The sequence below is a fragment of the Ascaphus truei genome, chromosome 19, assembly GCF_040206685.1.
Source record: "Ascaphus truei isolate aAscTru1 chromosome 19, aAscTru1.hap1, whole genome shotgun sequence".
NCBI classification, from domain to species: Eukaryota; Metazoa; Chordata; class Amphibia; order Anura; family Ascaphidae; genus Ascaphus; species Ascaphus truei.
Window position 1 is genome coordinate 6,250,291 of NC_134501.1, and position 144,179 is coordinate 6,394,469.

At 45.8% G+C, this 144,179-nt stretch overlaps 4 protein-coding genes and 1 long non-coding RNA gene across 7 annotated transcripts; 3 read left to right on the forward strand and 2 right to left on the reverse strand.

Moving 5' to 3' along the window:
• Positions 1 to 4,478: 4,478 nt before the first annotated feature.
• Positions 4,479 to 21,372, reverse strand: LOC142469760 (uncharacterized). Its single transcript, XR_012789081.1, has 4 exons — positions 20,700 to 21,372; positions 17,365 to 17,520; positions 6,326 to 6,442; positions 4,479 to 4,574 (listed from the first exon to the last, which is right to left on the reverse strand). It is a non-coding gene; the product is annotated as an uncharacterized LOC142469760 (long non-coding RNA).
• Positions 20,809 to 35,640, forward strand: LSM14A (LSM14A mRNA processing body assembly factor). 2 transcript variants are annotated; one of them, XM_075576376.1, is made up of 10 exons: positions 20,809 to 21,100; positions 27,067 to 27,230; positions 27,382 to 27,505; positions 28,465 to 28,584; positions 29,401 to 29,577; positions 29,665 to 29,745; positions 30,238 to 30,417; positions 30,938 to 31,100; positions 31,936 to 32,176; positions 33,157 to 35,640. In XM_075576376.1, the coding sequence occupies exons 1-10, from the start codon at positions 20,980 to 20,982 to the stop codon at positions 33,178 to 33,180; spliced, it is 1,395 nt and encodes a 464-aa protein (XP_075432491.1). In that variant the 5' UTR covers positions 20,809 to 20,979; the 3' UTR covers positions 33,181 to 35,640. The 2 variants fall into 2 exon arrangements, with proteins under 2 accessions (XP_075432491.1, XP_075432492.1); XM_075576377.1 differs by having other exon boundaries at positions 28,468 to 28,584.
• Positions 35,641 to 39,696: 4,056 nt separating this feature from the next.
• SS18L2 (SS18 like 2) lies at positions 39,697 to 45,382 on the forward strand. Its single transcript, XM_075576379.1, has 4 exons — positions 39,697 to 39,818; positions 43,083 to 43,159; positions 44,353 to 44,455; positions 44,888 to 45,382. The coding sequence occupies exons 1-3, from the start codon at positions 39,750 to 39,752 to the stop codon at positions 44,444 to 44,446; spliced, it is 240 nt and encodes a 79-aa protein (XP_075432494.1). The 5' UTR covers positions 39,697 to 39,749; the 3' UTR covers positions 44,447 to 44,455; positions 44,888 to 45,382.
• A 4,360-nt stretch (positions 45,383 to 49,742) lies between these two features.
• GARRE1 (granule associated Rac and RHOG effector 1) lies at positions 49,743 to 105,044 on the reverse strand. The gene is made up of 14 exons (XM_075576378.1): positions 104,960 to 105,044; positions 74,460 to 75,789; positions 65,726 to 65,926; positions 61,919 to 62,059; positions 61,196 to 61,291; positions 60,565 to 60,726; positions 60,169 to 60,327; positions 58,311 to 58,408; positions 57,887 to 58,012; positions 56,531 to 57,549; positions 55,433 to 55,598; positions 53,401 to 53,538; positions 52,507 to 52,585; positions 49,743 to 51,785 (listed from the first exon to the last, which is right to left on the reverse strand). Exons 2-14 carry the CDS (start codon positions 74,952 to 74,954, stop codon positions 51,456 to 51,458), a joined length of 3,210 nt encoding a protein of 1,069 aa, XP_075432493.1. The 5' UTR covers positions 74,955 to 75,789; positions 104,960 to 105,044; the 3' UTR covers positions 49,743 to 51,455.
• Positions 105,045 to 124,427: 19,383 nt separating this feature from the next.
• GPI (glucose-6-phosphate isomerase) lies at positions 124,428 to 143,755 on the forward strand. Of its 2 annotated transcripts, XM_075576388.1 has the most exons (19): positions 124,550 to 124,633; positions 124,718 to 124,843; positions 129,432 to 129,522; positions 130,371 to 130,439; positions 132,931 to 133,050; positions 134,746 to 134,829; positions 134,905 to 135,051; positions 135,347 to 135,418; positions 136,404 to 136,448; positions 136,566 to 136,619; positions 137,739 to 137,799; positions 138,131 to 138,174; positions 138,689 to 138,841; positions 138,969 to 139,098; positions 139,302 to 139,378; positions 140,763 to 140,891; positions 141,381 to 141,456; positions 141,568 to 141,634; positions 142,738 to 143,755. In XM_075576388.1, the coding sequence occupies exons 2-19, from the start codon at positions 124,725 to 124,727 to the stop codon at positions 142,859 to 142,861; spliced, it is 1,662 nt and encodes a 553-aa protein (XP_075432503.1). In that variant the 5' UTR covers positions 124,550 to 124,633; positions 124,718 to 124,724; the 3' UTR covers positions 142,862 to 143,755. The 2 variants fall into 2 exon arrangements, with proteins under 2 accessions (XP_075432504.1, XP_075432503.1); XM_075576389.1 differs by having other exon boundaries at positions 124,428 to 124,843.
• Positions 143,756 to 144,179: the final 424 nt, after the last annotated feature.

Here is a 144,179-nt window from a genome sequence, read left to right on the forward strand (position 1 = left end):
AGCAGGGGGTTTATTTGACAGCATGCAAACTCTTGCTATACCAGACATTAAGGATACCTTATAAGTCTTAGAAGAAACGCAAGCAACATAAATACTGTGAATATCAAATAATTAAGGGCCATATTTACTAAGCAGCACTAAGACACAAGGCTTAGCACCATGTAGTAAACATGGGCCCGAATGCTTTAAAATACCATTGTATTCTGGTAATCCCCGTCTTTAAAAAATAGGCTGCTGTCAAATGCTTGTACTTGTCACTGTATCCTAATATGTAGAGGCAGTTAAGTATTTAACCACTATGTTACTACAGGATATGAACTACATTACACCAGAAATAAAAACTAAAGATGTCAATTTAAACTAATCTGGTGAATTTGGACTTTTTAATGAGAAGCAATAATAAAGTCTCCAGTAGGAATAAAAAAAAAAAAAAAGGATCAATCCATATTAATTAAGGGTTTTGATCATGCATAAGAAAGAATTCAGATATAAAAGCTTCCTCCGAGAACCAAAGTGTTGCAGGTCTTAACCCACAAAGCAATATGTTACAGAATGGCCCCTCAAGCAGTGAATAGTTTGCACTATCATATGGGAGAAAAAATAAAGGCATTCATCTAAAAGGGTTTACTTCTGAATACAGATGTGAAGGAATTATAAACTAAAGTTTCAAGGGTATTTGAAAGAGCCGGAGAAAAGCATCATCGGCTTCTGATAATGGGTTGATCCTCTGCAGCTGTTATCTCTGCTGGAATCCAAACACCCCTCCCAGACATGCCAGCCAGGCGTCTAACAGCAACGCGAGAGCAGGTACCACCGAGCTTTCTTCCACGCAGGCGAAGATGCTTCCCCTTGGCTTGAATGGAAGATACCTTCAGCAGTATCAAAAAAGCAGCTACTGCTTTCTCCCTGGTGAAAAGAGAATACTTAAGAGTGGACGTGGCACATTGCAGCGCATACAAAACAATAGAAGGAAAATAAATGCATTTAACTTGGTTATTACATTCAATCATTTACTCAGTAGTGTGTAGCTGTGCCAGTCTCACAGACCCAGGTTCACTGAATGTTCAGATGTCTTTAAATGAACTCTTAACTCTGGTAAATGAACAGGAGAGTCATTCAGACGTAGTTGTACACAAGCATTTAAAACCTCACTGGCCTCTCCTTCAGATGTGCGGAGTAGGTTGCAAGAACACTACATATATTGACATATATTGACAACTGCTTAGTTTAAGTTGGTCCATTACATCCTGTAATTGATATATAAAATACGGGAATGGAAACACAATCTGTGCTCAACCCCGGCTTTACCGCAGATAAGATATACAGAAAAAGAACGTTACTAAATAAGTCCATTTACTTGACCACGGAGGCTGCGAGGGAGCACCCCTACCCCCCGTTACCCGGTACCCACATAAACACACACACATAATGACAGGCTCGGTCTGGAGCTATAAAAGGCCTCGGCTTTGTTTGTTAGATCATTTGAGTAACTGCCGGTCCCTGCCAGAGCGCTCGCTTAATAGGTGAAGGGTCAGACGGTTCTTGACACATCTGACCCCGTAAATCCCCCGGTAAATGACACAGCCGTTGTCACGAGTGGGCTCCCGGAAGTCACGTTCAGATGACCCCACCCACTCGCCACCCCCCCCCCCCTGGGGCTTTATCAGCCCCGAGCCCTGTCTGGAAAGGACAAGCACTTAACCCCCCAACTGCCGCCGCGACAGAGGCGACCTGGTCAAACTGCCCCCTCATTTAGGAACTTCAGTCCTTTCCATTTCTGCTGCGAAAGTACTTTTACTTCACACTGTAAAATAACAATGATAAATGTTAACAAAATTCACAGGTATATACTCAGTGGTCAACAATGAAGATAGTTACCTCTACTAGACCAAAATGAGTGGCCAACCCCCGATTACATGCTGTCCATGCTATACTTTCCATCAATAAGGGAAGGGTGGGAGAACGTCTCAGCCGGGAGCAGAATGAGCGCACGCGCTTCCGGCTGTGCTTTAAATCCCCCAGGCTCCTCCCCCTTATCCCCCCTCTCCCGCCCCCTGGCTGCTTCATCCCCCGCGGGATGGAGAGCGGTCAGGGACCCCTAGCGGTGAGGGAGAGCCTTGCCCCCAGGGCGGCTAGAGGGGCTGCTTCTTGTTGCTTCTCTGTTCTTCAAGTATGGGATTTGTCAACTCTTCAAGGTCCCTCTAAACCAGGGGTGGGAAACTCCAGTTCTCAGGGGCCACCAAGAGGTCGGCTTTTAAGAATATCCCTGCTTCAGCACAGGTGGCTCAATCAGTCCCTGTTTCAGCACAGGTGGCTCAGTCCACTGAGCCACTGATTGAGCTACCTGTGCTGAAGCTGGGATATCCTTAGGAGTAGTACTGCTGACTGCCTACTGCAGGAGTCCACCTGCGCTGCAGCAGGGATATCCTTAAAACCTGACCTGTTGGTGGTCCTTGAGGACTGGAGTTGACCACTCCTGCTCTAGAGGATCCCAGCATAAAATACAAAAAAATAAATACAACCAGCGCATCGAAGGTCAGTAAAGAAAACTCGTGCAGTAAAAACAGTTACAGGCGCAATTCCCACACACACAACGCAGGAGAAACCGGCGGCTCCGGTCTCTCACGGAACGTCAGGGCGGAAGCGATCCTTGGAGACGCCGGGGGAGAGGAGCTACACACGGATCGGGCCTGGTTTGTCCGTCTGGGACAGGCCCCTGATGTAAAGCCCCCCTGGCTCTCTCCGACTAGAGTTTAGGTGGCGAGGTTTGTGCCCTTCGTGCCATACTCTGTACAACTCATTTCTTGTGTTTTATATGTGAGTGAGAATTGTGGACTTTCATTGTTTTTAATGCACGATTTTTCTTTTACTAATCTGGGATGCGCTTGTTCTTTTTGCCCCTGTAATTAATATACCAAATTATTTGTGAGCCACAAGAAAGTTAAATTAACTCGATAATAAAAAACTATACACCCAGTGGCAGATATCCCAATACTTCCGGGCGGCAACATTTGGGGGCGGCAAAAATGTCCGCCACCATATACATCTGCCCCGCTCTCAGGCCTGATGGGAAGTCACTTACATATGCCGGGCGCCTCCTTGCTGCCGCCCTTCTCCTCCTTCGAATTCGCAGCCTCAAATGACGCCGCAGATGTCCCCAACGTGGCAGCACACGGCGTCTTGTTGCCATGTCAATGTGACGTTGAGGCGTCAAATGACATCATGACTTCGCGTTACCATGGCAACGAGGCGCCGTGTGACGTCACTTTGGTGATGTCCACGGCGTCATTTGACGCTGCGAATCGGAAGGCGGACGAGGGTGGCAGGAAGCGGGCGGCCGGCGTGTGTAAGTGCCATGGGGCGGCGGATTGCAAAATAGTTTTAATATCGGATTCATACATTGTTCTTAAATACATGCACAGATATGCGTATATATAATAATAATAATTATTATTATTATAGAAATGTCAACTTTACAAGGTTTGAAATAAATGGAACAACAACTAGAAGCAAAACCTTGACTACCATGTATCTATGGATGGGAACGTTCTGAATGAAATCAACAGGAGAATGAAGACGGGACGGAGAAGAAACAAGTAATTCGTGCAAAGGTTCTTCCACTGCGCCTCACAAAGAACGTGTTTGACTTCTGTATCCTGTCCGTGCTCACGTAAGGATGCAATACCTGGACCCTAAATGCAAAGACAACTCAAAGAAGTATGGGGATATGTCTGCTGGGTATTAACCGAAGAAACAGGAAACAAAGTGAATGGGGTTGAAAGCACCCAAAAAGTCTGTGACATCACAAGGGTGAAGAAATTAAAATGATGGGGGGGGGGGGGGGGAGTCAACATATCGCAAGAATTAATGACCATCGTTGGATTGGATTCCAAGAAATATCAAAAAGAACAAGACGACGACCAAAAGTAACATGGGAGGATGAAATGAGAATATTTGATGGAGCACTGTGGATATGAGGCTTGTGGTTCGACAAGGGCTTAAGATGTAAAGTATATATATATATATATATATATATATATATATATATATATATATATATATATATATATATATATATATATATATATATATATATATATATATATATATATATATATATATATATAGTATCACAAAGCTTTGTTCGCGATTTCAGAATAATCCGTACACACACACACACACACACACACACACACACATCTTAAGCCATTGTCGATCCACAAGCCTCATATCCACAGTGCTCCATCAAATATTCTAATTTCATCCTCCCATGATAGATATAGATATATAGATGTATAGATATACACATATTATATATACGCACACAGACATTGAGAACAAGGAAGCCCATGTTACAGTTGTATTTGGGGCTTGTGAATGTGTGTGAGATACTGCCCCCTGGTGTTATGTACTTCCCATGTTGCTATATAAAAAAAAGACTTATTTTTTTTTTACCTGAAAGAACTAACTACCCCCAGGGTCATTCAGCTTGATTTTGTGATTTGCACAGACCTGAACACTGACGCCCCCAGGTCCTTTGCTGGCTTGTATTGTTGGTGCCTTCCCTGTTGTGCCTGCAAAACACCAAGCAATGTTATTATGAGTTGTCTCTAGTAATATACATCAAATACGGTTCTGTCCAGGAACTAAATGTAACCGTCTCTAACTGACATGTACCAAGGAAGGCAGACTGCTGCTGCTGCTGTGCATTGTTTAAAGGTCCTATGCTCTGAAAGCAGAGATATTCAGTTCATGTTATTCCTATGTTGTATCTATGCTGCTGGAGATGCCCATGGACCTTGCAGAGCAGTGTTCCTTGGATGTCCTCTCCATATATAAGAAGAGTTTAAAAAGAATTAGGATTGCATACGCTCCAACTGTACCTAGTTAGCCGGTCCTGCACCTGTTTCTTATGTTCTGTACCTGTTACTTTCAGCTCAAACCTATTGAACCGATTTCTGACAATGAAGCTTCCGCCAACGAAAGCAGGTGGGAGATTGAGGATTTATCTGTTAAAGATCAGCTGGTATGGGGGGGGTAGGGGTTAAGAAAATGTCTATTGCAGGAGTGGAGAACTCCAGTCCTCAAGGGCCACCAACAGGTCAGGTTTTAAGGATATCTCTGCTTCAGCACAGGTAGTGCAGTCAATGACTGAGCCACCTGTGCTGAAGCAGGGATATCCTTAAAACCTGACTGGTTGGTTACCCTTGGGGACTGGGGTTGGCCACTCCTGGTCTATTGTGTGTATATAAGTATATACAAATAAAACCATAAATACACATATATGTTATTGCTAGTATGATCTTTGCATATAGTAAATTGCACAAGGTGTCCCATGTCCCATGTTATTTCTATGTGCCAAATGTTGGGGGGTCTGCTATTGTCATTACAGGGTTACAAATGCAACTTTGGGGATAGGTATTTAGGATGTTTTCTAGAGCCAGGCGATGGGTTCTGAATCTGCAGGGTGGCCGGCACACAGGGTAAATAGATAGTCACGTATTCAATGAGCTGGACAATGGACGCATTGAACATCTTCCCAACGGAAGCAGACACAGTGACCTAATTTAAACAAAAAGGCTTCTTCATCTCCAATTTCAGCTCAGACTTCAACCCGTTTGGCTCCATTAATGAATTACTGTAGCAAGTAAGTCACACAGCTGTATTCTAGTATCTGACTATATTATGCACTGGTGCAGAGGGTGCAGACAGAGCACAGCTCCAGACGTCCTGCAATGTCAAGCAGGAAGAAACACACCAGGCCACTCCGCAGTAATAAAAAATAAAGATTGTATTGAAAGCTAATAACACATACAGGGAACAAAAATAGGACAAAAGGAACGCACCTACGCGTTTCGTACAGGTGTACCTTGATAAAGTATAATAGTATATAATAGTATATAATAGTATATAGATTAGTGAATAGATGGTCCTATTGTAGGGCAAGTATACCCTTTCTTGTTTTGAAGTTAGGGTCAGTGACCTTACCAGCTAGTGTGCATAGAAAGGGCTCATCCCTACTCTCCTGGCTCATATGGAGGAAGCCTAGGCCCAAAAGAGGTCCCACCGAACTGTAACCCCAAGGCATAGCAAGATGTGTCCAAATGGTCCCTAGCTAACTCTAACCCAGAAGGCCACTAGGTAATATTCAGTACCTGAGACAGGGATACTGAGAACAGTATGAGAGGAGAGGGAGAAATGAGGACACATCAGATGTGTTCAACATATTTAAAAAGAAGAGAAGAAAATACCCCAAATTGTCTAACCAGAACTCAAAAGAGCAAAATGATCAACAATGCAACAATGAAGTCTTTTTAATATTTACCAACAACTCCTGAACAAGAAGCTTCACATTTCTGGAGGTCACGGGAGGAAGAATTTTATGATAAGCCTGTTTAATGAGGGCTCATAAAATGCTTTTCTTTACAGCCTCTTTTATTGCCTGCAAGACAAACATAATGCAAGAAACAATGAGGCCCTATACTGATTAGGGAGGAAGTCACAGGGCCTGATGCTTTCGCATTAACCAAACCACTAGCTGCAAGTCAATAGGGACAAGAATATATGCACGTATGTTTTTATGATTATCATTTTAGATGCAGAATGTAATTATCCATTGACCAGCGAAAACTGCAACAATGACACAATGTTAATTTTTAATTTGAGACTAAATCATACTGTAACCGACTCTAGGCCACAATAAGTGATTGTAAGCCCCGTGGGAGAACTAATAATGCAACATAACTGCGGCCAGGCTTAGTGCTGGCACGACTCCCCGATTAGCAACTCTCCCGGGCTGGAATCCATAAAGCAGTGAAAATAATACATATGGAGAATTGTGCGCGTGCATATATATATATATTTAGAGAGAGCTGGGGACACGCTGGGGGTTGAGGTGGAGGCAGCGGCGGACTTACATTTCTGCCACCCGTAGGCTTGGGTGCGGCCGTCTGTCCTAGAGTACTAACCTCAGGTGCTATAGCATCATCATGAGATGCTGCGTTGTCATGGCAATGCGGCGTCATGTGACGTCAGGTCACCATGCTGACACGATGCTACAGGAGGGGGCCGCTCCAGAAAAGGTAAGGCTCTCTCTCACCCACACATTTTCTCACCATAAATAGCCGCACCCCCCCAAAAAAAAATTGCCAATCTAGCCTAGTCAACGTTAATCCGCCACTGAGGAACATGGTCTTTGGGACGGCTTAGCTGAAGGTACCTGAAAAAGCAATGCAACATATTTTCCCAAGTGAGATACTAAGTAGGACTCTTAGGCACGTTCTATAGCGCCGTGCGCGTTAGTTGGCGGCTCCACATAAGGTAAGATCCCGCTGCGCGCACACACACCCGTCCCTAACTTGGGGACAAGGACTCCCCCCCCCCCCTCTCCTGTTGGGAGAATTTGGATCCTTGCACCGACAGGAGGAGGGAAAAGTGGGAGCGCGAGGCCCCCTGAAGACGCAGGGCCCAAGACAAACCACGTTGCCCTAAGACCGGCTCACGTCTGCCTTTTATATGCCAATATTTCTCTCTCTCCCGCTCTCTCAGCACTAGGACACGCTGCTGTAATACAACAAACTGTGTACTGGAGTGGGGCGGGGTTTTATTTTGGGTTAAACTGCTAGATTAAAATGATATGCTGTACAATATCCCTTTCTCTCAGTACTACTCACTGAGCCGCCCCGCGTGCCCTTCTTATAGATAGGACATACATACTACATACCGGGCAGCATTCATATAATATCCACAGTGTGATAGTCATAAAAAATATATATGTATATCCTTCCGGGCAGTCTCCCTGTATATAGTATCAACCACACGGTTAGACTGTGACAAGGAGGAGCTCAACACGGTAAAACAGGTGTTACACTGAGTGGCACATCTGTATAGTATATGCTGATGCTGTACAACCCCTCTCCCCCCCTCCCACTCTCTCTCTCCCCTGTCTCTCACCCCCCTCCTATCTCTCCTCTCCCCCCCTCTCTCTTTCCCCCTCTCACTCCAAGCCCCAGACACATTGTTGCAGCATGACAAACAGTGAGCTGAAATGGCCTCGCACAGTCCAAGTCGGGCTCACGACAGCCAGCTTGATGAAACAATAAAATGAATCCTTTATTAAATGAATTTTGTTATAAAAAGTAATGAGCCAGTAACCTCCCCCCGCCTACCCCACAACGAAGAGTAAGTCCGATCCTTGCAATGTATGACAAGCAGCATAATGGAATGGTGTTCATCACTGACATATAATGTGCATTAAAACGGCTATTAATCAATCAAATACTACCAAGAAAAGACACATTGTGATAGAAAAGAAATAGCACTTAGTTAAAATAATAATAATAATAATAATAATAGCTATTGCGGCCATTTGCCCACGAGAAACAGGTGCTGTGTGCAAACATGTGACTCTTCATCACGCAAACACTAGTATATGCACATGCGATACAGTAGCACAGGGGCGGCCAACTCCAGCCCTCAAGGGCCATCAACAGGTCACGTTTTCAAGATATCCCTGCTTCAGCACAGATGGCCCAATTGTTGACTGAACCACCAGTGCTGAAGCAGAGGTATCCTGAAAACCAGACCTGTTTGAGGCCCTTGAGGACTGCAGTTGGCCACGCCTGCGCTGGCATTACGTTAGACTACAGGCCTTCTTCGTGTCTTGGCTCGTATTCCACTCAAATTGGTAATAGTTCATTCTTGGCGTCCTCTCCCCCATGTGATCACTCTTCTAGAATCAGAAGGTCGCGACCTTCCCCCTGACGGTCAACGGAGGGCTGTGAACTCCAGAAATGAACAAAAATGGCAGGATGTTCTCTGACCGCGATTAACACAATGCTAAGTGCTTCACCCACATCTATCCAGGTACTGATATTTTGTAGTCATGCCACATCATCAAGTCAATTGAACTAATAAATGTGATTTAATCCCATGCATTAAAATGCTCTAAAAAGTTATCATGCAGAAAATCACCTGCTAAGATAACACAGTGTTCTCCGCACAATTCTTCTTCCTGGCTGTGAAACGGTAAGTGGAGATAAGGACACGTCACATCACAATCTGTGGTGTTAATCTCACAAAAGGAAGTAAATATAAACATTTCAGACAGATTTAGAATCGAACCTTCAAGGCAAATTTACCAAATTTAAGTTTAAAATGTTTAAACAGCTACAGGGCATTTGTAATTAGGAAAATCTACTTAATGCTTTTTTTTTATTTTATTTTAACGACAGACTTGTGAATGCATTCCAATTAATTATTTGCATAATCATCGCAACATTAAACGGATTTTTAAAACAAAAAACATTTTTTTTTTACAAAAAAAAAAAAAGATACATTCCTTGCAGGACTAACCCAGAGAGGGCGACCTCACCAAAGTTCGGCTAAAGCAAAATGGGGAAAATGCTATATGTTTTTTTTCCAAAGAAATCAGTTATGTAGTATTAGATAATACCGCCTACATGTGTTTTTGTTTTTACTTCTAATGCCATTTTTAATGTACTGATCATCCTTTGGCTGCTACAGCAACCCATGTAGAAAGTCACATCCACTTCTTCTTTTGAAACAGGCTCTGACACACACCTTTTTAAAGCACTGCCCTTCGGCAACCAAGTATCACAAACAGATTTGTTGCTGTGGTCCAAAGGGCAGACTGTCTATTACTCTGGAAGATGTAACAATAATGTGTGACACTTAGTAATATAATGTTACATATCACAGACTGCAGCACACAGTTAGGCCGCGATTATAGTGGTGGCGCGCGCCTGTTGCTCGAGCGATTTGTGCACATAGGGGCCGAGACATCACCAGGCTGGCTTACCCTCACGTGACGCGGCCGTCGCTCAAAGAGACAAAATAATTTGTCTTTTAAAAAAATCTGCCGCGCGGTCTCATTAGTCATTCACACTATGCGCGGCCTCATAGCGGTGCTGTAAGTTGTTCCGTCGCAGTCTCTATAATCGCAGCCTTAGAAGGCAGCCATTTAGTTAGGCACACAATCAGGATTTATAACCGGAGCACCAAACGATTGGCCGGCTTGGGTAACAATGTAGAGATATACATTGTCACACACTTTATATATATACGCATACGGGGGGGGGGAATGTAGTATTGCTGCTTTACGTTAGGTTAATGCCACAATACATTACTTATCATCATGCTAAGAGTAAAAATGTATCTTCAAAGGACAATAAAATAATGTTAAAGGAGCATTGCAAGTGAAATGCGCCCCCTTTTTTCAGCACCCTCTTTTTCAGCATACGTGGGAAGTGGGAGGAAACCACATTCATTTCAGCTACGGGCACCCCTTTGTTCCGGAGATACTTACCTCTGTACGGGCACCCCTTTGTTCCGGAGATACTTACCTCTGTACGGGCACCCCTTTGTTCCGGAGATACTTACCTCTGTAGCTGCTGTCAGTACGTCCTGGTTCTTACATCTCCCTCGGCACGTGGGCTAATGGGAAGCCGTGGCGGATAACACTGCGGCTTCCTAGTGAGCCACGCAATATTTAAACCTCCATTTTCTTTCCCCAGCAGGGGATGGTGCCGGACGCACCTTTTGAGGTAAGTACCTCAGGAGCTAGGGAGTCCCCGAAGCTGAAACCAACATGGCTCTGCCCCAGAGACCCCTTGGTTCCCAGCAGTGGGCGAAACAGCATCTTAACATATAGAACAATGGCTTCAATCACCTGGAGGGCTGTACAGCGGCTCAACTGAGACCGCTGGTTTCTTATCATGTAACACCCTCTACCGTGCTGGCCCGAATATAGGGCTACGTTTTTCCCCGAAAAATGTCCTTCCGAAAACTGTCCTCGTATTATATGCGCAGCCTAACACCTTTTATTTTTCGTGTAGATCACCTTCAAAACTGTAGGGTGGTATTATGTGCGAGGCCGTGCTATATTCTGGGCAATGCGCTATATTTAACATATTATAGTAATAAACTTATTTCATATAGCGCTTTTCTCCCAATGGGACTCAAAGCGCGTCGTGATTACAGTACAGCGCGCGGTGCGCAGCGCAGCGCTGAGGAATGTTACAGACACAGCCCCTGCCCCGCAGAGCTTACAATCTATGATTTTGGCGCCTGAGGCACAGGGAGATACAGTGACTTGCCCAACGTCACAAGGAGCTGACCCCGGGAATTGAACCAGAGTCCGTTTCGCTAGAATCGCTTCATCAGGAGTATTTCCCGCTTCATATCAAGATTGCCGCTGATTTGCATTTTGCTTTAGACATCCCTCCTACATTGTGAGTGGGACTACCGGAGGGGATTTTTTTATTTTTTCACCATTTCACTGACGTTACTACTCAATATAGTATTTCTTTATCTTTGTACAGTCTCCCGCTCCCCTTACCTTTGGGGAGTATGATGTGGAGAAGACTTCTGGAACAGTCTTACAAGGGTGAGTGGAGGAGTGCTTCTGTTTGCATTTGTCACTTTTGCACACTGTTGTGGTCACTAATCATATGATTTTTTTTTTAGTATTTGTTGACTGTGCACTTCACTGCGAGCTTTTGAGCGCCACTTATTGTTTTCGCTGTAACTATTGGAGAGAATGTAGAATGCAGGGACTGGAACCCATATATGGTGGATCTGTCCAAAGATACATGATTTCTGCAGAAAGGTGTACAAGTGATCTCACAGAGATCTCCCTTTCATGGTACCTATGGATGGACCTTCTTCCTAAAGCAGCAGAAGAAATCCAGTTATATATAGACCGATAATTTATGCACATTATGGGGACAGTGAAATGTGCCTAAAATTGCCATCAAATTGACCCTTCCTCATTATCCCAAGTGTAGTTTATAATGCTATGGAAAAAATACCCGTTATCTCAAAGAATCAACACTTTCATTTCACAGAGTTTGGAAATCGTGGCGCAAGACGATAACAATTTACAATTTTAACACAATGCTGGTCTTTTTTTCCCCCTCTCTTTCTTTTCTGGACTTTAACATGTAATCCTTACTATGTTTATATGATATTTGTATTCTCCAGAAATGTTACAGTTTAATCTCATTTTTTATTTTTATTTTGGATCCTCGTAAAATGTCAATAAAAATGTGATTTAAAAAAAAATGCCTGATATTTTGTTTGGGGCAGAAAGGAAGAAAGAACGCAGATACTGGTCTGCCCGCCGTACGATTCCCACCAAATATTTGGCATAATAAGATTTTAGGAGCTTCAAGTTCAGGCCATCTGCTATAACCCCAAATTGACCACCACGAGCATCATTGTCATTGTCCAACACCTTGCTCGTAGTCACAGATAAGACTCATTAAACCGACATAGGGAGAATTGTTGCAGGCCCAGATAGCACATATTATAGAATTTGGGCAAGATGGTGAACTCATGCTTTTGCCACCAATAATAAAGCAAATTGCTTTATCTCTTAGCTATAATTAATAATAATAATAATAGCATGTTCTTGTATAGCGCTGCTAGTTGTACGCAGTGCTTTACAGAGACATTTTGCAGGCACAGTCCCCGCCCCGTGGAGCTTACAATCTATGTGTTTGATGCCTGAGGCACAGGGAGATAAAGTGACTTGCCCGAGGTCACAAGGAGCTCCTGCTTCAAGCTCTCAGTGCCAGTTTTCAGTGTCTTTACTCACTGAGCCGCTTCCTCTCCATAATTGGGTATCAGCGGCAGTGTTGTTGAGTTCTTCTCTTGTAGACCATAGTATAGGATATTTATCCCAAGAACTCCACCTGCGAATGTCTCTGTAGTGCAAAAGGCAACACATAAACCTAAGTAGCAGCTGCTAGTATTTTTTCCAACCACGCTAGAGGGTGCGGATTACTTAGGCAACTCAATTCTCACATTATTTTATTTAATGTGGAGGCAAAATGAGTAGCATTCAATGTCCTTCATGTTAGTACATAAACAGTTATCTACATCACAGCTCCACCATACAGCTCAGAACGCTTTGGCGCAGCTGTCAGTCTTGGATCTTGGGAGGTTTATGACTGGCAAACCATGAAAAGAGAATCTCTCTTTTACCCTTCAGCACATTTTAATGGCCTCAGCCTAGAATCAGATACAAGTTTTAAAGTTCTACCTCAGCTCTAACTTTCCCTAAAATGTTCCGCTTTCTCCGATGCCGTTGAGCACAGATTGAGAAGGAATATTCTCATTAAAAATCCATCCTAAATTTGACCAGAGAGGGGCCCCTGCAAGGAAATGTTGGTTATATAAGACAGGGATCCTCAAAGCTTCCCCCCCCCACCCCAACAGGTGTTCAGGATCTCCCTGCTTCAGCACAGGAGCCTCTGATTGAGTCACCTGTGCTGAAGCGGGGTATCCTGAAAATCTGACCTGTTGGGGGGGAGGGGGGCACCCCTAATACAGTATGTCATCTTCTTTGTTTCATTATATAAATAGAATTTAAAATTCATGTAACCGCACGCCTACAGATATTTGTAGATATGGTATGCGTGATCGATCCCGAAATGCAAGCAGATTAGCCAGTGCAGCCACCCTGCGTGAAAATAAACAGAATAAAAAACATACAACATACATAGGATACATTTAAACCATTCTGCATTGATCCAATGTATTCGGGACAAATATATTGAAAATCAAATTTACACACAGTTATTCTAATAAACTTTGGAGACATTTTACCGAAGTCGAATTACTTCCATGTATGTGCACTAAACAAAATATCTAAAAAACAGAGCAGAAATACCTGTCCAGTCTCAACCTCATTAAATGTCATTCTGAATACAATGTACCCGTATCTTACACACACACTAGAAATATGTGGCTGCTATACAGTAAGGTTGAACAAATATATGCTGTAGCTTGCAACGCGATATGCTATGAAGCCATCTTCCCCGCCTCGGAGAACATTTTGTCCCCAATAATTTGTATGGAGCTAAATTCTTGCTCTGCACAGGGAAGACAGCTTCACAGCATATTGCATAGAAACCATAGTGGGATGATTTTTAAAACACAGAGTAAATGAATCACAGTTTACGTACACTTCAGGGATTATTTATTAAACTGCGATGGTGCAGATCGTGATGCTATCGTATGGAAACGCCCATTGACTCGCATGACCGTTTTCATGCCATGTGCCCCGATTATACCTGAGCTAATCAAGTTACTTTTTCTTACAGAAAACTGCATCAAATGAAAAATGGACATACATAGATACTCATTATTATACACAGCAGCATATCCTGCATGAAATAATGCAGCATCTGCTCCTCCCTACATATCAGCTTTGATCTCTCGTTATGCCCCTACCAGTCTCCTGCGCTCTGCCTAGAACTGTCTCCTCTCCACCACTTTCACCTCTACTGCACCCTCATCTTAAACCCTTTCCCATCACTGCCCCTTACCTGTGGGACTCCGTCACACTCAGTATACGCCAAGCACCGTCTCTCCCACACTGCCCCTTACCTGTGGGACTCCCTCATCCTCAGTATACGCCGAGCACCTTCTCTTCCCTACCTGTGGGACTCCCTCACACTCAGTATATGCCCAGCACCTTCTCTCCCACACTACCCCTTACCTGTGGGACTCCCTCACCCTCAGTATACGCCGAGCACCTTCTCTCCCCTTACCTGTGGGACTCCCTCGCACTCAGTATACGCCAAGCACCTTCTCTCCCCTTACCTGTGGGACTCCCTCACACTCAGTATATGCCCAGCACCTTCTCTCCCCTTACCTGTGGGACTCCCTCACACTCAGTATACACCCAGCACCCTCTCTCCCCTTACCTGTGGGACTCCCTCACACTCAGTATACGCCCAGCACCTTCTCTCCCCTTACCTGTGGGACTCCCTCACACTCAGTATATGCCAAGCACCTTCTCTCCCCTTACCTGTGGGACTCCCTCACACTCAGTATACGCCCAGCACCTTCTCTCTCCTTACCTGTGGGACTCCCTCACACTCAGAATATGCCAAGCACCTTCTCTCTCCTTACCTGTGGGACTCCCTCACACTCAGTATACGCCCAGCACCTTCTCTCTCCTTACCGGTGGGACTCCCTCACACTCAGTATACGCCAAGCACCTTCTCTCCCCTATCTGTGGGACTCCCTCACACTCAGTATACGCCCAGCACCTTCTCTCCCGTTACCTGTGGGACTCCCTCACACTCAGTATACGCCCAGCACCTTCTCTCCCCAGCTTTAAGTAAAACTTTAATACTCATCTCTTAAATGAAGCTTCCCAATACCCTAGACCAGGAGTGCACAAACTGAGGGGCGCCCCCTGAGATTTCCCGGGAGGGCAGGCTGGGGGGGGGGGGGGGGGGATTATAGAGGCCCCGCGCTTCCCCGAAGGAATTTAAATTAAATGCTGGGATTCGCGCAAAACCTCTGTAACTTGACTTACCTTTTCAGCGACACATCACCATGGCAACCCAGCGTCAAATGACGCCGCGGGTCACATGACATCACATGACCCCGCTGCATCATTTGACGCCGGAGCCGAGTAGGGGAAGGCGGGCGTGAGCAGGGGGGGTGAGACCAGGCAGGGGGGGCGCAGTGAGCCGTAGACCCATGGCTATTGTCCCAAACCCACAGTCACTCCTACCACCCACTGTAACCAGGCACTGCAATCTACTGCACTTATTCCCTCACCTGCTGTCTCTGCAAGTCTCCCAACATACCACTTAGAGTGTAAGCTCTCCGGGGCAGGGATCTCCTTTACAATTATCTGCCTTTATTGCACTTATTGTATTCTTATTCCCTGTATAGTATCATCTCTTTGTAAAGCGCTGAGTGCAGCTGTGGGCACAATACAAATAAAGACATTGGTACCGCTTCCTGGCACGAATAATTCTTTCGGCTTTGTTTATTCTACAAGAAGAATAAACGTGATAATCAGTCTCAGTTTTTGTCCCCTTATATTCCTGCCACTCCAACCTACGGTTTATTTACATTCTGACTGTCCCCGGACAATATCCGTTCATCTAAACCTAGATTCCGGACTGAAATTCTTTGGTGGAAGACGCTACTTTTCAAGCTTAATAACGCCCAAAAGGAATACAATGCCTGCCCTTCAGCCAATCTGACCATACGAAGGGGAGTGAAAGTGACAGCCGCTCACATGTTCATCGGAAGGAGACACATGGCGAGGCTGCTAAAAAGGAAATTGTCTCAATCATAGGTTTGCTGCAAGACAATTGCGTTTGAGAAAGCGGGGATTCGCTTTGCTTTTGATCAGTCACCAAGATGAATATTGCAGAAACATAAAAACACTAGTGGAAACAATTGTTCGCTAACGCAAAATATTATATTTGTCACTAACTATTGGCTCTGTAACAGCACTGGTTTTACGAGCTGACGGATAAAATTGCTGTTGGGTTCCTTCAGTAATAAAAACGATGTCAGGGGCGGCCAACTGCGGTCCGCAAGAGCTACCAACAGGTCAGGTTTTCAGGACATCCCTGCTTCAGCACAGGGGGCACAATCAGTGGCTTAAGCCACTGATTAATAGCCTGCTTCAGTACATATTAAACTGAGCCACGTATGCTGAAGCAGGCTATTCAGCTGAACCACCTGTGCTGAAGCAGGGATATCCTGAAAACCTGACTTCTTGGTAGCTCGAGGAATGGAGCCCTTACAGTGCGGGAGGTCTGAGACCCCAGAGAAGCACCAGTCTTGTACCATTTGAGGTCAAGGGATCGCTTGTCCACCACCGCCCCCTGGCTGATGGAGACGGAAGTGGAGAGAAATTCAGTTTCTTTTTGCTCGGCCCAACGGCAGATCCCTCATGATGTGCCGGGTACATCACAAGGGCGACCGGCGTGCCAGGGGCACAGGTGGCTCAATCAGTGGCTCAGTCTCAGGAACATATTGACATTGTTTTTTAATCCTCCCTCCCCCCCCTCCAACTTGTTTTAAATAATGAAACAAAAATGGCCATTTTGCCATTACAGCTAAGGGAGTCCATGTAAAAATGGATCTGATGCAAAAGTTGACACGGCGTGCTCATTTGCATGTCATTTCCCAGAATCCCTAGCTGCAGTGGGAGCACTGTATGCTAAGAGATAATGGGGAAAGGCAGGGTTGCTGACCTGTCTGAGACATGTGACTGTGCTCACAAGCAATATTTAAATTATCATACATATTCAGGGTGGCAAAACAACCTATCTGCTTATAGCAATACTAATTTACCCCATAAGATATTTAGGGTCTTATTCCATTTCCACCAAACCACCGGTTGGGGTCGTTTTCCGCCCAAACTGACGCTTCTGTGGATATAGAATTACTACTTGCAGAGACAATATAAAAGAGTAAAAACCATAGTCACATACCATTATAACAGGAGTCACACAAATCATTTCGTTTTACACCCATCTACAGTATATGTCATGGTAAGAACCAAATAAAAAGTACCACGCTTGTTGACAAATTCATTCCAGCTGGTGTTGTGGGTGTCGCTGGAGAGCTTGATGAGATGCTGGTGGGATGAGGCTCGTCAGCCTGTGCTAATGTGTGCGGAGGCAAAAGCACAAGTTTGTCCAGTTTCAGTTCTAACAAGAACCATTCCTACTAAAATAATAAAGAAATTCAACAAATCAGTAAGGCAAGGCGTGTATAAAGGTGCTGCCTTGCAACTGTGACATGCATGGGTACATCCTCTAATCCAAAGGTTCCCAAGTCCAGTCAAGAATCACTAACCATGCAGGTAGTAAGTCTATCCTCTTATTAGCACAAGTGGAGCAATCATTTTGACTGAACCACCTGTGCTGAAGCAGGGAGTATATTAGTGCTCCATGAGGACTGGAGTTTGGAACCTCAGCTGCCTGGTCAAAACATTGTGTCATCACACAGGGTACCCCGCCAGCTTCAGCACAGGTGGCTCAATCAGTCCCTGCTTCAGGACAAGTGGCTCAATCAGAGGCTCAGCCTTTGACTGAGCCTACTGTGCTGAAGCTGGGATATTCTAAAAAGCTGGCCTGTTGAGGGGTGGTTGAGGACCCCTGAAATAATATACCCAGGGAGACAGATGCCACGCAGGGAGAGAAATTAATATACCTTTTTTTCTTCCTTCGATAAGTTTCTTTTATCAGAAAAGATACATTGATGTGTCAATATATGTATATTTATATATCTACTATACCCCAGGTACCCCAGGAAGACACAGAGTAACTGAACCCATGATTCAACACCCAAACCTCAAATTACATTGTGAATTTCTATTGGTCACCAATGCCCCCCTACATCTGATTTAGCATTTCATAGTTTGTTCGGTTTCACAGAGGCCCAAATGCAATTTAGAATATTATAACAGGACAGAAATGTGCTGCAGTTTTCAGACAGTATTTATTCACGTTGCTATAATGTATTCAAGTGACCAGACATTCTGATATATGCATTTGCACAAATGAAATCAATATTTTGTAATCTACAAGCAACATTGAACTGGTTATAGGAGCCGTACATGCATCCTCTGTAACTTTACAAGTATCTTTAAACTAAATCATGTCTAACCTTGGAGTTACAGCCCCCCTCGTACTTTGGGGCAGGTTCACTAAGCGCCTTTGTGGGGCGACAGAAACTGCCATTCAAGTCAGCGGCAGATGATGGCAGATCGGGGTGTGATCCCCTGCATAGGCGCTCGGTGAACCCCAGCGTTCGGGTGTAACAAATACAACCAATATCTGTGCGGATTTCTAGAACGTTCTTCATCACTTGTTTTATTGACCTTCGTAATCATAAACCTATATTGTTGAACGGGATCTGGAGACCCATTTATTGCTGCTCAAAATTGTAATCAAGAAGACCAAACAAACTGCTTATTTGAGTAACTTTTGGAATTTAAAAAACAAAACACTGTAGGTAAGTTGAGGTCGGCGAGGGGCTCGTCACCTACGGCTGCTTTAACCCTTTGAGTGCCGGAGGGGTTGCGGTGTCTTAGAGCCACACTCCCCCTCCCCCCAGGCATAGTGCGGTCATGTGACCGTGGTGGACATTTTGGAGGAACGGAAGAGGAGGGATCGTCCTCCGTTTCCTCACTGGCTAGATCGCGTCTCACGCTTCACGGGAACGCAGGACGCCATCTACCCTTTGAGCACGACATAGTCACAATGTCATGGGCCCCCAGAGTGGCAGTCCCTGTGGCGTAGTGACCACGCCCTGAAGCACCCAAAGGGTTAAAGTAACATTAAGGGTTTCCTAATGGAAACAGATTGATGGGATTTTAATGCGGCGTAAGAAATAGCGACTTATGGTCATTATGAGAAAACTGATTGTAAAAGTCACTGCAAACGTATCAAATATAGCATTAGTTGAGTGTTTCATTTCAATTTCAAAACCGTTTCATAGGAACTTAAAAACTTACTACGTAAAAAGAAACCTGTGAAGTTTGGAAAGCTGTGTACAACTTTAATTACATCTGCAAAGTACGCTCAGTTCTGACCCCTTAATATGCATCACAATCTACAGTAAATCTGCACTTCTCTGGGACCAATACAGCTACCAGAACAGGGTCAGCCATCAACAGGTCAGGATATCCCTGCTTCAGGTCAGGATATCCCTGCTTCAGCACAGGTGGCTCAATCAGTGGCTCAGTCGAATCTTTTTTTTTTTTAAGATTAGATTCAATGGATTCAACAAAATGCAAAACTTATCAATATGTAAAGAATAAAAAAAACTACTATTATAACCCTGTGTCTATTATAAGCCTGTACGGCTGGGGTGCTGTGGAGAGTATAGACCACCCCTTAAAGGAACAAGCCAAGCAATAACCTACATGTGTTTTGTAAATAAAATCAGTGCGGTAGTATTAGATAATACTTACTACCTTTCTTTTTTCTAAATTCAACTCTCAATGCCATTTCTAATGAGTTTTAATACACTGAGCATCCTTTGATTTCTAAAGCAGGGTTAATCCCACCTCCCCAGCAGTGCAAGATCTTTGCAACACTTTCCTGTTTGTGATAATCTGTTGCCAATATTCCCAGCAGTTTGAGCTGCAAACTGTAACAATAAATATTACCTTACTAATATAAGGATACATTGTAGCCGCTGAGTTACACTGACTGAAGAATTGACTTGAAACTGAAAGGCAGCCATTTAGTGAACTCTGAGAAGCAGGATTTTGCTGATCGATTACAGGAGAACGCATCAATCGGCAGTTTAGGTAATTAGTTTTCAATAAAGGTAATAAAGGCGGCATATATTAAAACAAAAAGTTGTGTGTTTTTTTTTTAAGTGCTGCACAGACTGCCTCTTTATGTCCACATATACAAGATATGGAAGCAGGACAAAATGTGCACGGGGTTTGAATGTCCTGTTTTTACAAGCTGCAGCAAATCTTCATTTTTGTCCCAGGACACAAATAAGTAAAATGTTTATTTTAGGGCCTGTTCGAGACCACGTGATCTCTATCCCAAGTAATTGCGTGGTTGAGATTGGACCACCGGTGGCACTCAGCACTCAAATGGTTAAGGTGATGCATATTGACTGCAGGTTGTGATACCTTTTAGCGGAGCAACATAAAAGTGCTTTGCAGATTAAATGGAAGCGTACAGAGCTTTTGAAACCCGATGACAAACCAGTAGTTTTCCAGTGACTGTAAGCTCCTCGGGGCAGGGACCCCTCTTCCTTAATGTTACTTTTATGTCTAAGGCACTTATTCCCATGCTCTGTTATTTATTTGATTACCACGTGTATTACTGCTGTGAAGCGCTATGTGCATTAATGGCGCTATATAAATCAAGACTTACAGTACAGAACACTGCTCTAAATGGGACTTCCCCTTTAACAGCTGTGGTTGGCAACTGTAACGACACCGCCTCTGCCAACCAAACCCCCAGATCTCGCGAGAATTGCGCGGAATCTCCTCCCGGCGTCCCTAGCGGTACGCTCTGAGGAGGATGAAGGCGGCCATGTTGGTTTAGGCCCTTTTCCAGAACGCAGATCTGGGGCGCTCGGGACGAGCTGAACGAGCGGCGGCAATCCGCATCCATCCGGCGGGGGAGAGCGCGGCAGCAGCCCGGGGACACCATGAGCGGGGGGACTCCATATATCGGCAGCAAGATCAGCCTGATCTCCAAGGCGGAGATCCGCTATGAGGGGATTCTGTACACCATCGACACGGAGAACTCCACGGTGGCGTTGGCCAAAGGTAACGCAGGTCGCGGCCTGGAACTGCGGGGCCCGGTAACCGCCGCCGGGTGGGAGGGGGGTTTAGCCGAGGTTCTGTTGGCGGAGCCGGGAGCTTTGGATGTGTCGGGGCTCAGACGCCGCCGGAAATCCCTGACACTACTGCGGGGCTCTGGGGTGTCTCCGGGGCCAGCTCTGGGGTGTCTCAGGCTGCGGGACGCAGCGGAGGCCGGGAGCTTTTGTCATTAACAACAACAACAAAGATGGCAGCGCCGGGGGATGTCAGTGCGTTTGTAGGCCTCTCCCCTCCTGACAGGGGCAGAGGGCGCCCTGGGAGATAATAGAACATATGGTGAGGGTGGTAAGAAGGCAACAGCACTCGGCAGGTATCAGAAACAATACATGTATTAAGAAGAATTGCACATAGAACCAACGTTTCGATCCACACAAGGGGGTCGTCTCTCTCCCCCCCCCTCTCTCTCTCCCCCCCCCTCTCTCTCTCCCCCCCTCTCTCTCTCCCCCCCCTCTCTCTCCCCCCCCCTCTCTCTCTCTCTCCCCCTCTCTCTCTCCCCCCCCTCTCTCTCTCCCCCCTCTCTCTCTCCCCCCTCTCTCTCTCCCCCCTCTCTCTCTCTCCCCCCCTCTCTCTCTCCCCCCCTCTCTCTCTCTCCCCCCCCCTCTCTCTCTCTTCCCCCCCCCCTCTCTCTCTCTCCCCCCCCTCCCAGGAAGATCTCTGAGGAAGATCCTGTGTGGATCAAAACGTTGGTTCTATGTGCAATTCTTCTTAATACATGTATTGTTTCTGATACCTGCTGAGTGCTGTTGCCTTCTTACCACCCTCACTGTTAGTAAGTTTTGTGTAAGTATGTGTATATATAATCTTCAGCTATATCTTATCTATAAGGAATGACCTTGCCTTTAGCAGAATGTATAATATACATTGTACTGGACTGCAGAATATGTTGGTGCTTTACAAATAAATGGTGATCATCATAATCCTGTTGGGATAGAGCCAATCTAAGGAATATCCTTACTTTGAGCTGTGTATGTATATTTGTTTCATTTCCAGGGGGCATTAATGATAAAATAAAAAATAGCAGAGGTGCACAACTGTAAAAATAAGTACACTATGAAAGTTGTGTATCAAAATGGCCTCCCTATAACTTGTTAAAGGCTAAAAAGTAATCCTTAAATAAGGGGGTGTTCCACTGCAAATATAAATAGAATATCAATACACAAATAATCGTGTAGAGGAAAGAAATCTAATGGGTGGGGGTCACAGAGAAAAACACACATAAAAACAGTCATTCTGGGCGAGGTAAGTGCATCCTCTGAGTGCGTAAATGCCTAATGGCATAAACATTTGCCTATGGTTAAGGTGATTATATGTATATCATAGAATTCCACAGTGCCCAAATACGTAGTCAATAGTCAGACATCCGATCACAAGCATAAGTTGACCTAGAGTAACAGCATTTGCCAGTACATAAATATAACCAATGTGACAAAGCATTGATAAATACAGCTCCTATCTGAGGATGGTAATCAAAGTGCACAGCACGAATTAATGTTGACCCAGTGCAAGTCTCTCCCGAATCTTGGTCCTGGATCTCCCAAAGGTTCTGGTATAACAGAGTACATATATGTTGAGGCGTACTGAGACCATAGACTGAGATCCCTGTCCTAAGGAACTTGCAATCTAAAAAAAATATGTAATCTTCATTTTATTATATAAACAGCACAGTTTGGATGTGCAGAAAAATAGCCAAATGTGTGGTGCTCTAAACGAAAGCCTATAACAAGAAATCACATAACTTGATTGAAGAATCCTGAGGTGTGAACCCCCCAATGGAAGAGAATGGGATATACCCCAGACCATGCAGATAACAGCTCCAGATATAACTCCAATATATAACCGACTAGTGGACTAGGATCCCCACAAGCACTGCAGTAAGGGACCTCACACTAATGTGATCCAACATATGACATCGGAATGGAGAGTGTCCAGATAATAAAATGATGACTCACTCAGGGTAGGCTTGTCATCCTTGTCATCACTGTAGATGTGTCTTCCTCCACTGATGGGGGGTGTTCATCCGTTTTTTCAATTGTCCTGAAAGCATGCAGATAGGAAAAAGCAGGCACCAACAGCACAGGATCAAAAAGTACATGAAGAATTCCAATGAGAGCTAGTTCCCATAAAAAAAAATAGTTTAATGGATTCTACAAGAAAAAATATAACAGCATTATGGGGTACAGAGCCCCCCACCAACGCGTTTCGAGCGCTCGAAACGCGTTGGTGTGGGGCTCTGTACCCCATAATGCTGTTAATATTTTTTCTTGTAGAATCCATTAAACTATTTTTTTTTATGGGAACTAGCTCTCATTGGAATTCTTCATGTACTTTTTGATCTTGTGCTGTTGGTGCCTGCTTTTTCCTATCTGCACAGTTTGGATGTGAACATCAATGCAGTGAAAACTAGGTCCAAAATACTTTTTGACCTTAAGGTCTAGAGGGTTCTGCAAACAGCCAATGGCACCCCGTCGGCGATGGGACGCGCTAGCCCCACCTCCTGCCCCATTTCCCACCCGCCTCTCAAGCGCACTCGCTGCCTCACCTGCCAGGACACCTAAAAGCTCCTGCTTGAGCAGGCGGGCCCGAGGAGGAGCGCGGCTGGAGGCACAATGTCCGAGGCCTAGGTCTGCTTGAGGTTCAATATTCCTATCCTTGGCAGTGTATCTTTTCTAGTAAGAGATTTGTTCAATAGGTAAGCAACAGAATGTGTGGATTTTAAAATAAATGTCATGGTTTGTTTGGATTCAATCACATCAGCGAAGTTTTATAATTAGTTTTACCAATGCACATACACCACATTTTCCACATACGCTTAACTGCTGTCTATTGATTCGTGTTGTCAAATAGATGCTTCAGATTTACAATAGTTGAGCGCCACAACGCATCATAATGTGTTTAAATAGATTAAGAAAGAATTAGTCAAACTATTTTCAGCTATGCAATGTTAAGAATAGTTCCTGGAAACTTTATATTGAAAATAATTACAACCCCCCCCCCCCCCCCTCTGCAAGTACCATCTCTATTGTAGCCACAACAGAATTGCATTAAGCATAGCAGTATATTGGTCAGCGCACCTTGATCAACAAGTCACATTTTCACATCTTTGTGAGTTTGTTGTACCCCACAGGGTGATATTAAGGAGTAATCCAGACGGACATTATTATTTTTTACATAGGTTTGAGCTGGGGTCTCCTGAGCTGAACACAGAGAGGGGAGTGCCGGTATCTCGGCAAAGTTTAAAGCTTCCAATAGGAAGATGAACGTAGTAATGTCGTGGCTTCCTACTGAGCGCCGCAGAGCGCGGGAGCTTTGAAATTCCGCCATTATGGGAACCCTGCCAGCGAACGTAGCGGCCACTGGCACCCCCTACAGAGGTCTATATCTCAGGAAGCAGGGGTCCCAGAGCTGAAATTAGTGGGGGTCAGCTCTGGAGACCCCCTGCTTCAATTCAATGGGAAGAATCAAAAAAATCACTAGCCTGAATTGCTTCTTTAAAAATCTCCTGGAGTTGGTAATGACAACACCCATTAAAATGTTTCATACTAAAACATTTTCAGGGCGCCAAGCTTTATTGGTTCTTCACTGATCCTCTTGTTCATATATGTATTTAAAATAAAATATGTAGCCATTTTATTGCTAAAATAGCTTTTATTTCCTATGTGACCTACAGTGCTGCAGATTTGTTTTATTCAAGGACTAAAACTCCTTATCATACTTTGTCAGTTTGCTGCAACCCATAGACCTCTCATGTTTTTAAATCATTACCTGATTAATAGGTGATGACACTTCTGGTTCTACAGGCAGATTTCAATATAATATAGCATTACAATGGCTGCATCAGCACTCCAATCTCCCCCATTTATTACTGTTTAATGACAGCAGGACAACACACAGGTATAATTATTTGATTTTTTTTTTTTTTTTACTTGACTTAATTCTGGTGTTCTGATAAATATGTTTACACTAACTTTGTTTTTGGAATTGTGTTTTTCAAGTTGTATGTCCCATTGGCTAGAGATAAAAGCCAAATAAGTTGGTCTGAAAGTAAATTATACAGTAATAGGGAACAATACAATTTTACACTGTAGTATTATATTTTTTAAGTACACCTGACACTTTTTTTCTTTAATCCTGTTACTACCCGTAGCACTAAATCAGCCTTTATAATAATTCTGATTCTGTGAATTCCAGGTTTGATGCATATCATCTCTAAGTTGATGTTTGTTTGTTTCTTTCTTGCGTGTTGTAAATTCTTGACTGTTAAAAAACACAACCTGATTTAAATTTGTCAGTCTTTAATTGATTTAATTACAGTAGATTAGTAACGTAAGCCTTTAAATTGTTGTATGATGTTTTTGAGGCTGGAGTTGGCGCTAGGAAGCGGTGTGACACATGGGCCCATGTTAATTGGTCTGTTCTATTTATTTGCCTAGATATAACTAGGGATTCTGGTTTTAACTGCAAATACACCACTGACCATCTTGCACTGCCAGTTAAAAAAACTAATCTAAACTGGAAACTAAGCGCCAATTCTTATTGAATTAGACTTCTTGTAGCAACCCAGCCACAGATAGGATACAAAGACAAGCCATCGGAAGTACAGGAACTAAAAAATTGTACAGAAATATCAAATTCAAATGTCATCTGTTTTTTATTTATTTTTTCGTTAACCGCTTTTTTTAAACGAAGACTGGGAAAAACCCCCAGATTTCACCTGTGGTCTCCAAGTCTCCCATCATGACACTTAGATTGTAAGCTCCCCAGGGCAGGGATTTCCTTTCTTGTTGTCTGTTCTTATTTGTGGCACATATTGTACTATAATGCCCTGTATTATCTCTTGTAAAGCGCCAAGTACAACTGTTGGGCACTATATACAGATATACATGCATAATATTATTAATAATTGGTGTTTCAAGTAAGGTATGGGGAGTTCAATGCACTCAAACAATATCAAAATGACCTTTGTGATGCACCAATGTGGAAGGGGAACCACCTCGCTGACGTTCCCAAAATCGTAGTAAGTGAAATGAAAATATTAGCGAGCACTCAAAATTCGATGCAAAAAAAAAAAAAAAAGGATTGAGTACATAATGCAAACAGGTTTATGCATTTCGTCCTGGCTGGAACTGAAACGTGTTTGTTCTGAATACATTCTTCTCTGACTTGAATATTGCGTGCCTGCTGATATTTTCTTTTCATTAATAAATGGTGTACCTCGTACTGTTTGTTTGACCTTTCACACAGACTGCAGCACTTTAGTGGGCACAGTCTTAGGCCTGGGACATAGCAGGTTCAACCGCGCTGAGCCGCGCTCCTGCTCTGCCTCGTCTGCTCAAAATTGAGCTTTTTCCTGTCCTGGCCGGCGAGGCAGTGAGCACGCTCTGGGGGCGGGGCAGAGGCGTGTCAGGAGGCGGAGCGAGAGGCCTGTCTCGGCAAAGTTTCTGTGCCTCCGCACGCATCAGCACGCATGCGGAAGGGGAAACTATAGCCGGGCTGATGACAGATGCAGGGGGTTAGTGCATCTGCTCAGCGAGGCTGAAGCTACTATGTCCCAGGCCTTAGGCCGCGAGCATGAGCGCTGACTCACGCTTGGCAGTGAGCCCCTGCAGCCGCAATGAGAGCGGTTTTAGCAGGGGCTCGCGCACGCTTCCGCAAATTTTTTTTTTCAGTTTAAGCGCTCAAGGAAGCGCAGGGCCGGTCACGTGAGCGGTTCGCCCAATGAGGGCGAACCAGCTCCGTGACATCACTGGCCCGCCCTCCGGACGGCGCGCGAACTAAGGCCGGGAAAAGCACCCGCTTTCCCTCAGCGCGCCTCCGCACGGCTGAAGTCTCTAGGCTGAGTCCATAAAGTCGAATATCCATCCACTTTTCTTATTTACACCAATTGGTAACTCCATGTTTTTCTCCCATGATAGTGCGTTCGTTTGGAACAGAGGATCGACCAACAGATCGGCCTATACCTCCCCGTGATGAAGTCTTTGAGTACATCATATTCCGCGGCAGTGATATCAAGGATCTAACCGTGTGTGAGCCACCCAAACCTCAATGCTCCTTGCCTCAGGACCCAGCTATTGTCCAGGTATCATTTGAATAGGTTGATGTATAATTCCATTTAAGTATTTATGCGGTTACATTCTACTTTCAAAGTAATTAGCATGGTGTTTATTATTTATTGTATTAACTTTGGTATGAAGTCAGCTTAAGTGTAACATTACATATCTTCTTCTTAGTCTTCGTTAGGATCCTCGTCTGCTTCCTCATTCCAGTCTGTGAGTTCGTACGGTCCATTTGACAGGATGCCTGCCTACAGTCAGTTCAGCCCAAGTCCTCTTGTGGGGCAACAATTTGCTGTTGGTATGATTACTTTTTATTATTTTAATGTTTATGAAACTGGGCCCTGTCCCTGTAGTTTTCAGCATTCATTGCGTATGATACATCGGTGTTAAAGCCGCAAACCACCTTGCACTTCTTCTTTTTATTTCGTTCTAGGATTGAAGCAGGGGCTGAACCCCATTAATGTCAGCTCTGGGGAACCTCTGCTTCTAGAGGTGCTTACCTCCCTAGGGTTGCCGGTATCTGCAGCCAGGGAAGTTGTGGGCCTAACGCAATGGCGGCTTAAATGTCATGCTGGCCAATAGGAAGTCGTGACGTCATCGCTTGCGGCTTCCTCTTGGCCCATGTGACGAGGGACATTTAAACTCTACCGGCACCGCTACGGAGGCAAGTATCTCGGGAAGCAGTGGGTCCCAGGAGCTGAAATTAACGGTGTTCAGCTCCGGAGACCCCCTGCGTCAATCTTATAACAATTTTTTTTTTTGTGCAGTGTTTTCCTGCTTTAAAATAAGCCACGTGCTGTGCGGGATTTTACAATAAATACAGTTTTGTCCCGAAGAGCCACAATTCCTAACACATGCCGATGTGGGAATGGGTGAAAATATTGAATTTCTCTCGTAAATATTTGGCTTTACATTTGTATAATAAGAATGTCGGTCTGTTATCAGGCATGCAAAAATCCCGTGACTCGTGCTGTGCGCAGTGATTACTAACCGGTCAATCACCGCCGCGCTGCTTAGTAAGGGGGAGTGTAGAGCAGGTGGTGTGCGAGTACTCTGCCCATCCCTGCTCTCAATGCACACTGACCTGCCGGCGACACCTGTGTCAGGGGTCGTCTGTGACGTGCAGTCACACCATTCTTCCCCCCCTCCTCCCCCCAATATCTCTGTGCTTCACAAAACGCTGGGCCCTAAGTATTTTGTGTATTTGCCCACCCCTGTCTGTTCAAAACTAATTCTTGACGATTTGTGTTTTAAAAGCAGGAAGTTCGCTGACGTCGTTTGGAACAGAAACTGCAGCTAGCAGCGCTCTGTCACAGAGCAGCGCGGTCGGCTCTTTCTCATCTGATTCAAGGACTATAAAAACCCAATTATCACAAGGTAACTTTGTAGCCATTTCTACATGATTGGGGCTTTTTTCACTTGCTCATCTGTCCTTTTTTTTTTTTTTTTTTTTTTTGCATCTGCATTGGTTTTGTATTTTGGCGATACAACTTGCAAAGTATTTTTTCTGTTTGCTAGATACCTAGATTTTGGTAATTTAGTTCTACCTATAGATCTTGGGCTATTGGGTGTTTGTTCTAACACAGGGGTGGGCAACCACAGTCTTCAAGACCCCCAAAAAGTCTGGTTTTCAGGATATGCTGGCTTCAGCACAGGTGGCTTACCACTGATTGAGCCACCTGTGCTGAAGTCAGAATTTCCTTAAAACCAGACCTGTTGGTGGCCCATGAGGACTGGTGTTGCCCATCCCTGTGTTGGTTCCAACACCCAATAGTCACTAGCCTAAGATCTATCCTACTTTGATACTTAGATCTTTCATCTAGGGCTTGGGTGATACTTGAAAGTTGACTTCTTGAAGTCTGCTCGTGCTAGCCATTAAATGTCTCTTCTCGCCACTCTATTCCTCTGTGTAGGACCGCCAGCGGGACACTTCGCCGTAATGTCTGCTGCGCCTGCCTGTCCACCAAGGGCCTGATCACCCGCTCCCACAACTGTGTATTTTTAAATGTCCCGCGCGGGAACACTGCCTAGACAGTCCGCGCGGCACATTTAAGGAGCGGCCTGTGTGGCAGTGTAGCGTTCACGCTCTGGACCTTGAAACATGCAGTAGTCGGACCAGGCGGTGCGGCAGTGTCCCAGCGGCGGAACGGCCCATTGCGGCTGAAAGTAACTTCCTATTACTATATTTTGAAGGACGCGCTAGCCCTCAGTTGGATTCCTTACGAAAGAGTCCAACCATTGAACAGGGTGTGCAGACTGCTCCAGCCTCCCGTGTACCTGTTACAGCTGCTGTGGGGAGAAGCCTAGCACCACCCAGACCATTGCAATCCATAAGCCACAAGATCATGGAGAATCAGGAACAAAGGAAAGGTGACTGCGCATCTTTTGTTCACTTCAGGACTGTAAATTTGCCAATCTTTGCCATAACCTAATCTTTGTTAATTTTTCTCTTTATAGTCGACGTGCACAAAATATCAAGGCCTGACGCTGAGCAACTCCGGAACGATAATAAAGATCCGAACAGAAGACGTATGGAAGGTATGGATTATGGTTTAGAAATTATTTAACTCCATAGTGTCCTTCAATTTCTGTCTTTAAAAGAGCTCAGCTGTCCAGTCTAGGACATTTGGTTGCAACCAAATGACCGCGACTCACCGCGCTGCCGTGACCTTTTGCCGCTAAGGTACGTGCCGAACACCCCTAACCTAGCCGCTAAACTCCCTTAAATTAAGCGCCTATCTTGACTCGTAAAACTTACCTTGGAAGCAGCGGATCGGCTGCTTTGGAGGTCCCCCCTGCGAACGAACGCCGGCAGTCATTTGGTCACGGTGAAACGGCCGTGTTCAAATGTCCCATTCCATCTACTGGCTGCATGTATATATGTAATACTTTAGGTTTGGTTTTAAACGTAAAGAGTAATTAGCTGGCTGCTTCAACTGATGTGTTTAAATACGGATCTATTGTAATGTTATGTTTTTGTGCCCCACTGTGTTGTATTAAACACATTGTAACTCTTGCATATTTTAACAGCGTCCGGTCCACCCCCTGTTCGGAGAGGCCGTGGTGGTCACCGTGGGGGCAGAGGAAGGTTTGGAGTTCGACGAGATGGACCTATGAAGTTTGAAAAAGATTTTGACTTTGAAAGTGCTAATGCACAATTTAACAAGGAGGACATTGACAAAGAATTTCACAACAAACTGAAGTTAAAGGGTAACGGGAATATACATATATGTATGTGTACAATTCACATCTACTTAACTCTGGGCTTTGAATCACTTGTGCTCATGGCTGTGCTACTTTACATCTGGTCACTAAACTAATCTGTGTCCCTAGCTTATTTTGGTCTGTGGTGTGGGGATGCGTCTTATTTGCAATTTAAAACCACCTACAGCAGAGGTTTCTCCTCAAACCCCCCTCCACCACCACAGCCTGACAGGTCAGGTTTTCAGGATATCCCTGATCCAGCACAGGTGGCTGTCTTCAACTGAGCTGAAGCTGAAAACCTGACCTGTTGGAGTGTCTTGAGGACTGGAGTTGAGAACCTGTTCTATGGTCTTTCACTTTATATCCTGTCCAACAACAGATCATTGGCGGTTTTGATCATATTTGAAGGTCTACTCATGCGATTATGGATAAATAATCTCACATGTATACCAGCCCTTTTCCTGTATGTTTGGTTAACCCGATAGTACCTGTTGCTGCTTGCCCTGAGAGAGATTTTTCTTTTCAGATGATAAACCAGAGAAGCCTGTAAATGGTGAAGACAAAGGTGACTCTGGGGTAGACACACAGAATAGTGAAGGCAATGCTGATGAGGAAGAAGCACTGGCATCAAACAGCTATTATGATAAAACCAAATCTTTCTTTGATAATATTTCCTGTGATGATAACAGGTAACGTATACTACAGCCCAAACTAAATAATGTTCCGGACATTTCTTCTTGTTTAAGCGGAATCCAAGCCGGATATATATATTTTCACTTTGAGAGGAGTGAAGCAGGGGGTCTCTGTAGCTGAGGCCACATTCATTTCAGTGCCGGGGACCCCCTTCCAGAGATGTTTGCCTCCGTAGTAGGTGCTGGTAGCCACTCGGCTATTGGAGCTCTCTTAATGGCTGCTTTTCAAAGCTCCCGCGGACCAATAGGAAGCTGTGAGCTCCTCATCCAGTGCGGAGCTCTTCCTATTGGCCCATGGGATGCTGGCGCTTTAAAACGCACAGGGATACACACTCCGTGGTATTTGTTTAGTTTAGGGCTGTTGCTGCTTCAGCATACACCGTACTAAGATCCCGATTTCTGGTGTTCACAAATAGTGATTACTTTCTTTTTATTGCCTGCCAGCAGCATGCGTTTCCGTCCGTGGAACGGGTGACGTTTTTGATGTCCTATTGATCAAATGAATGTCGTACTACATTTGCATCTATTTTACCGCGGTGGGCACATGGCTGAGATAAAGTCAGCATTGAAACATTTCCCTGTTGAATATGAACGTTCCTGAATTTCTGTGCCATGTTTCCTCTTGGGTCCTTATTCAATATAGTCTGACACAATAGGCCAAAAAAGTTCATTGATTTGAACGACCGTTTTTGGGATGCTTGCGGTGCAATCCATTGCTTCATATTGCATAAGGCCCCTTGGTTTGATACAATAACTGAAACCTTACAGTGCTCGGTGCGTTGTGCTTTGGGATTCACATTAAATCTGGTCTCCTGTTTCTTCTACGTGGCAGAGAGCGAAGACAAACGTGGGCCGAAGAAAGAAGGATAAATGTAGAGACATTTGGGCTTCCTCTCCGTTCAAACAGAGGCCGTGGGGGTTACAGAGGCAGAGGGGGGGGTATGGGGTTCCGTGGTGGCAGAGGCCGTGGCGATAGAAGAGGAGGGCCAGGAGGTTTCGGAGGACCTCGAGGTTACCGTGGTGGCTACAGAGGAGGCCGTGGGGGCAGGGAGTTTGCAGACTACGAGTACAGGGTAAGTTCAAACTGTATTTATACAGTGACCCCTTAACCTTTTTATTAGAGCAGGCAAACGACCCTAGCACTGTTATTAAATGCTTTATATGTCATAGTGCACAGTGCTTGGTATGCTTTTGTTACTGAAGTTTTTACTTTAATATTCCCTTTTTGTAATCCGTGCTCATTTTAGAACTTGTTTTTTTTTTTTTGTTTTTTTTAAATCTATCTATTCTCCATGTTAACATATTAACCGTTAATTTATGAAAGGATTTGGGTTATAGTTGGAAACCATGAAGCAATCGTACCTGATTTATTTATTTATTTTTTTCTTCCCCCCAACACCCCCAGTCTTGTTGACATCCATTCATACTTTTTTTTGTTTTTTAGCTGTAAGAGTACAGATAGTGTTGTGGTTTTGCTGTATTTGTATACCCAGAAAGCTTGGCAAATATTTCTAAGGCCCGGGCCATAGAGGGGGGGAGCCGGGCTGAACCGCGCGGACGCTGAGGCTCGCCTGCAGAAGCTGTGCGATTCCACACACATACAGGCGAGCCAGCGTCCGCGATCGGAGGTGGGGGGAGACTGAGGGAGGCGGGGCAGTGACGTCGCTGGGCCAATCGCCCACGACGCACTGATGACGTCACGGCGCCGTGACGTTGACGCAGCCCCACTCTCATTGGAGGTTTTCAGCCGACAGTGCGCTGAAAAACAGCTTGGCGCTCGGCTGAAAACTCCAAAGCCTGCGGACGCTTGCGCGAGCCCCCTCTCGGCATCCTCATTGAGGATGCAGGGGCTCAGCGCTGAGCGTCCGCACGCCTCAGCACTGCTTGTCCTTGTATGGACTCGGCCTAAGACTGTGGATATGTTTGCTCCGTTTTTTTTTTTGTTTTTTTTCCCTCTAAAAAGTTGCTCTTTAAATAATAGCCTATAGGGGAAACAATGTTTGTTCAGTCTAGTTTCCAGTCATTTACTTTATTTTCTTTGTTTCCTCCCCAGAAAGACAACAAAGTGGCTGCCTAGATCGTGTTTCAAAGTGGATTTTTAAATCTTTGCGTTCCAGAGAACTTGTTTCAGTCTTTGTGAAGAATGAAGTTAACTTGCTGTACATTTGTCACCAGCACTGGGGGTTTTACTGCTTAACGAAACCCCTTCAGTGCTGTGGGGTCTGCCTGCAGCACATTGCTTTGCAGTGCTGGTTGGTCCCTATAACACTAAAGGGGAGTACAACAGGTGTTATGCAGTTTGTTCTGTTTGGGTTTCTCCCTCCCAATTCTTTTTTTTTTTTTTTTTTTTTTTTTTTTAAATTGCCATCTTAGAAAATGTTGAGCACTAAATATCCTTTGCATTTGGTATTCGAAATTGCCGACTTCTAAGTAATTTTGGTATGCATAGTTTAACAGAAAACAAAATGGAAGCAGTACTTCGATGGAATTTGAGTATTTTTTTTTTTTCATCGCTGGGTATTTTTATTCTTACACGTGACAATTGCTGCAAGACATATGCAGAAAGCCGTCGATACTGTGAGTTTTGATCCAGTGAAAAGTTCCTTTGGGGGCGAATCCCAGCTGTATTCTTTAACACTTTCACTGCTTGAGGGAGCTCAGACCAATTGCAAAGTGTTTGCATCTCCCTATAGCAGCAGAAGGGATTGCGTTTCTGTTCTGTAGGGCTGGATAGTAAGAGATGCAGCAACGTATGCGCAGGAAATACTGTTTCTTAGGCAAAGGACAATTTTATATAGTTGTAAAATTCATTATATTCCCACTGCCAAAGAAACATGAAGAACTCTGTATAGCTGTAAAAAAGCAACTTTATTTTCTTTTTAAGGAATAAAACTTTGTAGTCGGCACACCGAATGGGTTTTGCAAGTTGATGATGTAATTAACTCCTAATGTACTGTTCTTTTTCCCTTAGCCTTTCAAAGCTTTAAACTTCTTTTTTTTTTTTTAATTTTTTTTTTGAGAAATAATGAAGATTTGAAATGTTTCAATTTAAAAACTGGATGTAGTCTGCTCCACAATCATTCATACTCCGTTGCATATCACAGAATTGGCCAAATTTACAGTGAGCATTCTCAAACAGAACAAGTTATTAATGTTATATCAAACTGCAGTTGGCTGTGGTTGTGGTAGATGCAAACTTTTTTTAATTGACGTAAGATTAAAATTAAAAATTCGTGTTTTTTCTTTTCCTTCAATTCCTGGAATAGAACGTATACTGTTTGTGACTTCTATTAAAGATTACATTGTGATACATAAAGCTGTATTACATTCAATTCTAAAATACTTACTGCTTTTGAAGTTGCCTGTATTTTGAGTATAGGTTGAAGAAAGAAAATGTTTTGAATCCAGCTAGCCACAAGTGACAACGTTTGTTGCCAACACCTACCTTGTATATTAAACTGCTTCAATGCCACCTGAGTTAATGCAACACCTCACTGTGTGCTGGGCGCCCCTCTGTCCTAGAAAGGAGTTACATTATATTAGAATTAAAGCCAGTAGCATTCATGTATTTAAAGATGTAACACAAATGGATCCAAAGATGGGATGTTTTTAATTTAATTTGTGAAGTTTAACTTGCTCCTCTGTTCAGTAGGGGTGGGGGGGAAGGAAATACTGCACTGTTTTGGGAAAATATATATATTTTTTTTTTAAAGTAGCATTGTCTGTTACCACACCATTTGTGTTATCAGCTGGTAAGAAGATAATATTGTGCCTGTTTGTAGCACTTGTCCCAAGTTGCCCATACATTATAGCATGTTGGGCAACACCAGTCCTCAAGGGCCACCAACAGGTCTGGTTTTCAGGATAGCCCTACTTAAGCACAGGTGGCTCAATCTTTGACTGAGCCACCTGTGCCTGAAGCAGGGATATCCTGAAAACCAGACTTGTTGGTGGCCCTTGAGGACTGGAGTTCCCCACCCCTTCATTATAACCTTGTCAAAGCTGTATGCGAGTGGTTCCCTCTTTATTTCCAGTATTTATGGTGTTTCCAGACAGGGTCGTGGAATGGCAGGGTGCTAGAACAGTACACCTTGAGTCTCAAGTGTTGAACACTCAGTGCTACTTTAAAGGGATTAATGGAGTCCTGTTTTCTTTCAACTTATGATGGCACTAGAAGACTTTTGTAACTGGTTTACTTTTATAGAGGTAAAGTACTTTGCTGCCTTGGAGGCTACAGATTTAGTGACATGTATAGCATGTGGGCAATGCTTTTTGATGAGATTCAAATCATGATAGTGAACAGCTTGAGTGTTTGACACAGGAACATGCTATACTGTTGAAATAAGTATACTATTTAAACAAAACTAATGAAAATACAAATGCTGTAATGGTATAAGTGGATTGTTTTCCCTGAGTCTTTGGGCTAATCGGGGTGTTTTTTGTACCTGTACAATGAACTGCATTGTATCTCTTGGAGTACCCTGCTACATGAAAAGGGAGGTTTTTATTTCCAAGGCAGAATAAAAGTTCAATAAAACCGTTTTGTTGAAGTTTTTTTTTTTTTCTCCCCCCCAGATAAGTTCAGTAAAACACTTAAAAAATTAAAAAAAATACAATGCCACAAGCACCACTATGGGGAGGTTAATAAATGAGTATTTAAGAAATAGCTTTTATTTCCCTTTTGGCCTAAAATAGTGTGTATAGTATTTTTCTTATGCAAAAAACACATGCTTTAATTTTATCTGGAGCCCTCAGTGTCGCGATTAGTTGATGGGAGATAGATATTTAAATTACATTTAATAATTATCACCACCCAAGGCCACACATAGTTAGGCCCAATGAGCTAGTGCTCTCGGGTGTCAGGGAGTTGGCCTTTGCTGAGTTAGGCTTGTCGGTGGCAGCAGGATCAGAAGATTTGCAGAACTGGAATGAACATGTTTCAATTCTGGAGACCTGCCTGCTTCATAAATAGAAGAAAAGATTTTTAAAAATGTTTAAACTGGGGTGGAAACCCAATTTTAACCCCTCAAATGTTTTTGGTTGAAAAAATTATTTTTAACTACATTGTCAATTAGGTTTTTTTTTTTTTAAATATATATATATATATATATATATATATATATATATATATATATATTCATTCGCATGTGTAGGGATCCTTAACTGTAGCTTTTACTTTCAGGACTTGGTAGTCTAGATGGGGGGGGTGTGGGAGGGTGCGGTGGTTTCAGCGGCCCTGTGCTCTTCCCCAAGGAATTTAAGTTAAAGGCTGGGGGTCTGCATGAGCCCACTGCAACCTCCAACTTGCCAGGGTTCTGTAGTCTTCTGGACGTGCCAAATGACGCCGCAGGGGCATGTGACATGCATTGCCATGGTAATGCACATCAAATGACGGGTCACAGAAGGATGGCGCTGGGGCTGTCGCACAGGTGGAGGCACAGCTCAAACTTTACGCATCCCTTGTCAAGATAATCATTTTAGTTGCTGCCTTCAACATGAAAAGGGATTGAAAATAAAAGACTGCAATGCAAAGCATGCTGCATTTATTGCAGTGGGCAATAGTTATTCTGTCGCATGGCTCGGCTGCTAACTACTACCATCGCATTCACCGCAGACCAAAACATACAAAGAAAATCATGCACGCTATTTGAACTCCTGTACAGTATTTTTTAAGGACATCCAACTTTATTAGAGAATCTTGAGCGTTATGGTTTTTCAATAATTACTAATAATTACCAACATTACTCATATCCAAAAGTTGCATTTGTAGTTTGCTTCAAAAAGGCAACCCAAGCAGTTTAAAATATATATATTTAATATATGCGGCCTCTGATTACTTTCATTGAAAACTACCTAAGCTGCCGATTGATTAGTTCTCCCATGATCGATCAGCAAAATCCTGCTTCCCAGGGTTCACCAAGTGCCTGCCTTTAATTTGCAATCTCTCCTTCAGCCAGTAACTCGGCAGATTCAATGTATTCTTATATTACTATGGTAACAATTTTGTTCCAATATTCCCAACAGTTTGAACTACAAACAGGAAAGCCTTTTAGGCTGGGGCCATGGTGCCGCAGAGCGCGGGGAGGCGTCCGCACGCTGAGCGATCAGATTGCTTAAGACAGTGATCGTGTCCATGCGGCGTGCGGGAGGGAGCACTGTTGAAACTGATTTCTTGGCGCAACAGGCCGGTCACGTGAGCGGTTCGCCCAATAAGGGCCGAACCAGCTCTGTGATGCCCCTAGGCACGCCCCGTCCACCATGGCCAGGGAAAGCACCCGGTTCACACCATAGCCTCTTGCACTGCTGGGGAGGTGTGCTAAAACCTGCTATAGAGATCAAAAGATGCTCTGTATAGTAAAGCTTATTAAAAATGGTAATAAAATGTAAGTATCTAATACTGCAGAACTAATAGATATTGCTTGGATTATGCCTTGAATTGGGTATTGCAGTATGAATACATATGCATCTATTGTAATCAAAGGTGACGTTATATGGCGGCTCTCCTACTGGCCTTTTTAGTAACCATCAAATAAACCTGGCATCCTTAAAACCAGAGGAGGAAATGGGGGAATCTTGAGGAAACTCAACGGTTTTTAAACCTGGGGAAGTACCTGCTTTCAAATCCATCCAAGCAAATAGAAGCACAATTGGTTACTGGCTCCCTGCTGTGAGGGGTATGTGACGGTAATATTACTGTCCCTTACTGCATAATGTGATCACAGTCAGTGCTGATGTCTTTGTTTAGTACTCCCAGGTATGCCATGCAATAGATGACAGTACCTATTTATGCCATTGTCATGGTTTCTAGTACCTGTGTAGTGCCATACAACGCTTTGCATTACCTAGCTAATGAGGGAGCAGTAGTAATGTATTGTGACAGAATACCAATCCTCACCCAGTCCCAATGGCCTGTGCTCCGGGTCTGAGGGCTCAGCTTTGTATTGTATGCATTAAAGGGGATCAATCATTGGATTATGAGGAATAATCCTCCCATCTCTCCCTACCCTCCATCTCTCCCCACCCTCCATCTCTCCCCACCCTCCATCTCTCCCCACCTCTCTTCCCCCCCATCATCCCCTCCACCTCTCTTCCCCTCATCATCCCCTCCACCTCTCTTCCCCCATCATCCCCTCCATCTTCCCCCCCACCTCCCTGTCCCCCCCCACCTCTCTGTCCCCCCACCTCTCTCTCTCCCCCCCCACCTCTCTCTCCCCCCCCACCTCTCTCTCCCCCCCCCACCTCTCTCTCTCCCCCCCCCTTCTCTCTCCCCCCCCCTCTCTCCCCCCCCCCTCTCTCTCCCCCCCCCCTCTCTCTCCCCCCCTCTCTCTCCCCCCCCCACCTCTCTCCCCCCCCCCACCTCTCTCCCCCCCCCACCTCTCTCCCCCCCCCCCCCCCACCTCTCTCTCCCCCCCCCCCCCACCTCTCTCTCCCCCCCCCCCCACCTCTCTCTCCCCCCCCCCCCCCCCACCTCTCTCTCCCCCCCCCCCCCACCTCTCTCTCCCCCCCCCCCCCACCTCTCTCTCCCCCCCCCCCCCCCACCTCTCTCTCCCCCCCCCCCCCACCTCTCTCTCCCCCCCCCCCCCACCTCTCTCTCCCCCCCCCCCCCCCCCACCTCTCTCTCCCCCCCCCCACCTCTCCCCCCCCCCCACCTCTCTCTCCCCCCCCCCCACCTCTCTCTCCCCCCCCCACCTCTCTCTCCCCCCCCCCCCCCACCTCTCTCTCCCCCCCCCCCCCCACCTCTCTCCCCCCCCCCCCCCACCTCTCTCTCCCCCCCCCCCACCACCTCTCTCTCCCCCCCCCCCCCCACCACCTCTCTCTCTCCCCCCCCCCCACCTCTCTCTCCCCCCCCCCACCTCTCTCTCCCCCCCCCCACCTCTCTCTCCCCCCCCCCCCACCTCTCTCTCCCCCCCCCCCCCCACCTCTCTCTCCCCCCCCCCCCACCTCTCTCCCCCCCCCCCCCACCTCTCTCTCCCCCCCCCCCCACCTCTCTCTCCCCCCCCCCCCCCACCTCTCTCTCCCCCCCCCCCCACCTCTCCCCCCCCCCCCCACCTCTCCCCCCCCCCCCCCCCACCTCTCTCTCCCCCCCCCCCCCCCACCTCTCTCTCCCCCCCCCCCCACCTCTCTCTCCCCCCCCCCCCCCCCCACCTCTCTCTCCCCCCCCCCCCCCCCCACCTCTCTCTCCCCCCCCCCCCCCCCACCTCTCTCTCCCCCCCCCCCCCACCTCTCTCTCCCCCCCCCCCCCACCTCTCTCTCCCCCCCCCCCCCCACCTCTCTCTCCCCCCCCCCCCCCACCACCTCTCTCTCCCCCCCCCCTCTCTCCCCCCCCCCCTCTCTCCCCCCCCCTCTCTCTCCCCCCCCCTCTCTCCCCCCCCCCCCTCTCTCCCCCCCCCCCTCTCTCCCCCCCCCCCCTCTCTCCCCCCCCCCTCTCTCCCCCCCCATCATCCCATCCACCTCCCTCCCATCCCCCAATTCCCCCTCCCCCATCTCTCCCTTCCCCTATCTCTCCTATCCTGAATAGCAATATCATTAACCGGTGGTCAGGCAGCCATAGGGTTAAAGGCAGGGCACTGCCTCTGACGTCAACTGCGGGAGCGCGAAGCCGCGCCGGATGTGACGCACTCAGTGGGCGCCGGGTCACGCGGTAAGATGTCGGTGGTGTTTGTGCCGGGCAGGCTGCGGGGGAAGGCTGAGATCAACCAGGAGACCATCCAGCGGGTGAGGTGCGCGCGCGGCGCGTGCACTGAGAGGTGTGCGCGTGCACATATACAGAGAGCGCGGTATGCGCGCGTGCACATATACAGAGCGCGGTGTACATAGAGGTGTGCGCTCGTGCACATAGAGTGGTATCTGCGCTTGCACATATACTGAGAGAGGTGCGCGCACAGTGCTCTGTATATGTGCACGCGCACAGTGCTCTATATGTGCACGCGCACAAACCGCTCTCTATGTGCAGGGGCACATATACAGAGCGCGGTGTGTGCACGTGCACATAGAGCAAGCAGTGTGCGCGTGCACATATACAGACAGCACGGTGTGCGCGCGTGCACATATTCAGGCAGCACGGTGTGCGCGCGTGCACATATACAGACAGCACGGTGTGCGCGCGTGCACATATACAGACAGCACGGTGTGCGCGCGTGCACATATACAGGCAGCACGGTGTGCGCGCGTGCACATATACAGGCAGCACGGTGTGCGCGCGTGCACATATACAGACAGCACGGTGTGCGCGCGTGCACATATACAGGCAGCACGGTGTGCGCGCGTGCACATATACAGGCAGCACGGTGTGCGCGCGTGCACATATACAGGCAGCACGGTGTGCGCGCGTGCACATATACAGACAGCGCGGTGTGCGCGCGTGCACATATACAGACAGCACGGTGTGCGCGCGTGCACATATACAGACAGCGCGGTGTGCGCGCGTGCACATATACAGACAGCGCGGTGTGCGCGCGTGCACATATACAGACAGCACGGTGTGCGCGCGTGCACATATACAGGCAGCACGGTGTGCGCGCGTGCACATATACAGACAGCACGGTGTGCGCGCGTGCACATATTCAGGCAGCGCGGTGTGCGCGCGTGCACATATACAGACAGCACGGTGTGCGAGCGTGCACATATACAGGCAGCACGGTGTGCGCGCGTGCACATATACAGGCAGCACGGTGTGCGCGCGTGCACATATACAGGCAGCACGGTGTGCGCGCGTGCACATATACAGACAGCGCGGTGTGCGCGCGTGCACATATACAGACAGCGCGGTGTGCGCGCGTGCACATATACAGACAGCGCGGTGTGCGCGCGTGCACATATACAGACAGCACGGTGTGCGCGCTGCACTTAGAGAGAGGGGTGTGTACACATACAGAGAGAGAGCTGTGTGCGCGCGTGCACATAGTGTGGTGTGCATAGAGATGTGTGTATAGATATACGAAGTGAGGTGCGCACACTTGTGTATACGCTCTCTAATAGCGCGTCTGAGATCAGATGCATTGTAAGGAACCCCAACCCTCTCTAATAGCGTGTCCGAGATCAGATGCATTGTAAGGAACCCCAACCCTCTCTAATAGCGCGTCTGAGGTCAGATGCATTGTAAGGAACCCCAACCCTCTCTGATAGCACGTCTGAGATCAGATGCTTTGTAAATAACCCCAACCCTCTCTAATAGCGCGTCTGAGATCAGATGCATTGTAAGGAACCCCAACCCTCTCTAATAGCGCGTCTGAGATCAGATGCATTGTAAGGAACTCCAACCCTCTCTAATAGTGCGTCTGAGATCAGATGCATTGTAAGGAACCCCAACCCTCTCTAATAGCGCGTCTGAGATCAGATGCATTGTAAGGAACCCCAACCCTCTCTGATAGCACATCTGTGATCCCATTGTAATTTTTTCTGTATTTGGTAAAATTTTCAAATGACCTGAGAATTGCAGGGAACCCTATAGAGGTGCCCGGGGAACCCCTGTTGGTAACTACTGAGCTAAATGCTTAAAAGCATTGGCTATATGTAACATAGAAAGTGTGGACAGGCTGAGTAGGATCACACATTGTAAGGCTGAGTCCCCTGTGCCGCTGAGCACGCTCATGCTTGAGAGTAGTGACGTCACCAGCTCTCCAAGCATGAGCAACGGGTGTCCGTGCTACTTCGCAAGCGCGCGCAGGGGGCGTTGCAGGCAAGCTGAGCGCGGTTCAGAGTTTTTTTGTTTACGCAAGTGCCAAGCATGGGTGAGCGTCCGTGCCCGTGCACACTCCGCGTAAGCGGGGACATCCAAATTTAAATAGCCAGAAGCAACCTCACCAAGCACCGCGCGGTCAGCACCACAGGGGACTCAGCCTAATAGAGCTTGCTATGTTACACTTCTGGACGATGTATACAGTACACACAGTCTATCTACCGGGCAGCCAGCACTACAACCTCCTCCCTTATTTATTAGCCTACAGATGTGTGGTGATCTTTGCTGATGCAAACTATTTTAAAGGTCCCTCACAAAGGGCATATTTAAAAGGATAAATGGAGCCAATAAGAACTTTAAAAAAATCTACAAGTCTTAATTATTATTTTTTTTTTTTAACTTTCATAGTAAACAGCCTCGAGAGTGGTTATCAAATGTTCCAGATACACAATGTTTAATTAAAAAAAAAAAAGTTAAAAAAACGCCCACAGTGGATCAAAGTGTAATGTGGCATCCAGGCTGGAAATTGATATTCTTTCTAGTTGGTTTTATTTTGTGATTACTGTATTTTCACCCACTTGCAGGGTGAGACATCACATCACCTGTATTTGTTTCCCTCTGTTTACCAAGATGTTTATAATTTAAATTTTGTTCACTGCAGCAAAATAAAATATTATACAAAACTAGGTGTGATATTGTCATAAAAGGTTACATTTGCCTGGCAATTAGTCATTTCAACCTTTATTTTTTTTAATGTAATTCACCTGAATTTCAACTTTGCTCTTTAATTTACTAACACACACATTCTGACCTGGCAACAGTTGTATGGAGGTAGGGGGCACCTCCCCCCAGAGCTCACTCCTCACCTTTTTAACTTGGGAGGTCTTTTCACTTTGCTGCAAGAACAGGACCTTCTATGGTTCTTTCCCCTCATACAGAGGTAACAGGAAGGGGTCACAGTGTGGTGTAGGACCTGCGTTAATTTGGTTATATTGGTTATACCACCTTGACGTTGGTATGAAGGCTTATGACACTTTGGCCAAAGGGTTTTAACTAAATAACCAAGTAATTATTATTGAAGTGTTTAAACTTTATACTTATTACCATATGTTTTGTCAATTGGATGTATCATTGGGCTCCCCTGTCTTTTGTTGTTAATTGACTGCCATTTTTAGCAGATTCGGGCAAATGCACACTGAATTTTAATGGTTGGTAAAGCTTGCCGATGTGTAAAAATGGGCAAATTTCAGCTGGTGCATCTATATAAAAAACACAGGTAACATGCACTTTTTCTTGTTTAGTTGCTAGAAGAAAATGATCAACTTATCCGGTGCATTGTTGAATACCAGAACAAAGGGAGAGCTACAGAATGCGCTCAGTAAGTAACCAATTTCATTTCATTTTCACCATTTCTTTCCTTATTCTATCAAAGAACTGCCAGAACGTTGCATGTATCTGCTTTAGAAGCGCTTTGTAAACACTTCAAGTGACAAAACGTGAAATCTTATGGGTGTTTAAAAAAAAATAACAGTTCTGTATGTGATTAAAAAAAAAACTTGTAATGCCATTTTTAATGAGTGAATTTTAATAGACTGAGCATCTTTTGATTTCTATGGCTTTCAGGTTTTATCCCACCTCCCCAGCAGTGCAAGATCTTTGTAACTCTTCAATGTTTGTGATAATTTGTTGCCAATATTCCCAGCAGTTTGAGCTATAAACTGTAACAATAGGTAGTGTTACATTAGTAGTAATCCAAGGATACATTGTAGCTGCTGAGGTACACTACCTTAAAGGATTGACACCGAAAGGCAGCCATTATGTTAGGCACACAATCAGGATTGGTATATTTATAACAGGCGCACCAAACGATTGCTAGTTTAGGTAAGAATAAAGAAATATACATCGTCACATGCTTTACATATAAAAAGAAAAAAGTTGGCAACGAGTATGGCTGCTGTACGGCTGCTTTCACACATGCTAAATAAGTAGGTCCTTATCACCCTTTTTTTTTTAATTTTTAAAGTGTGTTTATGGATTTTAACAAATGGGTAGGGAATCCTTATGACCGCTACCAAACCCAATCTGACCCTTTTGAGAGACAGGACCAGTATAGAAACGTGCGATTATGCACCTCTATTTGCCATAGCGGGTCGAATACATTTCCATTTGAATCTAAAATGTTCAGCTTGATTGCTGTTCTGTTTGCTACCTTCTGACCGTGAGAGGGTTAATGTCGCCAGTTCGGCTGTGGGATATATTGGGTTCACATTGCCATGGAAAACAGATGTTAATCATTAAGACAATGGGTTCTAAATGTGACTGTATAATGTGCTAACATTAGTTCCTAAGCTTACTGCTTCCACCGTAGCTCAATCATATTTTGCTTATTACATTGTTAAAGGTGTCTTCACTCTTATTGTAATATAAATAGCAGTAATTGTAAGAAAAACAAACAGAACTGAGTACATTGATGGCGACATGGAAGCATGGACTAAAGTGGCATGGAAAATAGCAACTTGGTTAAATGGGTAAAGTTCATTTTAACCATTTCTCTCCCCACCCCCCCAACAGATACCAGCAAATTCTGCACAGAAATCTAATTTACTTGGCTACTATAGCAGATGCCAGTCCAGCTAATCCAGCAGCAAAACCTCAAACAACCTGAAGCATCCTGGTGTGTATCTAATATTTTGGACAGATCTGTTTACTTGATCTTTGCCGGCATAACAGTAGTAAGGGGGTATTAAATGAAACTGGTGATTTGGTAAACTAATGCTCAGAGGTACAGTCCCAATCTCCAGATCATATTTTTTTGGATAACTGTCTGAATCCTACAAAACATTTTTACACACTTTTACTTTGGAAAATGTTATGTTCAGGGATTGGGAATATTTAGATCAGTAACTTGATTCCTGCACGGTTGCATGTAAACTTTTAAACATTTTTTTAGTATTTTAGTGAAGTTAATTATAAAATAGATAGCCAAAACAGATCTAAACTGTATATGGGGGTGCAGTTTTCACAGCACCCCCTTGTCTGGTAATCCTGCCTTTCCCTGAACAGTTGATGTTCCTCCATTAACGCGGGTGTTTGGCTTCTGTTTTAGGTGCATCTTTTTCTGCAGCAGAAAATAATTGATGAATTTAAATCACCATTTCCGAACCTTCACAAGCTGCCTGTGATGCTACAACCTTCAGTCTCATTCCCAGATGAGAATATACCATTCCACTAGTTTCAAGTGTCAGGCGGTACTCGGTTATCCGCCAGAATTCATCCCGCAAACCGCCGTCAGATTACAGACCCAATGTAAATCCGTGGTGCTGAGCGTCAGAAAAATCGTATTTTATATCAGTCGTATGTTAGTGTTTTGGCCAGGAGGTGGCGCTAAATAAGGAAGATGGCACACATGGTTCAGTCTGTGTACTGTACTAACCTTTGGCGTTATATGAGCGGCCCAGTATCCCGATTACCCAGGTTTTGTTTGGAAATTGTAAAAGGGAGAGGCCCGTGATCACAACCGTGTCTGTTTTTGTTTGTCAATGTGTGCGCTTTCCAATAAGAAATATGGAAGTACCAAAATAAAGGTAATCTGTAGATCAAACCGGTTTTGATGAGCTACCAACTTTTTTTTGTCACATTTACTTAATTAAAAAAAATTGATCAGTGCTTGTTTTGAAAATGCTTAATGCAGTAACTTCTCCTGAAAAGTCAAAATGCATTGTAAAGGCAAACCTTAAACTTACACTTTAAAAAAGTATATTTCATGTCGAGATAGTACTTGGGGGAAACAGCAAGCATAAGACTGCATATTTAACTACCGAACTGGTGTTTTTTTTTAACTTGAGCAGAACCTGTTAAGTTCCAAGATCCACTCCAACTCCAGTATTGAATTGATCATTACCATCTGAAAAAGTAAACCCACATGAGCCTCATTACTATACTTGTATGAAATACATTAAATCAGGGGTGGGTAACTCCAGTCATTAAGAGCCACCAGATAGCCACCCGTGCTGAAGCAGGATGTCAACTGTGCTGAAGCAGGAATATCCTGACAACCTGACCTGCTGTGGGCCCTTAACGGCTGGAGTTGCCCACTGGAAGTGGGCAGTTATTGTATTCTGATTAACAGAAAGCAGTAGTTCTGCCACACGGACTGTATTCACAGAACTATCTGTAGGCTCAGGGTTACTTTAAGGTGCTATTTTGCTTCCTGGATTTTCCAACGTAGCACCTGCATTCATCCAATAGGAAGCCACGACGGCCGCGAGATTCGGTGGCCATTCCGATTCCCGGAAAAGCGGTTAATACATGTCCGGAGCCGGCGGGGTCTGCGCCCTCATTCAATCGCGCAACTATAATAGGATTGCTGCATTAACCCTTTCACTGCTGGATGAGTTGTGGTACCAGTGTGACACAGATCCCCCCCATTTTGCAGGAAATGGAAGAGTCCTCAGTGTCCTGCACTCCATGAGAATGGAGGACGCGAACGGACCCGCCTGCGTTCCAGTGCCCCCGACGTAGCTACTATGCCCTGGGGGCCCTCAGGCTTAAATTAGTCTGGTAGTTTGCAGCTTCAGCAAAACAATGCTCGTGACACCGCTGCTTCTATACGATAGTGGCTTTATTGGTCTTCATCCAAACGATAAGAAGGAACGTCCCATTGAGACACGAAAAACCCATTTGTAGAAATACAAAAAATATCAGATGGATGTGATGTCACACTATTAAATGTATATCTTTAATAAAGCAAATAGTTAGTTATTTTACTTACAGGAGCTTTAGAAGTAAAATACAAAATGTACAGTTCCAGTTTATAAGCGTCAACTATAAACAAGAATCACTGCCGTTAAAGGGTTACGCTTGACAAGCACCAAACCCCTGCACTTGGCAGTGTAAGTGACCAAGTGAAATTATATGACAAGACTTCTATGCCAAGTGCACACGGTTTCATTTACCAGTGTTCAGAACAATTGGAAGCAGAAAACATAGCACTTACATCAGGGGCGGGTAACTCCAGTCCCCAAGGGCCACCAACAGGTCAGGTTTTCAGGATATCCCAGCTGGCTCAGAGGCTCGGTTGAAGATTGAGCCTCTGAGCCACCTGTGATGAAGCAGGGATATCCTGAAAACCTGACCTGTTGGTGGCCCTTGAGGACCGGAGTTGCCCAACCCCTGATCTCCATGGTCAAAGCTTCAACGTATAAAAATGGTTTTAGATTTCAGTTTCCACGGTTTACGCACATTTAATTTAGAAGTCTCCAGGATTCAAAGCACATGTAAAAAAAAAAATATATCTGACCTGCGTAACATTGGGGTTGGCACTTTGAGAGATTAGTTTCAATACAAATATAGAAGTCTATCCGCAAAGATGACCATTGTTAGAATATCAGAGGAGTTAAGTGCAAAGGGCTGGGTCATTCATTTTTTTTTTTTAGGATCATAGTTCTATCTTCAGCATCTGGAAACTGAAAAGAAAACAGTTTGTTTCATCCTAAATAACCACTAACTTAGTTTGAGCAGATTTTCCAAACAAGTACAGAACATTTTATGACAAATTACAGACAAAAGCAACACACGGATTGTGCAAAGCACATCATCACTATAAAAGGTCTCTGTACAGCAAACAAGTCTCTGTAAACATGGGAAGAATGGAGATTCAGAAAGGGGGGGAAATAAACCAAGTGGACAATATAAATACAGGCAACAGTGGCATCCTCACTGCACACAAGGTTCTGGGCCCTGCTCCCAAACCCATCACTACAAACAAGAAAGAGGAGTGGGTTTTAAATACCCCCGGTTTTGTTTTGTTTTTAAATAGTTTAGTGTTTTATACATATTTTTTGGTATAATTAGATAAACTTAAGTCAGTAAGAAAAAATGGGAACTAAATAAAAAAAAATGTGCTTTTACCATTTTTCATTGAAAAACAATTTACATGGTAAGTATACCTTGGGGGGTGTGGTGGAACAACTTGTTACTCACACTAATGAGTTAACATATATTAGTGATAACAATTTAAGAAAATATAAAAATAAGATTAATACTGTCAATACTTTTCTTTATACTAGAAAATATGAGTTTTAGCGGTTAGTCTCTTCGAAAGATGAAATGACATTTTAAATACATATAAACTATATAAAGAATATTTTGTAACCTCGGGTGATACAATGGGATATCTGTACATATACTATTTAAATTTCGTTTTTCAGCACCATTCACTTTTTCTAGATCCACTTTGGTTGGAAGAAATGTCCTAATTCCACAGGTTGTATGGCACGTAATGACTAAAGGACATTATGCTCACTTCTTTAAAAAATATATAGTTTATTTCGCCTACATGCTACTTAAATTTAGTTGTTTGAGCCAGCTCACAATTTTTTTTACTCCTAAAGTATCTTGAAATAAGACTTAAAATATCCCAGAAGTCTTTTCTCCTGTCAGGAGCTGTGTGTGCATAATGCCTTTGGCCAAATAGAACAGTATCAAATGTACATATAAAAATGAGTTACAAAGGAGAAAGGGACTTTTACCTCACAGCGGAGCAGAGATCTAATAATAATAATAAAAAATAAATGATGTATGACACCAGATAGGACGGTTATAGCAAGCTGGCATTTCCATTACACATTTTAGAATATATTGAGGTTTTAGCACAAAATAACAGGCCTTATTTGTTACAACATTCCATTCCATGATCAGCTAAAGCAATGATTCCCCACCCCAAAAATATGCAATGGCAGATCCCAGGCAGTATAGTGGGGTCCTGAGCCTGTGTGGGGGCTGCGCACTTAGTAAGGCCCCAAACTGCACCTTAGCGTGGGGGGTATAGCAGACAGTCACAGCATGAGCTTCCAAAGTCACTGCCCACAATGCTTTGCATCAGTAATTGTCAGCTATAAACACCCCCGCCCCCCCCCCCCCCCACCTCCACCTCCACAATGCTGTCTGCACACATGGAAGTGCAGTTTGTGGCTTTATTAACAGCGCGTTACCCTCAGCTCAGGATACTATACTGCCTAGGATTAATAAAACTGTTTTGTTGGAAGTAATCCAAGTGGGTACTCAGATTAATCAGGGTTCTGCAGAAAAATACATTTTCCAGCAGGAAGTGCACAAAGTAAATAAAGGTTGGGAGCAACCGAGCTAAATAAACACAAATCCGATCATTCACTTTGGCCACGGCAGTAACAGGGGCATGAAGCATGTTTCGCCACGGCAGTCACGGGGCATGAAGCATGTTTCGCCACGGCAGTCACGGGGGCATGAAGCATGTTTCGCCGCGGCAGCAACAGGGGCATGAAGCATGTTTCGCCACGGCAGTCACGGGGCATGAGGCATGTTTCGCCACAGCAGTCACGGGGCATGAAGCATGTTTCGCCACGGCAGCAACAGGGGCATGAAGCATGTTTCGCCACGGCAGTCACAGGGCATGAGGCATGTTTCGCCACAGCAGTCACGGGGCATGAAGCATGTTTCGCCACGGCAGCAACAGGGGCATGAAGCATGTTTCGCCACGGCAGTCACGGGGCATGAAGCATGTTTCGCCACGGCAGTCACGGGGCATGAAGCATGTTTCGCCACGGCAGTCACGGGGCATGAAGCATGTTTCGCCACGGCAGTCACGGGGCATGAAGCATGTTTCGCCACGGCAGTCACGGGGCATGAAGCATGTTTCGCCACGGCAGTCACGGGGCATGAAGCATGTTTCGCCACGGCAGTCACGGGGCATGAGGCATGTTTCGCCACGGCAGTCACGGGGCATGAGGCATGTTTCGCCACGGCAGCAACAGGGGCATGAAGCATGTTTCGCCACGGCAGTCACGGGGCATGAAGCATGTTTCGCCACGGCAGTCACGGGGCATGAAGCATGTTTCGCCACGGCAGTCACGGGGCATGAAGCATGTTTCGCCACGGCAGTCACGGGGCATGAAGCATGTTTCGCCACGGCAGTCACGGGGCATGAAGCATGTTTCGCCGCGGCAGCAACAGGGGCATGAAGCATGTTTCGCCACGGCAGTCACGGGGCATGAAGCATGTTTCGCCACGGCAGTCACGGGGCATGAAGCATGTTTCGCCACGGCAGTCACGGGGCATGAAGCATGTTTCGCCACGGCAGTCACGGGGCATGAAGCATGTTTCGCCACGGCAGTCACGGGGCATGAAGCATGTTTCGCCACGGCAGTCACGGGGCATGAAGCATGTTTCGCCACGGCAGTCACGGGGCATGAAGCATGTTTCGCCACGGCAGTCACGGGGCATGAAGCATGTTTCGCCACGGCAGTCACGGGGCATGAAGCATGTTTCGCCACGGCAGTCACGGGGCATGAAGCATGTTTCGCCACGGCAGTCACGGGGCATGAAGCATGTTTCATTGCAGCTGCCTAAATGCCCAATAGTGTGAATGAGTTGAAATGCCCCAGTAATTACTCTGCTGGTTTGATTTTTACAGGCAGAGGAATGGAAGGGAAAGCTGTAACAAGTAACGCCCCTTTATAATAGCTCAATTCATATTGCAACACAAAATGCTTGTAAGACATTTGCAGGCTCCTTACGCTCTGAAGGCGTTTTATAGCTACTACAAAATCTGTTTCCTCACTGCCTTGTAAAACACGCCATTGTTTCAGACTGCCAAGGACGATCATTTCACTGGCATCCCAACTCTTGTATGCACCGGGGTTCTTAAAAACAGCCTCATGAAAGTGCTGGCTATGGACCAGATACATTCCCTCCTTGTCAAAACCTAGTTAGCAGCAGTATGAGCCCAGAAAGCCCGGTGCTGGTAAGTAGGCGGAGAAGCACAAGCTTGGAATTCGTGCAGCGTGTTTGTAGAAGACTCACTGAATCACTAGGGTTGAATCACCAGCAACTAAAATGCCCATAAGCAATGCCCCATACTCCCAACTTATCACCAAGTACTGCAGTCTTTCTGCCACAGGAGCATTAAACTCGCTACACAAGGCAGCGGTTATCCTTGGCTTTGCTATGGTGTGCTTGCATGTATGCCAGGGCTGGGCAACTCCAGTCGTCAAGGGCCACCAACAGTTCAGGTTTTTAGAATATCCCTGCTTCAGCACAGGTGGCTCAATCAGTGGCTCAGTCAAAGACTGAGCCATCTGTGCTGAAGCAGGGATATTCTGAAAACCTGACCTGTTGGGGCCCTCGAGGACAGGAGTTGCCCAGCCCTGATGTTTGCAGTTACAGCTCTAAAAGATAGTCGTCAAAAGCTGGCACGGCCCAATCTGTTCAACAGAGGAAAGCCTCGTTTTACCGCCGGTATTCCTTAATATGGGGGGAAAACACAAACACTGGCGGTCTAACGAGATGATAAAGCAATAACCAGATGCGCACTTATGTGGAGCAAAGATCGGACCATCCCATTTGTTACCGGAAACATGTGAAGCGATGCATTTGGAAAAAGGAAACCGGTGTAACAATTTATAGTGTGCTCCTCGCCAAGCACGGGAGGCGAATATATAAATAGTCACCGCTTTATCATTTGCACAGGTACAAATGATCTGGCCTCTTTTGCTCAACATCGAAACGGGTCAGAACACATACACCCCAACCTCACTGCTAGTTAAAAAAAAAATGTTGCCAGAACACGACTGAAATGGAGCTTCCAATAATTAGACGGTAGCCCGCGGTTGGATGGCTTGCTGCCAGTGGAGGCCCGCTCAGAACTGATGCAGGTAGGACGGCCTGCGTTCATGCTTCATCGGGAAGGATTTAAAGCCCTTGTTCAGCTGCTTGTGCTGGCTGGCCTGCTGTGATTGTTGCTGTGCGTAGGCAAACGTGGAGGATATCCCTGCCGGAGGAGGAGGAGGAGGAGGGCAGTCGCTGCCCGTGGACCAGACTGGTGACTGTAATATTTGCATTGTGTCGTTCCATTGGCTCACAGGATTTGTCATCTGGTACAAAGAAGAGCTCTGATTGGGCAGTGTGTTAGAGAGGGGAGATGAATGCTGCCATGGAGCTTTGGGCGGCCAAGTTTTGGTTTTATTCTCCTGGTTCAAAAAAACAAAACAAACATTTGGTTATGTCCTGATCTAACCCCCAAACAAACAGCAATTATCCACCATCAGCACTGGCTCCAGACGGGCCTGTTGGCCATGCCTCATTTGCAGTTAGACTCACTCATTGGAACTATTTCAGTAAAGGTCAATATTACCAACAAACCACGTGCACTAAATACCAATGTCATGTATTTAAAGGGGCAATACCTCCTAGGACCAAAGTGACCTTATTCCAGTGACATGTCTAAGGGGTCACATCTGGGTAAGTGATACGTTGTTACCCAAATCTGACACCTATAAGTGTTTTTAATTATTTCTTTTTAAGTTAGACTTGGAAGGGATTTGATTTCCTCTGGCTGCTCCCTAAGGACAGGAAAGGGGGGGGGGGGGGAGAGCAAAAATATTCTTGAGGACAGAGAAAAATGTCAACACAAGAAAATTCAATTTGGAATGATAGAAACAGGAAAGGTTACTGTTAATGGGATTCAAATTCACCTGTTTCGCAAACCACTTAAAGCAATCACCCCAACTAAAAACATGTTTTTACAGGATTGGAACCACAGTTGAACTGCTTCCTTAAAACAGAAGAATGTTACCTTAATGTGTCCCATAAAAATTCTATCTGGATACAACTCTTTTTGCCAAAGATTATAGGGAATCGTACTTAGGTTTAAGCAGCAATGCTGAAATATAGGATTATTAGTCTGCTTACCTGATTAAGATCATCTACTGTAGAGAGAAGAGGTGGTGATGGCAGCATGCCCGTGTCCTGCTCCCCACTACTGTGTTTTCTGCCAAAAACAAAGTTTATTTTTATTAATGTAACTGTATTTTGTTGTTTCATCAGCTTCCCTTGCGGTTTAGGAAACCCCAAGAAGCAGTGGTGACAGATGGGTCCGATGGTATGCAGTACCCACTATCTAGTGAGGGAGGAGTGTGACCGGGCCTAATAAAACCCCAGAGGGATGGCGTAGAGACAGGTGACGGTGCTAATTTGCATTTCATTACCCAGAATCCCTGGGTGCAGTGGAAGCATGGTATGCAGAGTGACTACGGGGAAAGGCAGCTTAGTGGACCCGTAAATGTGCTCAAAGATTCTCTTATCTTTTCAGTGGAAGTCATGCCCACAGTCCTTTAATAAGGCCGCTAATTGTCCCTTAGTGGCTAGAATTCGGTGCGTCATTGTAAAATATTTCAACATCACAAATCCATTTAGTTCAGTTCCATTTGTGGCTGCAAAGTGCGCCACAAAAAGTGGGGGTTGATAAAGTTTTATAATGAAGAATGCAAATGCCACTTCACTATAATATAATAATATTTTATGTCAGCTTGATGCCATCTTCACATCTACTGAAATGTTGATGAAACAAAACATTAGTAACTGAATTGGTTAAGCCAAGAGGAATCTTAGTTCTCCAATAATGCTGACGGCATATCAGACTTTTCGGTGTGATTTTACCAACACTCGCTGTTTCACCGCAGAGAACCTATTTATATGAAAGGTGTGAAATCATTGCCAGCGACTGTTTAAAACTAAAAAGGTAGTGAAATCCCAAGAACAAGAGACAGGACGCGTGAAACAAGCGACTGATGCCTCTCCGTTTACCTCCTTTGTTTGACTGCAGCAACCAGGTCCGGCCCGGAGAACATGGAGAAGAGACTGTCGCCGTTAGCGGAGGAGGTCTCATCGCTTGAGCTGGCGGAGTCTCCCTGAGCACCTGACCAGCTGCTGTTCATGACATCCCTGGAAAATAAGAATAAAGAAGCGCACATCGCCATTTAACAGTCTGTGTTGATGTATTTTTATTATTGAAGAAATAGAACATCATTTGCTAGAGATAGATCTCTGACAAGCTATGCAAGCTCAGATTCCTTCTATTGGTAGGGAGATGGGAGGGATTGTTTATAATCGTGTGTGTGGGGATACGACAGGTACACATTGTTTGGCAAAGTTGAGAACAGGTAATCTGCGCGCGTCCTCTGAAAGACTTGTGTGCCATTGACAGCTGAAATATTAACGCCAATCAAGACTTTCCATATTTGTCCCATGAGAAATATATTTATCTGCAAAAATAAACCTATTGCAGATGTAAGGAAGCAGGCTATTTGAGGCAACTCACAATCATTTCTCCGCCTCCTCAAAGTACACAGACATTATTTGACACATGGACCACAAACATCCAACATTTCCAATAGGTTAATTCAGAGGTGCTCAAATTCAGTCTTCAAGCCCCCACAACAGGTCAGGTTTTCAGGATATCCCAACTGCAGCACAGGTGGCTCAATCAAAGACTGAGTCTCTGATTGAGTCACCTGTGCTGAAGCAGGGATATTCTGAAATTTGCACCAGGAACTTTTATAGTACAACTGTCATTTACTCGTGTCCCCAAACACAGGGACCCGCTCCATCCATATACTGACACGTTGCACTGTATTTTACATCAGACATACATGCATACTGTTCTCTGATCAGTGCCCTTGCTTAACACTTGAATGAAGGTACATATCTTGTTCAGTAACGGATAAGACTCGGGCCCCCTCCTAATAATTATTTCGGTAATACTAGGCCCATTGGGGATCCTAGCAAGTCCTGTATACGTAACCCAACACCTTTAGCCGTTATGGTTACTGCCACTTCAGCCCGAGAGGAATGTATATGCAGATCCGCGGATAGCGCCGGTCCGCACGCCTCCGGGACTCCTCGTTACTGAGGCCCTCTTGAGCTGTTCCATACTTGGCACTCACCATGGGCTCCCTTAGTCTTCTCTAGGGGTTCTAACTGACAAGGTTACTGTCCCTGTCTAGAACAAAGTAGGGGGGCCTAATCTATTCGATTATTTAAAGAACAGGGTTGCCTACTCTCCCCGAGGTTCCTCTCCTCGTCCTCCTGGAACCTATCCTTCCAGAACCGTCTCTCCTCAAATACTCCCTGCGTGACGTCTGGATCCCCATAGCAACCCAGAGCGGGCCTAGCCTACACCAACACTGTTAGTAACCCTTTAGGAGGGGGCGTGGGGGAGGCGGGGTTACACAGGTTTGAAGCAGGGGGTCTCCAGCGCTGAACCCCATTAATTTCAGCTCCGGGGCTCCCCTGCTTTCGGGGGTACTTCCCTCTGAAGGGGGTGGCGGTGTCTCCGGTTTCAGCTTCCTTGTCACATGGGAGACACACCTCATATGACAACAGTTTCTTATTGGCCCGCATAATGTGAACCCTGGGGTAAGTACGTCCAGAAGCAGGGGGTACCCCAGAGCGGAGATGAATGGGGTTCGGCTCTGGAAACCCCCTGCTTCAATGGTGTATTAAAAAAAACACGTCTTGAATTGCCTCTAAGACCATGGTGCATAAAATAGTTCTCTCTTTCAGCCTCTTTAATCAGACATGATCTTGATGATTCATTTGCAATTAATCCCATTGCTTAAAAAAGGTAATCTGGTTCCAATAATGTCTGCCGCCAACCTGCCAATTCCCAGTATCAGCGCTACTCTTGGAAGCGACAATGAACCCAATGAAATGTTATTGTTGTGTATCCGAAACCCCCCAACGTCTCACAGCGAGGTCTGAGAACACTGGCGGGTCTGTGCATCTCATCCGAATGCCCGCGGTGCTGTACAGACTTCCGCCCTCCATGCTCGCTTACCCTTCTGTGAAATACTCCGGGAAAGGCCATGTTCTGTGAGGATCGTCAGGATGGGACCAGTTGCTACGCGTGCTGCTCGGACGCCGGACATGCTGCGATTGCCGTTTCTGTTGCATAGCTTGGTTGACCCCGGCCACATACCGGGCAAACTCGGGGTCAGAGCCAACTACACGGGAAAAACAAAAAGCACAGAAAAAAAACGTCAGTTGCCAACACACAGCTATTTTCACTGCAATTATCCCGGCAACTAATCTTTTAAGCTTCACTGTCTACCTCTGAATAAAATACAATGAACAAACCGATGCTAGTCAGCATCTCATAATACCCTTGTTTATGGGATAAACTGCAGTGCATAATTGGTAGTACACATTTATTTTAATTACACACACAAATTGGCCCAAATAGTCCTCATGTCGTCAATATATCCAACTCCCTGTGAATTATTCTACCCTGCTCAATCTCTGGCTCTTATTCCCAGTCCCCGTTTGCCAATCCACTTATTTTACGTGCTGTAATATTTATGACGAACGCCTCTGCTTTCCCATGCAAACACACGCCTTTCAGTGTAAGCGTAAACATTTTATTTATAGTGAAATATGGCATCTGTTCCACGTGCATGCACAGAGGACGGTTTCCGAACACCCGAATAAAGAAGAGTCTCATATCCACATTAATATGTATTCATTAACTCACGGGTTCTCAACTCCAGTCCTCAAGACCACTCCCCCCCCCCCCCCTCCTCCCAACTAAGGTTTTAAAGATATCCCTGCTTCAGCACAGTCGAAGACAGCCACGTGTGCTGAAGCAGGGATATCCTGAAAACCTGGCCTGTTGGTGCAGGGGTTCTCAACTCCAGTCTTAAAGATCCACCAAGTACCAACTTTGAATTTGCGACACGTGAATATGCCCCCACTTTCTGTGCATATGGTGTAAGCAGACCGAAATAAGGCCGAGGTGGAAAACACTTTAGTGCCCCGGCTGACAGCGCCTCTCTTTTGCATTCATGGGGTCAGAACTCGAGTTAACTAGATAACCACGTATAATATTGTACAAACTAGAAACTGAACGGCGTGCTCTATTGAATCAGAAGGTATTCACCTGCAGGATCAAAAGGCAATACATCTCCCAACATCCCGAACACGCCTTCACTTTGGTCACGGTTGGGCCAGGTGTTGTTCCTAGGACCTTGCGGCTTCTGTCCCAGCATTTCCGACATCATGTTATCCATGAAGCTGCTTACAAGACCCAAGCTGTACAGGTCAGAACTTAGATCAGAGACCCCTGGACTGCTCCACTGGTTCATTTGACCGAGAGGAGGCAACCCAGTTCCAACAGTTTGCGCTGGCTGCTGCGTGGAGCTGTTTAACCACTTTCCTGGGGCATGCGATGGCGGCTGCTGCTGCTGCTGCTGCTGCCCAACTGGCTGAAACAGATGCTGATAGTACTGCAGTTGCTGTTTCTGTGACAACTGCAGCGGTGGTTGTTGTTGCAACAAACCCTGCGGAGGAGGGTGCAGAGGAGCGTGGGGTACCGGCGGCGGCGGCTGTTGCTTCACGGTGCTTTGCTTTTGCTCTGTTGCTCCAGACGATGTAGCAGAATTCTTTCTTTTGACCAGAGGGGAAGTCTGTTGAGATTTACCCATGTTAAATCCGGACAGAAAATCGATGACATCCTGCATTTCTTGGTCAGTAGGCAAATTCATTCCTTTGTCATCCTTCAGATCGTCCCCTTTGAAGAAGTCCTCCCGCCGGTCACCAAGAAACCCATTGACAAGGTGGCTGTTTGTGCTATGTGTAGAATCCATGGATCTGGGGAAACTGCCAATGTTTAAGATGCTTTGTAACTTTGAGTCCATGTTACTGGGGATTTTTGCCTTTTCCTCCGAGTTGTTAGTGGTTAAGACATTTTTGGAAGGCGTGTGAGGGACAGAATAGCTCCCACTGTGACCTGAGCTACTGCATGAAACTTTCTTCGTGAACCTAGACGTCAGTTTAGAGAAGGTCCTCTGCAGTCCTCCCGATGACTTGCCGCCATTCCCGTGTGGGAGATCAACTTGGTTTCCAAATTCCGAGGTTTCACGCTGTAACTGGATCTGGATAATAGGCAACGCCTGCTCCCTGCAAACCAATAGACAACAGAATTAGCACAGTACCATTAAGAGATGGGGCCTGAATGCTACTCATGCTTTGTCTTATATGCAAAAAAGCAACAATGGACTAGGAATCCGTGGGTCCCATCGCTGACAATCTCATTTTTGGTACATGTTGACTTACTATTTTAGCGAGAAAGGCTTCAGCATATAAAACCCTTCCTGCTTTATATGGGGTAATGCTACAGTAATGTAACTGCTTCATTATATGCGAGTACAAGGCTTCCCCCCAGAAAGAGGATTTTATCACAGAGCCAAAAATAACAATAAAAAGTCAATGTGCAGAATCAATAAAGGATACATACCGACTCTCCTTCCACTTCGTGATATCAAATACAGCCGTGTACAGTACATCAACTAGCCCCAAAGTTTTCTCTGGATCAAGACTTCTTTGCAATAGAGACATCGTTGCTGGGTCCTCCTTCAAACACCTAGGAATTTGGGTTATTACAATGGAATCATGTTTAACAGACGAATAGTTCAAGGCAGTATATCCATTACCCAAAAATTACATCAAGTGGGTTCCGCCTACATTCAATATGGCTACTGTTAATATTCAGGTTGATTCAGCCACAGCTACAATGCTGATGGAGAACAGGAAGTGAATGAGAATGAAGTAGGATTTTAGACATGGTCGTCTTAAAACGCGCGCAGGAGATGCTGAGCGTTTAAAAAATAAATAAATAAACATGTAAGCAAGGGGAGGGGGGGGGGGAAGGAAAGATTTACCATGTGGATGGGACTTGGACGACAATCCTTGAACCTTCCAAACTGATCTGTGGTGCATATGCTTCCTTATTCTCAATCTGCGCTGTATCAACCACCACCTGAAGTAAACAAACAACAAAAAACCTTAGCCATTAACGGCTACCATCTGTACAGCCCGGCGCAACTTCAGCGCACTACAACTCTCTCCGGCAACAAAGTCGTTCAATTGCAGGGTCTAATTCAGGAGTGGGTAACGCCAGTCCTCAAGGGCCACCAACAGGTCAGGTTCAGGACATCCCTCCTTCAGCACAGGTAGCTCAATAAGTGGCTCAGTCTTTGACCGAGCCACCTGTGCTGAAGCAGGGATAATAAACTGGCAAGCATGTATGGATGAACGACAATGTGAATGCGATATTCACTGGTTCGTCAAAACATAAGTGGTCTGGTTCAGGGTATCAAGAACGCCATGATCAGCATTGGCAGTAATTTATGCATTTGCATAAACTTCCAGCGGCCAGACTTTATTCTTTATAAAGAAAGCATGACCTGCAGCCAGGAGAAGAGAACTCGCTACCAAATGGTTCTCCGCTGTGATGTTGCCTTCGCTCAGTGTAGGTCCATGTGTACTACAACCAATGCAAGGGGCCGCCATCCTTGCCCCCCTTTTTTCAGGACCCTCTTGAAGGGGAGACATTTGGGCAGTGAAAAAAAAAAAAAGACAGAACAGCCCATTGTCATAAAGGGAATGAAATGGCAAATGCGGCTGCAGTCTGTATTTTAACTGCTCTGCTACCATGCAACATGTTGTAAGCGCCCATCGGGAAGCCACGGGGTTAACAGATAAACCATGACTGCATAAGGACAATTGTGCAAATTCAAATCCCACATCTGAAGCCAAGAAACAATTTCTCACACCCAGCCCGGTGGGCGATGTGAGAAAAAGAAGCAGCTTCCTGCCCATGTCGGTGCTAAGCTATTGTCTCTCGGGTGCTTCCTCGGTTACACAGCACAATGGCTGAGAGAAGAACTGGTTTGTCGCCAGTACATAAAAGGAAAAACACATCTCTATTAGATCATACTGTAGCACTGCCAAATGACCAACTGTGTTATACCTAGATTAGATGGCAAGAAGGATTTGTGGAAAGTCTCTGTTTTAAATAAATAACTGATATCATTGTCTCTCTGTAGCACTCCGCAAAAGTAAACATCCATCTTTCCATGTGTGAATAGTACTGGATCTGGGATATCTATTATTAACCCAACATTAAAAGTATACATCTTGCACAAATACGCTTCACTCCCTTTATCACTCGGCAAGTGACAACTCGTCACAACATGTGCAGGGTGTGATTGCAATGCCTGCTGCCATATTATGGGCATTAGTTAAGGGAGTGTTCCTACGCTGGGTCTTTTTTCTATGTTAAACTTGACGGTAGAACATATTTCAGTTGGACAATACACAGTGTATTGGCCTTTGCACTATATTGTACACCAGACTAAAAAAATAAAAAAAATAAAAAGCAAAAACATATTTCCCAGAAGTGTAAAATACTACAATACTACAATACTATGCTTTGATTCCATAATGTAATGTTTAAACAGTTTGATTGCGAGCGGACACGTCAGCTCATTGCTATGAGGCAAGCAGTGTAACTTGAACATGGGATGTATGCTAACGGCGTTGAAAAAGGCCTCCAATGGCGCTATTAACATGTCCAGCCATGGATAACCCCGTCATGCGAACGCAATGGTCTGAAAACACACAACATTTTTGGGACCCACAGCGCTATACAGGTGGATGAGGTGGAATTTAACCCCTTCTGTACCGGCAACGAAGAGGTGAAGCGCGAATGTACCGGCAGAATTCTCCATCGCTTACCAGTCCAGCTTGGCCAAACAGTAACTGCACGGCAGTTTTACAAGCACCTCGCCAAGTAGAAGGGCACACTTGATTGAGAACTTCGGTCACTGAAGACTCGTCGCGGTCACTGATTCCATTGTGTCCGTCGGCTTCTTTCAGCAGCTGCAGCATCGTGCGCTGAAAGAGGTATAAAAGGAATATCTCCACTGGTCACCTGGATATGGGAGTGAGGTTAGAACAGGCCCACTGGTCACCTGGATATGGGAGTGAGGTTAGAACAGGCCCACTGGTCACCTGGATATGGGAGTGAGGTTAGAACAGGCCCACTGGTCACCTGGATATGGGAGTGAGGTTAGAACAGGCCCATTGCCTGGTTTCCAATATAAAAAAGTTACTGTATGAAAATAAAAGTACCGTTTTAAGCTTCAAATTCTCTGCTGTAGACTCGTTAAAAGAAGCCCCCTTGAGGAAGTGAGAGCCGATCTGGACAGGTACAGTGGGAAGCTCGCACTGGATTGGTTGAGGTGGTGTCTGCCTCCTTCCTGCCTGTTGGGCCTCTGCTTCACTACAGCAACCCTGGTGGATACAATGGTAAAGTGACGAACACATCAACACAACCCTAAGGGAGTTTAGGCAAGTGCCTCTTAAACCCCTTCACTGTCGGCAACAATTTCACCTAGATACTACAGTACTCCATTGGTCAGTTACAGAAGTGGTGCTCAACTCCAGTCCTCAAGACCCCCCAACCCAACAGGTCAGGTTTTGAGGATATCCCAGCTTCAGCCCAGGTGGCTCAATCGGTGGCTCTCCTGTGCTGAAGCAGGGATATACTTAAAACCTGACCTGTTGGGTTGGGGGGTCTTGAGGACTGGAGTGGAGCCCCCCTGAGCTAGAGAACCCGATTATGGTGTCTAACTCACAAAACGAACATCGTTGGCTCAAATCAACCCCGATACAAAATCTATAGGATTATATCAACATCACAAAGTTGTGTGACGATTTTAGGTATTTTGTACCCGTCCCGAAGGAAAATAATAGGATTTACCTTTAAACTGTCTTCGATAGCCTTCGGATTTAGGTGGAAGCCAGCCTTCATTGCATATTCACAGTGGCCTAAACTTTCCAACGCTATTTTATAACCCTAGAAAAGAAAAATAGTTAAAAAAAACAGCCACGGCGGGTCTGCTGTACAGAAATAATGCAGAATTGTTTTTATTTGTCACAAGAAGACACCAGTGAGATTTCTAAAACTTTGCAGACACCAAGGGGACTTTGAGGGGTCAATTGAAAAGGTATCTCAATCTAAATTCCTACTGGACCGATACCAGAACTTTGTATTATACTGGTCACTGAAGAGATAACAAAAAGATGAAAACCAACACAGTAGATCAGCCTCGATGGACAAATGTGAAACACCTTCAGGGAAGCCCTTCTGCGGATTCGCAGCTTAGTAGCCCAGACAGGTCTATAAATGTGGATTCTTTGCATGGGACCAACTAAAATGATGCAGGATTTGCTGTGAATAATTGTCCTAGATCAGGGGTGGCCAACTCCAGTCTTTAAGGGCCACCAACCTGTCAGGTTTTCGGGATAGCCCTGCTTCAGAACCAGTGGCTCACGCAATGACATCCTTAAAACCTGACCTGTTGATGGCCCTTGAGGACTGGAGTAAGCCACCCCTGTTCTAGATCAAAAAATACCTTTTCATATACATCAACAAACACTGCAAGGAGAAACGACTTCACTCTAAAGTAACAAGGAGGCCGACCTGCAGAGTGCTGTCAATGGTCATGTTCAGGTCCTTCAGCTGGTGCTCAGGGATTGCCATGCTCTGGGAACAGAAGAGCTGCTGCACTTCAATACCGGCCAAGCACCCGTCACAACCTCGCTCACGCAGGCGGCAGGTTGCCTGTAATGGGAACACACGGCACCCTTTATTTATGCAGGTTTACGGTAAGTGAACATGTAAAATGACATGATGGATAGGCACGGTAATAGACACTTAGATTGTAAGTTCTGCAGGGCACGGACTCCTTTCCCTATTGTTTTAATAATAACTTTATTTAATCTAGTGCTTTCCTCCCAATGGGACTCAAAGCACGTCATGATTACAGTATAGCGCGCGGTACGCAGGAATGTTACAGACAAAGTTCTTGCCCTGCAGAGCTAACAATCTATGATGTTGATGCCTGAGGCACAGGGAGATAAAGTGACTTGCCCAAGGTCACGAGGAGCCGACACCGGGACATTGAACCAGCTTCCCCTGCTTCAAATTCAGAGTCATTGTTCTCTGTCAGTATCTTTACTCACGGAGCCGCTCCATCAGCCCTTTCAGGTCTGAAGCGCTTATTCCCATTATGTGTTATATTATTATGTCATGTGTGTTACTGCTGTGACACGCTGTGTACCAGGATGGCGCTATATAAAGATATACATACATACATGTGCTCACGTAATACCCAACTGTACTGCAACGTACACACACAGCATGTGGCTAGAGACACTCCGTTTACTAAGAGACAGTAAAACATGGTAGGAACAGCTGGCGAGCAGGTCCTGTTGGTTTTGTTTGGTGGCTGCCATCGCGGCTGTACCCCAAATCATAACTCACGGGAATTCCCACCGAAAGTATGAATTTCTGCATTGGAAACGGCGGAGAGAGCCGCGACTGATCAAACGGTATGATATAGCCAGATAGCCAGTCAGGTGGCTGGAAGCCTGCGTAGCGCCTACACCTCCATTCCCACAATTCCGTTTGATCTGTAGTGTCGCCATCACGGCCAGAAAAGCCGGCAACATATTGCAAAGCAACTGTGCTCCGCAATGGGTTAATCAAGAACTGCACAGAAAACATCAACCCCATGAAAACAGGACTGGTTGGTTTGTCATAACTACAGCTGTGTATTGCTTGTTCCTGCAGCACAGAAAGGACCAACGCAGAACGACATTCTCAAGTGGACACTGCATGTGTGAGAGAAGTACTGAATGCAGTTAGTTAGGTTTGATCTAGACAAGGGGCGGCCAGCTCCAGTTTGAGGGCCCCCAACAAGTCAAGTTGTCAGGATATCCCTGCTTCAGCACAAGTGGCTTAATCAGTGGCCCTGTCTCTGATTGAGCCACCTGTGCTGAAGCAGGGATATCCTGAAAACCTGACCAGTTGGTGGCCCTTGAGGACTGGAGTTGCCCACTCCTGCGATCTAGACCTACAAATTATCTTGGTTTAAAAATCGATAATAAAACCTTTAATTTAGGGATTTTATTTCAGGAACAACAACAACGAACACTCAGCAGACCAAAACATTGAGAGAGAAGTTTCACTGCGGGCATCGTTGGGATGTGGGAGGAAGCCTGCGACGCTGGTTTCAGGCGCGGTCGGATGAGAGCAGCCTCGGGCATGTGAAATGTGTTCTGCAGCCAATTCAGAAACTTTCAGCCTCATCAGCCATTCAAGCCGTGAAGTAAACAGATGACGTAGCTGGGGGCAGAGAGTGGGCGGCCCGACTACAGCAACTCCCTCCTAATCAGCTTGCAGCCGTAGCCCTAATGTAAATGCCTACTGTCTGTTGGCACACGTCACTGGTTATCACCACTTGTAACTGCAAACAGACACGTTCTTATGGAGTAAGCTCTCCCTCCACTTAGCGTAAGGACATACAGGCCGACACCTTAAGACCACTTAGTCAACCGAGCGCGCCTCCTTTAATCCTTCTAACTTACTTATTCGTGCTTTCATTCCACGAGTTCTGGTCACTGCTGCACAGCTAAAGCAAAAATAATTCCTCTTCACCTCCGATTGCCACGCACCCACCACAAAGAGGCCCAAACGTGCAAAAGATAACGACACAAACAGTAGTAACCTGGGACAGATTGCTGCAAACACGCAATTATCAGGGCTTAGTGTGTAAGGAAGTCATTCACACAAAAAAATTAAAAATCACACGATCTGTTAGCCATCTTTGAGGCCAGCAAAAAATATGGCACCAAAACAGACATCAAGTACGTGACTAGAATAAGCGAGAGAAAGTAGCAGCGCTTTGTACACACACATTTTTAGGGGAACTGTATCCAAGTAATACATCAATCTCTCAAGAATGTTAACAGTTGGAAACACCTGTCTGCATTGAGGTTGTACGTCTCCTGCTATATGCCCGGTTATAAAGCAGCTGTTTGCACTCAGAGCGAGCCAGCAATGAATAATGAGCATACTGCATGTTTGCTATTACAATTGCAGTTTATATCTGAACCATGCAAGTTTCACTAAAGCGCCTTCTATTAGAAAATGGGGGGGAAATTACCTCTAAACTGAAATAGGAGCTCACAAGTTCATGTAGGAATACGTGCAGGGGACGCGTTACATATGTATTGTCTTCTATAAACTAGCAGGGAAAGAATATATTACAATGACAGTGAAAGACTTGCAACTTGAAAACTGGGCCAGGGAATTAGAACAGGGGCCTCAACTCCAGTCCTCACACCCCCCACAGGTCAGGTCTTCAGGATATCCCCGCTTCCACACAGGTGGCTCAATCAGTCCCTGGGATATCCTGAAAACCTGACCTGTTGGAGGGTCTTGAGGACTGGGCTGAGCACACCGGGTTAGTAGATACAAAGCATGCGATACAGGTTGAGAAAACCAGACAGACACAATATTCCAACTGCGCTGCGATCGCCCACATTGGAAATGGCATTTCCCCCACACACTGGAGGAGCATTCCAATGAAACCACAAGAACAAACACAATAAAAGGTCAGTGTGTGAATTGGGTTGTGTGTTCTACTGTAAGAGAAACAATAAACAAAGATCCACAGAAGTTAGAACAAATGGGACTGCCCTCCTCCTGGCACCAACTGTGCCAATTACTGAATGAACCTTTAGCAACACAATGTCACCCTAACATTCCACTTCTTCTATGCAAAACCCACAAAGCAGCCACAATGTCTTCATGTTGTAGCTACTTCCAATAGACAGGGCTGTGTGCTGTGCAAACCTGTTGCAGCAGGCACCTCTGGGGTTACCTTTTCATATCTGCGGCCTTTTGAAACTTAAGGGTTTATATCCCCTTATCTTCTTCATATAACTCACGCTCAGGTCACGTAGCATGATTAAACAATACAGAATAGAAGGTCCCCTGGGATTACAATGTTCCTGCAAGGGTTTCTTTAACAATAGGAAACATACATAATTAATATAATTAGAAGGGACTGATTACACTGGGCAGCACTGAAGTAACACAATGGTAGGCCAGAGGCACCAAAGTGTATTGTGCAGTCTGATGTTGCGGCTTCCAGTTCTGCAGGGCTGAAGCATTCACCCTATTGATGAAACAGGTACTGTACATGCAGCCACCTCTGGGAAAGAACCATATCTGGTACACATCTCCCAGAGAAAACAATGTTTATTTGGCTCAAGTCAGAAGAGACAGAAGTGACGTTTCCCACGTCACAAGCGGCGCTGAAAAAGTTTGTTTTCAAAATCGTGCAAAGATTGATAGAAATACGTCAAGTGCCTACTACACGTCAGCGCAACACGTGACACGGTAAGAACACAAGACAAGCAAGCGCCCAGCCATGCTCACCTCTGAAGCGCCTCTCCACGACCTCACTGCGTCTCCCAGCTCTCTTGTAGGGCTGATATCGGACGCCCGCGGAGCACCCTTTCTTTCTTGCGCAACCGCCTCGGCAAAACACGAGTGCGCCACGGGCTGAACCTTCTGCAAAGCTTGGGACAAGAACTGAAAGTGAACCTGCATCACCGTCAAAAAGCAGCGACCAAGCACCTGTGGAGGGGAACACAAACATTGGTTACAACAATATCACACCTGTTAGACATAGGGAGAAACATTTCTATGGAGGATTACCAACATATACAAGCATTGCTTTGTAAAGCTCTGGGAGAGCCCCTCTTCTGCACAGTATACATACAGTGATACACTATACATACAGTGATACATTTTACTCTCAATTGGGCTCTATGCCATGGGTGTGCAACTCCATTACTCAAGCCTCCCCCCCCCTCCCCCTCAAAGACAGAGCCTCTGATTGAACCCCCTGTGCTGAAGCAGGGATTTCCTGAAAACCTGACCAGTTGGAGGGGTGGGGGGGGGGGGGTCTGTAAGCCTGGAGTTTAGCCCCCCCCTGATCTATGGAACAGTTGTTAAAGTTGAAGTCCGTTTGGGACGATTTAGAGTCTATTGGAGAACGTGGAAATAAATGCACCAAGTGTCGCCGACTACAATCATCCGTTATCGCCGCAGTTCCTGACCTTTTTACATTGTGCTCCCCCTGCTAGAAAACATGTCCAGCGAACCCCTAATTAAATCTAATTGCCTACTCAGACTAATGCTAACAAAACTGACCGATCTCGGGCAGTAGTGACCTAAGCTCGCGTCCAGAACTTTTGGCCACGGACGTATCTCCATGTCCCAGTCAGCACCACGCACCTCGCCGCAGGGTCATCTCGCAATCTCAGCCAGTGACGTCATTGGCAGGAAAGCGAGATGCCAGGCGGCTGAGGCATTTAAAAAAGGAGTCTCGGTGTCGGGGCCGCACGGCCAATTTGGTGTTCAACGCAGGACACCAAATTAACCTCAGCCAAAGACGCCATATTTTCAATGCCTCAGCTTGCCGCCCCGACGTCACCATTGTGAAATTTCCTGTGCTGACTTGTCGGCGCCAAACGGCAGACGCCATTTTTAAATGCTCCATTTCGGTCCTTCTTCCAAGACATCGCAGGACACCGAGACGCCATTTTTAAATGCCGCACCCGGCGGCGAGATGTCCATGCAGCAAGGTAATGAGGCGTGTGAAGGTGCTCACAGGTGAGATTTTTGCAGAACGACACGAGCTTTCCCCATCAACAGTTATGAAACGCATCAACATGCAAAAGCTTAGAAGTTTATGTTTCCTTGCATAACAAATTCTGGATACTGCTTAAACCTTCATGAAAAATTATGCAATTATTGCAAACAGCTTCAGTGTTCATGTCACAGGATAAGATCCAAGATTAACAACTCGTTTCAATGCACGGTTTATGCGCTTAGCTTTTGAGAAAGCTTGCTTCAAAATATTAAAGACGCACAAGTCTGGGGTAGAGGAAATGAGGAAATATGTGCGATTATCTTCATCGCTAATTAAGGGATCAGCTTCTTCCTGCTAGAACTAGGGGAATTCCATAAACTATTGGTGGTGAGCAACGGATGAAAAGACGGCTACGAACGCACAACGCACCCCCCCTATCACAGCTGGGCTGGGGGTGCTCCTTGTGTAGTAAGCCTTTAACAAACAGTAGTTGTTTTAAATAAAGAATTAAGTGCCATATAATGCTGAAAACCCCCTTACGTCACAGGTTCACACGTTCATTTCACAATGCTCGTCTCAGCCAGAACCAAGAGTCTCAGCCAGAACCAAGAGTCTCAGCCAGAACCAAGAGTCTCAGCCAGAACCAAGAGTCTCAGCCAGAACCAAGAGTCTCAGCCAGAACCAAGAGTCTCAGCCAGAACCAAGAGTCTCAGCCAGAACCAAGAGTCTCAGCCAGAACCAAGAGTCCTCGGTGTGCAAAATATTTTAGGATGGAGTTGTTTGGGTGATCAAATCTCATGCTAGGAGGATTAAATAGCACAAGCCTAGGTTAACCATGTGTGTGTTGGACTGTCCTGCAATGCACTGAATAGTGGGTGTGTGTGTGGTGGGGGCAAGTGGGTTTCACCTTTTTACTTCTAGACAAGTGTGCTGGACTTTAGAACAGACACACACACACACACACACACACACACACACACACACACACACACACACACACACACTAAATCATGTTATTGACCATGTGACGCCAGTTACATACGGACACAGATGGAGAAAAAGCTGGTGACATAAGACTGTTGAATTTCTTTAACATGCTGGTCCCTTTAACTTGAAATTCCCTAGTGTTGCCAGCATCACACCGCAGTACGCGGCCGACGCCTCCGGCAGCACAGGGATTAATAATGACGAAACCACAGCAACACTATAAATGTGCTTTAACAGATAACTGCAAGAGCCGGCTGTAAACATGCAAAGCTTTCTTTTCCCCGGTGTGGAATAGTTGCAGAAATGGTTTGACGTGGGGAGAAACCCAAAGCACTAAATTGAATTCTGAAAGTCTATTTTCCTTAAAAACAAGGCCACACTATTGACAACAGCAAACAAAGACTGTAAAGAGAGCGGCTTCCTTTAGCACACAGCTGGCTATGGGAACGGAGGAAATGGAGTTCTATTTTAGTCCAGGAATTAAGTCACTTCATGTCTGCGTCAACACTGATGAAGCGCGGTCTGTCTGATAACTGAACGTCATAACTTGTGCTGGCAATAAAGATATGAATGGAGAATTGATGTGCCCAAAACACAGTATTAGTTTACGGAATATTGCTATAAAAAGACCACTCTAACATTGTTTAAAGCAACAACACTACCCTCACCCCCCTTTTTTTTATTTCGTATGTGTGTATATAAAGCGTGTGGCAATATATAATGCTACATTCTTACCTACGCTGGCAAGCGTTTGGTGCTCCGGTTATACATCTGTAAAAATCCTTATGGTGTTAATAAAATAATGGCTGCTTCAGCCAGTGTAACTTAGCAGCTACAATGTAACTTAGGCCCCGTTTACACAGCGCACTTCGCGACGTGCGCGCGTTCGTCACCGACCCCTGGCGGCCAATGGCAATGTTCACTCTTGAAACTACCTTTGGCTGGAAAGCACGGCGTCCATGCTGCTGCAGTAGCGGGAGTCTTTTGAAAGTGTGATTCCCGGCTGCAGCAGCGCGGCGTCAGTTTCAGCAGCCAATCAATGTCCAGGCGTATTACATTGATTGGCTGCTGAAATTGTGGGGACGGGGGACGGTAAACTAAAATAAATTAAACTAGTTTCGGGGACACGGACACACACCCCGGTCCCCGCTGCGCACACCTGCCCCCCCGTCTGAACGTGAATTTTGTTCACGTCTGCCGCCGCGACCCAACTCCTGCAGCTTGAGCAGAGATCGCTGGGCTGCAGGAGCGCGCGGCAGAGGCGCGCATGGAAGCGCGCGGCGGAGGCGCGCATGGAAGCGCGCGGCGGAGGCGGGCATGGAAGCGCGCGGCGGAGGCGCGCATGGAAGCGCGCGGCGGAGGCGGGCATGGAAGCGCGCGGTGGAGGCGGGCATGGAAGCGCGCGGCGGAGGCGGGCATGGAAGCGCGCGGCGGAGGCGCGCATGGAAGCGCACAGCCATAGCAGGCAGTGTGAGCTCGGCCTAATACGACCACGACAACATTATCTAATGTTACAATTTACAGCTCAAATTGCTGGAAACATTGCCAACAAATGATCACAAACCGGAAAGTGTTACAAAGATCTTGCACTGCTGGGGAGGTGGGATAAACCTGCGATAGAAATCAGAGGATGCTCAGTGTATATGTTCCGTTTGTCAGCAGCCAAAGGGTTTCACCATTTGCTGTTTGGTAATGTTACAGCTGCTTTATTGCTTCTGAAACTCACCAGCCCTCATCCCCTGCAACCAATGTCTACTTACCCTGCCGATAGATTGTAAGCTCCTTGAAGCAGGGCATCTTCTAACACTGCAGGCCTCTCCTACCTCTGCTAACACACTGCAGGCCTATCCTACCTCTGCTAACACACTGCGGGCCTCTCCTACCTCTGCTAACACACTGCGGGCCTATCCTACCTCTGCTAACACACTGCGGGCCTACCCTACCTCTGCTAACACACTGCGGGCCTATCCTACCTCTGCTAACACACTGCGGGCCTATCCTACCTCTGCTAACACACTGCGGGCCTATCCTACCTCTGCTAACACACTGCGGGCCTACCCTACCTCTGCTAACACACTGCAGGCCTCTCCTACCTCTGCTAACACACTGCAGGCCTATCCTACCTCTGCTAACACACTGCGGGCCTCTCCTACCTCTGCTAACACACTGCGGGCCTACCCTACCTCTGCTAACACACTGCGGGCCTACCCTACCTCTGCTAACACACTGCGGGCCTACCCTACCTCTGCTAACGCACTGCGGGCCTACCCTACCTCTGCTAACACACTGCAGGCCTATCCTACCTCTGCTAACGCACTGCGGGCCTACCCTACCTCTGCTAACACACTGCAGGCCTATCCTACCTCTGCTAACACACTGCAGGCCTATCCTACCTCTGCTAACACACTGCGGGCCTATCCTACCTCTGCTAACGCACCGCAGGCCTATCCTACCTCTGCTAACACACTGCGGGCCTACCCTACCTCTGCTAACACACTGCGGGCCTATCCTACCTCTGCTAACACACTGCAGGCCTACCCTACCTCTGCTAACACACTGCGGGCCTATCCTACCTCTGCTAACACAATGTTAATCCTGTCCGTAAATATTCCTTATGCCTATAATATCTGACTGTCCATTAAATATCTTTATACTGAATGTGCATAACCGTTGCTCATTTAATGCAACCATGTACTATAACTGGCTTTTCCTCTCTGTCTCTTAAGCCAGGGGTGCGCAAACTGGGGGTGCGCAAACTGGGGGTGCGCAAACTGGTGCGCAGCGGTTACAGAGGCCCCGCGCTATTCAGCGCGAGGCCTCTAAACTCACTTACCAGGCTTTGGTCCACGCGTCTCCATGGAGACGGGCGTCAAATGACCCCGCGGGGTCACGACGTCAAATGACCCCGCTGCATTCAAGGTAAGGGGGGGGGAAGCGCGATGCGACCCGGGGGCTGAGCAGGCGGGGGGGGGGGGGCGCAGCCGAGGAAGTTTGCGCACCCGTCTTAAGCAACAAAATAACTATTAATTGTAGTTGTTCTCAAACGGACTGTAAAGTATTGCGATCCCGCCTTAAGTGGGGGCGTGTATTTACTTATTACGAGGATATTAAAACACAAAGTAGCATTAAGAGCTGAATAATAATGAATGAGAATGCAGTAGGTATTTTCCAATATTACAGAACCGATTTATTTAGCCTGCATAAGATTTCACGTTTTCCTGCTTTAAAACATACTTTTTCATATTTTGCTATAATAATGGAATGGACAACATTATCTACCCATTTATTGTAAACTAAATATAAATAACGGCCAGCAAATTAGCTTAAACATCTAAACAAAGATTGTAGGGGTGCAGAGCAAGCACCCTATTAAAGAAGCCGGTTTCATGTCTGCAGTCTTCAGTCAGACCTTGTTACTCATAATATACAGAGCATGCACAAAGAAGTCTTTTAATACTGCCAGTTTAAAGGGGGTAACGGTGAATTCTACCAATACAGCCGATTTAAAGTAGCAGCCTCCATGGAATGCCATCTTATTTTTTCTTACGTTAATAGATTTCCCCTGCCTTTTTCATTTATTAAAATGTGATATTTGAGATGCAAGCGTTTGAAATAGTAAGTGCATGGGAGTTTAAAATGGAAGTCTCCCCCAGAGCGCAGTCTAAAGGTTACTACTGTAACCTTGTGGTGCATTTGCATGTCTCAGACACGTCTGCAACCTGGTCTTTCCTCGCTTAGCATACAGTGCTTCCACTGCAGCCAGGGATTCTGGGTAATGACATGCAAATGAGTGCACTGTTTCACGCTTTACTTCTTAGCCATTTTAACATGGGTCCCCTATAAGTATACGCCTGCCGTATTACACAGCTTTAAAGCACACCGTGGGTTACAGAAGTGCAGAGCCAGTAACCCTGCTCACAGACAGCTCTTGACCTTTTGGGTCTCAGTGCGAGGGTGTTTGCTGGCAATGCAGCGTGGAGCCGATACGTGGATATAACCAGACATTTAAAAAGTTATTGTGGGTAAATAATAAAAAGTCTGAGGGTTTTTGTCACTTTTTACGCACCATAACTTTTTAATGTCTGGTTACACCGTAACTTTAGAAGCCCGAGACTTAGGCTACGGGCCCAGTCCTCCGAGCTGCACGCAGAGACTGCAGCAGCGATCGGTGGTCTCTAGGGGAGCGTGGCCATGCTGTGGGGCACGGCCATGACTGCACGTCGACCACGTGACCGCGCCATGGGAAGACAAAATTCTTCTCTTCCTTGCTAGCGTACGCACCACAGCACTTTGCGCGCCCACACACACGCAACTGGGGCCTGCCCCATAGCGCACGGCGCTGTAACCACTGGGGACCCAGCCCAAGAAAAAACACACACAAAAAGAATGACATCCATAGGGGACAAATAATAACATTACAGGAGTTAAAATAAACTCCCGCTCCTGGGGAGGGTGGGGGACTGCAGCTTTAAGAGTTAAATTATTCAATGTTAACTCTAGGAAACGTTTAACAGGATCTGCAATCGGAAACGGATTTTGTTTAAAGTCAGCAAATGACAACAATGAGTACTTGAGTTTGTGTACATCTGTGGGGACCAGACAATGGAAATCTGGATACAGATAAAGCAGAGAGGGACATCAAGCAGACTGGGAAGAGTTTAGAAGAGCTTGGGGTTCTCTCAGAAGAAGGAGCTGGCGGTCCAGTACTTTACAGTGCGTGCAATGCGTTATTAGACCCACAAAGACCTGTAAGATATTTAGACCATTACGATCAGAACCACTTAGTCATCGACTTAGCCGAGGTTGTCCAATGGGAACTCGCCTCTGAAATCTTTCACCATGGGAACATTGGATCATTATCTCGGACTTGCTCTTTGAAGGCTAATTATAACCAATGGTGTCAGATTCTTGCCGTTTGTGGAGCAACGTAAAAGGTGTTACATATTTTACAAGTGATACCCAAGCGAAGAGGGTCGTAACTACATAATCAACTGGTCGGGGTCTCTGAAACTTCGGAGAAAAGTCATCTGTGAAAATACAGATAAAAAGCAGCTACGGGTCTCCCCAATCAGACTTCCAAAACTAGAATGAAAGGATATTGGTTCTGAAAGGATATTGGTTCTGAAAGGATATTGGTTCTGAAAGGATGCAGCAACATTTCCTTTTCAGGACACTGTCCCTTTCATTCATTTATTTCCCTGTCTGTTTATTCCGTCTCTGCATCTTCTGCCTTAGGCTAAGGCCCCGGTAACTCCGCTGCAACGCGCGCCCGCGAGATTGGCGGCGCGTGCAGCCGATTCCCCGGTCTGCAGCTCACTGCAGGCAGAGACCGGGGAGGCGTGGCGGGGGAGTGACGGGGGCGCGGCCATGACGTCACCCGGCAGGTTCGCCCTCATTGGCTCAACCACCGGGGGGCGTGCCTAATCGCTCGTCGCCAGTCCTGCTCTCAATTCTATTGAGAGCAGGAGCAACTCTCGCCCCAGCGCTGCGGCCCCCCCTCGCAGCGGGCCCGGCGCCATTGAGGGGACGGCTCTCGTCCGTGCAGCGTCCGCCACAGCGGGGGCAAGGCCTTAGAGAGCCAGCTGATTCTCTTTTTTTTTTTTACATCTTTGTTAAACTCATGTATGTAATCTTTATAGATCAGTATCGCTGACATGAGGAAGAGAGAACTCTCGAAAGCTTGTCTTCTATCTATTCTTAGTCCAAATGTAAAAAAAAGGTATCACGTAATACTGAGGTACTCATTTACTCTGCACTAATTTCAGGACACACCCTAAAATCACCAGTGATGCAGTTATATAAAGACCCGCGAGTACAAGTCTCTCCTGCTCAATGTAAAAGAGACCTTGTTCTATCCGAATCGTCCAATAAGGACAGCTGTTGAACACCTTTGCACCCAACCCCATCACGCCAAACATTAATAGAAGAACCACTATTCTGGAAGGGAACTCTGAAAACTATGCCACTATGGTCTGTGTATTGGTTACTTGGACCCCTTCACTACCACCGGGTTCAGCAAACACACTTATTTTCTTACACGTCAGCACTTCAGGTTATCAACATGTCATTTTTTTCAATGCTTTGGGATAAACAAAAAAAAAAGGTGTAATTTCCGTCTGAGACTACCGGACTTGTAACCCAATGATTCTATGCAATAAAATAGGGCAGGGGGGGGGGGGGGGGAACCCCAGTTCTGAAGGGCCACCAACAGGTCAGGTTTTCAGGGTATCCCTGCTTCAGCACAGGTGGCTCAGTCATGACTGTGCTCCTAATGGAGACCACCTGTGCTGAAGCAGGAATATCCTGAGAAAGCCTGACCTGTTGGTGGCCCTTGAGAACTGGAGTTGGCGACTCCTGGAAATAAGGCAAGATCATTTTTGAGAGATACCTCATACTTTAAAAGGTATCCTTTTCCCTATAGAGAAGAAGCCTTAGGGGGCTGGAAATGCAGATTAACAAGACGTATTATTACACAGCGGCCCGCGGTTAAGAAAAGGATAGAAAGCAGCAGAGACCGTCACTGACCTCAATGTCCTGCAGGCTGAATTCATTCTGGTCTTTAAAGTTGGCGGCCCCGGCACTCAGCTCCATCAGCATTTTTGCTATCTCTGGTTTTATTGCGGCTGTAAGCCGGCTGGCGGCCTCCATGACGTGTTCCTGCACATCTTTCAGTTGCATAGCTGCCTTAGAGTAGTGCGAGTTCCGGAAAACGCTGCTGAAAAGGTCCGTGAGGAAAGTGCTGGCCCGGCAGAAGACGTTGAGAGCATCGAGGTACTTGGAGATACCCTGCTGGATGTCTGCGATGGGGGTGGTGTGGGCCGCGGAGTGGGGGCAGCTGCCCGTAGCAGCCGAGGAGACTAGAGAGGATGCCGCGGTACTCGACGCCAAGGGAGCGCTCAGAGTCCTGCTGAGCTCCGGCATCTGATACTGCTGGTGTTGCTGCACCTTCTGCTTGGACCCGCCAAGCAAAAAGCGCCTCTTGTAGTCCATTTTACTTTCTTGCGCGCTACAGCAATACATATGTGTCCTACTATCCACAGGCACCCAAAACTAAGCAGCCGTGCCGTAAAAATACGCCTTCAGTTGCCCGGCTATGTGAAATAATACAGGAGAACTGCATACATGGGTTTTGTAAAAGGCATTTCCAAAAGGCAGGCTCCGGGTAATCTGTACGAGCAGAGAGAGAAAGGCAGCGGATTTGCTGACTTAGGGTTTTTCCGTATTCAGTGCAGCCTGCTGCATTCACAACTTGTAATTATGAAGCCAGCTGAAGTATCACGGAGGGGGGCAGGGGGAGGGAAATGTTACATGTGCCTTAGTTATAGATTTTGTCAACTCTTAAATACGACTGCCGGCTAGAAGAGGAGGACTACCCTCTGCTTACTATTTTCCCACTGACGCCTGATGAAAAAAAAACTTATGCAACCCGAGCGGATAAGAGAATCCTTTCACCGCAAAATCTATATGGAGAGCTTCGGGATAAACACCCCACGGAAAAAATAGAACCAAAATACTGATCAACAGCAGGTGTAAAAGCAATGCAAAACCTCGGAGAAACAATATGCGATATTTCTCAGCACATATCTTCTCTAGTCTGGCAGATCCAGTCTGCAAAACTCCCAGTGCTGGTAATACTGACAGGGTTTGTCTCTTCGCGCCCGTGCAAGACTTTCTGAACGAGAGCTGCTCAAATCACATATTTCCAAACGCAAGCCTCCTCCTCTTCCCTTCTGTGTGTTGAGGTAGTTAATAATGTTACAACGGAAACAAGTACTGCTTGCAGATTGAACTTGCCCTCTATTGTAGTCTGAAGCAAGAATGCACAAATGTATTTGTAAGGCCTCTAGGTCATTTCCTGGTAAAGGAAGAAGAAGAAAAAAGTTTTAAAGGACAATTAACTTTATTATTTAAAATTCTTGTGGCCTGGCAAAACACACACATAGGCTCGTCGCTGTAACGCACAATTAAAATCACAACTTTAATATGGCTTGTACAATCTAAGGCAAGGTCCATTTATTTCAAAGGAAAACAAATTAAAAAGTATATAGCACAGAACACAAAACAAGCCCAAATGTCATTCACAGAACCAAAACCATGTGAGAAATAAAATATAAAGCCACACTGATCAACAACTGTCCAACGCAAGTAAAAACTTGTTAGTACTTTCCGATCTTGCATAAAACTTTTTTGATTACAATATCAAACATTGTAATATATAATTCTCCAAGGCAGGGGGGCTCAACTCCACTCCTCAAGCCCCTGTATGAGGGCCAGGGTCATTGTTACTTCTCGTTCAATTACATTACAGAGATATTTCATGTTGTTTCATTGAAAATTGATAACGAATATGCGTACCTCATGTAGAAGTAAATGCATCTACACCACACACAGGCGCACACACACACACAGGCGCACACACACACACACAGGCGCGCACACACACAGGCGCACACACACACAGGCGCACACACACACACACAGGCGCGCACACACACAGGCGCACACACACACAGGCGCACACACACACACAGGCGCGCACACACACACACAGGCGCACACACACACACACAGGCGCACACACACACACACACAGGCGCACACACACACACACAGGCGCACACACACACACACACACACAGGCGCACACACACACACACACACACACAGGCGCACACACACACACACAGGCGCACACACACAGGCGCACACACAGGCGCACACACACAGGCGCACACACACGTCAATGTCAAAGCCCTCAACCCGGACTGGGAAAAAACTTAGTGTAATATTAGAGCTCATTAAGGAGGCATTAGTCACAGTTTGCAGATAATCTGCTTTACCATGCAAGCTAATGACAACCCTTAGTTACTCTCACAGGACACTGACCCTCCTCCCACTGCAGGTATCAATTAACCCTTCCACCACCAAGCAATGCAGACATAACCAATCCAAAGGACAAATCCAAGCAATAATCTGCATGCGTTTCTAAATAAATCAGTGCTGTAGTATTCGATAATACTTACTACCTTTTTTTTAATTTTATTTTACAATTCAACTTAACGCCATTTTAAATGAGTTGTAATATACTGCACACCCTGTGATTTCTATAGCAGGCTTTAGCCCACCTCCCCAGCAGTGCAAGATTTGTGTAACACTTTCCTGTTTGTGATCATTTGTCGCCAATATTCGCAGCAGTTTCAGCTGTAATAGATAATGTTACACCTTAGTAATATAAGGATACATTGTAGCTGCTGAGTTACACTGACTGAAGGATTGATTGATTTGAAACTGAAAGGCGGTTATTTAGTGAACCCTGGGAAGCAGAATGTTGCTGATCGATTACAGGACAACTAATTAAAATCGGCAGCCTGGGTAATTAGTTTTCAACAAAGGTAATCAAAGGCTGCGTATGTTAAAACAAAAAACAAAAATATATATATATTTTTTTTAAGGTGCTCTGATTTACTTTAAGATTCAAAAATAAATAAATTACGCGAACAAACAACCTCATCATCACTGGAGACTTCCACGTTTATACACAAACACAAACGCGCGCGCGCACGCACACACACACACACACACACACACACACACACACACACACACACACACACACACACACACACACACACACACACACACGGAGTGGAGCCGTAACATGGTGGATGTACATGTGGCTAACCATTTTGAGGGAACATTTTCTTCTGGATATAGAAAGCTAAAGTTCAGTGTAAGGCTGCATCCATAGAAACGGACCGCGTGGACGCGTCCGCACGCTGAGCTATCAGACTGCCTAAAGGCAGTGATCACGTCTATACGGCGTGTGGGCGGGAGGGGGCGCGCGATGCGCGAGAAATCATTCAAAACGGATTTCTCGCGCGGTCACGTGAGCGGTTTTGCCCAATGAGGGCGAAACAGCTCCATGACGTCACTGGCCCGGCCATAGACACGCCCCCGGACGGCGCGCGTACTAAGGCCTCAGCCTCCGTGCGCGTCTGCGCGGCTGCAGTGTCTATGGCCGCAGCCTTAGAGCTCAGCCAGCTCCAAAAAAATAAAATAAAAAAAGGTTTAGTGGAAAAATAAACAGTGCAGATTCCAATGCTTCAGCGTAGAGAATCAGACTCTCTGAGCAGGATGCTTCTGTGTCACAATGCGCCACATGCCCATGTAACAGGAGCGCTCACAGAAATCTGTTTTAGGCTGCGTCCAGGGTTGCAGCAGCCGTGCGGAGGCGCGCTGAGGAAAGCGGGTGCTTTCCCTGGCCTTGGTTCACGTGCCGTCTGGGGGCGTGTCGGGAGTGGGCCAGTGATGTCATGGAGCTGGTTCGCCCTCTTTGGGCGAACCGCTCACGTGACCGGCCCTGCGCTCCCGTGAGCGCTTAGAACTAAAAATTTGCTAAGACCCACGCTTTCTCACGCTTGCGGAAGCGTGCGCGAGCCCCTGCTAAAGCCGCTCTCAGTGCGGCTGCAGGGGCTCACTGGTAAGCGAGAGCGCGCCTCCGCACCTAAGCGCTGACCATGCCCAAGGCCTTACTCTCAATCGGTTCAACAAATCATTTACTAAACTATCCTAACCGCCCAAAGGAGAAGGATCAGCTGCGCACCAAAGCTCTGCCCGAGCCATCCCCCAGGAACCGTGCGTGCCTAATGCCAGGAATAGCTGGAGTAGATTTAAGGATGACAACCATCTCTGAAGTGGGAGACACGCTGGTCAGACAATGCAGCAGCCTCTTGGCGCAAGCCCGTCCTTCTCAGAGAGAGACTGCACAACAATGGTTCCCACCGTCCTGCTGCACGAGGGCAGGGTAACGTTATTAAAGATTGACCCTTGCAAAGAGTAACACCCTGCTCTCACACAACCCTCCAACAAGCAGAGAGATGTCCCGCAAATATACACAGAATGCAGACCCCACAAGTAGTAGCGGTGCTCAACTCAACCCCCCCCCCCAAAAGTTAGATCTTAAGGATATCCCAGCTTCAGCACAGGTGTCTCAATCAAAGACTGAGCCACCTGTGCTGAAGCAGGGATATCTGGAAAACCTGATCTGTTGGGAGGGGGGGGGGGCTTGAGAACTGTAGTTGAGCACCTCTGGTCTAGTATCCAAGTATTAAATTAGAGCAGAACTATATTTAATGGCATCCCATTCTGCCAAATTATTGAATCAGCCAGGGCTGTTTATAGCGAGACGCCACATACATCTCCGGAGCTTTCCAAAAAAGCCACTTAGCATTTCAAATGATCAAACCGAGGAGTCCGTCCCACATTACCATAAAGACGTGTCAGGCAAGTTTAATGCTGCTCGGGCATGTTTCTTGTACTATTGTTCAGAACAGGATGATGAGACTGGAAAATCTTACAAGACACAGCAATCCCCTTTATATAGTCATTTAAAGACCAGTTCACTTTAACTCATTACCAACTACAACTGGCCATAGGTTATCAATATAGCTGAAAACCTTACACAGTGTAATGCTCAAAGAGATCACCGAAGGTTTTAATTACTAAAACTATATGTTAAAGGGCAGCAAACACATGTAAGGCGGAGCTTTGTATTCGGTAATTCAAAGCTATGTGTTATGACTCTTGCCAAACCTCTCTACATTACAAAATAATATCCTTTCCATGTAATGAAATGATATAATTGAATACTTTTTACTGCATCTCTTATGATAGGTTATTTTGCCTGAGCTTAAACCTCGGGACAATGTACAAAGACTGCAGCATAATCTAATTAGAAACATTCCTGGCAGCGTACTCGCATATTTTATGAATGACAACATGACCAAACATTAGAGATGCATTTAGCGGCAGATTTTGGAGCTGCATTTTAACACATTTTCTTCCACAATTGCCTTTAAAGGCAATTACCTTAAAACCTTCAGGCTGCGCCATGTAAGGCGCCGGTATTTCCTTTGCCCGAGCTTGGCCATACAAGATCTGACTGTAGCGCCATGCATGGGTTAAGGACATAAAAAACCAGCAGATCAGCTGCTGTGGTGGCCAGTGTTTAGGGGGCAACGGGTGAAGCCCACCAGAGACCAATTGCGACCCCCGGGGTACCCGACGCCCACCAATGCTTTAAACCTTTTAAGAGTATGCTGGTTTTGCATTTCCTTAACCCAAACTTGGCTGCAGACACTGTGAAGCCAGCAGGCTATTTAAAGCAGTTCTCCATTTTATTTTTAATCGATCCAGCAGGAACTCAACAACAATATTTCCTTCCACCTTGTTTATTTAATTGTATTGTTCATTTTATTGAATTTTTTTAAAGTACATTTTATGATTCAATCTACATACAATTTTTCGGCAGAAACCTTGGTTTACCGACATTGCTTCAATAACATTAATAGTATATTGTTTTAACAGATTTATGAGTGTTCTTCCTTTTCAGCATTACCGACCCAGACTATTGCTAAGAAACGGTGTGACCGATCCCAGGCAGTATAGTGTCCTGAGCTCGTGGGAAACACACACTTAATTAGGCCATACCACCCACGCCAAGGTGCGGTTTAGGATTTAAGTGCGCAATCCCCACGCGGGCTCAGGAACCCCATTATACTGCCTGGGAGCCGCCATTACACTATGTTATAGCGAACCCCCTATAGACGGTTCCCGAATCCCAGTTGGGTAACCCTGCTTCAGAGACTCTTGTAGAACCTAAATTCAGCTCCTCTCCTGAAATAAAAATATAGCAAATAGGAAAAAGCTGGACGTACACCGTCCCATGAAAAGCCTGTAAGCCCCGTTACCAACGTCTCACGTTAGATTTAATATTTGGCAGAAGACCTGATGACTAGTGCCTGGCTATGTATGTATTAAAAAATAAAAAAAAACACTGCAGAAGTTTGACTTTATTTGAACCTCTCTTCAAAGTAGATTAAAAAAAGAGTTATAAAGTTCAAAGAAGCTGCACGAATCCCTTGCTCAAGTTGGTGTGTTCCAAGGGAGGACCATAGATTTGCATCACAGAACCGTGCGTGACAACTTGCCCCATCCAAATCTCTTCATGCTGATGCCTCCTTCGTAAACACCTGCAGAGAAGCTTGGTTTGCTTTAATAGTTCCTTCACCTGGAAACCCAAACAGATCTGTCTCTTTGAAGCTACATGGCAGGAACACTATTGTATTGGCATTTCCTTTGTAGCAGTCAGGACTTTGAAAAATCCCTTCTGACAAATAAAAAAAGGATCCAGATTTATTTATTTAGGTAGGATTGAAGCAGTGGGGGGGGGGGGGGTCTTTAGAGCTAAACTCCATTAATTTAATCTACGGGGACCCCCTGATTCCAGAGATACAGGCCTCCAAAGGGGGTGGCAGTATCTCAGCAAAGTTTAAAAGTCTCCCCCCCCCCGGCCATGTGGGCCAATTAGGAAGCTGCACTGGATGATGTCGCTGATTCCGATTGGCCCGCAGGGTGCGGGAGCTTTGAAGAGCGGCCATTAGGTGACCCCTGCTAGCTGAGCGGCTAACGGCCCACCCTACGGAGGTATCTCCGGAAGTAGGGCTTACCCCGAGCTGCGATTAATGGGGTTCAGCTCTGGAGACCCCCTGCTTCAATCCAACGTTAAAAAAAATGAACACATCGCCCACTTTGATTGCCTCGAATGGATCATTATTTATTTTTATTTTTTAATAAAAAGTTAACACTAGAACTATGCTGCAATCTGAAAAATCGGAAAAATAACTATACAGATTAGAAGCAAACGTCTTTAAAAATATATGCGGAAAACATTTGGTTTGCAACCGCTCCACAGCTGTATTGTATTGTATGTCTATTTAAATAGCGCCATTAATGTACATAGCGCTTCACAGTAGTAATACACGTGGTAATCAAATAAATAACAGATAATATAAACAACAGGTCATGGGAAAAAGTGCTTTAGACATAAAAGTAACATTAAGGAAGAGGAGTCCCTGCCCCGAGGAGCTTACAATCTAATTGGTAGGTAGGGAGAACGTACAGAGACAGTAGGAGGGAGTTCTGGTAAGTGCGTCTGCAGGGGGCCAAGCTTTATGTATCGTGTTCAGAATATCCACAGTGCTATTCATATGCTTCTTTAAGCAAGTGTGTCTTAAGGTGCGTCTTAAGGTGGGTCTTAAAGGTGGATAGAGCGGGTGCTAGTCGGGTACTGAGGGGAAGGGCATTCCAGAGGTGTGGGGCAGTCAGTGAGAAAGGTTTAAGGCGGGAGAGGGCTTTAGATACAAAGGGGGTAGAAAGAAGACATCCTTGAGCAGAACGCAAGAGTCTGGATGGTCAGGTGCCGAGGAAACGTTACCAGTTCTTCCCCCAACACAACTAGCTGAAATAAATCATGGAGCAAAAACTTGGTTAGCAGAACATTGATTTTCCAATAGCTTTATGGGTAATAGGGGGGTTTGCATTAAGGCAGATTTGGAGCAGATAAAGCGTGTTCTCACACGTTACACCACTTTCCGCTGCACATATGCACCTGGACAGATCGGAAAGTTACGCTACCTCCAACGGTGGATTATCAGACGCACGTTATTAGGGGGAGAAGTGGCACACAGCCACAAAGCTGGGTACATCATTACAATACGTGTATTATGTTATCCACATTTTAACACTTAAAGCATAACTTTGTGGGGCAAAAATTGGAGCAAAGTGCATGGGAGGTTAACCGACAGATTTGCCTCCTTTTTTAGTATATCTGTTAGTTGACAATTCACAGCTGTCCGGCACTTCATCCACATTCCACGTCTTATTTTATATGTTTGTTTTTCACATTTTCAAACTGCTGAATGCTCTGAAATGTGTATATTGTTTATAGGAAGACAGTCACTTCATTAGACTAAATCATCACACCAATTATTTTCTTTTATGTGAGTTAAAAAGGTGCAATCCCACATAGGCGGCCAGTTGCATTTCTAAGGGCCTCTGAATGAGGTGGTGTTTTGTCAGCCAAGCGTTTTCTTTCCCCTTATCTTTATAGGTTCTCTGATAAGGGGATATTGGGCGACGGGGAGGGGGGACTCGGGCTGTACCAGCACTCGCTGATCACACAGTGACATCACACAAAAGGGAGCAGCCAGATGAAATTAAACCCCTTCCAAGTCGCACTTTAATAAATATATTAAAAATACTTATAGGTTTCAGGTTTTGGTGTAAAAAGTATCAATTCCCCACATGATTCACTTTAAACAGGTCACTGGAATTATTTCACTTTGATCTTCGGAGGGATTGCCTCTAAAGCAGAAGATGTGTTTATTTTTTATTATAAAAGGATTGAAGCAGGGGGTCTCTGGAGTTGAAGTGCATTCATTTCAGTTCTGGGGACCCCCTGCTTCCCAAGATACTTACTTCCGTAGGGTTTTAATGTCCTGGTCCTGCGAGCCAATAGGAAGCCGCAAGGGTTGATGTCACGGCTTCCTATTGGCCAGCATTAAGCGGGAGCTTTAAATCTGCCATTTCAATAGCCCCACATAACCCAGCTGCAGCCGCTACAGGCACCCCCCACGGAGGTCTCTCGAGAAGCAGCGAATCCCCGGATCCGAAGTTACAATTCAGCCCCGGAGATCTCCTGCTTCAAACCTACATGTAGAATATAATTTTAAAAACATTTATTTCCATGATATGCTAATTAGATCATTTGTTGTAACCGGGCATGGACAGGGTCTTATAAACAACGTAGGCACACACCCTCAGTACGCCACATGTCCTTGGGAAGCTGGAATTATCTGTACGCTGTACGCCAGGTATTCAGCTTTAGACTTCACTTGTCAAACTAGATTGACGCCGACACGTCTGACAAAACATGTTTGAAGAATTCAGCTGTGTTTAGTAAGTGACAAATAGGCAACAACTGGGTTCAGCTCGAACGGATCAATTATGGCTTCTGTAAACCTTACGGGGTTTCAAGGTTCAGGGAGCTAAAGCCGGTTCCTATAACAGGAGGGTGAGCACATTAGTGAGCCCAGAAAAACAAATGGATCGAGGACAACTGATTTGTTATTTTAAATGTTCAAGAACTAACCCGGTCCGTTTTTGTAGTGTAGTACCAATATACATATCTCTATATGTATAACAGAAATAGCCGCTAGTATTTTTCAACTTACGAGACAACAAAATGACTGCCAATTTTTGTATTTTATTTTTTAAATGATCCATATAATTTTATAAGTTGGACATGAATTAAAGGGGCAATCCCTCCTAGAGTCAAAGTTAGCGAATTCCAGTGACATGTTTAAGGGGTATTGTCTGGGTAATTCATATCTTTTTTTTTAAAAATCCAAATCTGGCACCTATAAGTGTTTTTACATGAATTTATTTTAAAGTTAGACTTTGCAGAGGTTTGATTTAGTCTGGCTGCAGTGATGTCACTGCGTGATGAGCATGTGCCTATATAGCCAGCACCCCCCCCCCCTTAATATGAGAAAAAAAAAACTTAATTGACAAACACTTCCCCCAATCAGAGACCCCTAACAAAGTCAGCTGGACGGCTATAGGATTGCACCTTTAACCCTCCGAGAACGAGGTTTGAGGATTATAAGTGCAGTAATTAATGAGCCATGGGGCCTAAAAATCATTCTTCTATGAGTCTAAAAAGTTAAAGCCATGACTTGAATACATGCACTAGCTAGAGTTCTGAAAACAATACATCAAATGCTCCTTATGTGAAATAACTTGAATTACGGTAATATCTATGATAAAGTAATATGTGAAATAAATATACAATTGGTGGTATAATGAAAAGTGTACCAATTCAATAATTGGTGTAGTCTTTAGGATACTTTATACTTAGCAGCTCAGACCCATAGAAAACATCCTATATATTCTGTAGTTCTTAAACAGTGTATGGCAAAAACACACAAACAAATGGTGGGTGGTAAAACCTCCATGGCCAGGCTATTGAAGCAGCAGTGATACCAAACAGAAGATACAATATAACCCTCTGCGTGGAAAAACAAGATGGTAGCAACCAAGGAGAGAGACAATGAGAAGATACACTTTTTATTGTATGTAGACTTCTTTTGTCGCCCACTGCCAGCTTCTCACAGTAGTTTGTGCCTACACAGATCTCTTCCCAGGCGGCAGATCTCCAGAAAGAGGAAACGCAAGAACCAATGGTCAACTGTGGCCTTAGGTAAGGGCAAACCAGGTAACTACCTGCGGTGCCCCGCTACAGGGGCCCCCCACATTTTGCCATTGTATTGAATTCTGTAATGTTTTGGTGGATGAAACAATTGCTAAAATAGATGACCGATTTAAAAAAAAAAAAAAAATCATCTTTGGCTAAAATGGGTGAAGATAACCTTGAAAACGGACGCAAAGATGTATCTGTGACAGATTCTACAGTGCTGCCGACTGAAATCAAAGTGTTTTTTTACGTTATATACGCAATCTCACGGAAAAGGCACAGCTTGTGCAACGTTGCATTATCCGCACCGTACCTGTAACCGCTGCGTCTTGTTAGAGGTCATTTCCACAGTTGTAAATGATAAAATAAATATTACCTGCACTCTTCTGTCACAAGCACGACTAGTTGGATTGCATAGATTTCAACTGAACATAAAATTGGCAGAGATTTAGATTATAGGGATCGGACTGAGGACTTCGCTGCCAATAAGGCTCGAAAAGTTACATTCCAATAAACACACCATTGAATTTCTATTCCATTAAAGCTGCAGTTCAGGCTCCCGTTTTGTTTTGTTTTTTAGTTTGTTTTTTAACTTCAATAGTTTCATGTGGGCAATCTCTACTTACCTAAAAAACCGCATGGCTGCCGGTCAATTTGTTCTCCGTCTATTGATCGGCAAAGTTTGGCGACATCTTTAAATATGGGGAATGTAAATCGTTGCTATAGGAACAAGCATGCTTGTTAAAATAGAATACAAGAAAATTGGTCTTTCAAAGTTGTTGTTTTTAAAACAGAAAATGCTAAAAGTATTTTTTCTTACTACAGAACTGATTTATTAAAAAGAAACACATATGCAGGATATTGCATGAACTGCAGCTTTAACTGGCCTTTAGCATACTGTATATCCTATTATATCTTCATGTAACGCTCCTGTGTCTTGGAAGAGCATAAGGCCAAGTCTATAGACGGACAGGCCGTGCTGAGGCGTGCGGACGCTCCGCGCTGAGCCCCTGCATCCTCAATGAGGATGCCTTGAGAGGCGGCTCACGCGAGCATCCGCAGGCGTGCTAACGAGATGGAGGTTTCAGCCGAGCGCCAAGCTGTTTTTCAGCGCGCTGTCGGCTGAAAACCTCCAATCCCAGCACAGTAGTGTCGGCGCCGTGACGTCGACGTCAGTGCGTCGCGGGCGATTGGCCCAGCGACGTCACTGCCGCGCCTCCAACCACCTCCCCCCGGCTCCGATCGCGCCCGCTGACTCGCCTGTATGAGCATGAAATCGCCCAGATTTCAGCAGGCGAGCCTCAGCGTCAGCGCGGCTCGGATCTCCTCACCCTTCTATGGCCCGGGCCTTACATTTGAAGGTAACAGTATGTTACTTTGTGTTGTTTATGACTTGTGTAACTTTTGGAGTGTGGTGTTGATATAATGTTACATGTATTAGGTGAATTGTGATATTCTTCAGTCCAGTTGGAATAAATATTACACTGAATGTATTATGATTCTTTCACTGGTCGCTCCATCGACAGGGTAAAGTGAAATTCAAATCAGAAATGCCAGATTTGCCAAGTTGCTAATAGGTCAAATTCATACCTCTAAGGGGCCCCCAATGACTTGCCCCGGGCCCCCAAGAACCCACGGCCAACCCATGCAGTAGTGCACCAAATAATCTGCTCAGCCTCACACCCGGATCACATACACCCCACACTCGGACGTTGCAGGATCCAGATAGCGGTCAGAGAGATGGAGAGGGACAGTCCGAGCCAAGCGATCCCGAGACTGGAGGCGCCCGTCAGTGTAGCAAGATGGCGCCCGGCCGCATTGATCAGCGGTGAGACCTGCCTCCCGGCAAGAGGACACCTATCTCTACCAATCCCGTACGCATCGTGGAACGTGTGATAGAGATCGGAGACAGTTTGAGTGCACACGAGTCTAACATTTTTATTCAAAACTAAAGCGGTCTCACATTTTAATCTGGTCTGTAACTGTTACATACGCCTATAATATATATAATCTCTTACTGTGCATGTCTTGTATATAATGTATAATAACCCTGTTCACTTATGTAACCATGTATTTGTCATCCTAAGGCGGAGTCCCTGCTGGCTACTGCAGCGCCCGCTGTGGCGGATGCTGCACGGACGAGAGCCCTCCCCTCAATGGCGCCGGGCCCGCTGCGAGGGGGGGCCGCAGTGCTGTGGCGAGAGCTGCTCCTGCTCTCAATAGAATTGAAAGCAGGACTCGCAACGGAGCGCTAGGCCACGCCCCCCTGCAGTTCAGCCAATGAGGGCGAACCTGCCGGGTGACGTCATGGCCGCGCCCCCGTCACTCCTCCGCCACGCCCCCCAGTCTTTCTTCCTGCAGCTCACTGCAGACCGGGGAATCGGCTGCACGCGCCGCCAGCCTCGCGAGCGCGGGTGCAGCGGAGGTACTGGGACCTTAGCCTTACTCTGTGCCCAGGACATACTTGAAAACGAGAGGAAACTCTCAATGTATTACTCCCTGGTAACACGTTATAAATACTTACATTTGCTTTTACATGCAGAGGGTTCTATTGCATCTTCTGCTTAGTATTACTACAATAACCTGGACACGGAGGATTTAGGACTCCCTTCTGCTGCCATACACTAACTAGAGTTCAACTGTGCAGTTACTTATCTGCAAATACCCAATGTATTCTCCCAGAAAACATCAATGAACCACATTCAGGTAAGCCCTGTAGTGCATCACAGTGTGCGCGAGAACGCCTGAGCAACACTACTGCATAATAAGGTGACAGAAAAGACAAATCGTTTCCTCCAACTTCAGCGATTCCAAAGAAGCAAGTTTGCCAAGGACAGAGCAAAGCCAATCGTGTACGCCTTGGGTTACACATCTCTCCAAAAGCCAGGCATATTTTCCCCATTAAGAACAGTTTTGAAAGCAAAGTCAGCTGCATGTGGTGGGCAAGTCTAGCCGCAGTATTAAAATATACATCTGCAAAGAATTAGCATAATATGCAGCACTTCGCTCGAGACACTCCTGCCCTCTTCTAGAAGAGTGGTACTCAACGCCTGTCCTCCAACAGGTCAGGTTTAAAGGACCTCCCAGCAGCGGCACAGAAGGCTCAGTCTTTCACTGTACTGAAGCAGGGATATCCTGAAAACCTGACCTGTTTGGGGGAGTGGGGGTGGGGACGGGCTTTAGAACTGGAGTTGAGCACCCCTGTTCAGAAGAAACCGTAAACTTATTCTGAACTGGTTTGGGTGGGAGAGAGAAGGGGGAACTGGAGAAAAAAAAAACACCTCAGCAAATTATCTTTATTAATATTACTCACTGTGAGTGATCAATATAAACTTTCAAACCTGCTTACAGAATCGGGCATATTTATTAAACGATGTGATTGGTGAAGATACAGTTTAATATTTTAACCCTGGTTTCATGAATTCTAATGGAATGCCTTAACTGAAATATAGTGCGGGCTCTTCTGGCACACAAAGGGTTACACTTTAAAGTCTCCAGTACTATGCAGTTCCAATATGCTGGCCTTTTTTATTTATTTTAATCTTAACGACATACTTCATGGCAGTTTTGCCATCTTGGACAGGCGCTGATGCAGCCATGCAAGGGTTACAGTTCTTCTTGGAATGTGACTTCTCACAAAATATGCATCAATTACACTATTTGTAGCAGGCGCCCTTCACTTAAACATCCGCGGGCTTGTTTCCCTTGCAGGCATGGACTCCATTTGTCCACTGATAAAGCTACGACTCCCTAGAAACTATTTGGAAAGTCTGCTTGTCCAAATCCAAGCGTGGCACCGTGGATCCAGCGAGTCTTTGTATAAGCCCAAAGAAAGAAAGCTGGCATTTCACCGCGGTCACAAGGTCACATGTCCCCTGATCACTGCTCCGTCTGTCTCTATTTTTAGAACTCCCCAAAAATATGCAACTTATAGCTAAAAGTGGTTTAGTCAATGAGTTAATGGTTTGTCTTTACCCTGAGTAGGGTTTGGATTTGCTCACACAAATATATTTTGTCTGGAACACATGCTTCAAGTATTACCAAGTCTACAAAACTCCTGAACTGTTCTCAAAATGAAACTTCAATCCGGTTCCTCAGCTGGCAGCCAACACGGGATTGTTTTCATTGTTTTATAATGAAAACCAGATGTTGGGGCAGACTCAAGGGCTCAGTTTCAACAGAAGATGGAAAAAACGTGCTCGTAGATTTCACTAAATCGCTGTTCTATAGTAACAACTGAGAAAACATTTTCAATAATATGTTTATTTTGTTTTGGGAACAAGTTTGTTTCATCGCTGCAACCTTCCTGTGCCAACCGGAAATGCCTGCACACGTTACAAACCTGGTCTCTTGGAAGCCAGGAACACAATAAGAACAGGACACTAAAACAAAGGATATTGCAAACAATATTTCTGACCGCACAAATTAACTTTTCATTTTTTTCCCAGCTTCTAGCCCTCTGTAATCACCTGCCGATATAAAACACCCGCGTGTCTACTGTTTGGAGCCACAGTTCATTGTACGGGACACATTTATCCTCCCTAGTCTCCAACAAGAAGAGGTTGCACATTATCCCGTCCATCAGGGCCACATGGGAGCACAAGTGTGTCGTTGCCTCTCCCCACAAAAAGAAAATATTGAAATTCACAGAAGGCCATGTGTGAACATGCCAATGTCCCAAACACGCCTCCAGTAACCACATACAAAATACAACACAAATGCACAAGCACACTTGGAAGCTGTATTGTGTTAGTGTTTAAATATCTCACATGCACACGTGGTACAGAAGTAACAGTACAGCATTGAACAGACATTGTAGGGCAGCGGGAGGCCTGAGTCAGGGACACAAATTTCGGTTCTGCGGGAGACAGGAACGTCTGTTCTTCGTTTGCTCCTAGATACCCGGACACCAACTAGATATCTATACCTCCCTAGTTTGTGTATTATATATATGTATTGGTCACATTTTAAAAAAAGAAAGACAAATTTACCTCAAAATAATAAAAACAAAAGAACTACCCTGCTTTTCGAAGAAGATTAGAGCATGAAGCCCTATGCAGAGAACGGAAGATTGCTGAGACGACAGCTCATTCCCAGTTGCTGTAATGTTGAAAGATTTATCAAACCCCATTTACTACCATAACTCTGCCCCCTCATTCTTCCAATTCAGCCAACAGTGATGTAATGCAGAGTAGGGGTCGTGTATATAATAAATAAATATATATATATATATATATATACACACACACACAAACACACTAGCAATGAGCAATATAGTGCATTATTGAGCCTTTCTTGATGTCTTTTTTATGTTTTTAAATACAAATTTCCTCTTACTTTTTAGATTAACTGATATGTTTCGGCAAAGTATTACATTTATTAAATTGGCTGGAAAACAAAGGGCCGGAGATACATTATTTACACTGCCTCACGGCGCATACGAGTGTGGGTCGTGGTGCATTAGGCCTTGGATATAGTGGTCGCATGTGACCGAGTGCACGGCGACGCGCGCGCCTGTCGTCTGAGCGATCTGTGGACAAATCGCGCTAGATGTGGCCGTGACATCATAAGGCTGGTTTGCCCTCATTGGCTGAACCACTCACGTGGCCCGGCTGTCACGCAACAAAAAGAAATGCCGGTGTCTCCTGAATACGCTGCTGCGCCGTCGCACGCTCTACGGCCTGCCTCAGGGGCGTGTCGTGCTCGCGCCACGTGCACGGTCGCTCGCACTACGGCCTGCCTCAGGGGTGTGTCGTGCTCGCGCCACGTGCACGGTCGCTCGCACTACGGACGTGGTCTTAGCGTGGAACTTCAGTAGACGATCTAGGTATTTGGCCAGTTGCAATACTCACGAGAAATCTCAGGGGTTCTCATCTCCAATACTCAAGATCCCCCCCCCCCCAAAACAGGTCAGGTTTTCAGGATATATCCCTGCTTCAGCAGAGTGGCTCAGTCAAAGTCCCCTGTGCTGAAGCAGGGATGGCCATAAAACCAGACCAGTTCGGGGGGGGGGAGGGGGAAGTTGAGGACTGGAGTTGGCTACCCCTGATCTAGATAAGGCAGGGAGTGGCAAGCAAGCGTGTTGCATTACTCCATGAGGTCTTTTGTGAGTTAGGCCTGGGACCCGCTGCGCTCGTTGGCGCGGGCGGCAATGTAGCGAGTTCCCCACCAGCAGGGGAATCCTTGCGAGCCGGTCCCGGTCCCCACTGGCTGCACAGCTGACTACACGCTGTGGCGCGTCAGCCGCTAGGAGACACAAGAGAATGGTGTTTCCTAGCTTCGACGCGTCACGTGGTGTGGCTGTGAGCCAATGGGGAGGGGAGGCTGCGGGAGGAGGAGAGGCTTCGGGGAGCGGGGAGGAGTGTGGAGTGACAGCAGCGTGAGTGCCTGTCTGTGTGTGTGCCTGAGTGCGTGCGTGCCTGTCTGTGTGTGTGTGTGTGTGTGTATGAGTGTGTATGAGTGCGTGCGTGCGTGCGTGCGTGCGTGTATGAGTGCCTGCGTGTGTGTGTTTTTTTTTACTTACCTGCAGCCCGTGGCAGCCCGTGGAGGGAGGGGGGGAAGAGTAGCGGGTCCCTCCGCTCAAGCCACGCCCCCCCCTCCCTGTCAATCCTCCCACTCCCGCCCACCTCCCGCTCCAGCCCCCCACGTCATGGCCGCGCCCCCTTACGTCATGGCCGCACCCCCCCCCCCCCGACCCGTTTGGCCACGCCCCCCGCTACTACTGAAGTTTCCTGTAGACCGCAGATCGCGGTACAGTGAGTTGCACGCGCCGCCGGCAAGCAAGCCAGCCGTGCGGACGCGTGCAACGGGACCTTAGCCTTAGGATTCGGAGTTTGCTTCATGGCTATTTATAGGGTGGCTATAAAACAGGAGGGATACATGTCACAAGGAAAAACACGGAATCATAGGTTTCTTTTAAATGCGAAAATATATTGAAAAATACACCATGCCAGTGACGTGTCTAGACCAGACACAGTGATCATGCTAAATAAATGTACAAAATGACATGATATGCAAAACAATATTTCAAATACATTAGAAAAGCCCTCCCTTTACCAATACAAAAAAAAGAGAGGGTACATTTACACCTGGGTGACACCATGGCACAGAGACTATGTTTCGGCCACCAAAAAAGCCCTTTGTCAAGCCCTTTTGTATTGTATTTGATCACTGTGTACTCGTCAACATATTTTTGCATTTAAATCAACCTATGATGCAGTGTTTTTTCGGCGATGTGTTACCCGTTCACAGCCCTTCTATGTCTTGGGATAGGGAGTGCGCCTTTGGACGGGTCACTTTTTACATTCAACTTTCCTGCAATGCGCTAAAGCAGGACTGGCCAACTCCAGTCCTCAAGGGCCACCAACAGGTCAGGTTTTAAGGATATCCCTGCTTCAGCGCAGGTGGCTCAGTTGTTGACTGAGCAATGCTGAAACAGGGATATCCTGAAAACCTGACCTGTTGATGGCCCTCGAGGACTGGACTTGGTCACCCTTGGCCTACAGGGTCAGATGCTATTAACTCTTTCTTTGGTACATATGTATAGTGTCTATTAATGTACTGGGTTCTGAACAAGTCTTCAAAAAGTATAGCAGTTTCCTTTGTATTTACCCAGTGGAGTGTTTTTAAACCGGGGTTCCCAAGAACCATTGGGTTCCCCGGGCCTCATTAAAAGGGTTCCCTGCAATTTTCTGGTCATTTGAAAAGTGTATCAAAAATACAGAAGAATTTACAATGCATCTGGTCTCAGACGCGCTATTAGAGAGGGTTGGGGTTCCTTACAATGCATCTGATCTCAGAGTTAAGCCGCGCTTATAGTGCTGGCGACGCGACCGTTGACGTCACCCGTCGCCACCAGTGAAAGTTGCAATTTTACTTTTAGCAACAAGGCCAGTGACGTCACTAAAAGGGGCGGGCCGCGCAATTTGATTGTTTTAGAGACAGTCACGTGGCGACTGTCTCTAAAAAAATCTAAATTACCCGGCTTCCAAATTTTTACGCGATGTCGCTCCGTCACCGCCGTGCTTACTATAAGCGCTTGCAACGGAGTCAATTAATTTGTTTTGGAGCGACGTCGCGTCGCAAGGCACTATAAGCGCAGCCTTATTAGAGTGGGTTCCTCAGAATTTCACTTGGGGTTCCTTAACTAATAAAAAGGTTGAAAACCACTGTACTAGGCATGTGAACTGACGGATAATCTGTATAAGAAGATGCATGAACATCATAAACCTTAAAATAGAAATATCATTTTTATTTCACAGTATTCACTCCTAATGAAATACCTATTTAAAAAAAAACAAACAAAATTTTTTTGTACAGCTGCACAGCCAATCAGGACAGCTTTGTGCACGGCCAATCAGGACAGCTTTGTGCACGGCCAATCAGGACAGCTTTGTGCACGGCCAATCAGGACAGCTTTGTGCACGGCCAATCAGGACAGCTTTGTGCACGGCCAATCAGGACAGCTTTGTGCACGGCCATGCTGCTCTGTGATGTAGAAACAATCATTTTGTATGTCATAAGTAACCTAAGTTTATTATAAAGCAATATTTTCTGTCACATACTTCGTTTTAGTGACTAACTTTAAGGGCGGAGTAAAAAAAAAAAGTTAAATAACCACAAAATCAAGTATACATGAAGTGACAATACAAGGTGTGACTCGTTATTTCACTGGGGAGTACATTATACTTTTTACAGCAGCAAAATACCAAGTACTACTCTTCTGTCTAGGACTGTAGGGGGTCTCCGGATCTGAACCCCATTCATTTCAGCTCTGGGACCCCCTGCTTGCAGAGATACTTACCTCCATAGGGGTGCCAGGATCTACGCAGGCAGAGAAACTGTGTGCCTAATGAAATGGGGGCATTTAAATGTCCCACGGGCAGCTTCCAATTGACCAGGACCTTTAAACACAGCAGAGAAACTAGCACCTCCTACAGATAAGTATCCCTGGAAGCAGGGGGGGGGGGGGTCCCCTGAGCTGAAATTAATGGAGTTCAGGTACAGAGACCCCCGTGGTTATTCGTAGAACAAAATAAAAAAGGGGGAGATTTGGAGAAACGGGTATTGCATGGTGGCATGATGTGCTGCTTTAAAGTTTTGTATGGATTTGTTTCAGCTTTTTAAATCTAAATATGGCATGTTTGCATATGGGTGAGAGCCCCCGGGAGGCCGGTACACGAGGCCGGTACACGAGGCCCACCACACCTGCAGCTCCCTTAGTAGAAAAGATTGTTGCACAATCATTTACAACTCTCTCAAACTGGAGGCCATTGAAAAGTAGGTCAGCGATTAGCAAGCTGTCATGTTAAATGGGACCCTGTAATCAATACATTATTTTATCAGGTCTCTCTCAAACAAAGTAAAAAGCCTGGCACGGAATTGTACCTTGTTTAAAAATAGCAAATGTTCCCAAAAATAACTCCACAGTATTGATATATGTCCAGACCATACATACTCATTGTCTCAATACAAAGTGTTTATCAATACAAACGCAGAAGCAAGCAAGTAATGTCAGCAGGTTACAAAGGGACGGGACCCAGTGAAGCAGAGAATTCTTGCATCATTAAGTTGTTGTAACTGAAATCACGAAGCATGTTCTTAACCACTTCACCACCAAAGAGGCATACAAGAGGTTAAATGGAACAAGCAACCATACACGGTTCTCTTCATGAGAAAAGTATTGCATTACGCTGAAAGGATTTACAGCCACTGTACAAGACTGCTCTGTCAAACATATTACCAAACAACTGATTGCATCCTTGTGATAAGTGACTTTCATTTAAGGAACAATTACTTTTTCTTGCTTTCAACTTGAAATGATGCACGCATGAATGAATGATGCACGAATGATGCACGAATGATGCACGCATGAATGAATGATGCACGCATGCATGAATGATGCACGAATGATGCACGCATGCATGAATGGTGCACGCATGCATCGCATGCATGCACGAATGGTGCACGCATGCACGAATGATGCGTGCATGCAGGATGCATGATGCGTGCATGATGGTCTTTATGATACGTGTAGGAGATATCTCCGCAGAATGCAATCCAGAGGTTTGCAGAAATCCAGCATTTCCGCAGCTTTTTCCACTTGTAGGAAAGGTAAGGCAGGATGTCTGTGTTCTGTCAGTCTACAATTGTCAGACCTTATGAAAGACGGAGGGGTCAATATCATCCTACTTATGCCACAAGTTCATTCAATGTTGCTGAACCAATAGAATGGCTTGTTCAAATGGGACAGAAACCAGTTCAGTGCCATTGGTTGTACCAACAACCCGTCTAGAGATTAATATAGTTGGGAAGACAGCCTGGATACAGTAGTTTACATACCAACTATCCCCAGAAAAGAGGAGGATAACTAGGTATACAAATACATCCTGTTTGCAAAAATGCAAATAAAGCTCATACCAAAAGGGTGAACAATACAATCTTCAGAAAAGCACCGAGGTTCCTCCAGCACAGAAGTGCTGAGCTCCCAGTGCTTTGGAGAGAGGAACATTTTCAGAGTAGAGAAGTAGTAATTATCAGGGTTAACCACATGTCAATTCCATCTAATTCCAGGGTATAATGAGGCCACCTGTCCATACCAAATACTGGAGTAGCACAACAAGCTGAAGTTCTGCAACAAGGGGGTGGCTTATTCCTCACGACGTTTCAGTCCCATACTGGACCTCTCAGTCCTGCCAAAGCGTGGTGTGCAACGCCTGTCATTATCTGATGCATTCAATGTTAAGTGTGTCCGCCTCTGTTTTCATACATGTATACAGAAAGTTATAGATGTGTGCACATATACTAAGTGGGGGGGGGGCGCTGGATTTGTCTTGGGGGGGGGGGGGATGGTGAGGGCGGTTGCAGAGGTTCCGCGCTCTTCCCCGGTGATCGCGTAAGGCCTCTGCAACTCTAACACTTACCTGGACTCTGCCGGCGTCAATCGTGTCCATGTCAACGCGGCGGCAAATGATGCCGTGGGGTCACGTGACACGCGTCAAATGGCACTGTGGGTCACGTGACCCTGCTGCGCCAGGTAAGGAGGGGGGCTGAGAACGGAGGGGTGCAGGTGGGGGGGGGCAGCAAAAAAAGTTTACGCACCCCTGTATATCTCTATATACCATCAGAACGACCATGTTAATCTCATGTGCCTCCGGTCTCCAGTAATCGTAACCAACAGGACATTTTCCCCACCGTACACCTTGCTCTACTGTGGTTTAGTTGGCAATGCTTTAGTGTCCAGTCAGTTTAATTACATTTTATAGCAGATTATATAGACACACACATTGTGTGGCCTAAAACAAATAGCCTGCTATTAGGAACCTATCTACAGTACATTCTTTTATTGACAATACATATTTTAAACCATTGATGGCTATTCTCTTCAACAACAGATGCAAAAATATGTCACAAAAACCACAGATCATCAAATCAGTCTGAACACAGAATTCAGGGCTCAGAATTGCCTGGGTCGGTAAACCCCGCAAAGCAAACTGCAGAATGAACATGTCACAGACTTCCTTTCATTTAGTCACTAAATGTCACAGAAATACCAGATGCCGTTTACCACTTTTCATTCCAATCTGTTACCACAAAAATGTGGGATTATCAAAAATAAAAAATAAACGGCCCTTATTAGTGGTTTGCACAGATCTCCGAAATCCCATTTGTTGCCCTAACTGCAACAAATCTTTTCCTACGGGGGGGGGGGGGGGGGGGGGGGGGGGAGGGGGTGGAAACGTGCTTTGTAACTGGTAGTTTTAGAGTTAAACACTGGCATAGAAATAAAGGCAAAGGAAATAGTCTGCAAGGCAGGGATGGCAAACTCAAGAGCCACAACCAGGCCAGCTATTAGGGATATCCCTGCTTCAGCACAGGTGGCTCAATCATTGACTGCGCCACCTGTGCTAAAGCAGGGAAAGCCTCAAAACCTGACCTGTTGGTGGCCCTTGGGCGTTGGCTACCCCTGCTGTAAGGCAACAGTTTATATTTTTGTCCAGCAAGTATATGCCACGGTCGCTTTAAAACAGGAACGTGGTAACAAACACTCAATGTAGCATCAACACACAGATCCTGGTCTGTCTAATAAAATTTGCTATGTGCTCCTCCCGATCTTTAATCCCCCGCTATAAGTAACAGGAAACCGCCCCCCCCCCCCCTCACTCTTGTTGTTCAGTGGAAGGCATTAAAGAACAGCTGTAATTATTATTATTTTTTTAATGTCTCTTATTTTCTAATCACCATTTTCTAAATAGGAGCGTGTTATGCCGTTCCAATTTCCAGAAGCGGGCTCCCGGGTATAAACTACGGATTCATCTGGGTTTGCTGAAAGTTTCACGCCATTTAAAACAGATAACCGCTCGATTTCACGCGATTCAAAAATATGACGGCCCGTTACATTTTTAGGCAGGTTATTTCAATCCTAAAATCATCTGAGATATCAGTTAACAGAGACTGGAAACAGGATGCTCCTTGTGAACTAAAAAAAAAAACGAAAAAAAACAACACGCATTTGCTCGCAATATTGCCTAAGGTCGCACATATTTCAAATAGTTGACACAGCTCTGCAAATCTTTAAAGGGCTGATATTCATGGCGGGTGTGGGGGAAACGTATTAACCCATCAATGTTTGGAATAGAACAGGGCTGGCTAACTCCACTCCTGAAGGATTACTAACAGGTCAAGTTTTAAGAATATCCCTGCTGCAGTTGGCTCAAATCAGTGGCTCAGTCACCTGTGCTGAAGCAGAGATATCCTTAAAACCTGACCTGTTGGTGGCCCTTGAGGACTAGAGTTGGCCGCCCATGTGCTTTATCTCTTGTCCAATCTTACATTTATTGGTATCTTATTTTCATCAGGCAAGGGTTTTTTTTTTGACTTTCCTCAGTTCCTGACAAAGTGCAAATCCTGTTTTGGAACAAAAAGGAGCCCCCCCCTCCCCCCCCCCCCCCCCCCCCCCCCCTGTCAGAAGCGCTCATTACTTCACGCACAATCTACGAAGGAATGCTGGAACAGAACCGCATCTCACAGCCGGCTGCCAAAGCTGTTTGCTCTTCTGAACCACAGAGGAAGTGTAATCACTCAGCCACAAGATTTACCAAAAAGCGAGAGAAATTCAGTATATCTAGGGGGAGGGTCTGCCACAGGGATTAAGGCACTAGCCTTTGATGTGGGAGATACTGCAGTGCCATCTCTGTACAAGCTTGGAAAACCCCTGCCTCAAGCACAAAATACAAAGACAAGATCTCCATAAAAAGCACAAAGAACGCAGTAAAATGGTTACATTAACAAGAAGATAAGTACCTGGAACGGCTCCTTTAATACATTGCCAGGCCAGATTCCTGCGAGGAAAGAGTAATGAGATGCGCCAGCACACGGCGGTCACTTTTCATGGCATAATACATATTTTGGTTTATTTAGTCTGTGTAGTGCCCATCTCAATACTTTTTTCATACTGGATACATCATGTATACACAGCATTTTAAAACGGGAGTGCACAGGTCTTTCTGTGAGGAAAACCTGAGCCCAATTCAAATACATTGGGCTTCAAGTTATCGGACCAGACGATTGATTCACAGCATGGGATCTTTGATCTAACACAACTGAGGGCACTTTTTACCTTACCCTATACATTATTTTTTGTACATTGAGAACATAGGTGGACAACAGTACTCAAGGGTCACCAACAGGTCAGGTTTTAAGGATATCCTTGCTTCAGTAAAGGTGGCTCAGTCATTAGAAGCCACTGAGAGCATCCGGTGCTGAAGCAGGGATATATTGAAAACCTGTCCTGTTGGTGGCCGTTGAGGACAGGAGATAGCCACCCCCGGTGGAGTAGAGTATATAGACCAGTTTTAAAAGGGATGGTTTCAAATCCCCAATTGTGGCATCACAAATCACCAAGAGGTCGTTCCTGATCCATGCATCTTTCCTCATGCCTCGCGCTTTTTGAACACGCCTTTATAAAAGATTGTCACTAGCAACTGGACAAGTGATGCTAAATTGTAAGTATTTATGGTAACAGCACGGAAGCCAGCTGATCCACAGGAACAAGGTGTGCAATGTGCAGATAAAGGTATTTTGTTTGCGTGTTTTTCAGCTCCTGTGACATTGCTGCTTTAATGTCCCCAGAATCCAGGACGAGTTTAACGCATCGTTAGTATCTTGCATCCTGCACGTCCTACTCTTATTCTTCACCCCTTGCTTCCGGTAACCATGGCAACCTTTAGACTGCGCTGGGCTGTGGGGAAACTCCATTTTAACCTCCCAGACACTTCATATTTCAATTGTTTAATGTCTCCTGGACAAAGCATCCGATTTTAAAAAATACAAACGGCTTTGGAATGGGCAAGAGGACAAAATACAAATAATTTAAAAAAAAATAAAACAATATGGCGATTAGCATAGACTGCGATATCAAAGTATAGCTTGAATGCACAAAGTATGTTTCAAATGTTTTTTTATGAACGGGACATTAAATATACTTTTAACACGATTGTTGACTAAATCCAACACAACATTAAAAAAAAAAAAAAAAAAACGCTGTATTAAAAAGGTAATCGCCAGCCACTGTAAAGTGACAGAAAAAAAATACAAAAAGAAGACTTGGGAAAAACGTATACATGCAAATAAAGGTATAAATAAACCTCGAAAAACAAACGTGGTAAAGCAGAAAACAAAGAAAACATTTGACACACCTACTGTATGCCACGTTGGGGGTGGGGGGGGGAAATCACATTAGAAGGACCTTGACTTAAGTCAGCAGAACGTCAAAAATTCTATTTTTATTCTAAATAAATTAGCTCTGCCGTATTAGATAATACTGCCTGCATTATTTTTTTTAACTCATTCTTAATGATTTTTTTATATACTGATCATCCTTTGGTTGTTACAGCAACCATATAGAAAGTGACATCCCCTTCATCTTTTGAAACAGACTGACACACCTTTTTGAGCTCTGCCCTTTGACAACAAAGTATCACAAACCGATCTGTTGCTGTATTCCAAACAGCCGACTGTCGATTACTCTGATAGCTGTAACAATAGTGTATTACACTTAGTAATATAATGTTGCAGATCCGCTGCAGCATTTCCCAGACTGAGGCACAGTTAGAAGGCAGCCATTTTGTTAGGCACACAATCAGGATTTTGACAGATTTATAACAGGAGCTCCAAAAACTATTGCCAGCTTAGGTAAGAAGGTGTCCCATTTTAAATATAAAAATAATAAGAAAAAAAAAGGGGGAATGTAGTATTGTGGCTTTAAGAGGTAACACCATCCTATTTACACAAATACTTGTTGCTACCTTTTTCTCCCATCATTACCCAAGCTTGTATCATTCCTATTTATTTAAGACAGTGAAGATGACCTTGGATTTGAAACCGCACATTCACCGCACACTCTTTTTATGCAGGGAAACTGCATTATTTGTATTTAATAGCTGTGGGTCCCTATTTTTACATTAACATTTCTTCAAAGCATAACACAGCGTGGTATTCAGCCTGGCTGAGAGAGAAAGTAAAGACAAACGCAAAATCAATTGAACCTGCAAACTGGGCGTGACAGGGACACAGGAATGAGTACTTGTGCACAAGGAAACCACTCCATTTCCTGTCTTTGTTGCCATTACCACTGTGTTAGTGTCAAATACAAAGCCGACTCTATCCAGTGTCTCCTAGAGGCCTGCGAGCACCCGCAGGGCAGGACTGGTCATCTGGCATATCACGTGCATGCAAAACTTTCCAACGATTCGTATCTTTACGATGAAGAACCGCAAAAACTTTTTTAGCTTTTTTTCCTTTCCCCCCCAAAAGAAAGTTCTGATTTTTATAAGGAAAGCACAGCTCAAACTTTGCAGACGTTGAAACTTTGGAAGGGTAACAGATTATATCGTACCAGGCACCTTTATCTGCAGATTTGTATACTAGTATGAATATACATTTAGGCTACAAATAACCGGAGCATGTACACAAGGATTGTCACCGAAGCTTTTATTAACTCCCAAGACATGTTTCTGCTAAACCAGGGTTGGTCGACCTCAGTCTTCAAAGACCACCAACAAACAGGTCAGGTTTTCAGGATATCCCTGCTTCAGCACAGGTGGCTCAGTCAGTGCTGAAGCAGGGATATCCTGAAAACCTGACCTGTTGGTGGCCCTTGAAAACTGGAGTCAGACAACCGTGGTTAGGGTTCCATCAGACATCATGACATTAGCTCATTAAGCCGATGTCACAATCAGTGCGCCATAGCGATGTCTCATGACCCAATGCTGCCACTTTTCTTTGTAAAACAAGGGACACGCCAACACATACAAAGCCTATCACAACAGCTAAAGTCTCAAGATGATAATCTCCAGTTATGACAGTTATTGGGGAAATTCAATACGTGCCCAGAAAGGGAAGAAACAACTAAAGTAGTATTTTGTGATTCACTTCTAAATATAGCACAAGTGTGACTTTTAGGGCCTTTGCAGAGCACACAAAAGAAAGTGACAGGATGTATTTATAAATCAGATCCTGATTAGGTAACATAAACATGGACATAACTAGCAAGTAAACACAAAATATAACATTTTACATTCATTTCAACTACCTGTTATTGTTGTATCGCTAAGACAGCAATATAAACCAACGATGGAAGCACAGGCATCGACATTATTTATATCCCAATGGGTTATGTACCCTTTATTGTTGTATAGATAGTCCAAATTATGCACTTTATCAGTTTAACTTCATGACAAAAATTCACCCAAGTATCCTTTCTTTTATTATCTACAGCTGGTGTAATTCAATACAAAGCCAAATCATTTGAATATCATTATTCATTCATTAAATTTCCCCACACACTGAAACAGTGTTCCTGGTTTGTACCAATATACAAGATGCACAATGTGCTGTTCACATCTTAAAACGATTGTAAAACTAGGAGCTCAGTGAATTGTTTTGACATAGGATGTCATTTCTGCAAACTATCTACTAAATTAGACGGGTGTTTTGGCTTTTTTTACAGTCACACATCGTCTGTACGATCTGCTCTATTGGTACTTACATTACACAGCGTTACTTACACCAAGCACACCACCAGCTCCATTACAAAATGATACGAAGGTAACCCTTTCAGTGCAGTTTTTATTGCATATTTATGTGCCCCTTACAATGCTAAAGGCTGCTCTTTGGCATAAAAAAGGATAAGCAAAGAAACTAGCTTAACATTATTGAACCACAATTCTATTAACAAATCCTTTACATAAAACACCTATGTATTTTTAAAAGTTTTAGTACTGCTGTTTATACGCAACATGAACATTATACAGCTGTGAGAAACACACAAGAGACAACAAATGAAATGTTTTTGTTTCCATGTGGGATATAGGAGTACAATGAAAGGGTCATATTTCCGCCTGCTGAATAATAATAATAATAATAAATAAGTACGTGTTCTGCCACCAGGTAAAATGATCAGAAAACAGGGGGTTGTGTTACACACAATATATTTGACTCAAAAGTGCAGTAATAGAAAGTACCCCAGTAACACAGCCCTCTGATTTACTCTGGACCTGACTATGAAATCATTCAATGATCTCCAACTAAACGCCGAAGAGACCACCGCTTCTGGGTCTGCAAAATAGAATATATATTCTGTTGCTAAGGACCTGCCACTGCGTACATTTTTAACTCGTCACATACTGCTGCTTAACTAATAAATTTGCTGATTGTCTGGATTTAAATCAAATGACTGAACAGTGAAGGTCTTATATGAAGCACAGCTATAACCCAAACATGCACCCAGATATCCCACATATCTCCATTATAATGCAGTAATCCAGGTATGACATTTTGCATTAAAAAAAATGCATGTCTATCATAGCCCCAAAAGCAGAGTTGGGAAACCAGAAACGACTCATAACAAAGGGGGTCGTCAGCGGCAACACCCCATTTTTTCTCTGTATAACCTCCCTGCACAAGCTGGGCTGCATCAAAGTGACAGTCCCCTTATGGATGAGCTCTGACCTGCTGGATGTCACAGGAGAGGTCTGCGTATGGATCATTATTTAGCAGGAAGGTGCTCTGGAATTCCAGTGTGCTCGGTATCACCGAAACTCACCCAGGGACACCTGTAGATCACTAGCTGGAAGGCCCTTAAAACTACCTACCCTCCTTTTACTATCCCACAATCAGCTCTGTGGGGTTTACAATAGGGTATATCTGGCACACATTCTGCTTAGCCTGTTGAAGGCACACCACACCACACATTGCATTAACCATTTTCAATGCAAGAGGGTTCCTGTAATGCATTGCAAGCCCCTTTAGCACTGTAGGGGTTAAAGCTACTGCAGTGACAGGCGACACAGGAGCTGGAGTGGATATCAACCCCATATTCAGGTACAGGTGATCAGGGCAGCACAATACTGCATCACCAAGCACCCTAAATGAAGGGTGGGTGGGGGATCTGTGCACACACATGCAGACAGCCTGCTCCTGATTGCCAAAATACCCCCCCCCCCCCCCCATCCCAGTGAAAAACCAAATCCAGGAAACCAATAATGATTAATACTATTACAAAAACAACACTTAACACTAAATAACCCAACAAAAACCTCCCAGGATCCCCTTCCTACATAACACATGCGCCCCCACCAACTCCCCCAAAATAATCCCAGAGAGCATACTCCCTAAATAACCAAAAAGCGCACACTTCACTTGAAATAACCTGCAAGTGCCCCAAATAACCCTGGCATTTAACCCGGAGGCCCCGCTCCTCTAAATAACCATGACGACCCCACAATATAGCATGCATACATATTACCCTCATCAAATAACCCTATGACAACCCAACAAACCACGAAAGAGCCCTTAAATAAACCCAGAATTAACCTCCCCCTGTAATAGCAGAGCCCCATAAAAAAAACATGACACCATTTAAATAACCCCATTCCTCTCCAACTCCGTTACATGAACCTACACATCCCCACTAACACCCCTGGGGCTAAAAACAACCCCTCCCTAAATAACCCAGACCATTCACATCATATATACTTCCTAATAACCCACAGACACCCTACACATACCCCAAGCCCCCATTCCTACCAATACCCCCCCCCCCCAAGTCGTTTCCCTAAATAACCTCAGAGCGACCCTTTCTCGCCCCCCCTTTCCCATGCGCCCCCCGACCCCCCCATATAACCCCAGATCCGCCCGACACCTGTATATAACCCGAGCCCCCCAACACCCCCTATATAACCCCAGATCCCCCCGACACCAACTATATAAAGCAAGATCCGCCCGACACCCCCTATATAACCCGAGCCCCCCAACACACCCTATATAACCACAGAGCCCCCCAACACCCCCTATATAACCCCAGATCCCCCCGACACCAACTATATAACCCCAGATCCGCCCGACACCCCCTATATAACCCCCCTATATAACCCGAGCCCCCCAACACCCCCTATATAACCACAGAGCCCCCCGACACCAACTATATAACCCCAGATCCCCCCGACACCCCCTATATAACCCCAGATCCCCCCCGACACCCCCTATATAACCCCAGATCCCCCCCCGACACCCCCTATATAACCCCAGATCCCCCCCGACACCCCCTATATAACCCCAGATCCCCCCCGACACCCCCTATATAACCCCAGATCCCCCCGACACCCCCTATATAACCCCAGATCCCCCCGACACCCCCTATATAACCCCAGATCCCCCCCGACACCCCCTATATAGCCCCAGATCCCCCCCGACACCCCCTATATAACCCCAGATCCCCTATATAACCCCCTATATAACCCGAGCCCCCCGGCACCCCTATGTCACCCGACACCCCTATGTCACCCGACACCCCCTATATAATAACAGAGGCCCCCCGACACCCCCGCTATATTACCCCAGAGCCCCTCCCCCCGCGCGCTTCCCCACTCACCGCGCGCCGCTCTCTCCCTGCCGCCTCCTCTCTCTCCGCCCGAGAGTCGCAGTCTGTGTACAGGGGAAGTGACGTATGAGGATGGGAGGCGGTAACGGAAGTGGCGTACGAGGCTGGGAGGTGGCAATGACTGCTGCAGTGAGGAGGAGAGTAACATTACCCCCCCCTTCCCAGAGTAACACTGCTCTCTAATTACCCCCCCTTCCCAGAGTAACACTGCTCTCTAAATACTCACCCCCTCCCAGAGTAACACTGCTCTCTAATTACCCCCCCCAGAGTAACACTGCTGTCTAATTACTCACCCCCCTCCCAGAGTAACACTGCTCTCTAATTTCTCACCCCCCTCCCAGAGTAACACTGCTCTCTAAATACTCACCCCCTCCCAGAGTAACACTGCTCTCTAATTACCCCCCCCCCCCCAGAGTAACACTGCTGTCTAATTACTCACCCCCCTCCCAGAGTAACACTGCTCTCTAATTTCTCACCCCCCTCCCAGAGTAACATTGCTCTCTAATTACCCCCCCTCCCAGAGTAACACTGCTGTCTATTTACTCACCCCCCTCCCAGAGTAACACAGTAACACTGCTCTAATTACTCACCCCCCTCCCAGAGTAACACTGCTCTCTAATTACCCCCCCTCCCAGAGTAACACTGCTCTCTAATTACCCCCCCCCTCCCAGAGTAACACTGCTCTCTAATTACCCCCCCCCTCCCAGAGTAACACTGCTCTCTAATTACCCCCCCCCCCCAGAGTAACACTGCTCTCTAATTACCCCCCCCCCCCCCGAGTAACACTGCTCTCTAATTACCCCCCCCCCCCCGAGTAACACTGCTCTCTAATTACACCCCCCCTCCCCCCAGAGTAACACTGTTTTCTAATCACACCCCCTCTCGGACCCTCTGTAAAGCATCCCATAATATGGCCCAAATAGCTTCTTAGCAATTGGTCAGGAATTGTACAGAAATGATGCAGGTGGAGCATCCTATTAGCAAAAACCTAAGTTTCAAAATAAGCGAATGATGGGTGCATGTCCCCTCAAGTGATGTCCCAGAGGGACCGTCACTATAAACTGTCCAGTATCTTTATACAGAGGTAACACACTCCCAAAACGAATGGAGCCGTCTCCACGCTAGTCTTGGGAAAAATAGAAACATTTCTATATTCAAATCATAGTACATGCATAAACATACATATAAAGAATACAAAATAGGACTGAAAACCAATAAGTATAACCAAAAAAAATAAAGAATATAAACGGCTCAGCACCTGAGAATTCCTCCACGTTTCAGGTATAACCCTTTCTCAAGAATGCGCTGTGAATTTAGGGGTGCCAGGCGACTTCTCCAAAAATACTGGACACAATCGTGAAAGGTGCGATGCACTTGAGACACATACATAAACACACACACACACAGACACACACCTCATACACCTCACTCTGTTCCATGCTGTTTCCTCCTCTCCTTGGCCCCAGGCGCCTGACACCTCCTCCTGATTGGCTGCATTACCCAGCAGCAGCCAATCAGGATTGAGGAAGGTGCCCAGTCACCTGGCAGCAGCCCTGCTCGGGAAAATCCCGCGCCCCCCTCGAGCCTGTCAGGTCACTAAATCCAGTATTACCTCTATTTTTCTACTGGACAGATTGCCCAAATACAGAACAGTCCGGTTCAATACTAGACACCTGGTAACCCTTGTCTGATTTCAATATATAAACGTTTCTATTTTTCTAGGCTTGTGTGCAGACTCTTCCATTTGTTCGGGGAGCATGTTACCCATGTATGAGGTTATAGAATTGTCAGAATTTCTGGACACAGTGCCACTACCTTTTCGTAAGTCACTGCACACGGACAGTCAGACAAGGCTCATTTTTTGGGAAGCACAAACTTGAACGGACCTGCCGACTCTCCCTGACTTTCTATGGGTCTCACTGATTTTTAGCCTCAATCGAATTCAAAAGTGGTTCTGTGACTTATAAAAAATAAGTTCGTTTTTGTACAGTCTAATGGGGATGATGCTTTAAAATGTCTGGTATATGGAACTCTTAGATATATTACAGGGATGGCGTATAGGGGAAGGCTGCCCCTTCTGTGAAATCTCACAGGGGATTGCTAAAAATAATAGGGTCTGTGTACTGTGTAAACAAAGTGTGAAGGCTGGTATTAATACTGCATTCCATCTCCAGTTGTAGCCGATTATACCAGGGAAAGTGGCCAAAACATACAAATGACAGCACACTCTCCAAAAAAATAAGAGTAACCCCTACTCTCCCTAAATAATCCAGGGTAAATAACTCTGAAACAGAACTGCAGGGATAAAATAAGACCGCTTTTACATTGTAAGAGTGTCACCCTAAGGGCCTTTTTCCGTATAGTCCGATGTGGGTGCATCAGTCAATGAGGACTGTCGTTCACATAGTACTATATTATATAGAATTACCTCCTAAACCAAATTTTTTTAGGATATATCACTGAATTCAATCTTATTGAGGGCCCTTATACATGAGATGTGTCAGCTCACACTGAAACTGAAAACTTATGAACACAGTGGCCACGGCCCACGGTAAGAAGAATGTTTTGGTCTGACCACGGAAATGACACAGTGGGATTGGTTATATGTATTCATAAAATGTGTTACCAGGAAGTAATACATTGAGAGTTGCCTCTCGTTTTTTAAGTATGTCCTGGGTAGGGTTCCCATGGGGCATCTCCAAAAATAATGGACACAATGGTGAAAGGTGTGACACGCACGAGACACACACACACACACCTCTCTGCTCCATGCTGTTTCCTCCTCTCTTTGGCCCCACCCACAGGCTCCTGACACCTCCTCCTGATTGGCTGCATTACCCAGCAGCAGCCAATCGGGATGGAGGAAGCTGCCAAGTCCCCTAACAGTCCTGCTCTCTCCATACTCAGGCCAAGCCGGTCAGGTCACTATGTCCAGAGAGATAATACTGGACACATACATGTCCAGTATTACCTCTCATTTTTTACTGGACAGTTGTCCAAATACAGGACAGTCCGGTTCAATACTGGACACCTGGCAACCCTAGTCCTGGGCATAGAGTTGATGACATGGATACAAATAAAGGCGATAAAGTTAAGGGGAAGGGAAGGATAAAGCCAAAAGTCATGCAATTAGCATGACATTTCCATTGCATTTCTTTTTTTTTTTAATTATGCCATTGTATATGTAACTCTGCTCTGAAACAAAATTGTTGTAGATTATGCAGATTATGCAGATTAACTTCAGTGTGAAAAAAATAAAATAACGAAGCAACACTAAATATTAGCTCATTATTTAAATCCCTTCCCTGCATGCCCCCCGGCAACAAACGGGTTAATCGCCAGTGCCGCCAAACTCTCAACGCCTTTCCAGGGAATGTGCATTATCCCGGTGAACCAGAGACTCTCTTTTAATACAGCTGACCCGTAAGACTCCTGTTTGTAGTTAATAGAAGGGTTGTGAAATGGAAGTGATCATGTTCAGCAATGCAAGCAAAGCCGTAACCAATCGGTTCCTCTGAGTCCTCTTTTGTATGATAATCTCTGTAGTAGAAGAGCACATCATGATAAGCACTTAGCAGCAGGGGCTAATTAATCACATTATTTACTATCAATTATCTAGCAATGTTAATACGGACGCGTTTCACGCCTGTCAGGCGTGAAACGCGTCAGATCATTTTTTACCTTCATCATGTTTGCTTTGTGACGATTTAAGACTTATTTTAACCATATCGACTTGCGTCCAGCCCTTTTCAAACTTCTACGCAATGCTCCGCCATTTTTTTGTTTCTGCCATTCCATGTTCAATAATCCGACAGGAGCACGCCTAAAGGAACTGCCTGTAAGTATCGTGAGTACTGATATACACTCAACATACGGCGTGTGACTCACCTTGTATTTGCTTGAGAATTTGGGCCAGTGTGGTATCGGAACGGGGGTTGACTGAAGGAGGCAACGGGGTTGGTTTTGTGTTCCGGTGGAGACTGCTCGTAGTGTTTGATCTCCGGTGTCCATGCCCCTTCTCCATCCCACGACCGCAGTTCAAGCCTAGGTCTCGCCATTTCCACATGTTCATGGGCGCAATTCTCATTCCATAGACATTTAGCCACCGATCCCGTGACAGTTCCAGGTCTACTCGAGGTTTATGAACGGTCCTTATTTAAAGAGGAATTTTTCACTGCTTGAGAGATTTTCGATGCACTGATTTGGGATCTGGTTTTATTTTCCCCCAGAAAACTAACTGTGTTAATACGGAGTTATGCATATGTAAATGTTCCATTCCTATGGATTTTTGGTCCTCCCTCCCAGCACTGAAGGAGTTCAAGGCCTCATATAATGTAATGTAGACCGTGTATGCTGAGAATTATGTAGAATGTTAATATCTGCCCTTACATTGCACAGGGAGATAAGAGAACATATTAGCACTGGGTCTCACATCAGTTTCTGCCACTTCAAAGCTACCTTTTATCACTAGGTCATAACTGAAGATATGTTCAATATTCATGACAATGGTCAAAAGATACCCTTTGCTTTTGTAGACATAGTGTTACTAGTTCTAAGTCATCATCTCATTGCAGGACAAAGGGAGAAGGTGGGCGTGTTAGAGAATGGAGACCTGTTCCCCAGAGACACAATAGGTGGGAAGTTCTGTTCTAAGAAGAGAATAGCTGACAGTGACCTAATTCACAGCAGAAAGCCCCAATATGATGCAAGAGCCAGTGTAATTTTTTTAATAAACCCAGACATTGTAAGTTTTTTTTTTGGTCATATCTTCTTCAGGCTGCAAAAGAGCCACCGGACTGAGTCTACTTCACCGCAGAACAACGAGGCCGCCTGAGAACCTGCTACCGGTTGCTACAGTAGGTTAATAGTCAATGGGACGCCTGTGAGATGAAAACCTTCAGTAGCTGCACCTGCAAAGCTAGTCCCTTCCTAGGTGCAAGCAACAGATTTGTCAACGGCAACTAAATGCTATTGAGAAAATGTCAACCTCCAAGGGCAGAGACCAGCGAGATGTGAGGGATGAGGCCCAAACGGTAGCTGTTTAATAGACTTCAATGTAGTCTTACTACGTGTATGCCAAAAATCAATGAGACCGACTCCCCCAGTAGCGTTACTCACGGAAAACCAGTTGACAGGTCTGATATTGGAAGGGGGGGGGGGGGTGAGGTCTGATATTGGAAGGGGGGGGGGTGAGGGGGGATTTGCTTCTCTCATAACACTGGTGCTGCTTATTTATTTTTTTACCCCACTATTAAAGCTACTTACTTACCCACTACGGAGGTAAGTATCCCTAGAAGCAGAGGGGTCCCGGATCTGAAATTAACACAGTTCATCACTCGGAGACTCCCCGCTTCAACCCTATAATAAAACTATATACTGTATGTATATATATATATATATATATATATTATTTTTAAAGTTACTAGTATTGCTGCTTTAAGCACCCGCTTTCCCTGCGCCTCAGCACGCCAGCAGGGAGCATGGCCGAGGCTTTAAGCACACGGTTTCGCTGTTGTTGTAGAGTTTGATATGACTCACATGTCTGGGATCCCATTCTGGGTTTTTTCGCTCAGTGAAGAATTCACAAAGAATTAGGCTGTAAAGCCACAAAAATGCAGTTTGGGACCAAAGCTGGGAGGAAAATGAAGGTGGTTTGGCTTTATAAACAAGAAGAAACATTTATTTTTTTAATTAAACAATACATCACTGTTACTGATGTTAAGGGTACAGTTCCTAAAAAGTATGTCTCACGATGTCCATATTTTGTATTCTTTCTACTTGGCACCTTTGCCTTCTCATTGCCAGCGCGTGTGCTTGTGATATCGGCAGTCATTAGTAATTAGGTCTATAATATTAGTCCTCATTTTTTCACTTCGTTCTAAGGCTATCATACAAGGACCACGAATCCCACCCCAGTATGTCTAAAAGATGGCGTTGCTTAAAGCCGCAGACCAGGCTGATCGCCATTTTCTTTGCATTTCATCTTTTACTTACTTTAAAGGATCAGAACATTTCTTTTTTTTAAATAGGTTTGTAGCAGGGGGGTCTCTGGGGCGGAATTTATGTGATTTCAGCTCCAGGGACCCCCTGCTTCCCAAGATACTTTCATCCGGTGGGGGGTGCCGGCAGCAGTTCCGGCTGGACTATTTGGGGCTATCAAAATGGTGGATTTAAAGCTCCCGTGTCATACGGGCCGATAGGAAGCCGCAAGGCATGATGTCATGTCCCACCTGATGCTGGAGCTTTAAATCCGCCTTTTGATAGCCCCGAATAGTCCAGCCGCAGCTGCCACTGATACCCCCTACAGAGCTGAAATTAACGCGGTTCTGCTCCTGAGACCCCTTGCTTCCCACCTATAACTCTAAAAAATACATTGAAAAGGAGAGCAGGATTGCTGCTGTAAGAGATCTCTTTCCAACGCTGCTTTAAAAAATTAAATACAAATCTGATGCTTCATTCAGGAAATATAAGCGATTAAAATAATAATAACGGCAGGTTAAAATGAAGCTCTCCCCAGAGCCCGGTGCTGGCTAACGGTTACAATGGAAACTTTAGAAGCTGGAGACTAAGGGCTGTTCTATACAGCGTGTGGCCGTGCGGCCACGCGTTCCTATGCGAACGCGCGTGCACATGCCGCATGCTTTTCCTGTACATAGAGCCGGGAGCTGCAGGTTAGTGTATATGTGTGTATATGTGTGTGTGTGTGTGTGTGTGTGTGTGTGTGTGTGTGTCTGTGTCTGTGTCTGTGTGTGTGTGTGTGTGTGTGTGTACACACACACACACACACATACACACACACACACACACACACATCCATACAAACACACACACATCCACGCATACATACACACATACACACATATATATACATTTGAGCGCAGGTAGTGGCGTGAAAAGATGAATTCCTTCATCTTCGCCGCTGTCTGTCGGCGCCCCTCTCCCTGCCGTGCGCGCGCGCGGCCCTTCTGTAGAAAGGCTGAATAACGTCAGCCAACTGAAATTCCGCGCGCAAGGTACTAACATTAAATGAGCAAAAATTATATAGGATTGGGGGTGGGAGTTGCTACTTTAACCGCTTCAGTGCCAGAGGATCCTGACACCTCCGGAACAGCCGGCACAGACTGACCATGTGATCCGTTCCGGTCGCAAGAAAGGGAAGGTTCCGTTCTTTAGGGCAGCCTGCGATCAGCGCCCACAGTATATATTTATTTGGAAATTGGGAAAATACCACAGAACCTGAGAGATCATTGGGGAGGCCTTCATCCAGCAGTGGATCAACCAGGCCTGAAGATGATGGTATATGTGTGTGTTAGTGTGTGTTAGTGTGTGTTAGTGTGTGTCTATTTGTATAGGCTGTAAATGAAGCTCTAGTTGTAGTGTACTTGCTGTTACATGGCAAATACCCAGATATAGACTGCACACCAGACAATGTATTGGAGAAGCAATTAGTGTGTATATAGCTATCAAATCTAGGATACACCTCCCGTCACACTGGAAATAATAAACATGAATTATATTTCATCCTCCCCGGGGGAAGTGTGGGATAGAGACGCTTTTGATGATCACATGACCTTTAGTATAAGCGCTAACGGCCTAATGAAGATGAGGCGATGCCTGAAATATGAGCCAGAGGTTCACAGGTCAAAAGGCTATGTTGAGTGTCACGGGAGACCGGGGCAATTTCACCGGGATCAAGAACCAGACAGGACAAAGTTGTCAATAAAAGGATATTTATTCTGGCCCGATCCAGCAGAAATGACAAAAAGAGCTTACACTCACCAAATAAGGCCAAGGAGAGGAGGAAACCACATGGAGCAGAGAAGGTGGTATGTGTATGTGTCTCGAGCACGTCATACCTTTCACCATTGTGCCGAGTATTTTTGGCGAAGTCACAGGGCACCCCTACGCACTTGACATGATGGAAATTAGCTAACTCTCACCCAGCTTTTACCGTGACTTCATTCGATCCTTTGCACGGAGAATCTGCATCCACTGCACCTCCTGGATTTGAGACGTTTGCCATTGCACGGAACGAGATTGCACGCTCTCCAGAAGGAACTGTTGAGATAATGGTATAGCGCTCTCGGAAAATAAAACTGAAATCTCAATAACAAGCGGCTCTAATTCTTCAGGAAGCAGGCCTGACCCCCAGGGGAATGAGCTTCAAAACTTAGAAACTGCAAAGGCAAGCAGAAACGAAAAGGAACAAAAGAGAAGTTTGATTAAGAAGAAACAGATGTGGGGTGACCCGGGGGAGCAGTGAGTTACCTTGTAGTTTATCTTGCCCGGTGGTTTATCAAGCAGCAATGCGCACCCTGGTCCAACAATGTTTTTCCCCACTGACCTGAATAAGGGGTTCTCCTGGCCTTAACATATATCCTGACACTTTTAGGGGTGCTGATAGGATTCCAGAGCCTCCGTCACCAAAGGGATATCCTGAAAACCTGTCCTGTTGGTGGCCCTTCAGTTGGCCACCCCTGAAGTAGCGCTTACATCATGGTGCACTTATGGGGTTAAAAGAGGCCTAAATGAAAACCTGATGCACTTCTATGCTCAATGGGGCAAAAACAGGCTCTTCATAATATTCTCCTATCCAGGTTTCAATGGTCTTATATCGTGGAAAGACAAAGAAAAAGGAAGTAAAATACTGTATTTATTAGAACAATTATTAAACTTTAATATCCATTCCGCGAGGGCAGCTAAACAATAATTTATACATTTGCGTTCCTATATTTGTAAGCAGATTTTTCCCCCCCAAAAAAAATGTTCACTTATCACTTCTTAAGAAGCGCCTTGCCTTTGCGTGGCAATAAAATAAAACCACAATTTGGGAACGTTGTATTTTATGCTGTCGTTTGATTGCATCACGATATTTAGCCATTTGATAATGCGTACGCAATCATGCACGCTACCATACGTTGTTGCAGTGCTTTGAAGCGGTGTGATCACATGGTACGTCAGTAGTCAAGAGGTTAAATCAACAGAACAAATTGAAAAGAAAATGTGTTTAGAGTATGTTCAGACGCGCAGTAATCCGCGGGTTAGAGCCGGCGCCGTGCGTGTTCTGGGATATTTATAATGGCGGAATGTTACTTGTTTCTTTGTAGCATTCCACAGCAGCAAACTTTTTCCAGGCTGTTTATAATTCATGATGAGTGCACATCATCTCATCCCCAAAAGTCGTTAAAATTAATATGGCCTCAGTATGTGTTAAAGCTGCAGGCCAAGCAATGTCCTACGTGTGTTTTGAATTACATTTTTCATGTATTGTTTCTATAGCAACCATTTACAAAGTCACATCCCCTTCCTCTTCTGAAACACCCCTTTTTGAGCCCAGCCCTCTCTCTAGCACTGCACCAATTGTATCTAGTGACTCCCTGGTCACATGATCTTCCCCACAGAACTTTGTCATATTAATATGCAAATGTATTCCACTGACTGCAGAATACTCCTCTGCAGCCATTTAGTGAACCCCCGAGCCAAATCTTCACCGAACGATCACAGGAGAACTGATCGATTGGCAACTTAGTTAATCACTTCTCATTGTGTGGGTTGTATTGATGCGCATATTAAAGGGGGAATAAGCGGGAAATCGGACGCCTGCTTTAACCTTCTGAATACATCTTTTCTTACCAGTATTTTGATGTCCCAAAAAGATGGGGCATCTAAGGAGCGGATGTTTTTCAGAACAGATAACACACTTCTTTGAAGCATCAGTGGCCGCGCTGTGCAGCTGTCCTCAGCACAAAGATGTCACACAGGACATTAGTCACACGTTTCCGGAAAGGGAAAATAGGAATTCAATCTGAAGAGCTGACGTGTGGAAATCGCAACCACTCACCCAGAACATCGAAGTCCAAACAGGAGCGAGGCGGCACTGTGAGAATCATTGCAAAGCTCTCTGGGAGATAAAAGCCGACATTATTCTTGCCCACGATCGGCACCATCGCAGTTTAATGAAGAATTCTTTTAGAGCAGGGGTGGCCAACTCTAGTCCTCAGCCGCCAACAGGTCAGGTTTTCTGGATATTCTTGCTTCAGCACAGGTGGCTCAGTCAGTCGCAGCTTCAGCACTGATGTCTCAGTCAGTCGCAGCTTCAGCACAGGTGGCTCAATCAGTCCCAGCTTCAGCACTGATGTCTCAGTCAGTCGCAGCTTCAGCACAGGTGGCTCAATCAGCTCCAGCTTCAGCACAGGTGGCTCAATCGGTCCCAGCTTCAGCACAGGTGGCTCAGTCAGTCCCAGCTTCAGCACAGGTGGCTCAATGAGTCACAGCTTCAGCACAGGTGGCTCAGTCAGTCCCAGCTTCAGCACATGTGGCTCAATCAGCTCCAGCTTCAGCACAGGTGGCTCAGTCAGTCCCAGCTTCAGCACAGGTGGCTCAATCAGCTCCAGCTTCAGCACAGGTGGCTCAATCGGCCCCAGCTTCAGCACAGGTGGCTCAGTCAGTCGCAGCCTCAGCACAGGTGGCTCAGTCAGTCGCAGCCTCAGCACAGGTGGCTCAGTCAGTCCCAGCTTCAGCACTGGTGGCTCAGTCAGTCGCAGCTTCAGCACAGGTGGCTCAGTCAGTCGCAGCTTCAGCACAGGTGGCTCAGTCAGTCCCAGCTTCAGCACAGGTGGCTCAATGAGTCACAGCTTCAGCAAAGGTGGCTCAATCAGTGTCTCAGTCTTCAATTGAGCCACCTGTGCTGAAGCAGGGATATCCTGAAAACCTGGCCTGTTGGTGGCCCTTGAGGACTGGAGTTGGCCGCCCCTGCTTTAGTGGTTGACTCACAAAACGGAGTTAGCGGTTAGTGTGGCCAAGCCGTTGTTGCCTGCCATTGATTTGAATGGGAGTTAAAGCCGATTCTGCCTTGTTAACCTCTAACCCTGGTCCGTCAGTCACCCCCTCAGTGTGCATGGCGCTACCCTGACTGTCCATATCTGCAGTTTGACCATGTATCCGACCCATTATCCGACCCATTATCCGACCCGGCTTGGTTCCTGTTTGAGTTTTGTGGACAAACTTGTGTTTGGTCTTTACTGCATGAGGAAATGTCTGCCACCTAGTGGGCAGACTGGGAATCTCAGTATCCCTCATTCAGCGGATCAGCTCACCCTAATAACTGCTGCACGAATAACCCGCATGCATAATTTTATCTACGTGGCGCCAACAAAGTACACAGCGCGTGACAACATTACAATAGGAGATAAACAATAAGTGCCACAGGTAAATGGCAGCATAAGGAGACCTTGCCCAGAGAGCTTACAATCTAAGTGAAAATAACACGATACAGCACTAGAATGGTCAACGGGGAAATCCCTTTCTCCCTTATTCGCAGGAACCCGCGGGTGAGGCGGTGGGACACCTTCATCTTCAATCCGCTCCGTGTGCTACATTTGCACGGAAAAATGCGCGCCATTGAACAAAAGCTAAATGGCATAAAATTGGCTAAACGCTAGTTACGTTGACTTTAAAAAAAAAAAACATTTTGCTTGATATTAGCAAAAACTAGACATGGGGATATCCCTGCTTCAGCACAGTTGGCTCAAGCAGTGGCTCAGTCATTATGACTGAGCCACTGATTGAGCCAGCTGTGCTGAAGCAGGGATATCCTGAAAACCTGACCTGTTGCAATTAAGAAGTTGCTGGAGCAGAGGAGAACAAATGGAAACAAAGATCACAATGATATGAAAATAACCTTTCGTAAGTCAGTCCTATTTTCCTGGCGTACCCAATGACTTGAACACCTCCAAACACATAGAGCAGTGTTTTTCAAAAGGGGTTCCCCGGCATCCCTAAAGGGTTCCCGGCAATTTTTATGTCATTTGAAAAATTGAAACAAAGGAAGAGTTGAACCCGCTCTACCTAGTATGACCTAAGGTCATATATTCAGACAGGTGTATTAGGGCAAATGCCTGAACAAAAACAGAGAGAAGCCATACCGAATGGAGCATAGACACTACCATCAGGATACGTCCCTATATGATGCACTCAGTGTCTGTAAGGGGAAGGTAACCTTACTCAATAGCTGTTCTGCAGTCAGAAACAATATGCTGGTCCTATATGCATTGTGTAATGATTAAGTTAAAATCCATTTATTGATATACATTAAAATAAGTCGGAGCCAAACTATAAAATGTGAGTGTAATAAAAGTATCTAATAATAGCGCGGTGTGCTTTGTCCTTGTTAGGGCAAAAGGTATCCAGCAGTCGCTAGCTGGTTTATCAGCACAATGTGCTAAGATCCTATAGAAGCACAAGTCAGTTAACAATGAAAATTGAATAAATAAATGCTGACAAATGCTTCTAATAAAGTCACGTCAATGGCGAACGGCAACCGTGTAGGTTAGGTCTACTCAACACAATACACTTAAGTTGAGTAATAATCGAACCATAAGAGCCCATATATGTAACCAGGGCCGTTTTAAGACCTTCGTAGGCCCTAGGCAGTTTTATTTCTAGAGGCCTGTGTGTCCGACATTTTTACTAATTTTTATGCTAATTGCATCATTTGCTTGTTTCTTTTGATACTAGCGATATTTGGCATCAATACTTTTGTTTCGATATTTAAAGGTATCGATACTTCAAAGGCATTTTAAATTAAAATTTGCTGTTTTCTCTTATTTTGTGATTTTTTTTTGTTTAGGTATTTTTTCAAGTGAAATATTGTAGGCCCTAAAAGGTTCGTAGGCCCTAAGCACTGTGCCTAGTCAGCCTAATGTATAAAGCTGCCCTGTATGCACACTCAGACAGCAAGTGTTGGTGATGAGTGACCAACACTGAGACCTCTATGTTCCAATGGATAGGAACATAGAGGATAGTTGGGTGTAAGGTGTTGTTAGATGTAGTATCACATCAAAATGTAGATATCAAAGTAAACACCCCACAAATGAGCGTGGAACCAAATATGGGGATGCAAAGTGTTCTCTAAATACCAAAAATAGCTCCTATAGCTCCACAACATATACACATGGGCATAATAAAGGCTAATGCTGCACTGTGCAACTCAGCATGCTTGTCCAACTGCGGAGACAAATGGCAGTGCAGGTGTGTGTATTGGCAAGCACCAGATAACTGCTGGTGTTACAGTAGAGATACCCTGCATGAACTGGCCCAGGGTGCTGTTAATTACACACAGGGACGGGGAAAGGAAATGCAGAAGTCCCCATAAACCAATATATACTAACCTTGCGGGGGTGCCACAGTGAATTAGTGCCTAGCAAACAGATCGCAAACTCCCATACCCTGTCCCTTAAGGACATACCCCTACATCACACGGGGGGATAGGGGTGGGGAGAGGATAGACAGAGGGAGAGAAGACCCTCCACACTTAGCTGTGCTCTCCCTGCAGGAGCGCGATCCGAGGTGCCTGTGTGTGCCGCTCACACAGCTCCATCAGTGTTCCAATCAGGTCTGTCTAACTCTGCAGGCTGTCGTGGTGCGTGTCGCGGTGCGTGACATCATGGCGCTTTCCCTCTGATGTACGTTTCGCATTAGCTTCTTCCAAAGAGGGTTGGAAAATTTGAAAATTGTACCAAATACACAACAATTTACAATGCATATGATCTCAGACGCGCTATTAGAGAGGGTTGGGGTTCCTTACAATGCATCTGATCTCAGACGTGCTATTAGAGAGGGTTGGGGCTCCTTACAATGCATCTGATCTCAGATGCGCTATTAGAGAGGGTTGGGGTTCCTTACAATGCATTTGATCTCAGACCCGCTATTAGAGAGGGTTTGGGTTCCTTACAATGCATCTGATCTCAGACTAATTATACTACAATAAGCTTGTGGCCCTTCTACTCCTAAATGTTTTCTGATCTGATCTCTAGGGCCGCCAACAGAAATCTTGGGGCCCAGGACAAATGCAAGGAGCAGGAACCCCCCCACCCCCAACCCATAGCGCACATACCATGGAATTTTTTTTGGGGGGGGTTAAGTATAGGCCTGGGGGGGTAAGGTATGTGCATAGGGAGGGGTGGGGGGGTAAGGTATGGCCTTGGGGGGTGGGGAAGTAAGGTAGGGCCTGGGGGGACAAGGTATGGGCCTGGGGGGGGGGGCAATTAGGTATGGGCCTGGGGATGGGGTCTAAGGTATGGGCCTGGGAGGGGTTAAGTAGGGAAAAAATGTTGAGAGGAGACCCCCTCAACTCACATGTGCTGCAGAGTGTATACTCCAGGAAAATAAAGTCCATATAATAATTGCAAAGCGATTCCGGACAACAAAAGGTTAAAGATTAACCAGTGTACTAGCTCCATCTCCTGACTTAACCCCTAGTGTGGGAGTAGCTTCGCGGGAAATGGAGGGCTGACCCAGATCTCTCAATCAACCCCGGACCCCTCAAACATGTAACTCCCGCATATATAGCGGCTCACCTGGGGTGGCTCGTAATGAGAGGTATATACCCGACTAGCCCCCTCGCTATCCACCTTTAAGACCCACCTTAAGACACATCTGCTTAAAGAAGCATATGAGTAGCACTGGATAATCATGGACACATGACACAAAGCTTGGCCTCCTGCAGACGCACTTACTAGTATTCCCTCCTACTGTCTCTGTACGTTCTCCCTACCTACCAATTAGATTGTAAGCTCCTCGGAGCAGGGACTCCTTCCTTAATGTTACTTTTACAGTATGTCTGAAGCACTTATTCCCATGATGTGTTATTTATATTTGCTATTTATATGACATGTATTACTACTGTGAAGCGCTATGTACATTTTATGGCGCTATACAAATAAAGACATACATACATACATACATATAATGAATAAGTCACTTACTCAAAGGGGGTGCTGTGTCCGGATCGGCGTGCTCAAGCCGGTAGAGATGAACAAACGAAAGACCTCTCCAGGGAGAGTAGAACAGCGGGCACTGCAGGCAGAAATGGTGAGGCTGGACTGCGCTAAAAAAAGCCTTTATTTAACCATGGGCAAACAGGATCAAAAGAAGGGAGACCCCTCCTGAGCGCTCTAACGCGTTTCACCACTCTTTGACAAAGCCCCACATGGGTGAAACGCGTTAGAGCGCTCAGGAGGGGACTCCCTTCTTTTTATCCTGTTTGCCCATGGTTAAATAAAGGCTTTTTTTAGCGCAGTCCTGCCTCATCATTTTTGCCTTCGGGGGTTAAGTAGGGGCCTGGGGGGTTCAAGTACAGTATGGGACTAAAGGGTGCAAGGGGTACAGTATTAATGAATTACAGGACCTCTTCAGTTGGTCCGCCGGGATGGGTCTTCAGTCGGCCGGCAGGGGGGGCATCAGTTGGCGCGCGATGGGGCCTTCCAATAGTCCGGGGGGCTTCAGTCGACCTATGGTTGGGCTGGGGGGTCCTTCAGTCGGCCCATGGGGGGGGGACCTTAAGTTAGCCAAGGGAGTCCGGGGGGGCCTTCAGTTGGCCCACAGTTGGGCCGGGGGGCCTTCAGTCAGCCCACGAGGGGAGCCTTCAGGGGGGGCTTCAGTTAGCCTGGGGGGACGGGACTGAGGGACCTTTAGTTAGCTGGGAGGGGGGCCTTCAGTCGGCCTGTGATTGGGCTGGGGGGGGGGGCTTCAGTCGGCCTGTGGTTGGGCTGGGGGGGGGGGGCTTCAGTCGGCCTGTGGTTGGACTGGGGGGGCCTTCAGTTAGCCCAGGGGGGAGCCTTTAGTTAGCCTGGTGGGGGAGCATTCAGTGAGCCTGGGTTGGGGAGGGTTCAGTTAGCCCTGGGGGGGAGCCTTTAGTTAGCCCGGGGGGGGTTAGTTTTTTTGGAGGGGGGCTGATGGCCCACAGAGGTGGGCCAGGCATGCAGATGGACGGCCCACGGTGCGGAGGATGCGGGCAGGTAGGGGGAGAGGGAGAGGGAAGGGGAGACGTTGAAGGAATCACTCACAGTGACACACACACACAAATATACACTGGAACAGGGACACAGACACTAAAGAGACAAACACAGGACACACACACAATATTACAGGGAAATACAAATACAGTACAGTTAAGTATTTACCTTTGTGTAGTGTGAATAAGCAGCTGCACAGCCAGGAAGATTCAAACACGTTTCTCCCGCCTGTGCCGGGGCTTATATCAGCTGCTAGTCCCCGCCCATGAGGAAGTCACTGCCCATGAGGAAGTCACCGCCCATGAGGAAGTCACCACCCATGAGAAAAGCTCTGATTGGCTCTCAGCTCCTAGCTTCAATTAACCAAGCATGTCAGCATTTTTTTCTGACACACAGGGCCGCCAACAGTGACACTTGACCGGCACGGGGCCCGGGACACCAACCCCGGCTGTCCCCCCCTGTTGGCGGCCCTGCTGATCCCTTTCTAGGCCTGGTTGAAGAGCCCTGGTCTAGAGCAGTGGTGCACAAGCTTTTTTTAGCCACGCCCCCTAAATTTAAATGTCCATTACACGAGCTCCATCCCCCCCCCCCCCCGCAGCCCTGAAAACATTATAGCATAAGCTCTGCAGGGGTCCCTGCTTCTGAATCGAAGAGGGGGGTGACACATGGGGGGAAGTTGGTGACATTTGGTGACATATGGGGGCAGTGGGTGACATGGGAGGAAGTGGGTGACAAATGGGCCATGGGTGACATGGCGGGAGAAGTGGGTGACATGGGGGGGCAGTGGGTTATATAGTGGGGGCAGTGGGTGACAGAGAGCGCTGTGGGTGACATGGCAGGGGCTGTGGGTGACATGGAGGAGCAGTGGATGACAGGGGGCAGTGGGTGACATGGGGGAGCAGTGCATGACAGCGGGGGCAGTGAGTGACATGGGTGGGCAGTGGGTGACATAGGGGAGCAGTGGGTGACATAGGGGAGCAGTGGGTGACATGGGGGAGCAGTGGGTGACAGTGGGGGCAGTGGGTGACATGGGGGAGCAGTGGTTGACATGGCAGGGGCAGTGGGTGACATGGGGGAGCAGTGGGTGACATGGCAGGGCAGTGGGTGACATGGCGGGGGCAGTGGGTGACATGGCGGGGGCAGTGGGTGACATGGCGGGGGCAGTGGGTGACATGGCAGGGGCAGTGGGTGACATGGGGGAGCAGTGGGTGACATAAGGGAGCAGTGGGTGACATGGCGGGGGCAGTGGGTGACATGGCGGAGGCAGTGGGTGACATGGGGGAGCAGTGGGTGACATGACGGGGGCAGGATGCGATCTAAATCAAACAACACAAGCCCTTTGAGCATAACATAATCACTTCGTCATAGTGGCCACAGGAATGCCAGTCATCATGGCGTAAGGACTATGCCCTGGGACACTCAAAGGGTTAAAAGTGTCTCTCTCTTTCTGTTGTGACAGGAAATAGCACAAACCAGGAAGGAGTGGCCAACTCGAGTCTTCAATGCCCACCAACAGGTCAGGTTGTCAGGATATCCCCGTTTCAGCACAGGTGGTACAGTTTTTGACTGAACCACTGATTGAGCCACCTGTGCTGAAGCGGGGATATCCTGACAACCTGACCTGTTGGTGGCCCTAGAGGACTGGAGTTGGCCGCCATTGGCATAAACCGCTAGAAAACTGAATCCGAAGAACCTTGCTCCTGAACACAACCAAATGCTCCTAAATCCGGCCCAGCCCCAGGACTCTCAGCAGCACCGGGAATAATACTCTCGCTCTTTGGAAAAGTCATTGTTTTTTTTAAGCCTCAGCACCAACTACGGGCAAGATGTACTAATCTCCGTTAAATCGCGGCAAATAGCGGCCTAACAGGTAACTACTCAGTTAATGATATCCAAATGATATTAGCACAGGGTTAACGTTAGGCTATTTGCTTTAGTGCATCGGCGTTGATTAACCTAACGCTAATTTAGGCTAATAATGGAGCTTAGTTTATCTGGCCCTATAGACTCACTCCGGCGAGGCCCTACAGGCCTATATATTATACTTAGTACCGGAGGGCTGGAGGTGGGGTGCAGGGGGTTATACAATTTTACATTATGGTAATGCCCGTATAAGCCCGCCTTAGGACAAGGCGAGCATGGCGGCCGCCTTGGGCCCCCGCGCCTTCGGGGCCCCGTGCTCCCTCCGGGATCTAACTTCCCACCACAGAATAGGACCGCTTCTCACCCCAAGAAGAGGGAGTGTGTGTGAGTCATGACGCCGCAGCGCTGCGGGACGAGGGCCGCCCTTCAAGGTTAGTACCCTTAACTTTTTGCACCGCAGGGGCCCCGTTGCACGCTCTTCCCTGCGACCATGGGCCAATCAGAATCTTCCGCGACAGTGACAGGCTAGCTGCGCGGGCATCACTACACGCCCAGCCTTTCAGCGTCGCCGAAAATTCTCATTGGTCTGCGGTGACGGGGAAGCGCGTGCATCTGGGTCCCCCGTCTGTCGGCTCAGGCAGCCCCTGTAACATGGAGGTTAGGAGCGGCTGACAAATAATGGGGGTTATTTTAGTAATGGGGCGGGGGGTCATTCTAGTAGTGGGGTAGGGGTATATGCATGTACATAGAGCTTTATTTATATAGCGCCATCCATGCATATAGCGCTTTACAGCTAGTAACACACGTGGCATAATAGGAACACGTGCCTGATACATAAAAGTAGACCGTAGGAAAAGGAGTCGTTGCCCGAAGAGCTTACAATCTAAGTGTATATGAGGGGTTGGAGTATATATAAGGGGTGTGAGGTATATGGGGGGGGCGCATATGATGGGGAATGGTGGTCTAGTTACGACACCTGTTCTTCGTTCTTCGCACTGACTGCCTGTAAAATAGCGCATTTATTTCAAGATTGGCTGGTAATGCCAAGCCGACATGCGCAGGGCCCCAGCTATGTGAGAGCTTCTAGTTCCTACACTCCCAGTCACTCACTTCCACCTGCAGGTGACGGACTCCTAACCGTTCCCAGGATCTCCGTGACTTCCTTTGGGGCCCGAGCTTTCAGCCGCGCGGCTCCCACTCTCTGAAACAGTCTGCCTCGTACACTGTGAGAGGCCCCCGCTCTAGGAAGCTATACAAACAGGCTCAGGACCGTCCTGTTTCCCCAGGCATTTAATTAGTGAACCCAAAACCTGTATATAGCTACAGTACCGTCCCATCCTGTATTGTATCTTTCCTTGTGTTTGGTCTCGTTTATAACCTTAAATGTTTTCTTCTTTTTCCCTTTTTTTAACTGTGAAACGCCTCGAGTCCAGTTGGGAGAAAAGCGCTATGTAAATACAAGTATTATTATTATTATTATTATTGTTATAATGAGGGGGTTGGGTTATTTGAGGGGTGTGAGGTCTATATGGGGTGTGAGGATATTATAGACACGTACAACTTTTCTGATCTGTGCCATGTTGGAGAGTATGAAGCATGTTACTGATTTCTTGTGGACCCCCACCCCCCACCCAAAACCTAGTCCCTGCGCCCCTGCCACAGTATGATAATCTATAGGGTAGAGTGGGGGATGTGGGTGAGCTGTGGCTGCAGGAAGCCTCTCAGTGGCTGTGTAATAACCACGTGTGGACCTGCAGGGGGTGTGTGTGACACCTCCTCCCCCCGTCACAATCCCCAATAAGAGAAGCTGTTCCTGGTCTGTTCCTGCTGCAGCTCAGGGCTTTACCCAGTACCAGCCCAGCTCTCCCCAGAACCAGCGGTACCAGCCCCAGCTCTCCCCAGAACCAGCGGTACCAGCCCCAGCTCTCCCCAGTACCAGCCCCAGCTCTCCCCAGAACCAGCGGTACCAGCCCAGCTCTCCCCGGTACCAGCCCCAGCTCTCCCCAGAACCAGCGGTACCAGTCCCAGCTCTCCCCAGAACCAGCGGTACCAGTCCCAGCTCTCCCCGGTACCAGCCCCAGCTCTCCCCAGTACCAGCCATGGCTCTGAGCAGTGACCCCGTGTTCCTGAAGCTGACCCAGTGGTACGCAGCTCACCACTCCAACCTGAACATGAGGAAGATGTTTGAGGCTGATAAGAACCGGTTCTGCACCTTCAGGTAAGTGCCACCCTGAGAGGCAGGGGGTGCTGTGCCATACCGGGGAGGGGCCCTAAGAGGCAGGGGGTGCTGTGCCATACCGGGGAGGGGCCCTAAGAGGCAGGGGGGTGCTGTGCCATACCGGGGTCCCCACCCTGCGAGGCAGGGGGTGCTGTGCCATACCGGGGAGGGGCCCTAAGAGGCAGGGAGTGCTGTGCCATACCGGGGTCCCCACCCTGCGAGGCAGGGGGTGCTGTGCCATACCGGGGTCCCACCCTGCGAGGCAGGGGGTGCTGTGCCATACCGGGGAGGGGCCCTGAGAGGCAGGGGGTGCTGTGCCATACCGGGGAGGGGCCCTGAGAGGCAGGGGGTGCTGTGCCATACCGGGGAGGGGCCCCAAGATGCAGGGGGGGGGGGTGTTGTGCCATACCGGGGTCCCACCCTGAGAGGCAGGGGGTGCTGTGCCATACCGGGGTCCCACCCTGCGAGGCAGGGGCATGAAGGTAACTGCCCCCCCTCAGTGCCACCCTACAGGACCTGTGACCCACTACTGTTTTATTCTGCACTAATGAGCCCTGCTGCTACAAACTAATTAATGATCTCACGCGTGGGTTTGTTAAATGGCGGATCTGATGAGTGACAATCCTAGTCCGTGTATTTTTCCTGCGTGTACCCGGCCATACTTGATATGTAGTAACTAGGCCAGGGTAACCCCTTCCGTGCTGGAGGGTGGCCCTGCCAAGCAATACGCTGCTCCTCCTATTCCCCCCCCCCCTAACGCACCCACAGGGTTACCAGCTAGTTAATGTGGGTGCATACCCTGCTTTCAGAGGGGGCAGGGCGGTACTGGGGTGCAGATCTTGCTAACATGACCGATGCTTGCGTGGTCCCCAGTACCCATCAATCAGAGCCCCTGTACCCACCAATCTGAGCCCCTGTACCCATCAATCTGAGCCCCTGTACCCATCAATCTGAGCCCCTGTACCCATCAATCTGAGCCCCTGTACCCATCAATCTGAGCCCCTGTACCCATCAATCTGAGCCCCTGTACCCATCAATCTGAGCCCCTGTACCCATCAATCTGAGCCCCTGTACCCATCAATCTGAGCCCCTGTACCCATCAATCTGAGCCCCTGTACCCATCAATCTGAGCCCCTGTACCCATCAATCTGAGCCCCTGTACCCATCAATCTGAGCCCCTGTGCCCATCTATCTGAGCCCTGTAACACGTGCAGCGTGGCACTCCTGTCAGTGTGTCCTTGGTGTGCAGCCTGTCGCTCTGCGTGACCTTCACTCGCCCTTGTGGTGTGAGTACGTGCAGTGAGGCACATACTGTGTAACATTGCAGCTCTGCAGCTCTGAGACCCCTTGCAATGCTCAGTCCTTCGTGTTATCAGGGGGCTGAAGGGGTCATTTAGTGCTAATGTCACTGACTTCACATCACCTGGTGCCAATCCCAGTGTCTGCTGCCTGTGACCTTGGGCAGGTCACTTTATCTACTTGTGCCCAAGGCATGAATATTGGTTTGTTCAGGGCAGGGTCAAGTTATGCCTACAACATTTCTATGTACAGTGCTGCATACTTGGTCAGCACTAATAACTAGATGTTCAGACCTCTCCTCCTGTATTTCAGCATCACACTGCTCAGTGTCATATTGCTAGGTTTATTTATTTTTTCCCTCCGCTCCTTAGTATTAGATAATACTTACTATTATTTTATTTATTTTGATCCCAACTCTTAATACCATTTTTAATAAGTTTTAATACACTGAGCATCCTTTGATTTCTATAGCAGGTTTTAGCCACCTCCCCAGCAGTGCAAGAGCTTTGTAACACTTTCCTGTTTGTTACAATTTGTTGCCAGTATTCCAAACAGTTTGAGCTGCAAACTGTAACAATGGATAATGTTACTTTAGTGATATAAGAATACATTGTAGCTGCTGAGTTATACTGACTGAAGGATTGATTAACACTGAAAGGCAGCCATTTGTTGAACCCTGGGAAGCAGGATCTCTGCTGATCGATCATGAGAGAATGAATTGATTGGCATCTTGGGTAATTGGGTTTTCAATAAAGTAATCAAAGGCTGCATATATTAAAACAAAACAAGTGTGTATGCGCTGCTTGCCGCTAAAGGCGTTATCTTAAACTGGATAGAGGTGAGATGAGCAGGAGTCTGCGGGTTCTAATGAAATTATTGGGACATCTAAATGGCGAATAGTTTGGGCAACTTCCCCATATACAATGTCCTATTAACTGTTACTGTTGTGCTCTGCAAAGCATTGCACCAATATTAAAGGAATTAATCACACTGACTAATGTATTATTAATCAGGTATGTTCATATTTTTTTTTAAATTATTATTATTTTTTTTTTTAATGATTCTATTTATCGTCTAACTTCCAAAAGTAGGAATGACTTTAAATGTTATATTTCCCGGGAGGAGGAATAGTTCTGATCATTCTATGCCATTTCTATTGAAGGTGTGATGCTTTGGCATTCATCACATGTCCCTTTTGGGTGAACGAGGGGTTAAGCACATCCCTACACTATGGTTTGCGCACTTGCTCAGTAAAAGGCTTTCTCAATGTGGTTGGAAAAGGTTTTTTGAATCCACTGGCTGTTTCTTCAAGGCCATAAAATGGTGACTGAAATCCACATGAGCCAAAGGTTGCGAATGTCATAAGCCTTTGTGCAAATGAAACCGTTTTAGCAAATCTAACCTCCAGTTACTCAACACGTAGTTGAGTAAAACTGTCCAACATTGCCACCTTACTCAATAACGTCTTGGGAAAGCAGAAGTGCCACATTAAGACCTTAAATGGGTCCAAAGGGAGTGAAACATATCCCCTGAAGCATTTTATTTTTTGGGGTGTAGACGTCTCTCCAACACACAAGGTTTTTTTTATTTTTTCTTATTGGTTCTGTATTTAGACCACTGATTTGGTGTTCTGTGTATAGTATCCATGTCTTGAGGAGCACTGTGTATATACGTAGTAGTTAGTTATATTGAAGTTAACACAGTACTGCCTCTATTAAGCTACAAAAGTGTGTGTGTGTGTGTGTGTGTGTGTTTTCCCACGGGGAGGTGCAATGGGAAGAATAAGGGACCTGATATCCCTGAACAAAGAGGCCTTACCCAGCACTCGCTCAGCAGAATACAGAATACGCCACATAATGTGAGGAAGAAGAGTAGGAAACTTTACTGACGTCCGATCAGTGCGCACACAAACCTGACCATCGAAAGACCAGTGAGCCGAAAATAAACATCAATGTATATACTTCTCCACAATGAGGAGGCTGAGGCTTGTACGGAGTAAAAAACAAAGAATGGGGAATAATTTGCCTTTAGCAGGTTGCTTCAGTTGGCATTTGAAGGTGCATGAACTGGATGGAGGCTGCAAACCATTATCTGTGATCTGGTCCTAAATACAGACGTAATATAAGGTTGTGGTTTTTATTGCAGCTTTAGCCACTAGTGGCTGGTCATAAATGGAAACACTTGGGAATGAATGGGTGCATCATCAAAGTTTGACTTGGTTTTTGAGCAGATAGACACATTGAGATGAGTGGAGGGTACGGGACCTGCTGCACACCTTTAACTTTATCTATATCCAAATACCGGTGCTCCTGGTTCAGGATTCTGTGCAGTAATCCAATCACTGGAAAGGTAGAAAAGAACAGGGCACTATGGGTTTTATAATGCAAGTTTATTGCCAATAGATTGGACGTGACGTTTCGGCCTCACATGGCCATGTGGGGTGGAGGATACGGCATGCAATGTGCGGGGGGGTCAGTGTAGTCATGTTTAATGCAAAATATTTCAGTGTGGGGCTGTTGCCAGTCTGTTCTGATCATACTGATGAGCAATCTTTAAACTCCTTCTGTACAGAAGAGAAGCATCGAAGGGCCCTGGAATAGTGGCAATATCATTTTTTACATTTTTTTTTTTTTGTGTTGATGTAAAGATCTGTATAGAACTTCCTAACACCGCTCACAGAAGTCACCACTATGCATTTTCTGTGGGAATCGCATTCAACACGGCTGTCTGACTACCATTTACCATTTAAACCATTTAGCAAACCCGATTTGCACGGTGAACCCCCAACTTGTGAGTTTGTAATGGAAGCTTCATGGCGCCAGAGCGGCAGGGGAAGAGGCCGGTGTTGGGACACCATCCAAGTTGTAGTTTCCAGTTCTCTGAAAAATGAAGTTCGAGTCGTAAAAAGCAGAGACTTAATTTCGCACAAATTGCATATAGTGTGAATTGGTACTTTTTTTTTTTTCATATATTGGATCAGGGCATCTGACTCGACCATAATTTGGTGTGGTTTTTTGTTGTGTTTTTTTTTTACTATTTGGGGCAGGGGGTGTTTTTTTAAATGAGGTAGAACCTCCTAAAACTGTAGCCACTATTCATTTTTAAGATGCCAATAACTTCATGCTGGAGAAAAAGCAGCACTTGCATGATGGCTCCCACGGGTGCCGAGGGATCATTATTGACCCATGTGAGGGCCCTTACCTTCTACTTCTCAATTTGAGCCAAGATAAGAGGCTTCAATGGTCTGGTTTCATGTTTGTGCTTGTGTGTTTTTTTTTGTATTTAATAGTAAAACGCTTGAGACCGGCGAGGGAGACATCTTGGTGGATTACTCAAAGAACCTCATCACAGAGGAAGTTCTGAAGTTGCTGATAGAACTGGTAAAGCATTTCACTTGTCTAGCTACAGGACTACCCATAATCCAACACATTGCAGTTCTAGAACCTCCCCCACCCCATGAACCCCCTGTTACTGGAGGGACGTTTCCAGCTGAGATAATGGCTACAACATCCCTTAACTGTATTGAAGGGCATTTAATAAAGTGGTCTAACACTGTGAGTCTTTTGATATTCAATTGGACTCCTGTAATACACCCATGTTATAGCCTGCACTCACATTTTAATGCTGCCTTCTGTTCTAATGTCCTAAACAGGCACATGTTTAACGAACATCAGCACCTCACATCCCATTTTAGGAAGGGACTGCTTCCACTACGACCCATAGAGGCCCCTGACTCTGTCATGAGTAGAGGTGGAATACTAGCATTACTGGGACCGGGAGGTCCACGTTTAAGGGACCCAGTTAGTACTAGACTTGCAATAACAAAGTTTGTGATGCTTGGTAATGGCTCTATTATTTGATCCTCATTGCGGCTTTGTAATGACTGCCATGTTGTGTTAATGGGTTAAATAAACAGAACTCCAAACTGCATAGTAGTTGGTGAAGTTTTCTGCGTCATTTTGTTGACGGCTTCTTGCTGTTCAAAAGTGACCCGACCCTCGCGCGTTCCCGCAGTTTTGAGTGCTGAATAATTAAATTGCTTTGGGTCAATTGTTGCTGAGTCTGTAACATTGGGCCCATCACATTGTCAGTAGCTCCCTTCAGTGCTGGGGGGGGCATGGCCAGTGTCTATATCCCAGAATCCCACGCTGCTGTAGGAGTGAGGGGGTCGGTCTGCACACAGTTCTATGTCTGGCTCATCTCTATGCTCTATTTTTAAACGTTGCAGGCCCGTTCGAGAGGTGTTGAGAGCGCTAGAAAGCGGATGTTCTCTGCTGAGAAGATCAACTTCACGGAGGTACTGTCGCTTTACTCCATGTATCTTCTCCCTTTCACTGTCACACCGGGCTTCTCTTTGCACAGTCACCCCTCTGCAAAGGGGTGACTCCGGGTCATTGCAGAACTTGGAACATTAGGATTGATTTATTAGATTCTGAAAATAGTCTTGTGTATTTGTATTTATATATAGTGCTAAGTGTACGCAGCGCTTTACAAAACTGCAGTTCAGGGAAAATAAAATGCGTAAATGACATGAGGCAAAGGGAAGCCCTGCACTGAAGAGCTTACAATCTAAGTGGTATGTTGGGAGACTTCTCGACACTGTAGGAGTGAACGTGCAGTCCGGAAGGTCCAGGGTGTCTGCAGTGATTGGTGTAGATTAAATGAGCTGTTAAATGGTCGGCGTTCAGCTGGGCTTTAAAACCGGGACGCAAAAGTGTTTGAATGTTGAGCGGCCGAGCGTTCCGTCCGTAGGGGGACTAGGGAAAAGGCCTAAGTTGGGAGAGCTATGTAGATGCATCTTTTACTGTTCCCTCTTTCCAGAGCTTCAAAGCTGTATATCAAAATGTTCTTAAATGACACAAATCCACTTTATGAGGATTTTGTAAATTCGATTTCCTGGGGCGCACTGCGCAGTTATGTCATCCCCCTGTAGCTTATATTTCCACTTCCTTATAGATCAGGCCTGCACAACTCCAGTCCTCGAGGGCTGCAAACAGGGCAGGTTTTCAGGATATCCCTACTTCAGCACTGCTGGCCCAATTCGTGGCTCTGTATGACTGAGCCACTAATTGAGCCAGCTGTGCTGAAGTAGGGGTATCCTGAAAACCTGGCCTATTTGCGGCCCTAGAGGACTGGAGTTGTGCAGGCCTGTTTATAGATAGTAAGCTCCTTGGGCCAGCACCCTCCTTACCTACTGTAACTATCCATATTTGTTGTTTTTGTCCAGAACTTGTGAATAACGTATGCGTTTCTACAGTTGATTGCAAAACCATTATATAGAAAGAGGTATTATAACCACTGATCGCAGATGCTTTCTCCCTTGATTTGAACACCACCTTTTTAAAGGTGTGACTGTAGGTTTGTGAGGATAGGTAACATTATAGGATTTGTGGTTGCGGAATGGAAAGCACCCCAAGAATATCCCCACTTGGTGTCCCCTAATAGCCTTTCCCGAATGCTCGGTTCCTGGGGCGCTCTCTCGTGCCTCGGTGTAATGACTGCAAGCAGAATCATGCTCAGTGGTTGTTTGTTGGCTTTAGGCAATGACTTTGCAGAAGTCTTCATACAATAAAAAGGGTGAGGTCTGATAATGAGTGTTTGGCAGGAACTGTAAGAAACCAAACCATCCAAAAGTTCAGCTAAGGTAGCATATCATACATGTTTTATAAAGGAGGCATTCGTTTAAACCCTTTTGGGTGTGTTTTTAAAAAAATTAATAATTATTATTTGAGATCTGTAGTTCTGACCAACAACCAAATCTTTGAATAAATAAGCTGTTTAAGGTGCTGGTACCCATATTGAACCCATTGGGGTAATGCAGATTCCTTCTACGTTGTGGTTCCTTTTAGCGAACTAACGTTGGCATTCTTCATAGATTTCAAAACCTCATGTGTCTATTTTGCAAGTCTTCGGACACTTGAAGAAACCTATAAGGCTCTTTACACGTTAACATTTCAGAAGAGACCTAATGAGGTTTTGAAAGTTCTGTACACTTTAATTTTGTATATGAAGGCTTATAATTTTGATCCGCCAAAGGGGTATCGGAAAATAAGTAACCAATGTCTCTCTCCAAGAGACCAAGAGAAACTTGTGAGCTGGGTGTACTGGAAATGAGACCAAATCATTCTGCAATGTTGGACACCTTTAATGTAGTATTTCATGTTTACTCCGTAAACTAATGCTGAGTAGCTGCCTGCTTCTGCTATCTCCAGTTTAGTCTGCTCTGCATGGAGAACAGTCAGAAAACCTTTGAGCTTCCCTTCAATGACTCAATAACCAGTGCTGTCCAAACTCTATTCTTTGTAACCACCTCCATGTTACAATAGATCAGTGTTTCCCAACTCTAGTGCTCAGGAAACAGGTTAGGTCTTAAGGATATCCCTGCTCTAGCACAGGTGGGTCAATCAGCGGCTTGGTCATTTTGACTGAGCCACCTGTGCTGGAGCAGGGATATCCTTAAGACCTGACCTTTTGGGGTTCCCTGAGGACTGGAGTTGGGAAACACTTCAATAGAGGAACCAGTAGTGGTGAAATACTTTGCTAGAAGGCCCTGAATTACATGGCAAACCAGTGCATCGAATGGCTTTCTTGCGGTAAAAAAGTTAATGGCAAGTTAACTTTAAAATGCCATAATTGCTTTTCTGAACCGTCCGTGGAATGACATTTTTCAACTATGTGGTCTTTATTTTTCATATTGAGGAGGATGCAGTTTTATCTCTAGGTTCTGAATAAACAGGTGTAAGTGTCTGCATAGTGGCGAGTCCCATATGTCATGTGTACTTCTCTAGAACCGCGCTGTCCTGCACACTGCTCTGCGCAATCGTTCCAATACCCCGATCCTGGTGGATGGAAAGGATGTGATGCCGGAAGTGAATGCCGTGTTGGAGAAGATGAAGGCGTTCTGCCAGGTATATCTCTGTTCTAGTTATTGCGGGCTTTAAAGCTGCAGTTCAGTCTTTTTTTTTTTTTTTTTTTTAAATTAATTTTTTTACTTCAATAGTTTCATGTGGGCAATCTCTAATTACCTAAAGAACTGTATAGCTGCAGGTCAATTTGTTCTCCATGTATTGATAGGCGAAATTTGGTGACATAATTTGAGCTGGCATATGTTTTTATTTGCTTCTGTCAGTCAGTGGAAGCTCATGAATATTCATGAGCACTCCTGCACTGACATGTGCTAGAGGGAGGGCAGGGCTGACAAAGGGGTGTGCCAGGGCTTGTGACAGGACATGAAGGGGCAGTGCCTTAGCAAATGGCTGTTAAAATAGAATGCAAGAAAATTGGTCTTTCAAAGTTGTTTTTTTAAAAACAGAAAATGCTAAAAGTATTTTTTCTTACTACAGAACTGATTTATTAAAAAAAACACACATGCAGGATATTGACTGAACTGCAGCTTTAACAAAGTAACATTATCCCAGGCTCATAACAGTAGTAGAGATGTGTAGACGAGAACTGACTATTTTAGTGTGTTGCTCACCATTGTTTGTCCTTGGACTTTATTACACTTCAACATGTTCAGTGATTTACAAACAATATTGTCTGTTTTGGCCATAATTTGGCGTCACAGATTTGTGTGCTATCAGAATCCCTTCATTAAAAATAATGAAAATCAAGTTTGGTTAAAGAACGTGGCTTTATTTTGCCAGGCGTGCCCTTGCATATACAACAACTTTTATTTCATGTGGTGCTTTTCTCCCACGGGGTCTCAAAGCTCTGCGCAATTAGTGTAGTGCCCAGTATTGGCACACAGGGGTGTTAGGCTGTCCGTGCCCAGATGAGTTTACAATCTGTTTCTGGTGGCTGAGGCACAGGGAGATGGTGACAAGGAGCCGACACCGGGTCCCCCTGATTCAAACGGTCATTGCTTAGAGCAGGGGTGCGCAAACTTGCTGTGCCCACCCTGCCTGCCAGCCCCTGTGCTCGTGCCCCTCTTATCTAATATCCAACATCAAATGACGCGCGGGGTCACGTGACCTCTGCGGAGTCATTTACCGCACATTTCTATCGCTGCGCACGTCACATGTCCCCGCTGCGTCATTTGACGCCGTGTTGCCATGGCGACGCATCACCAAAGATAAGGTAGGACACGTCTGCACCCCCCCCCCAGAATAATCTTGCGCCCCCACTTTGCTCAGCCCTGGCTTAGTCAGTGTCTTTACTCACTGAGCCGCTCCTATGTACATTGTTACATACTGTAGTAGATGAGATTTAAACAATGGCCCCTTGTCCACAGACTTCAACTGATGTTACATTTAGTCTACTATGATACACCTACATCTGTCATTAGATTTAAAAAAGTATGTGTGCTAGGTAGCCCTCCCACCAGGGCCCAAAGGGAAGCAGAGATGGGTATAGAGGTTTTTTTGCTGCCCCTGCCCCTGCCCCCTTGATCGGATATAAAGTGTTGAGCACTGATTTGTAACTTGAAAGTATAGCTTTCTACAGGAGTATTGAGGACCATCTTCTACCAAACCCTGGCTACTTCCATAGAGGGTTCATAACCAGGAAAGCGCCTCCCTGTTCTGGAGTTGGCTGCTCGGCATTGCGCTGTTCTTCTGGCTAAAGCCTTGTTTGTGCTGCTGACGTCTGTCGGTTCTTTGCAGAAAGTCCGCAGTGGGGACTGGAAGGGGTACACTGGAAAGGCCATGACGGACGTGGTTAACATTGGCATTGGTGGCTCTGACTTGGTAAGTCTCCTAAGATATTGTGAGCTGTGTAATCCGTGTCTCGCGTGACTGTATTAACATGCTGCTGGTTTCCAGGGACCTCTGATGGTGACTGAAGCCCTCAAGCCATACTCCAAGGGAGGACCTCGCGTCTGGTTTGTCTCAAATATTGATGGCACTCATATTGCCAAGACTCTGGCTGAACTGAATCCTGAGACCACCCTCTTCATTATTGCATCCAAGGTAATTAAACCTGATCTTAAACTTTTGTGTCATTTTATCCTGGTACAAGGACAATATGCTAGGTATGAATACCTTTGAACCAGTGTTGTGTTTTTTTAAATATATATTTCTCTTTCCTTCTCTCCCCCCCCCCCAGTTAACACACTCCCTCTATTGAACTTTAATAGTGGCCCCAGGAAGTAAGGGACCGTATTCACACATTCCCACTAGGTGTGCGCTGTGCCCCCTACAAATGTTTGAGTGACACGTTCATATTTTTGTACTTGTGACTAAAGGGTTTTTCTTATTTTTACAGACTTTTACAACCCAGGAAACGATCACCAATGCAGAAACGGCTAAGGAGTGGTTCCTGAATTCTGCCAAAGATGTACGTGTTTTATTATTATTATTATTAATATATATATATAGTATATACAAATGTTAATGTGACCTATTTGTCGCGCTGCCTTCCAGTGCTAATTAAAATGTCCATTCAATACTACGGCTTTGTAAGTGTAATAAAATATTACATGCTGAACATTGTGGTGTGCCAACACCTGCACGATTAATTAAAGGTAAATATTTCACCCTCTTGTTAAAGTTGCATTGCAGATTTATACCATGAACGACTGCATATTTTAATCAATGAAACCTTAAAAAGCCATTTAATGTTTGTGCCGATCCCCTGTGCTTGTCTGATGCCGACACAATCTCTGAAATACCCAGCTTCTGTTTGTTTGGAAGGTGTCCTTATCAAGCCGTGTGGTGTTGGCTGAGATGTATTCATCAGTCCAGGACCACGTCGCCTCATCTTGCATGTTCTACCTGTTTCGTGCATTCACTGTTACAAGCCCCTCCTGCAGTGAACAGAATAACATGGAATAAAACAAACTCGTGAAACTGACATACAAGCCGCGAGATAGCGAGTGCACGGTTATTGTGCATTTTTTATTGTTTCTGACCCATCAGAAATAACCAGGCAAGGTCCATTCACAGAGGCAGTCTTAGGACATTATCCAATAATTTCTCATCCTTGCTCTTGGATGGTTGTTCAGCACTGAATCCAGTTCTGTGCCAAGATGGGTCATCTGGGGATTAATTTACTGCTGCAGCATGAACTATCAATAGCTGAGGTTGTGACCTTGTGCTGACCTACACACTTGGTTGCTAAGCCTGTAAGGACAATTTGAGGTGCATGCCCTCTGCTCATGAAATATCAAGGACTATTTACTTGGCTTATTTCTTTCAGTGTAGTGAGTGTATTACTAAACCAAGTGCTGGTATGAATTTAAGTGATTTTAATAGGAATTTTCAAGCAATCTGTGCTCAGAGTTGATTAGAAAATATTAACACATTTCTTCTTCGTCTTCTAGCCATCTGCAGTGGCAAAACATTTTGCTGCCCTGTCTACCAATGCTGTAAGTATTCCTTCAGTTGAAGACCACGTGTGAGAAGACTTCTCATTTTTCTTATGCACCGTTTGACCTACGGTCCCAAACACAAACTTATTTCCTTGTTCCATGTTTTTCTTTCAGCCAAAGGTGAAGGCGTTTGGAATAGACGTTGCTAACATGTTTGAGTTCTGGGATGTAAGTATAAACTCTATGGGCCTGCCATCTGTAACGGAAATGTTGGCTAGTTCCCGATGGCATATTGGTGCCCAACTTGGGATACCTCGTTTAATGCTAAACCTTTCCAATGCTGCCCTGTGTCTGCACGTTCTGAAACTGTAAAGCGGTGCAAATATTATTTTGTGCCATGCGTGTGTTTGTCATGGGTTTTACCTTGGTCTTGCTGATGGATCGGCAGTTCTCGTTACAAAGTTTAGACATGTACCATCTCCGTGTGTTTAGTCAAACTTTGCTAATATTGCCCATTTCGATTTGGCGAATTTTGATTGAACAGTCAACAGGCATTTTCAATTTTCTGTTTTGAAATTCGATTGCACTTGTAACCTTTACATTTTGTGGTTGCTAGTTTGTCATGTAAAAAAAGCAAAATGGCAAATTTAACCATTTGGGCAATTTTGGCACTGACAGTTCTAGCAGATCTTTCACACTTTAATATATATCTATATCGCTCAAAACGGCAGCAAGGCAGATTTACACATTTCTGGTTTTAAAATGTACCTTTACCATGAAATAATCCATTTACCCATAACTGTAAGCACAGTGGTGAAAATGTGTTTTTTAGCCTGGTTCTGCCAGATGGTCCAATAAATTGAAGGCCTTTCTGCCACTGAATGCATTAACCACTCCTAGAGGGGAATACATAAAGAAGTTATCCCCATCGTATTGTCCTCACCCATTGTTCTCAAAGCGAGCGCTGGTTACTCAGCTCATTATCCCACGAGACTCCAGTAAGAGGTTTTTACTGTTGGAAGCTGTGCTGAGGATTTTCCCAGAAGCCCGTCTGTCCCATGCCGTACGGACAGCTGGAAGGCAACCCAATATGCCCCTTCAGTTCCAGGAGAAGTCTCTCCCGGTTATTCTCAGCGGTGACCTTTTTACAGTTTACAGGGCAGCCCTCCTACTCTACATGATAAAGGTCACGTAAAGGTTCAATGTCAAGAACATGTATTCTTAGCGTTGCCCTTACATGGGTTATTCCACATAAATTAAATGATGTGCTTCTGGTTTTTAAAGAATTTCACCCTTTCAGTGTAATTCTTCTCACTAAATTATTGCCTTATTCACATTGTCTTTTAGTGGGTTGGCGGCCGTTACTCGCTGTGGTCAGCCATTGGTCTCACTATTGCTCTTCACATTGGTGGGTATTCATATATTTTTATTTTTTGCATGTGTATTAGAAATAGATTTATTGTGTGGTTGGCACTGCATTAAAGCATGTAAACATATTCTATATGGTGTGTAATATCTACCTTCTATATCTCGCACACCTACACCAATGTTAACATCACTCTGAAGCTACAAGAATATAACACGTTACCCCGAACATCTTTGACACTTTTGTTGTTTGAAGCACTGCAAAGTGAAGCACAAAATCCAGTCACTACTGCTAATGAAGGGATTACTTTAACGTGCAAATCTGTCAGTGGGATGTTTGTGACCTGCTGTTTTACACGCTTACTTTCTTAAAGGTTTTGACAACTTTGAGAAACTTCTGGCGGGCGCTCACTGGATGGTAAGGATCTTCTGCTCATCAACTTGTTCAGCAAGTCCTTTTTATCTGACAGATTTTTCTGATTGTAGGAAACGGTCGGGTAAAGTTTAACCCATTGTGTACTGTATATTCCTCGTCTGTGGTGTTTGTAGAAGCATTTGAAAGCTCTTCTATAAAGAATCTTCACTTTGGTGCCGTGAAACGTATCTGTTAGAGTTCTTCAGTAAAATGAGTGTGTGACACTGAAAACATGACATTGTTTTTCTTCATGTACTGTGCCCGACAAGACCGATGAGGTTTCAAAAGCTCTACACGTTCATCTATGCAGAACCTTAATATTTGTCCCTAAAAATGATCGCTGCCTACAATGAATCTGTATTCTTTTACAACACAAATTTCTAAAGGTGTTACACTAGGTATATGCCGTAGGAAATATGTCATATGCCGTAGGAAATATGTCATATGCCGTAGGAAATATGTCATCTAACCCATTATCCTGGTGCCACAGTGAATCCATATTTTGTTTCCTTTGTAGGACAATCACTTCTGCACCGCTCCTCTGGAAAGTAATATTCCGGTGATACTGGCCATGCTGGGAGTTTGGTACATCAACTTCTACAGCTGTGAGACTCACGCCCTTCTGCCCTACGACCAGTACATGCACCGGTTTGCAGCCTATTTCCAGCAGGTGCGGTGTTAAATACTGTGCCACCCGTGAGCCCAGGAATGGATGTTCTGATGTGGGATGGAGTTGAGCACTTTTGCTGCCGACCTGCACTGCAGAAAGAGGTCTGATGGAATTAATTTCTCTTTAGGGCGATATGGAATCAAACGGGAAATATGTCACAAAGAGCGGTGCCCGTGTGAACTACAGCACCGGGCCTGTGGTGTGGGGAGAACCTGGTACCAACGGGCAGCATGCGTTCTATCAGCTCATACATCAAGGTGGGTGTTCCCCCATATATTGGATGTATTTTCTGGGGGAACAATGACGCCGGATACAACATATCCCGGTATAACAGCGTATCGGTTTACGTAGTATTCAATAGTGCTGATAATGCGTAATATCAAACCTATTCCACCACAAGTGAACAATGAAGCTACTAATTTTATTTCTTAATGGCGTGGGTTTGTCTTTTCTGGTGTAGGGACTCGCTTGATTCCTTGTGACTTTCTGATCCCTGTCCAAACTCAACATCCAATCAGAAAAGGGCTGCATCACACGGTAAAAAAAAAATATCCCAATACTGGAATGTGTTTGGAGATCACTTTGTCGGCTGTGAGTGTGCGCGGTGTGCGCGGGGTGACTGGCAGGAAAAATGGGTCCATAACTTGCCAAGTGGCTCATTCATTACTTGCCGCCTCCTGGTCCTGTGTTGGCAATAGTCAATGGAGGAGATTCGCTTTGCTCACATAACTATGATTGCGCATTCGGTTGCCACAGGAATGAATGCCAAATAAGTCAACGGAGCTTATTGAATCTGTGTCCTAATAAGCGTATTGGGACTGTGCTTTTTAAGTATTAAATCTTCCAATACTACATGTGTAGAAATGGGGAGACACTTCTTCTTCTTTTTTTTCTTTTTTTAAATAAACTCCCGTTTTCACGCTTTGTCCCATCAGTACAAGCGACTGGAGATCGGGACATATTGATTCGGACCCTTTAAGGCCGCGCTTATAGTAGCAGCAGCAGCGGCAAAACAAATACATGCCGGCTGTCGTGGGTGGCCATAGTGGATGCGGGCGCTACACAGCAACCATAATCGCTGTGTTCAAGGGAATTTGTGATTTCCCGTGACGGCCACACCATGTGACTGGCAGCAAGCCAATCACAGAGCTTCTGACTTCCCCCTTGCTGACGTCACCGCCCCTTGCCGCCAGCGACATCTCACTACTAGAGTGCAACTTTCGCTATGGCGATGGTAGCGAGCACGTAGCCGCAACTATAAGCGCGGGCTTTCGGCTCGCTTGACATCAATTAATTTTTATCCTACTGGTTAAGGGAGTAGGATTTTGTTTTTGTTTATCTCCATACCTTTTCTTTTTTTTTTTGGTGTGTTCTTGCGCTTCCCTATTAATAGCAAAAGAATATTTTCCATTGTGCCACCATACATTTGTGTGGGTTTACTCATAGTGCTAAACTAATGCCCCCTGTGTTTGTGGTATTCAGTGGCACGCGATATCTCTTGTTGAGGATCTTGATGTTGTCATTCTGACGCTGTGAGTCGGGAGCCCGAGGCAATGGTTATGGTAATATGCAGTGCTCGGGCTGCCTGTCTTCCAAGGGCAGTCTATGGCCTCTGCACTCCTGCTGGAGAAGGCTATGCATGGCTCTGGGATGTGTGATGTGTGATGTAGGAGACGGTGAAGTGACTTGTTTTCGTTTGTACAGGTACATGTGTGTGTGTGTGTGTTCTTTCTCTCCGGATCTTGGGTATGATCCCCTGTTGCATGTGATTCTCCAGTGTAGGATATTAGCAAATTATTGTATTTGCTGTGTTTAAGTTGAATGTAGAAACATTGCTCAAATGGATCCAGTATCGGTAGAAGTATGATGGAATCCCTGCCTAGACATGATACCAGAGCAACTAATTGTATTAATCTTGTAGATCCTTTTGGCCAACTTCCTTGCTCAAACTGAGGCTTTGATGAAGGGAAAATCAAACGACGAGGCCAAGAAGGAGTTGCAGGCTTCTGGATTGAGTGGGGATGCTCTGGAAAAACTGCTTCCACACAAGGTACATGGGGTTTGCTTGTCCATACGCCCTGGCGTCTGAGTGGACCACACTCTGTAGTGAAGCTGTATTGTATAGTATGAGTTTATCATTCAGCAACAGCTGTTCATGATGCATCACTTTCAGTGGTGGACTGTTGAGGTCTTTTGGAGTGTATGGTGTTTGGCACTATTGCCTTCAAAGATTAAATACAAACACCCAATGGCGTAAGTAGAGGGGCAATGCCCCAAACAGGTCAAGTTTTTAAGGTTATCCCTGCTTAAACACTGGTGGCTGTCAAATGACCCACCTGTGCTGAAGCTGCAATATCCTTAAACTGTCCTGTTGGGCTAAGGCCCCGCTGTACGGGGGGTGGCTTGAGGATTAGAGTTGAGCACCCCTGCCCTGCAGCACATTCACATAAATTGGCCTTAAGGTGCGTGACGTCCCGACATTGTTTTAATGAATCGCAGCTATAATTCAACAAGTGACTGATGCTTTTATATTTTTAAGGTCTTCGAAGGAAACAGACCAACTAATTCCATTCTCTTCCCGAAACTTACTCCATTCATTCTGGGAGCCTTAATTGGTAAATATTTAACCTATAGATGTGCTGGAATTTATTTGAAAACATTGAATAATTTTACATTTTGCCCGTTTCAGTTAGAATTCACTTGCATGTTTATTTCCCCCCCCCCAGCTATGTATGAGCACAAGATCTTCGTACAAGGAGTGGTGTGGGACATAAACAGCTATGACCAATGGGGGTAGGTAATTCTCACAATGCCCCAACATCCCTGAACACGCTGTCTGCAATTAATATTTCTCTGCCTATCATTTTTCGAACACTTCTCAATTGATTTCCCTGTGAAGCCCATTCAGCCCGTGGGTTTTTTTTTCTCTGTATTAATGATAATCTGTGATGCTGCTCTGTGTTGGTTACGCTTTCTGATTATCTTATCTGGTCATACACTGCTATAAAGTCTGGTCTATTGAACACCTATGACCTGTCTGTTTGAGCATTGCGTTTCTTGGGTGGTGAGCTGTTGGCTTCAGCTCCAGGGACCCCCTGCTATCCTAGATGCTTTACCCCCTAAGGTGCTAGTGGTTTAAATCTCCTGCAGCATAGGAGCCAACAGGAATCCACATCATCCAGCTTGGCTTCCTATTGGCCAGTGTGCCGTGGAAGATTTCAAGATCAATGTGCACCTACGGAGGAAGGAGGAAGGCATCTCTGGAAGCCGGGGGGGCCTGGAGCTCAAATTAATACTTTCAGCTCTGGAAACGCCCTTTGCTTTCCCCTAGGAAAAGAGTATTAAAAAAAAATAATCTTTGCCTCTGTTGCCGCAGGAGGAAGCCACAACCTCTATATTAACGAACAATGGTTCACTGAGGAGGAAGTCCATAGGTGGCTTGATAAAATTAAAGTAAATAAGGCACCACTCCTTAAACAAGACATTATGGAATGAGTGTGCAGATAAGAGCCACCAAATGTATAAAGGAGATGGATAATCTAATTTAGCTAGCCTCTCCTCATAAATCGGATTTGTTTACATTAGAAAAGAGGCATTTTAGAGGGGATATGATAACTATAGACATATATTCGGGGACAGTACAAGGAGCTTTCAAAAGAACTATTCAACCTAAGGGCAGCACCAACGACACAGGGTCATACCTTAAGGTTGGAGGAAATTAGATTTGAGCAGAAGGATTTCTCTCCCCCCCCTCCCCCCTTCCCCTTCCTCTGGATCAATATAGCGCAAGTACAAATATAGGATAAAGTATCTCATCTAAATCTAGCATAGGTTGAACTTGATAACAAGGCTAATGGTTGGTATTTTCTGTGACACTATGGATTACTTTATTTCAGTGTTGAGCTTGGAAAGCAACTGGCCAAGAAAATTGAACCTGAACTGGAATCTGACGCCGCTGTAACATCTCACGACTGTTCCACTAACGCACTGATCGGCTTCATCAAGAAGCACCGAGGCTAAACCTGAAGCCCCGCGGGAGATTCCCGACCGCTGCAAACACCCAATGTCGCTTCATTGTCCTTCGTGGCTTTTAACCAAAACTAAAGGCACTTTCCTGATGTCCTCTTGTAGCTGTGAGTTGTGTTGTACCGGGTCCTATATTTTCCTAAAAACGGGCAACGGGCAAAATGAATCATGTTACCCGGGCGGCACCTACCTGCAGGGTGAGGAGGACCGCGGCGACACCTGGGAGCAGCAGCAGCAGCAGACGTCCTGGTGGTGGTGGCAGCAGCCGAAGTCCTTGTTCAGCCGGCTGGCTGAGTAAACGGCTGACTGTGGTAGCCGGGGAACCATGTGACCGGAGCAGGAGCATTACTATTGGACAGCCAGCTCCTCCCCGGCTGTCCAATAGGAACATTCCGGCTCCCACAGCCATCAGCTGTTTGCTCTGTTACTGCTGCTCCCACCGGCTGAACAAGGACTTCGGCTGCTGCTCCCAGATGTCACCGCGGTCTTCACCTTCTGTCGCCGGCTGCAGATAAGTGTTGAATTATTTTCAGCTGCCCTGACGTTACACGGTGCCGGTCCCAGCCCCCTGCTGCCGGGTCAGAGTACCCGGTACATCACTAGTTGTGAGTCTTCCAATTGGAAGTAGTCTGTGAAAGAAACAAAGTCACTGTTCTGTGATCACCGAAACCCATCTGTAGATGTTCCTGCGTGGTCCCAACAACACGAGACTGACCTGGGCAGCCAGGCTCGGCGAGGAAACTCCTCCCGCCTCTTCTCCTGCACCCCCAGCGCAGTGTTTGTATTGTAACCGCACAGTTATCTACTAAACCTGTAGATCTGTTCTCTTCCGCATTCTCGTGGTTTTCTGTGCAAACTCCAGTTTACAGAATAAAAGATTGGCAAGTTTATGCGGCAGCCGACTCCTTGCTCTTCGTACCATTGCACAACTGTGTAAGCCTACCTTTTGTACGAGTGAAATGGTGCTTGAATTAACCCCTTCTCTGCCATGGGTGCCTGCAATGCCTTCTAACATGATTAGCCTATTTCCTCCTAAAAGTGAGCATTCTCTTTGGCAGTCAGACACGATTACATGTATTCCCAATAAACTGACGGTCTTCATTAAGGATTAAGTTCTGCGCACGTTTGAATCCATTTGGTTCATCCCCCAAAAAAATTACTTTTTTTTTTTCATTGGTTTAAATTTTTTAATATTTTTAAATTAGGGCTTATATCCTGCAATCACAAACTACACATTTTGGGTGAGGTTGGTCACAGTCCTTAACTGATTAAAAACCTAATTACCTTCTCGCCGGGGCAGCGCACACGACTC

Coding starts and splice junctions, on each gene's coding strand:
- GARRE1 (XM_075576378.1), bottom strand. CDS start 74,954: ATGTATTGCTGTAGCGCGCAAGAAAGTAAAATGGACTACAAGAGGCGC. Junction 58,409..60,168: donor TGTTTGGCCAAGCTGGACTG/GTAAGCGATGGA, acceptor TGTTTACTTCAG/GTGGTGGTTGATACAGCGCA. Junction 52,586..53,400: donor GCTGCAGTCAAACAAAGGAG/GTAAACGGAGAG, acceptor TGTTTTTGGCAG/AAAACACAGTAGTGGGGAGC.
- LSM14A (XM_075576376.1), top strand. CDS start 20,980: ATGAGCGGGGGGACTCCATATATCGGCAGCAAGATCAGCCTGATCTCC. Junction 28,585..29,400: donor AAAAACCCAATTATCACAAG/GTAACTTTGTAG, acceptor TATATTTTGAAG/GACGCGCTAGCCCTCAGTTG. Junction 31,101..31,935: donor ATTTCCTGTGATGATAACAG/GTAACGTATACT, acceptor TCTACGTGGCAG/AGAGCGAAGACAAACGTGGG.
- GPI (XM_075576389.1), top strand. CDS start 124,725: ATGGCTCTGAGCAGTGACCCCGTGTTCCTGAAGCTGACCCAGTGGTAC. Junction 124,844..129,431: donor AACCGGTTCTGCACCTTCAG/GTAAGTGCCACC, acceptor TGTATTTAATAG/TAAAACGCTTGAGACCGGCG. Junction 139,099..139,301: donor CTATCAGCTCATACATCAAG/GTGGGTGTTCCC, acceptor TTTCTGGTGTAG/GGACTCGCTTGATTCCTTGT.
- SS18L2 (XM_075576379.1), top strand. CDS start 39,750: ATGTCGGTGGTGTTTGTGCCGGGCAGGCTGCGGGGGAAGGCTGAGATC. Junction 39,819..43,082: donor ACCAGGAGACCATCCAGCGG/GTGAGGTGCGCG, acceptor TTTCTTGTTTAG/TTGCTAGAAGAAAATGATCA. Junction 43,160..44,352: donor AGAGCTACAGAATGCGCTCA/GTAAGTAACCAA, acceptor CCCCCCCAACAG/ATACCAGCAAATTCTGCACA.